The sequence below is a fragment of the Myotis nattereri genome, assembly GCF_964212035.1.
Source record: "Myotis nattereri genome assembly, chromosome: 2".
In the NCBI taxonomy this organism is placed as follows: domain Eukaryota; kingdom Metazoa; phylum Chordata; class Mammalia; order Chiroptera; family Vespertilionidae; genus Myotis; species Myotis nattereri.
This window is the reverse complement of record NC_138076.1, coordinates 86,060,396-86,186,767: the sequence shown is the minus strand read 5'-3', so window position 1 is coordinate 86,186,767 and position 126,372 is coordinate 86,060,396. Positions and strand designations below refer to the sequence as shown.

At 40.4% G+C, this 126,372-nt stretch overlaps 2 protein-coding genes across 3 annotated transcripts; one reads left to right on the top strand and one right to left on the bottom strand.

The window, feature by feature from the left end:
- Positions 1-4,960: 4,960 nt before the first annotated feature.
- Positions 4,961-40,994, bottom strand: GPALPP1 (GPALPP motifs containing 1). 2 transcript variants are annotated; one of them, XM_081082768.1, is made up of 9 exons: positions 40,802-40,994; positions 35,741-35,873; positions 34,907-35,005; positions 30,312-30,420; positions 25,687-25,818; positions 23,332-23,496; positions 20,724-20,822; positions 12,572-12,790; positions 4,961-5,362 (listed from the first exon to the last, which is right to left on the bottom strand). In XM_081082768.1, the coding sequence occupies exons 1-8, from the start codon at positions 40,887-40,889 to the stop codon at positions 12,572-12,574; spliced, it is 1,044 nt and encodes a 347-aa protein (XP_080938894.1). In that variant the 5' UTR covers positions 40,890-40,994; the 3' UTR covers positions 4,961-5,362. The 2 variants fall into 2 exon arrangements, with proteins under 2 accessions (XP_080938894.1, XP_080938895.1); XM_081082769.1 differs by lacking the exon at positions 4,961-5,362 and adding an exon at positions 8,284-10,795.
- A 103-nt stretch (positions 40,995-41,097) lies between these two features.
- On the top strand, positions 41,098-90,839 carry NUFIP1 (nuclear FMR1 interacting protein 1). Its single transcript, XM_081082767.1, has 10 exons — positions 41,098-41,512; positions 43,481-43,563; positions 44,834-44,932; positions 46,059-46,121; positions 47,148-47,224; positions 55,589-55,681; positions 69,032-69,225; positions 76,635-76,751; positions 88,176-88,402; positions 90,545-90,839. The coding sequence occupies exons 1-10, from the start codon at positions 41,107-41,109 to the stop codon at positions 90,659-90,661; spliced, it is 1,476 nt and encodes a 491-aa protein (XP_080938893.1). The 5' UTR covers positions 41,098-41,106; the 3' UTR covers positions 90,662-90,839.
- Positions 90,840-126,372: the final 35,533 nt, after the last annotated feature.

Sequence of the window (126,372 nt, the reverse complement as noted above, 5' to 3'; positions counted from 1 at the left end):
AATGTTGTTATTACCATCGTCTCCACCACAACTATTGAAAGGGCGAGGGCTATGCCCTCCATCTTGCCCCGTACCCTCCATGTTGGGGCAGCCGCCATGTGCTCAGGAAAGTACCTTCTTCCCGGAAGCCCAGGCCCCTGATGGCCACGCCCGGGATTTCTTTAAACTAACCAATGACAATCAAGGGATGTGCACGCCATAGAGATGACCACATCCTGTGTAAGAAGACCCGACTGGTGCCTGGCCAATCGGCAGGGCCCACAGTCAGCTCCCCTCCCCTCACTCCACCCCCTATTAAAACCCTGTTTCTCGCACGGCGGTTTCACTCTGCTTCCGGTTGCTGCGTCGGCCAGGAGGGGGAGTCGAGCTAGCTCAATAAAAGACCCTCTGCTTTTGCATCAGACTGGCTGGCTCCCTGGTGTGGTTTTCTTGGGGATCTTGAAATCTGGGCACAACACTATCTGCTGAGCCAGAGGGTTTCAGGCACATGGTTGAAGGTTGTCAAGATTTGAACCAGCTGTTGAGTAAAATAGGAGAAGGGACTAGGAACATGAAACGTTGCTGACCGATACTGGTGGATAGAGATCAGACTGGAAGATAGAAATTTGCAGTGCAGTCAGTCTGCATGGCCATATGACGCTATCACTGAATCACCTGAAGAGAGAGGTTTTTATTTCCCTTTTCCAGAGGAGGAAAGTTGAAGTTTAGAGAGGTCCCATCACTTGCCTGGGGTCACTCACGGGTAAGTGGCCAATGCAGGTGACTTGACCGCAGCACTCTGCCTTTTGACAACACTGGTGCACAAACACAGCACAGAGCTGCTCACACACCAGCCGTCACCAGGCTTTTGGTTGCAGAGGTGATGGTGGGGTTGCAGCACGCCCAGGAAAAGACCAAAAGAAATGGGATAAACGCAATGATCTGACTTTGTGAAGCACTTCAATGACACTGGCTAGTGAAACTTTCCTTCAAAATGAAAAAAGGCTAGTTCACATCTCACATACTGGAGACACAGGCCAGACTGGGATGGATTCTGGTAAAGAAGCCTTTTGATGAATGGAGCCTTTACTCAGGGACTTGCCTCAGCACTAAAGCTAATGGGACAGATAATGTGTATTGTCTGGAATACATATCTGGTGGGTCCAGCAGAGTGCCCGGCACAGCAACGTGATTAACATGTGTTTGTTGACTGACTGACTTAGTGATGGCTCTGGAGGTGTGGTAAGAGAACGAGGAAGAAATATTTGGGGGATTCTTAAGAAATTAGATGAACAGAGGAGGTCTTATTAAAAGGCATTCTCTCTAATATTTAAAAGTATAGGCAATACCTAGAAATTACCTAAATGTCTGTAGGACACTCACCTAAACAATTGAAATCATTCAGTCATATTAACTGTTCTGACAGCCATAGCCCTAACCAGCTTCTAAATGGAAATGGCATAGCTGGATTATACGTGAGTCTCCATGGTAACCGGCATGCTCTAGTTTCCATGGTTACATCTCCCAGTCTCTCACAGGAGTCGGACACACACACACACACACACACACACACACACTTGAAATTTCAAAGAGTGTTTTTCTTTCTCCCCAGTCTACACAGGTATCCAGGGTTCAAAGGTCTGGGATGAAAGTTTCAGTGATCTCTTGGGGAGAAAAAGAGAGAAGTAGTCATTTTTATGACAGTTCTGTCTATTATTGAACGAGGAAGAGAGAATTCAGTGAGGAAATGTGGCAGTGGAATGAAATCCCTATATTGTGAGTCTGAGCATTTTGTTTAATTAGTGGAGAAGGAAAATGGGTGAGGAAACAACATGCTATTGTTTAGATATAGCTCCAGGGGCGGGGTGGCGGAGGCGGATGTTGTCCAGAGGTGGAAGGGGGACTTCTGTGTTAGAGGTAATTTAAAGTGACCATTCATCTCTGCGATAGCAGCGCCATGGCCTCGGTGCATTAATTTCCCGCACAGTCCTCTTTATAAATCATCTCTCATGGCTCATTTTGGCTCAGCCAAGCATCTGTTCTGAGGCATCAGCCCAGGTCAAGACACTTCTGGGAGCTGGCTTTCTTTGGCAGAGGGAACCCAGGTGGAATTCTAGTGCCTCCTTGTGGTGGCTAACATTTACAGCTCTACCTCACCCTCTAGGAAAAAGTGTTTTCTACTAGTGTTTAGGAACCAACAACAGACTTTGCCCATGTATTAATGTATCTACCCATCCACGCCTCTCTCCCTTCCTCCCACAAATTTTACTGAGTATCTATAATATACCATCTAGGCCCTAAAAATGACACTAATAGAAAAAGATGAGATATTGCCTTCACAGAGTTCACAATCTGGGTATGGGGAGAGAACAAAAAAAGTGAACAGTTCCTACTAGTACAAAGAGTTAACAGGAGAAGGATAGCAGGAGGGACCCATTGGCTGTGGAAGCTGTGGAAGCCACCTCAAGGAATTAATTTTCTGGAAGATAAAACATTTTAAAATTTCAATACACAGCGTAGCACTCATATATCCTGGCTGGGGACAGAATGGGGTGTCCTTAGTTTGTCTTGTCTTCAGGGAGGGGGTGAATAGCTAAGTCACCTTTCACTCACAGCATAGACCAGGGGTGGGCAACCTTTTTGTGAGTGCGTGCCAAAACCAGCAAAATCTCTGACGCAAATTTCTTCTGTGTGCCAACCCTAATTTTTTTGAGGACATGTTACGCCTATTTGATATCTGTTAAGGTGTACGTATGTGAAGAAACTTGAAGAAATAATAAAATTCATTCGAGCGACAAAAACACAGTATATGATGATGAAAAATACATTTATTTTTTAATGTATACATGTACACTGATAGTCCGACAGAAAACTTTATGACTCCGTTTGATATTATCAGTGGGACTTTTGCTGCTGCATCACTGATGACAGAGATTTTACATCAGGTTTATATTTCGTGACCTTCAGAGATATGCACGAGCTACTACTTTCATCCGTCAGGCTACTCTTATTATGAGACTTAACAAAATTCATCACTGAGAACAAAGATTCACAAGCGTATGTGGATGAAATGAAAACACTGGTCGGATCTAGGAAGGCAGGGAGAGTTAAGGCAGAGGCATAGAAATTGCTCTTCCCCTCTCTCGTCAATCCATGTCTATGGTCTTTAAAATCACTTGTTATGTACAATTAATTATTTATCTAAGATGCACCTACACTGAATTTATCTGAAAAATAAAAAAGTCAATATTAAGAAAAAAATTGTAAATGGAAGATTATAAGAGAGGGTTTCGCGTGCCAGCAAAAGTTACTGGCGTGTCATGTTTGGCACGCGTGCCAGGGGTTTCCCACCCCTGGCATAGACCCTTAGAAGGCCCAGATCCGAGCTCCCAACATCAGGATCCAGATATCAGAATTCACTCTGCGCCAAAGAAGTGCGAGCAACCTGCTCCCAGATGGGCAGCCTTCTCCTCCTTTGTCTCCTTCCCACCCTTAGCACAGGAAGCCCGCCTGTCTGGCCAGGCAATATGTCCATCAGTGAACCCAGGAGAATGCATCTGTCTCTGCATGTGTGGCCCTATACTGGGTCTTCAACACTCTATTTTGGAGCACCTGTGAGGTCAGTTTCTGGAGGTGTTCCTGATGCACAGGGGCTAACTGGGGAATACAGCTCAACCCCCCTGGGAGGGCGGACTTGGGAAGCTTGCAGTAGAGAAAGTACTGCTGGGATCCCCTCTGCCAGCAGCCAAGGGCTGGCTCTGTGACCCGAGCAGGCCCTGTGCCTCCCTGGCCTGTGCCTGCCGCACTGCACTGCACTGCTCTCGCACATTCAGGAACCTGTATCTCCATAGCCTGTGGAGTGGAGGACCACAATTTTGCTAGTTCGGTATCCCTAAACCAGTGTCCTGCACGTCATGGTAACTGGATAAATATTTGTAGAGAGGAGCTAATCAATTTAGTTGCTCTTCTCTAGACCTCTTCTATAATGTCTTTTCTTGAGGCATAGGAACTAAAACAGGAAACAATTTTCTAGGTAGACACACCATAGGTCTGTCCAAACGTAGCACATTTGTTTCTTGTATTTTTTTCTCAAATACTTAGAGTATACCAAATACTTTACTAGCTTATTTATTATTACTTTTGGCTATAGCTACATACTGAGTTGATCTAAATGACTCCTGAATGCTTTATGTATTACAATTGAGAACTCAAAGCTCATACCCTAATAAGTATAATTTTTTAATGACTAAATTAATGCTATTACTGCCCACACTGAAGCTCAATTGCTTGCAAGGCAGCGCACACAAAGCGCATTTAGCAAGTTTCCTATGAAAGGGAACCTCCCCACCCCCACCTTTTATTCTCTTTAGAGTGATACATTTACCGATTATCTAATTGTCACAAATTGAAGGCCAGCAGGACCATCTCAACATTTGGTTGCTAAGTATAAGCAACTATTTATTGAAGAACTACCTCCACTTGACAGCACTTTAAAAAATCTATTTTTAACTGCTCCATGTCGGGCTTTTTTGCTGATTGTAGTTTTTTTGTTTTCAAATTTTTTTCTGATCAGAATATATTACCTCTTTTGGTAACAATACCTCCAGTTTCCTTTACAGAACCATTGCAGGGGTCCTCAAACTACGGCCCGCGGGCCACATGTGGCCCGCCAAAAACATTTATCCGGCCGCCAGGTGTTTTTGCCCCCGCTGTGTGCATAGGAATTTGTTCATAGTTTGTTTTTAAACTGTAGTCCGGCCCTCCAACGGTCTGAGGGACAGTGAACTGGCCCCCTGTTTAAAAAGTTTGAGGACCCCTGCATTATGGCATAGAGACTAGAAACCTGCAGAGCTGACGAATGTGGTGGCCCACCTGTGCCCTTCATAACAATGGTTAACTAGAAGTTGCTAACACCAGGCCCTATCTTGGGCTTGAAGAAACGAAGGCGAATTTGCCTGCTGCAAAAAACAACCATAAACTTGGTAGCTTAAAACACAGAATTTATTTCTCACAGCTCTCAAGGTAAGTCTGAAATCGAGGTGTCAGCAGGGCCGCACTGCCTCTGAAGGCTCTTGGGGAGAATCCTTCCTCGCCTCTTCCAGCTGCTGGTGGCTGCAGAGTTCTCTGGCTTGTGGCAACAGAACTCCAGTCTCTGCCTCCATCTTCACATGACCTTCTTCCTGGTGCGCTTTTACATCTCAAATCTTCCTTTTCTTTCTCTTCTAAGGATACCAATCATTGGATGTAAGGTCCACCCTAAATCAAGGGTGATCTCATCTTGAGAGCTATAATTTAATTACATCTGCAAAGACCTTTATTCCAAATAAGGTCACATCCTGAGGTCCCAGGTGGACATGCCTTTTGAAGGCCGCTCCTCCAGACCCTGAGAGAGGCAGAGAGATAGAATCCTGATGACATGATTTGGGCATCGAGAGCCGCTTGCACCTGTGCTCTAGCAGCAAGGGAGCCTGGGAAATGTTTGCCTTCTATCCTTTGAATCAAAAGGCTCAGTGTCCACGCCTGACATGCCGGTAATTTGACTTTTTTGATTCTAGAAATCGTAATACACCATGTTTAAACCAAACCAAGTTTGCTTCTTGTATTTTGGAGTGCATTAGAATCACCTGGGGAACTTTACAAGAAAAAGTGCTTGGGCCCAAACTCAAACCTACGATAGAATCAAAATCTGATAATTAGGCTAGGTCATCTATATATTCAGTAAGCTCATAGGGGAGTCTGCTGAACTCCAACGTTTAAAAAACAATGACTTAGAGGTTTTGTTGACTAAATTGGCCCACATCTCTAAACCTAGGTATTACTCAGTTTTGGTAAATGCTGAACTAAAGATGCAGTCCTTCTGGTTGTTGCTATGTGCTCATTGTAAGGGATATGTGACTTTTAAAAAAGCTCTTTATGATTAGTTGGTAAAAGGCAATCTCTGAATACATCTTTTCATGTTATTTTCTTAGGAGCATCATAGTATGATGAGTCAACTAACATCTTATAAATTGACTGGTGAGATCTAATCTTGTCTTTATTGATAAATGATTTGACTGGCAAACATTTTTAACTCTAAAAACCTGTTTTCAAATGACAATTTTATTAACCAGTATACAAGGCTGTTGGGGGGTGGGGTGGGGAGGATAGACCAACTTAAAAGATCACAAAATATCCAGTTCAAGTGAAAACTGAAGAATGGCGACAATTTTTAGATTTATTTTCTGGCCAATATCAAATTAATCATATCTATCTATATATAAAAAGCCAGCGTCTATAACGACCGGAATGACTGATTACTGGTCGCTATGATGCCCACTGTGGCCAGCGAACTGGCCTGATCAGGGGGTGGGGCCAGCTAGTCAACCTCCTGCGGCCCCTCACCCCAGCCAGCCCACCTCTGATCGGCCCGCCCCTCCCCCAGGCTGGCCCTGTTCCATAGGGGGCAGAGCTGGCTGGCCAACCTCCCACAGCCCTGCCCCCTGGCTGTCCCTGCCCCTGATCACACCCTCCACCCTAATTGGCTGACCAACCACCCATGGCTCCTCCCCCAGGCCACTGGCCCCCAGTTGGCACCCCCACCCCATTTGTGGGTGGGGCCAGCTGGCCTACTGCCCACAGCCCCTCCCCATGTCCGGCCCCACCCCCAATCAGCCCCCAACCCCAATTCGGGGTGGAGCCTACAGGCCAATAGCCTGTGGCCTCTCCCCCCAACCAGCCCGGCCCTGATCAGGCCCCAATCGGGGTGGGTCGACTGGCCAACCTCCTGCCATCTCCTCCTCCCAACAGGCCCAGCCCTGATCTGCCCTGATTGGGGCTGGGCCGGCCGGACCCCATCCATGCATGAATTCGTGCACTGGGCCTCTAGTCTGTTATAAAAAAGTAGCAACTTTAGGTTCATAAATTACTTTCTTTAAGTGAGTAGTGTGAATGAGGTATAGCATTATGTATTCTTAGTTGAGTTCAGCAAAATGTGTTGCTTTCAGCCATTATCTCAAAAGATAAAAACCATCAAAACAGGATTCCAAAATGGCGGAGGATGCTACACTGACACTCTCCCAGTACCAAACTGGAAATACAACTAAAATACAGAAAAACCACCCTGAAAAATCTTTCGTCACTTCCTCAGTAGTCCCTTTCATAGTTCAGTTTCTAACTCTGACCCTATATAACAAAAAATTAGGACTTAAGAAAAGGGTTAATGCCCACCCCCCACTCCCAATTACAGAAAAACACATGAAAGAATTTAGGAAGTACAGAGAGAAAAAAAGCTCATAATCAACCAATCCAGTAAACCCACCAACAGTTAGGTAACCCTATGACATGTACAACAATGGAACCTTGGTTATTACCCAGTGCAGCCCCTCGTGCCATGGTGCTTTTCAGAGCATTTGTCTGTCTTGTCTTGTATTTCTAAATAAATAGTTATGCAGTTATATTGGGATAAGGAAAACCTGGCAAGTAAGTTGGGGTGAAATACTTTTTTTCACAGCCCACAGTGACTTGGTTGAACAGAATGATCTTTACAGGATATTCTCTTTACCAATATTGCCTGTTTGAGATAAGCTAATAATAAACAAAACAAAAATAAAAGACCGAAACTTCTCAGATACAGTGAAACTTTATTTATACATAAAAATTACACCTCAGGAATTCTTTTCTAAAAAGTCTTATAATTGCAAAGTTCAAAATGAACAAAATCGAAAGGAGCAATGTATATAGCTTTTTAATTTTGTACACACTCCAGTCACAATTAATTTTTTAAGCTGCAAAAAAAATATACCTCTCCTATAACAGGAAAAGCATGACCTTTTGTAACTGCAGACTAAAATCACATTATGGCATCAAAAGTCAAAGTGAAATAAATTAATATTCTGAAATAGAAGACTAGGCGTTGATGCTACATAGATATGCCCTCTAACCACTTCCCTCCATGTTAATTCTTTCTCTTAGGTATATAACTCAACAGAGAATTTTTTCACTAACATTATCATAAAAAAAAAAAAAGTGAAAAGAGAAGTGATAAGGGCTTTTGTAAAATTATCTCCCATGATCATACATATCTGAGTAGTAACATTAACATTATCCACCCTATATAAGAAACAATTTATATAATAATCATTTATCTATTCTGGAGCATGTAAGCCTCAATACCATGTAAATTTCAACCTCACTTTTAAAAAAAAAAAATTAATTCAAAGAATCATTAAATGTTCAAGTGATTAAATGTCAAGTGGCTCCTACACCCAAACAAGATTAAAAACGCTTAGTAAGACATGGCCATTTTTTTTTTTTTTTTTTATTTTAGAGCAGGGCTTAATATATTACATTTTACCCAATATAAAAAGGATTTAATTTATCCGATAAAACAGATAAGTCTTATTATGGATAAGTCTTATTATGGATTTAACCACCATCTCTCATCTTTTGCCCCCTCCACCAATTCACCCAATTGCAAAAGCCACCATTTATTTATCAGTAATATGGTTACTCTTTGAAACGTCTACATGTATTTCAGATGACAATTTAGAGAAGTGGACAAAAATCATATAATTTCAGGTACAATGAACTTAAATGTCACCTTCAACAGTAAAGAATGTCAAGTAGCTGCTTCACTTTTTAACTTAGTGTTGCTCTTTATCTTCTTCATTTTTAAGTTTCAAAAGAGGTCATAGTTCTATAAGACTTGGCCAAGAAGTGTAGGACATTGAAAAGTTCTTATTAGAAAATGTCAACAGTCTCAATTTTCTACCAGATGGACAGGAGACTCGATATAATAATGCCATGTACAGCCTGAAGAGGAGATGAAATGACTACCTTTCCGTTCTGTGCAAACAGTTACTCTGCTCTTCTAATGTCAGTGTTGCTATACAGGGTTTAGTCTCTCCAGGAGGCAAACGACCTCTGGCCTGACATTTTATTAAAACTGGACTCAGGGTGGCATGAAGGGGCATTGGATCTGAGGCAGCAGTGAGGTGGTAAGTCATGGGAAGAAGCAGCTTCTCCCCCTTTTGCGAAGGTCATGGACACTCAAAGGGTGAGAGAAGAGATAAATAGTAAATATGTAATATAGAAATACCTCTATCCCCGTTAGGATGACAGCAAAGCAAAAATAAGTACCCAAACATGACATTTTTGCTGGAAATACCAGATTTCCCAAAAATATAAGTTAAGAATTCATAGAAGGATGAGGAAATAGATAACATTTCTTCCTCTCATTGAGAAAAAAAATTATAACAAAATTAAATGAAAGGTATGGATGCTCTTGCACAAGCTTTGTATTTAGACAATACATCCACTAAAATGACATCTTAAGTCAAAAAGTAGCTCTGTTCAATTCTGTTTAGACAAGAAGCCTTTCCATAAATTTGCTTAGTAAAATAATTCATTTTTCAAAAGAGCTTGAGTAAGCTACAGTTTACACAGAAAATATCATTGGAAAATATTGTACTACTATGATTAAAATAATAATGTGTAGCCTTTTTTGAGTGGTTTACATACTTTTTCAATAAAGCCTAAGTGAACTAGGAATCAGAAGCTTTTCCCATTAAAACCTTGTGCTTTATCAAAAAAAGAACAGAACTAGCAGAACAGTTAGGACTAATCTATAAAAAAATATAACTTACAGAACTATTTAGAATTCTCTATTTAACACTTAAAGAGGCAGTACTTAAAGCATTAGAAATTTATAATGCTTCCTTAGGGTGGTTATGATTAGAGTTTCATTTTTTTAAAGGGCTATCTGTGATTGATACAAAAGATCTGTCCCCAATAAATCAGATAAAAATCTGTTAATTTTAAATGGGTAATGTGAGATCATCTCAAAGCAGAGTTTGTAGACTTAGAAAGCTTTGATTGAGATCAAAGAGCTGAGTTTTAGACTTCACACTGCTCGTGGTTAATGACATGTCTTTTATATTTTATTTTATTCATTTTAGAAAGATTGAGAAGGGGGGAAGGGAGAAAGGAGGGAGGGAGGAGGCGGGGAGAAAGAGAGAGGAGAGGAGAGGAGAGAAAACATCAATTAGTTGTTCCACTTGTTGAGGCTTTCATTGGTTGATCCTTCTGTCCTGACCTGTCCGAACCGAAACCTTGGCATATTGGGACAACACTCTAACCAACTGAGCTACCCAGCCAGGGCCAATGGCATGTCCTGTTCCTCAGATTGCCTCCCCTAGAAATACTTATTAAAGTTTAAGAAAATTTTCCTTAGCACGTGAGATAGATAACACAGCTATTCCTCTTTCTGACTTAAAAACAAACACACCAAAAACCCCCAAACAAATAAAAAGCCCAGAGTGCCCAAACAAGCAAGCTGTTAACGAAGCAGTCAAACCTCCATATCTTCTATTTTCAAGTAAATGTGTATTCACTGGCTGCAGTTGAAAGGGAATATCCAAACAATTTCAAATTCCTGGATTAACTGTAAGGACCCAGAACACCTGCTCCAGGGCTGGTTAGGATACCCGATGAAGACGTCCAGGCTATGGCAGAGATTCAGTGGACAGTCCTGAGCAGGTCTGAGAGGATACTTGTGAGCCATCACAAAAATTAGGGCATGGTGGGGGGGATTCCCAGAATAATTAATTGAAGAAAAGCCCACACTTTCTCAGAAGCCAAAGACACACAAAATTCCATTCTACATAAGAAACACCAATTTTATGTTTCCTCTAGACTCTAAAGGATGCACAGAACAAAGTGAGTTTGTATAGTTTTTAAAGTAATCTCTAATCTTAAGAAACTTAAAATGAAAGAATAAAGGTGGACAGACAATAAAAAGGTATTCTTCAACTTTTCTTCATTGTACAGGGATATCCCCCTGAAGTAAGAATAAGAAAATTCAGTAAGTTGGAAAATATTTCTAACTTTATTTTCTCTTAAAGCACATGTTAATATCAATGAAGATTTCATACAATTAAAAAACCAATGGATATACTGGAAACAGAAAAGTATTGCCTCCACACTATAAGTTGTAGTTATTTGGAAATGTGTCACATATTGTTTAAGCTGAATCTTCCCCTCTTTTAACATCATGTGTTAACATGTTTAGAAAGACAGACCTTAGTAGTTTGCAGGCTGGACCTTAATTGGATTTGTTTTCTTTGAAATACTTTCCAGTCACTAATAATTTATATGGATCCTTTTTTTTTCTTTTTTTTTTATCGCACAGAAAACAAGATAGTTAACTGATGGTAGGGACAATACTTTATTTTCTTAGTTTGAATTTTGGAAAATCAACTGAAAATAGTTTTGGCCGTCTTTTAAAAAAAAAATTAAAAAAACAACAACAAAAAACCATAAAAGTTTTTAAGAAGCAACATTAGTTTTTATGTAATTTTTAATCACCTTTATGAACTCTTGTCAGTTTGGACTATAAATGAATGATGTAATTGTTTTGGCCCTTTATTGAGATCCTTTAAAAGCAATGAACATTTTTCTAATTGTGATCTTATTTGACATCAAAAGATTACTAGTGCCCAGCCAGTGTGGCTCAGTGGTTGAGCATAGACGTATGAACTAGGAAGTCAGTTTGATTCCTGGTCAGGGCACATGCCTGGGTTGTGAGCTCAATCCCTAGTAGGGGGCGTGCAGGAGGCAACCAACCAATGATTCTCTCTCATCATTGATGTTTCTATCTCTCCCTCTCTTTTCCTCCATGAAATCAATAAAGACATGTATTTAAAAAAATACTACTAATAAACCTTTTTTCATCCTTTACACCAGCGGTTCTCAACCTGTGGGTCGAGACCCCTTTAGGGGTAGAATGACCCTTTCACAGGGGTCGCCTAAGACCATTGGAAAACATATATATAATTACATATTGTTTTTGTGATTAATCACTATGCTTTAATTATGTTCAATTTGTAACAATGAAAATACATCCTGCATATCAGATATTTACATTACGATTCATAATAGTAGCAAAATTACAGTTATGAAGTAGCAACAAAAATAATTTTATGGTTGGGGGTCACCACATCATGAGGAACTGTATTAAAGGGTCGCGGCAGTAGGAAGGTTGAGAACCACTGCTTTACACCCTCCTTTCCATTTTTCATAAACTAAACTTTTATTACAGAATTTAAGTAGCAATGCCCTGTTAGTTATTATGAGAACAAGGCTACTTTTCCATGAACAACATTTATAAGCCCACAAAGGCTGAATTGTTTTAAAAACCACGTTTACTTATAAAAAAAGATTTGCAGATTTACAATCTATTTTACTATAAAAGGAAATAGATTTTTACACATAATTATTTATAAACAAAATTTATTTTTAGCCCTGGCCAGTTTGACTCAGTGGACAGATCAAGGGTCTGCAGACTGAAGGGTCCAGGTTCGATTCCGGTCAAGGGCATGTAACCTGGTTGTAGGCTCGGTCCCCAGCCCTGGTTGGAGTGCATATGGGAGGCAACTGATTGATATGTCTCTCTCACATCAATAATCCTCTCTTTCTGTCTCTCCCCCTCCCTTCCACTCGCTCTAAAAATCAATAGAAAAATATCCTTGGGAGGATTAAAAACATTTTTTTCTTTAAATTTTTAAGAAGCTCAAATTTACTGATATAAAAATATACCTCACTGAAATATACTTACTTATAAAAACATACTGCCTTTGCCATGTGAAAATCTGGTGTTTAGTTCTCTAGATTTTCTTATTAGGGCTTTTTTCTGAGCTTCATCAAACCGATGCACCTTGAGATCCTTATCACGGTCAAATGGTATTCTTTCTTGAGGCTTATTTTTATCTTCAGCAGCCTTATTCTTTAATTTTTTTTGATGAATGTCCATAAGAGATTCTGATCTTTTCGATTCCTGGAGAAAGTCAGAAGAGTAGAAATAAAAATCTTAGTTTGTATAGATTATTGACAGAATATGATAGTGAAACAAAACATTTAAGTAGTAATGGTGAACATTAAGAGGGCTATTTACAACCCCAACAGGTTTTTCCAAAGCCAAGACAGCATCTATGAAGAAAATATGTATCAGAGGCTAATTCAATTAAACCAAAATGAAGACATCTACTAACTACATGCCATACACACATAAAGAGCAAGACAGAAAGGAAACAAATGTTTATATAATAGAAAAGCATTGTGTGATGTATCAAAATTGGAGTCCAAATAAGTACAAGGGCGAGAAAGAAAGAGCAATTACATCCTCACTTGGCAGCCTGGTTAAAGCTTTATGGATGTGCTGGTCCGTGAAGCCTACAGGAGTGCGTAGGAAGGGAAGGGCACTGCCAGGCTGAAGCAAAAACGACGACGGACCAGAAAAATAACAGTGCGGAGGTGCCGCAATCCAAGGCCCATTCCCTACGCAAGAGAATGTTTGTTCCTTTCAGTTTTGTTCTTTCTCTTACCTCCCTCATGTTCTTCCTTCTTAGGTGGGGCAGGTGTTCACATTTTAAGACATATATAGTGAGATGAGGTCTGAGCAAAGGCAATTGGTTTCATAAGTTAGAGATTTATTACAAATCTTACAGTAGTGATTAAAGTAAAAGACAGGATGGCCTGGATGGAAGAAGCAGAGAGTGGGATGCAGGAATAGATACAAGTAATACAGACTAGAAGCTTTCAAAGTGGGGTACATGTGTCTCTGGGGGCTACACAGAGTGGATTCCATGGGTACGAAGGCATGGATAATTTTACGGTTATCTACCCATGACTCTCAACTTCTTCTTGCAGGCTTACTTAAAATTAATTTGCCCAATAATGCGTCTTGTGAGAATGTCTCCCCTTTTGTTATAGCCTCTTCCCACTTAACAAAGGTGAGGCCTTTCAGAATCTTATTACAGAATACTGTGTAAGAGAGCAAGTCTTTAGGGCATCAAACAAAAATATCTGAAATACTAGTATGAGTGAAACTTCCTCTAATCAAGGAAGGGCTTTGTGTCCTTTTTGTCTTAAACATATTTCTCTCAGGAGTGTAATATCCTTTTGAAATGGGTGTTTTGGCTCTTATTGGAATGTTCTGAGTTTAGATATACTGAAGAGTAGGGCCATGAAAGATAGGGCACTTTCTGCTTAACACACCATCTCTTCCAGGTCCTGCACTATCAAAGAATGTACTTGAGAGCAAAGATTCACATGAAGACAGCCCAGTGAAAGCAAAATAACAAGGCACTGGTAAGAAATTTTAAAGGTGGCAGCATCTTATTTCATGCAGAAGACAAACTCATGGTATCTACCTACCTACTTTAGAATTCAGAAGTGTTACAGGAATGATCATAAACACATCTATTTGAGTGGAAAAATGAAGTCAGACTTTCTGGCAGAAAGTAAGTCTGACTTGGCTGATTTGACAACCAGAACTGACTTTGTCAATTAGGTTATGTGGTAGTTATTTCCTATAAATACATGAGCCCAATCTGAAGCTATAAGTCTTTAGCAGAATATACAAAAAATGCTGTATTAATAAATATTTAAGTTAGCACTATTTCCATTCTCCCAATCCTTTTTATTTCATAAATAAATCTTGGTCAAGTCTTTAGAAACAAATTGATTTGTAATTCAAGTACTTTCCAGTCCTCCCTCCCTCCTTTCCATTTCAGAGAGAAAGGGAAAAAGAGAGATAGAAACATCAATGATGAGAGAGAATCATTGATTGGCTGTTTCCTACATACCCCACACTGGGGATCGAGCCCCCAACCTGGGCATGTGCCCTGACCTGGAATCGAACTGTGACTTCCTGGTTCATAGGTCAATGCTCAACCACGGAGTTTTTCATTTTTAATAAAATAGGTAAAAAATTCAAATGATGCTAAACAAACAAACAAACAAACAAAAAAACAAAAAAAAAAACACGGAGAAACAGCTAACAACTTAAGGTCCAAATTCAGAAAACGTGGGTTGCAATGATGGTCCTGCTGTTTTCAACACTGGTGACCTTAGGCAAGTAATTTAAGCCCTCAGTGTCTCAGCTGTAAAATGGCAGTAATCCTATAAGGCAGTCCTTGGATTACGTCGGACTCGACCTACATCGTTTCGTGGTTACATCGCCATCTTCCATTTAATTATATTAAAAAAAAAAGTCCCGTCATTTCGATGTATGTACATATGTGCTTTATGTTTTTTATTATTTATTTCCCACAAGTAAAGGTCAGGAATTGTTATCTTTTAATTTTTTTTACCGTTTCACTTCATTACTGCTGTGTATGTGTTCCATGTGAGTGATGTAGGTGCTTATGTAAATGGGTTCTGACTTACGGACGTTGCACTGAGGAATGGATCTCTGACAAACCCTAGGACCTACTGTATAATAAAAGGCTAATATGCAAATAGACCGAATGGCAGAAGGACCAGTCGCTATGACGTGCACTGACCACCAGGGGGCAGATGCTCAATGCAGGAGCTGTCCCCTGGTGGTCAGTGCGCCCCTGCCACTCAGCCAGAAGCCAGGCTCACAGCTGGCAAGCACAACTGTGGTGGTGGGAGCTCTCCCGCCTCCACTGCAGGTGGACAGTAAGGAGCGAGGGGTCCTGGACTGAGAGAGGGATCCCGGACTGTGACATGGCACACGCTGGGCTGAGGGGACCGCCCCCCGACCCCCAGTGCACTAGTGTCATGCACCGGGCCTCTAGTAATAATAATGATTTTAAAATATTTGGATGAGAGAGGAGTTAAATGATCTAAAGAATACAAAGGATTTAGTACAGTGTTGGGCACATAAGAATCTCCCAATAAATATTAAGTGCTAGATTTACTGAGAATTTACTATATTGTAATCCTCACAATATCTCTGTAAATTAAATGTTATTATTCCCATTATACAGATTTGGAAAGAGAAAATGAGAAAATAAACTGATGGAATCAATGTGCAAAAAAATTGAAGTTGGCCTGGCTGGCGTGGCACAATGGTTGAGCACTGATGTATGAATCAGGAGGTCACAGTTCCATTCTAGGTCAGGGCATGTGCCCAGGTTGTGGGCTTGTTCCCCAGTGTGGGGTGTGCAGGAGGCAGCCGATCAATGATTCTCTCTCATCATTGATATCTCTATCTCTCTCTCCCTCTTCCTTCCTCTCTGAAGTCAATAAAAATATATTTTTAAAAATATTAAATAAAGCCCCCCCCCCCCCCCCCCAAAAAAAAAAAACAACAAATGAATAGCTCTGGCTGACGTGGCTTAGTTACTTGAGCTTTGTCCCATGCATTAAGAGATAGTGGGTTCGATTCCTGGTCAGGGTACATACCCAGGCTGCAGGATTGATTCCTGGTTGGGGCATGCAGGAGGCAACCAATCGATGTTTCTCTCTCACTTTGATGGTTCTCTGACTTCAATGTTTTTCTCTGTTTCTCTCTCTCTTCCTCCATCTCTCTCCTTAATAAACAAAACAAAACAAAATAAAAAAGACAAATGAAAAACACATTTGATGCTGAAACCTGTGTTTATGTAGTAGTAAGTAACTTTCATCTAAAGACCAGAAACTAACTGGGAAAAAAGTCTTTCATTAAGAGATTAAATTTACATTTTACTTTTTTACATTTAATAATTATACATCAAAGTTTGCAATATGTTTACATTGTTTTGATTAACTGAAATTATAACTTACTCCAGAAGTAAAAAAGTGCAAACATTTAAAGACAGATACAGAAAATTAAAAAAAACAACTTTCAATTTCAATTTATGTATATATATATTTGTTGCAGTAAAATAGGACTTATCAGATGTAATTATAAAGCTAAATTAGGATAAAATTCTGTGGCAGGAGAAAAATAAAATGATGAATTCAAGGAGAAAAAAGGATGAAATAAAATTTCCAACTGTTAGGAATTTCTTGTTTGTATATATATTTTAATAGATAATGATAAATATTGAATTGCAATGGTATGTAGATTCCACTTTAAACATTTAATAGAGCAATATAATATGCTATAAATTCATGGTAACTATTGAAACTTAGTTAATGAAAAATTTTAGATGTCAAGTAAAAAGTTTCTTTTAGGGGATACCAAGCAGAAACACCTGAAGACCTGATTAATTGAACAGAAATAGATTCCTGCCCTGGCCAGTGTAGCTCAGTTGGTTGAGGGTCCTTCCGTGCACTGAAAGATTACTGGTTCGATTTGCAGCCAGGGCACATGTCCAGGTTGCAAACTCCATCCCCAGTGGGTGTGGAGGGGCATGCCAGAGGGAGCTGATTTTTGTTCTACTCTCACATTTATATTTCTCTCTCTAAAAAAATCAATAAATATATATATTTTAAAAAGAAATAGATTCCTGAGCCCCATCATAGTAATTTAGTGAATGATAATTGTCAACTGTAGGTCACAGCAACCTGTGCTTTTAAAAACCACCCAGGTTCTTATTCAGGGTAACCATCAGATGTGCGACCCACTGTGTAGATCATTCTTTCTGGCAGAGAATGACAACACAAAAGAGAAGTGGAGTAGGGTTAATTCTAGGATGGGGAACTATAATGTCGTATAAATATAACTGTATGTAAATGCAAAGAAATTATACTATAAAAATTTGAACTTTAAGCACTATTTCTCCACATTTTCCTCTTTCCCCATTAATGAGAAAATAATAATTCATTAATTATACAACAATGATGGAGGTGTTGAGATAGGCTATCAAGAGTTGGAAGGGAAAGGCCTGAGATATTTTTTAAACAGCTGGAGAAAACAGAGAACAAAGTTTGGAGGAGATGAGAGAAAAATGAAGTTGTAGAGGCCCTACTTTACCTAGAACAGCGGTTCTCAACTTGTGGGTCGCGACCCCTTTGGCAGTCGAACGACCCTTTCACAGGGGTCGCCAAAGACCATCCTGCATATCAGATGTTTACATTACGATTCATAACAGTAGCAACATTACAGTTATGAAGTAGCAACGAAAATAATTTTATGGTTGGGTCACAACATGAGGAACTGTATTTAAAGGGCCAGAAGGTTGAGAACCACTGACCTAGAGCCCCTACTGAGAAACAGGATGAGCAAAACTGTACAAAAGGTAACAAAAAGCCAACAAAAATGGGGAAATAAAGATGGCGGGTTTTAATTAACTGATCCACAATGCAGACATTTCCCAACATACGATGTTTCAATTTAGGCTTTTTCGACTTTATGGTGCGAAAGTGATATGCATAATTAATTACGCGAGATATTGAACACTTTATTATAAAACAAGCTTTGTGTTAGATTATTTTGCCCAAGTATATGTGAATATAAGTGTTCTGAGCATGTTTAAGGTATGGTAGGCTAAGTTGTGATGTTTAATAGGTTAGGTATATTAAATGCATTTTTGACTTAATGGTATTTTCAACCTATGATGGGTTTATTGTGATGTAACCCCAGAGAAAGTCAAGGATCATCTGCTTTAGTAAATTTAGTAAATTAAGTATCAATGAAGACAGGGAATAGATCAAACCACTGGACTATTATAGCCAATTCAAACAATTCAAGGTCTCAAATTTGTCATATCGTTTCGGATGTACTGTCTAGATTAGCATCATCTGTACACTGTGACACACATTGACCAAACTACTGCTAGAATCATAAAAAAAACAATGAAAAACACCTAGAAGAGTCAATTCACTAAAAATCACATTGAAAGCCAGTTCATGTAGAGACTAATTTGCTGATTTACCTGATTTAATCGTTTAACAAAAATGCATGTTTTATAAAGCTTTATAAAAGCCAGGGCAATTTATGTTTACTGGGACAGTGTTATAGTAGCTTTTAAAAATTCATGCTAAGATCCTAGTTTTTTTATTTTGTCTGTTTAATGGTAATATTTTAAATAGTGCTTGATTTATCAAAACTAAGAATTATAAGGTGGTTTAGTCTTACGACTATTACTATTTTGAACAGCACATCTCACAAGTAACCAAAATTTCAGTATGAGATTAAAACCCTAATTTTCTGATGCATTTTAAAGTCAATTGCACACATCACTACATGTACCCTAAGTATTTCACCAACCATTTCATTAGCTAGAGTTCAATATTTGTTTACAAGCTTTTCTTTTAAGGTAAGTTTATACACAATGAAATGCACAAATCTTAAATTACATTTACTTAGTTTTAGAATTTAAACTCCTATCAAGATGTGGAACAATCCCATCACCCCAGAAAGCTCCGTATGCTCCTTTTTACTCAGTCACACATTTCCACTCCAACAACCACTATTGTGATTTTTTTTTTCCACCATAGATTCATTTTGCTTGTTCTAGAGCTTCACTTTAATGGAATCATGGAGGATGGACTTGTGTAGGAAGTCATTTTTCACTAAGCACGAGGACTTTGAGATTTAACCACATTGTCATTTGTAATTTGTTCCTTTTTTTGTATTTCATTGTATACAGTTTGGTTTTTCTTTCTCTTTGATGGGCACCTGGGATACTCACAAATTTAGCTATTATGAATAACATGTCTATGAATATTCTGTATAAGTCTTTTCTTGAAGCTACTATGAATAAAGCATGTTCAAGTCTTCATGTGGACATGTTTTCATCTGTCTTAGATGCCTAGGATGGAGTTGCAGGATCATAAGGTAGGTGTATGCTTAGTTTTATAAAAATGCCCATTTGGAAAAAGGCATGGCTTGTGGATTTTCAGTTATTCTTCTTTTATAACATATCTCAATATGGCTATAAATTTTGGCCAAAAGTACCACTTTATATTGCATCCCACATATTTGTATTTTAGTATCATTCAAGTATAGATATTTTCTAAATTCCATTAATCATGTCTTCTTTGATGCAAAGTTTAAATTTTGAATTTTTCTAATTTCTCGTTGTATAAGACTTTTAAGTTATTTGAATTTTAACTTAAATTCTGTGTGGTCAGAGAAGACGGCTTGAATGATTGTGACTTTCAATTTTCTTGAGACAATGACTTTTGAGTTCATCGGTTTTCATATATGCTCCATGGCAGTTGAGTTTTTTGTCAGTTTCCAAAAATGTTTCCTGTGTGCTTAAGCTTCACTGTCTACAGATGTCCAATAAATCATTCTCATTATATTTTTAATGTTTATGGGACTTTTTGTTAACTAGTATCTTAGAAACAGAAGGCAATTTCCCTGAACACCTGAACACCTTCCAGGGGCCAATGGGTTAAGTGACTGACATTTATTCTTTGAGCTGGAACACCATTTTTCTTTCTTCTCTTGAGTAAGAGAATGTAACAAAATGATGATATGCCAAATGAATACTGACCATTCAGTTTATACATTTAGATTGAACCATATTTTAAAAACATCTTTCTCCCATTTTTTTAAAAATATATTTTACTGATTTTTTACAGAGAGAAAGGGAGAGAGACAGAGAGTCAGAAACATCGATGAGAGAGAAACATCAACCAGCTGCCTCCTGCACATCCCCCACCAGGGATGTGCCCGCAACCCAGGTACATGCCCTTGACCGGAATCGAACCCGGGACCCCTCAGTCCGCAGGCCGACGCTCTATCCACTGAGCCAAACCGGTTTCGGCTATCTTTCTCCCATATTTAAATCTTCGCATAAAATACTACAAATCTGCTTATAATTAAAAAATATATGAATTGAGGTTCTCTAGGAGTTAGTAGGGCTTTTAATTCCTGATCACGTGCTACTGAACGCTAGGAATTGAATTTCTTATATATGACTTAAGTGAAAAAATTAACTAAGAATATTCCAAAAAGGATTTTACATAAATATATATACAACAGAGTTCAGACATGTAAAAGGAAGACAAACAAGCAAAAGAAAAAACGAGGAGCATTAAAAGATAGAAAAAAGTTAAAGGTTATATATTTTATTCTGACTTACATTGTATGAGGACACCTGCTCAGCCAATCTCTTTTCCCTTCCTGACAATATATGTTCTTCATCTTTCTTATTGAATGATTTCCTTGCTTCTTTTGTCTCCTGAGGAATGAACACAGATAACACATTACTGAACCACATAATTAAGAGAAAGTAAAAAAGAAATACTACTATTTTCACTCAGATTGAATAATCAGAGACTAAACTAAACCAGGCTTGTTGAACCTCTTTCCATTAGAAATGTTAATATACTCGGTAAGATTTCTATTTGTATTCTAAAATTTTCTTGAAAACAAGAAAAAACAAAAAACACCACAACTCTATCAACTAACCGGAAGAATCACCTATTTCCTGAACTCAGACATGAGTCTGACAAACAATGATGAAATGTAAAAGATAAAATAAGGCTTAAAAAGAAATCTTGTATTATATTTTCAAAACTTGGAAAATCACTCTTGAGGAAACAAATTAAAAAAAATAAAATAAAAGGTGTACAGACTGGAAAAGAAAAATAAAACCATATTCACAGATGACAAACCGTCTAGGTAGAAAACCCCAAGGAATAAACAGAAAAACTGGAACTAGTAAGCAAGTACAGCAAAGCTGTAGGACACAAGGCCAATATACAAAATACACCAACAATCATTAATTGGAATTCAAAATTAAGACAACCATTTATCATAGCACACACACAAAAATAAAGTTTGTACTTAGATACATTTCCAACAAATTTTAGTTAGAAAAAATAAACAATTAGCAACCATTTTTCAAAGCATACTTTTATACTGTTGCTATTTGCTTATGAAAACCAATGAGGCTCTTATACAATTTTATCTTATTAATGGACTAAAACAACATTTTATTTAATAAAGTACATTAAAAACACAGAAATAGTTCAATTCTTACTTTTCCATAAAACATTTCCCAGAAAACATATACTTCTAATTGTAAATATTCAGAAAAAAATGATGTTATGGTAGATGGATATAAAAACCTGACCATTTAAGACTTAATAGATATAGTCAAAACTGGGAGGTGAGAATATAACAGATCTTATTTAATTAACTTATGCATCACCCTTCCACTTCTTCCTAAGGAGCAATTTTACTTTTTTTAGGTAATGTCAGCAAAGTGAATGTGATAGGGGAGATGGCATGCTGCAGAATCAAATATAAAAAAGTAAGATGAAGTGAAGAGACCCTATTAAAAAGGAAGTTAAAAAAAGGGAAAGGACTAAGATCTGTTACAAAAATAAAAAATTGGTCATGAACTTTACACAGGATCAAAAATATCAGGAAACAAATAGCTTTGTGATAATATATAGTTTGTTCCACAAATACATATAATTCTGTGGTACTATCTGCTATAATATAGTACCACATAAAGTTTGAAGGGTATTATATACCTTTAATAGTTCAATGTAAACATAGAACAACACATCTTCAGCCCTGAAAAGAATGACCAGATCTAAACAACTCAAGTCACTGGGCCTATAATCACTTATGTTCAGGTTGTATTGCCTATCCAGGGGTGGGCAACCTTTTTGTGAGTGCGTGCCAAAACCAGCAAAATCTCCGACTCAAAATTCTTCTGCGTGCCAACCCTAATTTTTTGAGAACATGTTACGCCTACTTGATATCTCTTAAGGTGTACGTATGTTAAGAACCTTGAATAAATAATAAAATTCATTCGAGTGACAAAAACACAGTATATGATGATGAAAAATACATTTATTTTTTAATGTATACATGTACACTGATAGTCCGACAGAAAACTTTATGACTCCGTTTGATATTATCAGTGGGACTTTTGCTGCTGCATCACTGATGACAGAGATTTTACATCAGGTTTATATTTCGTGACCTTCAGAGATATGCACGAGCTACTACTTTCATCCGTCAGGCTACTCTTATTATGAGACTTAACAAAATTCATCACTGAGAACAAAGATTCACAAGCGTATGTGTATGAATCCAAAACACTGGTCGGATCTAGGAAGGCAGGGAGAGTTAAGGCAGAGGCATAGAAATTGCTCTTCCCCTCTCTCGTCAATCCATGTCTAAGATCTTTAAGATAACTTGCTATGTAAAATTATTTATTTATCTAAGATGCACCTACACTAAATTTATCTGAAAAATAAAAAATAAAAAAGTTGATATTAAGAAAAAAATTGTAAATGGAAGATTATAAGAGAGGGTTTCGCGTGCCAGCAAAAGTTACTGGTGTCCCATGTTTGGCAGGCGTGCCAGGGGTTGTCCACCCCTGGTCTAGTTTCTATTGACTCCATTTTCCTGTGATATTTCCTCTGAAGACTCCCTGCATATCTGGCTATAGGCTAGACACCTACTAATCTACAATGAAGGACAGAAAAGTGCATAAATAAATGTAGGCACAAGTAAAAAGTCCGTGTAAGCAAGGGAGTTAATTTTATTTTTGGAGGTAATCATAAAGGCTAAATTAGAAAAACACCAACATTATTTTTATAAGAGACCAGGTAAGAAAGATTACTTCGGAATCATAACTTTTGAAATAGTACCGTTAAATAATTCTGCCTTATGCCTTTTCAAAATAGAGCCAACATGGACAGAAATACATGAAAAACCACTTTCACCTTGGCTTTCCTTTCCCTGTCAGCTGGAGTATCTGTCCACACTGATCGATCTCCAGATTTGGTGTCTGTTCTTCTCTTAAAAGTTCTGGGCCCAAGACCAAAGTCTTTCAATTCCGGAGGAAGCTCAGTCATCCAGGACTCCCTTGTAATTGGTTTAGCTGAATCCTTTAAGAGAAACAAAAAGAACTGATGTTTTTATCATTATTTTACCAATTTTTAAAATCTAATTTATTGTTCTTTTGACTTTGTTATCTTTTGCCATACTCAAATGTTTCAGTAGGCAAATTTTTCAGTCTTTTCCTTTTATAGTTTAGGACTACCCAGCTCCTAAATTTTCTTTATTTGTATACATACATACCTGTACATATACAGGGTGGGGCAAAAGCAGAGGGACAGTTTTTTGTATGGAAAATAATACAATCTACACTAATAAAAGAGAAAAATGGTAATTGGCGTACGACGATACCCTTTTCATTGGCTAATCAGGGCTATATGCAAATTAACTGCCAACTATGATTGGCAGTTAATTGCCAACTAAGATTGGCAGTTAACTGCCAACTAAGATTGGCAGTTAACTGCCAACATGATGGCGGCTAATTTGCATATGTAGGCACAATGCAGGGAGGCGAAAGGGAAAGCAGGAAGAAGCCCCCTGCCACTGACAGTGATCGGAAACCCAGGGGGGAGCTAAGAGCTGGGGGGCAGGGCAAAGGCGGCCCTGGGGCCATGATCGGAGAATCAGGCGCCTTTGCCGCCCTGGCCAGTGATAGCAGGAAGTAGGGGTGGAGCCAGCAATGGGAGCTGGGCACGGTCGAAGCTGGCAGTCCCAGGAGCTAGGGGTCCCTTGCCTGGGCCTAAAGCGAAGCCCACGATCGCGGCGCCCCCCGCTGCCACTGCGGGTCCCCGCTGCCCGGGCCAGACGCCTAGGCCAGAGGCGTTAGGCCTGGGCAGGGGCGGAGCCTGCAACCGCGGGGAGCTGGGGGTCCCCTGCCCAGGCCTGACACCTCTGCCGGAGGCCTCAGGCCTGGTCAAGGGGCCGATCCGGTGATTGGTGATCGGAGGGTGATGAGGGTCAACTCCTCTGCCGAGGCATCAGGCCTGGGTGGGGGGCGGAGCCGGGGATTGGGGGGAGATGATGGTCCCCTTGCCCAGGCCTGAAGCCTGGGTCAGAGGCGTCAGGCTTGGTTGGGGGGTGGAGCAAGTGATCAGAGGGAGATGGGGGTCCCCTGCCCAGGCATGATTCCTGGGCCAGAGGCCTCAGGCCTGGGCGGGGGCCAGAGCCAGTCATCGGGGGGAGATGGGGGTCCCCTGTCCAAGCCTGACACCTCTGGCGGAGGCGTCAGGCCTGGGCAAGGGGCCGATCAGGTGATCAGAGGGTGATGGGGGTCTACGCCTCTGGCTGAGGCATCAGGCCTGGGTGGGGGGCAGAGCCGGGGATTGGGGGGATATGATGGTCCCCTTGCCCAGGCCTGAAGCCTGGGTCAGAGGCGTCAGGCCTGGGCTGGGGACAGAACCAGTGATGGGGGGAAATGAGGGTCCCCTGCCCAGGCCTGACGCCTCTGTCAGAGGCATCAGGCCTGGGCAAGGGGCCGATCCTGCTATTGGAGGGTGATGGGGGTCAACGCCTGAGGGCTCCCGGTATGTGAGAGGGGGCAGGCTGGGCTGAGGGACACTCCCCGCCCCCCACCCCCACCCAGTGCACGAATTTCATGCACCGGGCCCCTAGTACATAATAATACAACCCCTGACAGGTGGTTAGAGCATTGGCCCATTAACTGAAGGTTGCGAGTTCGATTCCTGGTCAAGCGTATGTACCTGGGTCGCAGGTTTAATTCAGGCCCTGGTTGGGGTGCTTACAGGAGGCATCCAATTGATATGTCTCTCTCACATTTAGTTTCTCTCTTTGTCTCTCTCTCTCTCTCTCTCCCTCTCTCTCTACCTCTCTCACCCTCCTTCCCTTCCACTTTCAAAAAATCAATGGAAAAAACATCCTCGGGTGAGGATTAACAACAACAACAACAACAACAACAGAAGAATAAACTAGCCCTGGCTGGGTGGCTCAACTGGTTGGAGCACTGTCCTGTGCAATGAAAGGGGGTGGGTTCAATCCTCAGCTGGGGAGGCAACTGATTGATGTTTCTCTCACATCGATGTTTTTCTCTCTCCCTAAATATCAATAAACATATTCTCGAGTGAGGATTAACAAAAAAAAGAATGAACCATATTTTGCATATTCACCACTGTAAATCTACTTTTGCCCTACCCTGTATATGTATTTTTTAATGTCTATGTTTAAAATTTAGATTTTTAATTTAGTTAGCCTGTTTTTCAGAGTAGAGTATATTTAAAACTTACATCATCTCCTTTAATCAGTTTTTCTTTCATTCTCTGGGCTCTTTTATCAAACTCTGCTGTTACACTATAGTTAAGTGGTCCTTTTGCAGGCATTGGTCCAACAATGTCCTCATCTTCACTGCTATCCGTTTCCTTTGGAAATAAGACATCTTTAAACCAAGAGGTTATAGAATATAATCCCAAATTACTTAAAATTTAATTGATATAATTACTTAGAGACAATAAAACAAAAAAGCAAACAATACATTGTCCAACACACTAAACTGAAAATGAGAAGCCAGAATCATAAACCCAAACCCAATCTAGGTTTTAAGTCATTCTGGTATTTTGGATGGGTTAATTTTTAAAAAACAAAAAAAGGTGAGTTATTTATTTAGAAATACAATAGAAAATATGTACCCTACTGGTTTATATTTTGTGCTGTAGAGTTAGGTAGACCAAGTTTCAAGGCCTCAATTTGCCTATGACCTCAGGCCTGTAATTTGACATTTCTAGGCTTGTTTTGTCATTTAGATGAGGATTAAAACAGCTTCAACTAATAACTACTCTGTTGCTAAGAGAACACTAGTTTTGTTCATCCTCTTTGAAACCATGCTCTTCTCAGGAAACTGGGATCTTCTCTAATTCCTGAGGGAAAATGTTGATAATTCTAAGTCAAACACGTTGGTTTTATTTCTCTTGACCACTTGACCAAAGAAATGTGAGAAGCGGTCTATGGGAAACCTTGGAAGGCTTCCCTCCCCAGTACTGAAGGGCCTCGGGTTCAATTCCTGATCAAGGACACATACCTCGGCTGCAGGATCGATCCCCAGTGCAAGAGGCAACCAATCGATGTGTCTCTCTTACATTGATATTTCTCTCTCTCTCTCTCTCTCTCTACTTGTCTCCCCCTCCCTCCCTTACATTCTCTCTAAATATCAGTGGGAAAAATATCCTTGGATGAGGATTAACAACAAAATAAAATAAAAAGTAAAAAAGGGATACAGGACAATGGCCATTCCCCTTCCATGTCTGGACATTGCCATCTGCATGTGAATCTTAGTACTCTGGCAGTCTTGATATATAAGGGGTCAGCCTAAGGCAGTGATGGAGAACCTTTTGAGCTCGGTGTGTCAGCATTTTGAAAAACCCTAACTTAACTCTGGTGCCGTGTCACATACAGAAATTTTTTGATATTTGCAACCATAGTAAAATAAAGATTTATATTTTTGATATTTATTTTATATATTTAAATGCCATTTAACAAAGAAAAATCAACCAAAAAAATGAGTTCACATGTCACCTCTGACACACGTGTCATAGGTTCGCCATCACTGGCCTAAGGGGGGTTAACTGTAGATGATAGAGAAGATGGAAAAAAAATCAGTGATCTCATTAAGCTGTTGAATTAACAAACCCTGGAATGACCCTACCCCTAGACCTCTTATTATGTATGAAACACTTTTTCCTTATTTTGAGAACATAGATTATATACCAACCTGGAAATTATCAAAACCCATTTGCCAACTATATAAATTAAGACAATTCCATTTTGAGTTGAATTTTCTGTTATTTACAGCTAAAAGCATTCTAGCTGACATACTATCCCCTAGGATTGTTTTTCGGATTAACTTTAATTCATGCTGATATAAGTAAATTATGCACATATGGGTTTATATTGTACTTTGCAGTGTCTGGTTTGTGGCAAGGGCTCAACAAATGTTAACCATTATTATTATTATTATTATTATTATGTATGCCTCAATTTGGGGGTATATGTTATGAATGAGAGACTAAGAGAAGCCTCTCTTTGAGGAAATATGAAAACAGAAAAAGGAGGGAAATTCCAAAGCAAAGAATTCAGAACCAAGATTATCTTGAACAGGTATGCTATGGTGTCATCTCTAAAACTACTGTGGCCCTCTGCTGTGTAACTGTGTTTCACTGCTCTGTATGAATTCTTTCAATGTTACTAGCATCTGTGGATTTCCCTTTCTTTAAGCTCAGCAGTGTATTAATTTTGTTGCAATCTTATTTTCCCCCAGCACTCCTTTGTGATGTGGCTGGGAAAGCCTAGCCTGAACCTATGAGAGCTCAGCCTTCCATTTGACTAGAATCCTACCTCTGATAATTTATTCCTATATTTAAGCACCTTGTTAGAAAGGATTCCCATACTCAGTGTAAATTCTTCATGAGTAGTGGAGGTGGTAATAATACTAATACTAATAGTAATATTAATAGTAATAATAATAATAATTATTATAAATTAAATACCCACTGTTCTAATTTATCCTTACAACAGCTCTGTAAGATAACGACCTGTATGCTACCAATAAGAAAACTAAGCTCAGCCAGGATTCAAAGCTCTTGCCTACCTCTCTCCCTTAACTCTTTCCTCATTCTCTCCACTCTAACCATTCTAATTGTTTTTAAATAATTCTTTATTGTTGAAAGTATTATGTATGTCCCCTTTTTCTCCCCATTGGCCCCCTCCAGGCCCCCTCTCGGTCTCTCCCCTATACTAAATTTTTTAAAACCCTTTCTCCCTCTCCGTACTTTTTTTGCTTTCAAATAAGCTATCTGTACTCGCTGGACCAATCTTTCCTGTCCTTTTTGCTAAGGTAGTTCCTACTCATCCATCTTCAGTTTAGACATTTTCTCAGAGAAAAAGACTTCCTCATTTCTTCAGATTAGATTTCCCTGTCATGGTGCCACTATATTTTGTCTCACCTTTTGAATCACTCATATTAGGCAGTATTTGTTTACTGTATATATTCCCCATTACACTAAGCAATGAGAGCAGGGACTGTGTCTGACTTATTCATTCAGCAAATACTTTGAATGTCTACTAGAGATAAGACAAAAATCTCTGTCCTCAATGGACTCATTCTCACAAGGAGAAGTTAATAATAAACAAAAAGAAGCAGTAAAGTAAATGGTATCTTAGGTAGTGATAAATACTATGGAGAAAATTAAAGGAGGGAAGGGGATAGAAGTAAAGGGAAAAGGAGTTAGCAATTTTAAATTAGGAGGTCAGAAATAACCTCTCTTAGGTGACAGTCCAGCAAAAACCTGAGAGAAGACAAAGACATCTAGGGAAGGCCATTTTGGAGAGACTTAGCAGGTATAAAGGCTCAGGGGTAGATGCCCACCTGCTTATTTGAGAAGGTACGGCAAGGAGCCCAGTGTGGTCAGACCAAACTAGAGAGAAAGTCAAGGAGCTAATGGAGGCCAGATTGTGAAGGGCGCTGTAAGGGCTTTGGGTTTAAGCAGAGGAAGAACAATTTATGGTCCTGAGTGTGTGACATGATCTGCCTTTGTTTCACGCAGGCAACTCTAGTTGCTGCATTGAGAAGAGGTAATTGAGGAATAAGGGCTAAAGCATGAAAACCAATAAAAGAGGTGAAATATGATGTTGATTTGGACCAGGGTGGTAACAGAAGTGGCTGGATTCGGAATGACTTTGTAGGTAGGAACAAAATAATTTGTTGACAGATTAGTTTCTGTGACTATATGCTTGACACACTGTAGGAGCTCTATAACGTTGTTGAAAGAATGAGTAAATGATTCTGAAGTTCATGATCTTAACCACTGCATAGTATTTCCTTTAATAACAACCTCAGTGTAACTGCTGAATACTCAGTAAAGATAAACATACAGGAAGCCACACAGAATAGCAGAATAAACAGGTGATTTAAAGGCTTAAGAACTGGGGCTTTAATAAGAAAAAATGCACAATCTTGTGTATATTAGCCAATTTTTCTGGTTTCTAGCATCTGTAAGATGTGATCATATCTATTTCATAACATCTATTTCATAACAACATAGAGAAGATATATCCATATGAGTAACATGCATTAAAAATTATAAAGCACGCCGAAACCGGTTTGGCTCAGTGGATAGAGCGTCGGCCTGCGGATTGAAAGGTCCCAGGTTCGATTCCGGTCAAGGGCATGTACCTGGGTTGCGGGCACATCCCCAGTAGGAGATGTGCAGGAGGCAGCTGATCGATGTTTCTCTCTCATCGATGTTTCTAACTCTCTATCTCTCTCCCTTCCTCTCTGTAAAAAATCAATAAAATATACTTAAAAAAAAAATCCTCATCAGAGGAAAAAAAAAAAAATTATAAAGCACTGTACAAATCTCAGCTTGTGTTGAAGATCTGGCTTCCAACAAGGGAACAGTCTTCACTCTCGACTCCAAAATCACTTGATCTATCTTTTCATAAAATTACTTATCCGCCAGTGCCTTTGCTATATACAGGTACCAGAGCTAGGTAAGAGAGAGTTAATTCCAAGGTAAAGATCATTATTTAAAAATTCCTCAGCTTTCTCTGTTCTGGGTCAGATCACGTTGATTCCTTACATTTTTCATCATGTTCTATTTTCTAGCACTCTGAAGCTTCCTTTCAAGGATTATCATGAAAATGTAATACCCTTCCAACATTACATATTATTTTTCTAATAGAATCTCAGGTCTTATAATATAATTGATTTATCTACCTATGCTATAATCCTCAATTAATCTGAATATGACTGTCTTACATCACATTTGAGTCCATTAACTGTAGTCATTACTATTATTTAAAAATTATGTAAAGTCTTGAGTTTGTTACAGCTTATCCTTTAAACAAAAATTTTCCAAACCTTAGAGTTGAAATATAATGGTTCTTGGTGTCCTGGATCATCTCTGCCTTTGTCACTTTTCTGTGCAGATTTAATAAAACCAGGTGGTAATGCAGGACCTATTATAGGCCTGAAAAATAAAATGTACCTTTATCATTTTCCCCTGACTTTAAAAAGCAGTTGTCAGAATAAAATTCACAAAAATGATAAAAAGCCAGAAAATGAAAAATGTTGATGAGAATTTTATTTAACACTAGAGGCCTGGCTCACGACATTCGTGCACTGGGTGGGGTGGGGTGGGGGTCCCTCAGCCTGACCTGCACCTCTCAAATCTGGGAGTTTCTGTCTGTCTTTGCAATCATATGAGTGAATTGTCTGAGACCCCAACTCACTTTGGTTTGTTGCTCACAGAATAATAGAGGCATTTTTTTTTCTTTGCTCCATTGGTGGAGATTTCCTGGAAGTTTTAGGATAGCTTCCCTATAATTTTTGCTAGACACTCTGATTTTACTTATGTCTCTCACCTTTGCTTTCCCTCCACCCCCACCGCAACAGCAACTTGCTCCAGGCTCACTTTGCTCTAGTGTCTAGGACAGGGATGGAGAACCTTTTGAGCTCGGCGTGTCAACATTTTGAAAAAACTTAACTCTGGTGCCGTGTCACATATAGAAATTTTTTGATATTTGCAACCATAGTAAAACAAAGACTTATATTTTTGATATTTATTTTATATATTAAATGCCATTTAACAAAGAAAAATCAACCAAAAAAATGAGTTCGAGTGTCACCTCTGACACATGTGTCATAGGTTCGCCATCACTGGTCTAGGAGATCCGTCTGCCACCAGAACTACGATTCCCAGCATTCCTGGTGCTCCCTGCGATCTTGGTTTTCCCTTCCTGCTCTGTCTCTGTTCCATGGCCTCCCACTCTGCCAAGCTCTCACTCTCTGCTCTCACTCTGGCGGCTTGGGGAGGCAATTTCCCTAAGCCGCTCCACTCTCCACCGGCTGTCACGCTCTGCTCTCCACCCAGCACCTGTGTATGCAAATTACCCGCCATCTGTGTTGGGTTAATTTGCATACTCACTCCTGATTGGCTGGTGAGCGTAGCAGAGGGATGATAAATTTACATGTTTCTCTTTTATTATATAGGATATTTTTATTTAGAATTTAGAATTTTCCCACTTAATATAAAAAAATCTAATTTTTGCATTTTTATTTCTATTTCTTAGTCAATGGTTAGATACTAAATCTGTAATTCTCAATCTTTATGGCAGTGGCGTATACCCACTTCCTAAAAGAACTATCTATATAGGTATACTAGAAGCCCGTTGCAGGAAGATTCCTGCAAGAATAGGGCTTTGCTCCCATCTCTGCCGCTCCTACCCCGCCCTTCTCTGCCGCTGCTACTCCGCCTGTCTCTGCTGCTGCTACCATGCCCTTCCTGCGGCTGCTACCCCGCCTGTCTCTGCTGTTCCTACCCTGCCCTTCTCTGCCGCTCCTACCCCGCCTGTCTCTGCTGTTCCTACCCTGCCCTTCTCTGCCGCTCCTACTCCGCCTGTCTCTGCTGCTGCTACCATGCCCTTCCTGCCGCTGCTACCCCGCCTGTCTCTGCTGTTCCTACCCCACCCGTCTCTGCCGCTGCTACCCTGCCCCTCTCTGCCACTGCTCTCCCGCCCCTCTCTTCCGCTTCTCTCCTGCCCGTCTCCGCTACCTCGGCTCTGTTGCTTGGCTTTCTTCTACGGTGTCTTTAGTCTTTGCTCCCAGCTGGTACATACAAATTAGCTGCCATCTTTGTTGGCGGTTAATTTGCATATCACGCTGATTAGCCAATGGGAGGCGTAGCAAAGGTACGGTCAATTACTATGTTTGTCTATTATTAGATAGGATAATAGCCTAAGCCAGTGGTCGGCAAACTGCGGCTCGGCAAACCATGGCTCGCGAGCCACATGCAGCTCTTTGGCCCCTTGAATGTGGCTCTTCCACAAAATACCGACTTCTGCGCATGGGCCACGGAGTTTCAATCACACTGTACATGCGCACCCGCATGTGGTATTTTGTGGAAGAGGCACACTGAAGGGGCCAAAGAGCCGCATGTGGCTCACGAGCCGCGGTTTGCCGACCACAGGCCTAAGCGACTGGCCAACCAGCCAACTGGCTGATCGGCCGGTAGCTATGATGTGCACTGACCACCAAGGGGCAGCCGTTCAACGCAGGAGCTGCCAAGCTGAGGTCACTTGGCAGCGGCGGTTGTGGGTTCTCGGGTGACGCACCTGGAACCAGAGAGGAGGGAGCCCGATTCCGATTCTGGGGTGCGTCACTGAGAACTACCCTCTCACAATCCGGGACCCCTCGGGGGATGTGGGAGAGCCGGTTTTGGCCTGACTCCCACAGGCCAGGACCAGGGACCCCACTGGTGCACTGGGCCTCTAGTTTTAAATAAAAATGGTAATTAAAGAGTTATTATTATGGACTAAAGCTTATGAGGATGTTTTTCTATTTTGTGCCATGGTTTTCACTTTCAATATTCACTGTCCACTGAAAAATACATTAGGGGCATTATAATTACAGTCCAAACTTCTGAAGTATAAACTGAGTTTGAAGGACATGTACAGCACATGCACACAACAGATGTTAGTAACTTAGGTTACACGTATCAAAAATCTAAGCCTTGTCCTCACTAATCTAAAAATGATGTGAAGTGTACAGAAAGAGTGCATTTGAGAAAAAGGAAAAGGTGCTGTGCTGACCACATTCCACCAGTGTAACTTTGTTTCCATAGAGTAACTTTGCCAGATATGTCACTCCATTTTCTAGGTGAGCAAAATAATGCTCAAAGGCAACACACCCTAAGTGGCAGAGCTGAAGTTTGAACCCTGGACCACTTAATGAAAAGTTCCTTTTCTTTTAAACTGTCCTATTGCCATATACTGAGGGAACAACCATCAGTCCAGAAGGGAGAACTGCCTAACTTCTGGGTCTTAAAAAGAGAATACTTTGTATAGAAGAAAAATAAAAGACATTTTCTACTCTTGTTCATACTTTCAGATTTCTTTATCCTTTCTTTCATACCAATGTCTTTTTCCAGAGATGTCACTGAGTCATTATTACAAAGCAAGATGGTGAAATCCTAAGCTGAATTTTCCAGGTTGCACTGTGCTCAATGAGAGCCTCCCAGACAAGCTCCCTGGCAGAGGAAAAACAGTACTGACAATCAGGTCTGGGTTCTGATCCTAGCCATTTCATAACCTCTTGTCTTGGTTCATAAAACCTCTTTGAGCCAAAACAATTTTGTATATAAAAAACAGGGAAGTTTGGCACTGTTAGAAAGATCAAATTAGTTATCAAAAGATATAAGGAAATACTCCATGGATTTTTTTCTGAGTACAATTATTAGCAATTAAGGCTTAATTCTATGGCCTCAGGGAATTTGTAAAGAGAAAATTACTGGTATATGAAATCTTAAAATATAGTAAAAGAATATAATCATGACATGTTATGGTTGTATAAAAGGTTTCTGCCTACATTATACGCTACCACCTATTTATATTTTTTTCATTTTTTTTTTTTCAGTGTCAGGCCGTCAACCATCCAGGTGCCCACGGCCAGGACGCTGGGCGTAGGCGAGCCTCTCTGCTCTCTGCCACCTAATGACGCAGGCGCAACACGGCAGCCACACCTGCAACGCCTCTAGGGGCAGTCACCTATTTATTTTACACATGTATTTTATTACTGCCAAAATATAATTCTCAAAAAAGATACTGCTATACATCTGATAATTTATTTTCCTAAAAGAAATATTGTATTCTCAACAAATTTTCTATAACAGGACAGATAAGATATTTTAGGCTTTGAGGGCCACATTTGGGTCTCGGCTGTATATTTGTGTTTGTTTTTTAATGGCTCTTTAAAGATCATTCTTAGCTTGGGGGCCATACACAAACAGACAGTAGATTGTCTATCCCTGTATTTCTGAAAACAAGGAGCTGACAAATGTGATGATAAACTCTGAATATAATATGTACAACATGCTTTTTTTTTTTACCTTGCTCTTATATTGGTTTATAGTATTATGAATTATAAACTATTTGGTGTGCGATTTCATATTTAGTATTTCAAGATTTTGCAATTCTAAGACAGGAATCAATATTCACTATGCGCTTACTCTGTGCCAGGCACCATATAAGATACACACATGTGTGTGTATGTATATATACACGTGAAATGAAAAAGTCTGGGTTAGAAGTCAAATACCAAAATTCTAGGCCCCAGGTCTACCACTTACTGTGTGTGCAACCTTATCTATTTACAAAAGGGGGAAAGAAGGATAATGTTCCACTCAGCCTACCACAAAACACTTGTGTATCAAATAAGCGATGAGGAGGTTCTATAAACTATGAAAGTGTCATAAACATGTAAATAATTATAGAAAATTTTATTATAATTATTTAAAAGATTACTTAAAAGTTTGTTTAAATAATTATTTGTATTATATGAATTTCAAATGTTATAAAAACATGTAAGTAAAAAACAATCACAGAAAACTCTTTAATGAACTACCATGCACCAGTTAAAATATTTAGAAAACACTGGCCTGAAATATTATGCATTATCACCTTGGAGGAGAATCATCCTGCTTTTTAAATCCAGGAGGAAGGGCTGGTCCAAAAAATCCTTCATCATCATCATCATCATCTTGATTTCTCCTCTGTTTTCTGGAAACATAGTAGCGTAACTTTATGCACATGTCCAACATTTTTCTCACAAGAATTTTAGTTTTTAACTTCAAATAGTTGTATAAATACTGAAAAAATTAATCTTGCCAAATTAAAAAAACCCCCCCACACAAATACCACAGTAAGTCGTCTACTAATCTTTTCCTGGAATTTATTTTTGGCCTAAGAGGGTTAAGAAATTGGTTACTTTTTTACAGCAGTAATATATCAATTTCCTATATTTTCTGTGGTGTTAAAGATTCCACTCACGAAGTTTCAAATAGTCTGTTTGCTAGATGTTTCTGAGCAATAAGTTTATGACTTTAGCTTTTAATCTCATTTAAGGAAAAGTTTTATGCTGCTATTTCTGTCTCATACATTGCATAGGTAATTTTAAAAGAATAAATCCTATGGTTTATTTAGAATACTTAGTCACTTTAATAACACCTTAAAGACAAATTCTATAAGAATTTTATTGAAATTCTAGATATCTCCACATCTATATAGTAAAATAAAAAAAATCTCCACATCTATATAGAAAAATAAAAAAATGGTGCTACTATTTTAGTACTACTAAAGTAAATTTGTTTGTAAAAGGTATAGCTCACGAGGAAATGCCACATGAAATGATCTCTTCCTGTGTTGTATAAATGCAGATGTGCTATCCCCCTTACTAGCTATCTGTCCCAGCCAGTGTGTACTAGGTTTGAAGCTTGGATTAAGAAAGTGACTGACCTTGCAGGTGGACCAGTGTCATCTTCTTCAGATTCTTGGTTTCCTTCTCCGTACAAAGAATTACTGTCCTCATCGCTGTCTGATGACTCTGAACTACTGCTCTTATAATTAGGGGGTAGAGCTGGTCCTGCAACTAAAGATTTCTCGTGTATGTCATAACTAGCCACAACTGTTCCAATGAAGCCCCGGCTGACATTCTATACTTTCTTTTCTGAATTCATAGCATTGGCTGGCTATCTTTTATTATGGACTTTAATCTTATTTGCTCCTGTTTTTTTTGTACAAGAAGAAATAAAAGGCATCCAAATTAGAGAGGAAGAAATAAACCTGTCATTATTTGCAGGTGACATGATACTGTATATACAGAACCCTAAAGATTCCACCAAAAACTTATTAGAACTTAGTAAAGTAGTTTTGAATTAGTAAAGTAGAATACAAAATAAATATTTAAAAAATCAGTTGTATTTTTGTACACCAATAATAAACTATCAGAAAACAATCCCATTTTCAATTGCTTCAAAAAGAATAAAATACCTGTGAATACATTAACCAAGGATGTAGAAGACCTGTACTCGAAAAATTATAAGATACTGAAGAAAGAAATGGGAGAAGATACAGATAAGTGGAAGCATAAACCGTGTTCATGGATAGGTATCCTTACTTCTCAAAGCAATCTATAAATTCAATGAATTCCTATCAAGATATCAATGGTGTATTCCACAGAACTAGAAAAAATACTCCAAAACCTTATATGGAAACACAAAAGACCCCAAATAGCCTCAGCAATCCTGAGAAAGAACGAAGATGGAGGAATCACACTCCCTGATATCAACTATACTACAAAGCCATAGTAATCAAAACAGCATGGTAGTGGCATAAAAACAGACATATAGATAAATGGAACAAAATAGAGCCCAGAAATAAACCCATGCCTTTATAATCCTATATAATAAAAGCCTAAAATACAAATCGACCGAACGGCCAAACAGCAGAACGACCATCGACCATCAGGACGACCATCCAGGACCACGTTATGACACCCACTGGCGCCAGGCCAGCCAAGGCAGGTGCGGTGCGATGCGATTGGCTGGGGACCCTGCCTCCCTCTGTGAGAGAAGCCTGGGTCCCGGGTGCCAGAAGGAAACCAGGTGCTGGTAGCTGGGGGAAGAAAGGCCTACACATGCATGAATTTCATGCATCGGGCCTCTAGTCAATTAATATTTGACAAAAGAGGCAAAAACATACAATGGGGAAAAGATAGTCTATTCAATAAATGGTGTTGGAAATACTGGACAGATATGTGCAAAAAAATGAAACTAGACCATTTTTTGACACCATACCCAAGAATACATTTGAAATGGCCTACAGACTTAAAACCATAAAAATCCTGGAAGAAAGGATAGGCAGTAAAGTCTCGGACATTCCTTATAGCAATATTTCTTCTGATATATCTCCTCGGGCAAAAAACAAAAGGAAAAATAAACAAATGGGACTACATCAAACTAAAAAGTTTTGCACAGCAAAGGAAACCATCAACAATATGAAATGACAACCCACTAAAGGGGAGAATATATTCATTGATATATCTGATTAGGACTTAATATCCAAAATTTGTAAGGAACTTACTTAACACCAAAAATCCCCCAAACAATCTAATTAAGAAATGGGCAAAGGCCCTGACCAGTTTGGCTCAGTGGCTAGAGCGTCGGCCTGTGGACTGAAGAGTCCCAGATTCGATTCCGGTCAAGGGCATGTACCTTGGTTGAAGGCATATCCCCAGTAGGGGGTGTGCAGGAGGCAGCTGATGGATGTTTCTCTCTCATGGATGTTTCTAACTCTCTATCCCTCTCCCTTCCTCTCTGTAAAAAAATCAATACAATATATTAAAAAAAAAAAAAAGAAAAGAAATGGGCAAAGGACCAGAATAGACACTTCTCCAAAGAGAACATACAGCTGGCCAAAAGGCATATGGAAAGATGCTCAATGTCACTAATCATCAGAGAAATGCAAATTAAAACCACAATGGGATATCACTTCACACTTGTCAAAATGGCTATCGTCAATACATCAACAAACAACAAATGTTAGCAATGATGGGAAGAAAAGGGAACTGTTGTGCACTGTTGATAGGAACTGGTGCAGTCACTGTGGAAAGCAGTATGGAGTTACCTCAAAAAATTAAAAATGGAATTGCCATATGGCCCAGTGATTCCACTTCCGGAAATTTATCCAAAGAAACCCAAAACACTAATTTGAAATAATACTATGTATGCACCCCTATGTTCATTGCAGCATTATATACAGTAGCCAAGATTTGGAAGCAGTGCAAGTGTCCATCAGAAGATGAGTGCATAAAAAAACCATGGTACGTTTACACAGTGGAATACTACTTGGCCAACAAAAAGAAAATCTTACCCTTTGCAACAGCATGGATAGACCTGGAGAATATTGTGCTAAATGAAATAAGACTGAGAAAGACAGGTACCATTTGATTTCACTCAATGTAGAATCTAATAAACAAAATGAACCAACAAGGAAAATAGTGACAGAGTCATAGAGAGCAGGCTGACATCTATGGGGGGTTGGGTGGGGTTGCAGAGCTGGGTGAAGGGATTGACCAAAAAAGAAAAAAAAAGGAGAGAAAAATCATGGGCACAGACAACAGTGTAGTGATTGCTGTGGGGAGGTGTAGAAGGGTATAAGGAGGATAAATGGTGATGGGAAGAGACTTGACTTGGGGTGTTGAACACACAATGTAGTGTACAGATGATGGGTGGTAAAACTGTGCACCTGAAATCTGTGATATTTAGTTAACCAGTATCACCCCAATAAATTCAATAAAATTTAAATTAAATTGAAAACCAGAATATATGAAAATTAAGAACTTATGTTCATCATAATATACTAATGAGAGATCAAAAGCCAACTCATAGAATTAGAGAAAATATTTGCAGCACACATCTCTGAAAAAAGATTCATGCTGAAAAATGACTTTTGTCCAGACTATATAAAGAACTCTACAAACCAGTAAGAAAAGGGACAACTCAAAGAAAAAATGAGCAAAAGACTTGACGCATATCCAAATGACAAAACAAAAAACCAAAAACCAAACCCATGAAAAGGTGATCAACTTTACTGTCACCAGAAAAATACAAATTAAAGCTCTATGAGATATTGCTACAAATCATCAGATTTAAAAACCAGATACAAGATTAGTGAGAATATGGAATGAGGATTCTCATATATGCTGGTGGGAGTGTAAATTGGTACTACTTTGGAAACTGGTAGAATTTACTGAAGATGAATGAATGTATGCATATCCAAGTGACCCAACAATTATGAGATGAAAAAGGTTGAATGTCGCTACTCTAGGTGGAAACATGGCCTCCGGGTAGTCCAAGAACAAAAATTAGATTGAGAAATGGGAGAGTTAATCTTTTGGCTTTATTCTTTTCCAACTTTAGTGTCAGAACCGGCCTACGAAGTAGAGCAAACGTTAAAGGAGATAGATATGCACGGAGGAGTCTGAAAAGCATTTACCTGACAAATACAAAGTGCTACTATGTTAAGGCCAGAAGACTCTAGTGCAATGGCGGAGACAGATAAGCCAACCAGTTATTCGAAAACAATGTGTTAAATACATGATGTATTTAAGTAGGAGAAAAAAACCATGAGTAAAGAAGAAGGCATGACAATGCTTGGGAGAGTTTGGGAAAGGCTTCACTGAGGTGACATTTACGTTGGGCTTTCAAGGATGAGGTAGGAGTTTGTCAGGTATGCCAAATGCAGAGTGAAGCCAGAAGGAGATTAGAGAATTGAGGAACTGCCAGAAACTCTAATGGGTTTGAGCACTGGGCCGTGTGTGAGATGCAATGACAGAAGTAGAAGCTAGGATGGATGGTCAGGCTAGAGAGCACAGTATCTTCTCCAAGAGCTGGAGACGCTGTATATCAGAAGGCAGTAAGACACAGAGTCCTGGTTTCATTCTAAATAGGGCTCCACCACTGACTAGCTGTGTGATCCAGGTAACAGCCTGAGCCTCAGTGTCCCCAACTGTCACATGGGAATGGGTACAAAAAGGGGGGCTCTGTAATAACACTGACAAGGTCACTGTGGGCCACGTGGCAGGTCTGATCACAAATTCCTACTGGGCAGCTCATAGAAGGTAGTCACACCCCAAGCCTATAGTCAATCTTCACCCTAAGTGAGCCCTGTCCATTGTTCTTATGCATATAGGACAACATACCTTTGAAATGATAGCATAATTTTCTAGACCCCTCAAAGGCACCATTGCAGGCACCAGAGCACTGGACCACCAGAGGACACCGGAGCCCTCATTGTTATCTTGTTGCATACCATGTACTATAAATTTTAAGTGACTATCCTGTACACACCAATGTAAAAGTGTTTCTTCACTTTGCTTTTGCCATTCTTTAGAGCATTTTCTCAACCCGTTCAGATCTTTATTCGGGGCATGTCCACAAAGATTTGGCTTAAATAGCCCCGTCGCTGTGGCTCAGTGGTTGAGCCTCGACCCCATGAACTGGGAGATCACGGGTCAGTCAGATCCCTGGGCTCGGTCTCCAGTGGGGGACGTGCAGGAGGCAGCCGATCAATGACCTCTCTCATCATTGATGTTTCTAATCTCTGTATCCCGCTCCCTTCCTCTCTCTGAAATCAATAAAAATATCGATTTCTACAAAACTTTTCTGTAAGTTTGGACACGTTCTTTTCTCGACAGCAAGAACAATCTCTAACTTACACAGTTGCTACGAGGATTAACGGACTGAATGTGTATCGATAGTTTCGCAAAGCGTCCAGCCATTCAACGCTCAGCGGGAACACATCCCTATTATAATAACTACCAGATCGGAACTCGTTTCCGAGCCCCCACGCCTCCTTCCCCCACTGGGACGGCTTGGGAAGCAAAGTCAGCTCGGGTCGCCCACACCCCACTGCCCACTTCCCCGCTCTCCAGGCCTGACTGGCACTCAGACCGCTGGGCGGGCAGGGAAGGAGCGGGGGGGGGGGGGGGGGTCCCGCTCCTTGTCCGCAGCTTACCGGGGCTGGGGTCCCGCTCCTCGTCCCCCGCGGCCCCGAGGGCCTTGAAGCCGGGCGGCAGTGCCGGCCCGATCAGATCCCTCGCCATACGCGGTGGCCGGTACCGAACCCGCTGGCAAGTCTATGTACACGGAGTCAAGCCTTCCTCCTAACCAGCCAGCGATCCTTCGCAGATGCAGGAAGTTTTCCCGGCGCGGACCGATGACATTTCAGCTTGTGGTTGGCTGAGCCGCGTAACTCGCGATGACGGAAGTGACGTGGTTCCGGCGCCAATTCGCACGCTGGGCTCCCAGACTGAAGGTGGCATGGCTGAGCCGGCGAGCGGGTTCGTGACTCCCGCGGGATGGTTTTCGGCCCCGGAGCGGATCCCCGCGCTGGGGCCTCTGAGCGACCCAGTCCCGCTGCAGCACAAGTGGATGCTCTGGGCCATGTTGCCGCCGCCGCCGCCGCCGCCGCCTCCCGCCGCGGGTTCGGAGCCCGGCTCGGATACGCAGCCCCCCACGGACACCCAGGCGCTCCCCGAGGCGCCGCCGCGCTTCGACGCCCCGGTTCTTCCCAGGACCCAGACCCTCTTCGACACCCAGTCCCGCCTTGATGCTCAGCCTCAGATCAGCGGCCAGCCTTCCTGGAGTTTCCAGGCTTCGACATCTTGGCACTGGAGACCGCCTCCTAGCAGTTTCCCTCCGCATCAGACGTCCCACCACACCCCGGGTAGGCTGCTGCTCCTCCCGTGCCACCCCCTGTGCCATCCCCTGCCTTTCCCCTCCTTCTCCCCTTCTTCCCTCTTCAATTTCTCTGCCTTCCCCGCCCCTTCTGATTTTGCGCTGCACTCGTGGGAGTCTGATCACTCATGTCTCACAATTGGTCCGACAGGAATGTTTTCCTTGCCCTTTCATTCAATTGAGCGGTTGGTTATGGAGTTCCAGCTATGTATCGGGAACTGGGAATGTGGTAGGAAACATCTGGTGTAGGAAAACAGGCATAATGAAGGTGTGTTTGAAGGCAGTGTGTGCTACGGAGGGAGGTAAAGAAAAGACGGATAGGTAGGGCAGTTTTAAATGTCAGTCCTAAGGAAGGTGACATTTGTGAAAAGACATCAAGGAGGCGAAGGATCAGACCGGGGGTACTTCCGGGGGAATAGGGATACAGGTGGGACCAACAGCGACTGCAAAGGCCTTGAGGCAGGAGCTGTACAGATCCGTGTGTCTAAAGAGGTAGAATTGTAGAAAATTGCGGGATAGAGCAGACCTGTGAGGGCTTTGTAGTTGATGGGACTTGGATTTTTACTGTTGTGATATGAATAGTCCAGAGGAATGACATGTTTTGATCTATATTTTTAAAGGATTAATGTGACTACCAATAGGAATCGAATAAAAGGGAGGCCAGTTGGGAAGTTATTGCAGTTTTCCAGGTGAGAGAGATTGGGGACTTGGACCAGGGTGGTGGGGCTCTGGAGGTGATTCTAGATATATTTTGAAGGTAGAGTAGGACCAAAACCATTTGCTGTAGGTAAAGAGATACGAATAACTTAATAGTTTTTTTGCCAAGCAACTAGAGAGGATGTGGATAGAGCAGATTTGGAGAGCAGACCAGGAGTGAGTTAGAAATATGTGTGTCAAGTAGAGATGTTGAATAGGCTGTTAGCTATTTAGTACTTTCAGGGGAGATTTGTGGCTAGAGTTGTAAATTTAGGTGTCATCAGCATACAGATCATATTTAAAGACATGATATTGTTCACTATTCTCCAACTCTGCATAAACTTCCTTTTACATTACACTGAATCTAAATCAGTGTTTATCTGTGCCAAATGCTAGGAATATCAATGTGCCTAAGGCAGTCCTAAGTCGGGTGAGATGGTTCATAAATGTAAATCACAATACGGTGTGACTGGTGATAGAGGCATATAAAAGGTGATTTCTAAGTGTTGAGGCTTTGGGAACAGCTTTTGGGAACAGCTTGGGAGATGTTTAGGAAGAGATACTTTTAAGGCAAAGGCAAAGAGGTGTCAGTACAAAGAGAGTTCTGAAGATTACAGTGTTCTAGTGTGACTGAGGCAGAGTATGTGGGAGGTATGGGGAAACAGAAAATATACCAGGATCTCATGAAGGACTCTAGGAAGCCATGTGCAGATTTTGAGTAGAGTTGTGATGATTGGAGGATTATTTTTTTGTGGTGTCAATGTGCAGGGTCTGTTGGTAGAAACTGGCAAACAACTTGGGAGGCTGTTACAGTAATCTGGGTGAAAGATCAGGGCTTCAGAGTTGGGTCATGGCAATAGGGAAGGAAAAGAATTTAGGAGAAAAAGTATTTCAGGAGGTTGTTTTCTGGTGTAAAATTGATGTTGAAAGAGCTGTAAAGGGTGTTTACTGTTTACATTTCTAATGTTTGAAATAACTGCATTATTGCACATAATGTTTGAAATAATCTGAATTTTATCAGATTAGCTTGCCCATTGCTTAGATGCCTAAAGCATTTATGGACACTTAATCTTGCCACCATATATTAATTGGAAAAATGTTTATTTGATAGACAAATTAATCTTTGATAATTTGTTCAAACTATTCTTAGAAGGTGCAGTTTACCACTTTTTAACTCAAGTATTTGTGACATGCTACAGCAAATACAATTTTAAATAATTGTTTCATTGCAAACATTTATGGATCTCTTTTTGTTTTTCAGTTAAACATTCTTATTTTCCACAACAATATGATGCAGAGTTTACTAACTTCAACTTCCCTCCCAGTAGAAAACATAAAAAAAAGGTATTTTTAAAAATGTTCTTGAATGTAACACTTTGGTCCCTATGTTACTCTTCCATATCTGTGCTTCTGTCATAACTCTCTTAGTGTTTTGCACCCATTATTGACACAGTGGAGCCTTGCTATAATAAGATCTTTAAGGATCTTAGCTTAAGTAAATCTTTTTGATAAATAAATGAAAAAATTATAGATAAAGGAAACATTGAATTCATTTCACTATAGTGTCAGGAGTATTATTGAGAATTAGGATTATAGATAAATGTAAATGTTATTAAACCTCAGTGAAGTAAAACATATAATATATAAATTATATATGAATATTACTAGAAGATTGGTAGGGGTGATGGAATTAAAAATCTTTTGAATGTTTTTTAAGGAGGAACAACTCTTGGTTATGTTCAGAAACCAAGTCTTAAAATGGGCTTGCCTTATTCTGATGTTTACAATCTGGCCTTTCAACTTCTAAAGTATATAAATAATGTTATTAGTTGAATAAGATTCTTTATTTTGGCATGAAAATATGTAGCTAATATTAACAAAATATTGTGAAAAACTGTACTATACTTATTAACATCTCAACATGAAATATTTCCTATAGAGTTTCTCATTGTAATTTTTTGTTTTACATTTAAGTATAAAATAGAAAAATTGGTATAAAAAATAACTAATCTTTACCTAAATAATTCTCTTTTCCCCTACTGTAGTTTTAAACATATGATTTTTTTTTCTAAAAGATGAAATGCTGTTTTTTTACACTAAATACTTATTTCTAGATCATCTTGATATATGCTCTATTAAGTCTTAATTAGGTTACCACTTTGTAAGCTATTCACTTTTTCTTATTGATTTCAGAGCGGGAGAGTGAGATAGAAACATCAATGATGAGAGAGAATCATTGATTGGCTGTCTCCTGCATGCCCCCTACTTGGGATCGAGCCCATGACCTGGGTATGTGCCCTTGACCGGAATCAAACCTGGGACCCTTCTATCCACAGGCCCTATCCCCTGAGCCAAACCAGCTAAGGCTATTCACTGTTTATATTAGCTCTACTCAGATTTAAATTTTTTGTTGTGCCTGACTTGTCCTAATATCTTTGCTTAAAAGAAAAGAAACAGCATTATCCCTTTATTAGTAGTATATTCAGGAGTCTCTTCCATGTATAAAGATTATGTGAGAAATCAAAGTATGTATTACTAGAAGGATAGTTCTATTTTTATTACCGATAAAAGATTTTTCATTTAAAGCCTAATGCCTCTTCATTTTCGTTTGCAGAAAAGAAAAGAACCAGTTTTCCACTATTTTTGTGATACCTGTGATCGTGGTTTCAAAAATCAAGAAAAGTATGATAAACACATGTCCGAACATATGAAGGTAGGTGTTTTTTTGTTTGTTTGTTTTTTTATTGATTTCAGAGGAAGGGAAAGGGTGAGAGAGATAGAAACATAAATGATGAGCGAGTATCAACGATTGGCTGCCTCCTGAATGCCCCCCACTGGGGATCAAGCCTGCAACCCCATCATGTGGCCTGACCAGGAATTGAACTGTGACCTCTTGGTTCATAGGTTGATGCTCAACCACTGAGCCATGCCAGCTAGGCTACCCTGAAATAATTTTAACAAAATGGGTATTATTTGGTAGAAATTCTGTGCTTCTATTCCTTAAAAACTTATAGTTAATAGAAATGTTTGATGACCTGACAAGTTGGGACAGTGACCCTGGGATTTGCAGTTTGAGGGTGAGAGCCCACTGCTTCAGGAAGAGGTAAGAAGGACGGTCTGGCAGCTGTCAGTATGTGCGGGAGCCTCTGCCTTGTAAGAGGGCTGGTTCTCCCCTCCAGTTGCTCTGTGCACCTTTGTAAGGTCTTTTCCTTTTAAGGCTGCCCATGACCATTGATCACACTCTAATTTGCCCTGGCCCATCACACTCTAAGGATGGTCTGGACCTTACTAAGTACTTAACATTTTTTTTTAACCAGAATATTTGGGAAGCAAAATTAAAGAGAAAGTTATTAGTTTGGAAAAGATTCTCTTTGAGGTTATAGAAATGCCCCTCACTTTTAGGAATAAAGTAAATAATACATGTTACTGTACTGTATACTTTGAAAATGTCATTTCTTTTTAAAAATATATTTTTATTGATTTCAGAGAGGAAAGGAGAGAGAGAGATAGAAACATCAATGATGAGAGAATCATTGATCAGCTGCCTCCTGCACGCCCCCTCCTAGGGATCGAGCCCACAACTTGGGCATGTGCCCTTGACTGGAATCGAACCTGGGATCTTTTAGTCCACACGCTGACACTATCCACTGAGCCAAACCAGCTAGGGCTGTCATTTCTTTTTAAATAACTGTTCTGAAATGATCTTTGTTTTGCTGTGAGTGACAACACCATATAGATGGGATAACTATGTAATATGACTAGAAGACGTCTGTATATGTAGTAATGGGTATATTTAACATAGAAAACATTAAATAATCTTTTTTGTTTACTTTTTACAGTGTCCGGAAGTAGATTGCTCTTTTAGTGCACATGAGAAGATTGTCCAGTTCCATTGGAGAAATGTAAGTTCTTGTGGTTTTGTGTTTTTTCGATATGTGTTCTTTTCATTTTGTTGATCTGTTATCTTCAATAGCTCTTCATTTTATATAGCCTAATAATAACTAACATTTATGCAGTACTTTGTAAGGCAATTTTACATCTATTAATCAATTTTATCCTCACAAACAACTATGTAAAGTAGATAAGTATTGGCCCCATTTAAGAGATAAAATCATGATTTGCCCAGGTCCTCAGAAACGGATTCTTGCATTTGAGTTTTTTAACTCCAAATTCTATGGTGGTTTTTCTACACCATGCTTCTTCAAATTCTTTTGTGTATTCATTATTTCTTTAGCTACTTCCCTCAATTTTGGTTGTTAGGTCATTAATTTGGGTCTTTAATGTCAGTTGAAAAGTGGATGCATTTACTTTGTAACCAAAATTATGTTACTCCTTTTTTTCTTATCAATAGCACTTATCCTATATAATAAAACCCTAATATGCAAATTAATTAAACTGTGGAACAGCTGGTCGCTATGATGCACACTGACCACCAGGGGGCAGATGCTCAACACAGGAGCTGCCTCCTGGTGGTCAGTGCGCTCCCACAGGGGGAGCACCACTCAGCCAGAAGCCGGGCTCACGGCTGGCGAGTGCAGCAGCAGTGGCAGGAGCCTCTCCTGCCTCTGCAGCAGTGCTAAGGACCCCTTGGGGGATGTCCACCTGCCGACTTAGGCCTGCTCCCCTAAGACGACAGGCGGACATCCCCCGAGGGGTCCTGGACTGAGAGAGGGCGCAGGCCAGGCTGAGGGACACCCCCCTATCACCCCTCCACCCCCCCAGTGCATGGATGTTGTACACCAGGCCTCTAGTCTAAATATACAGGTCATTCTTTAAAGGAAAAGTCATAGTAAGGATGGATAAAACCCACTTACTTAGTTTTAAATTTTGGGGTATAGAGTCTCCATTATCCCCCATAATGTTGAGATTTACTAGTAGTCAAAAGCATATATAAGCTTCCTGATGTTCAGCAGGCTTTTTCCCCCTAGATGCATGCTCCTGGTATGAAGAAGATCAAGTTAGATACTCCAGAGGAGATTGCAAGATGGAGAGAAGAAAGAAGAAAGTGAGTAAAGAGTTTAGAACTAGTGAAATAACTTTCTTTTACTGTGGCAAGGCTGAGTACTTAAAAATAATGACTTTGCTCAAGCTGCTGCTTCTAGAAAATCGTACCTCCTCTCTCTTTCAAGTTCTGCTCATTGCTTTAGCCCAGCTGAAATCCTGCCACTTTGGGGATAGTTTTCCTCATCTGTCTGCAAGAATATCTTGCCCTTCTTTGAATAAGGTATCTGGTAGCTGCTCTGCCTCTTAGCTTAGACAAGCTATATTGTGCTCCTATTGATGAACTTTGCATATGTATCTTTTTAAAAAATGATTTATAGGCCATAGCTCCGTGGTCGGCAAACTGCGGCTCACGAGCCACATGCGGCTCTTTGGCCCCCTGAGTGTGGCTCTTCCTAAGCCTTGGGGTACCCTAATTAAGTTAATAACAATGCACCTACCTATATAGTTTAAAAAATTTGGCTCAAAAGAAATTTCAGTCGTTGTACTGTTGATATTTGGCTCTGTTGACTAATGAGTTTGCTGACCACTTCCCTAGCTGATTTGGCTCAGTGGATAGAGCGTTGGCCTGTGGACTGGGGGGGTCCCGGGTTCGATTCCAGTCAAAGGCATATGCCCGGGTTGCGGGCTCGGTCCCCAGTGGGGGCGCATGCAGGAGGTGGCCAATTGATGATTCTCTCTCATCATTGGTGTTTCTATCTCTCTCTCCCCTCTCCCTTCCTCTCTGAAATCAATAAAAATATATATTTTTTAAAAATGACTTATAGGCTTTATAAATGTAAGAATTATCTTTTACATGGTTGTTTATACTCCATAGTGCCATAGATATAAGGGATCTTACAAATGTTGATCTATATAAATGGAGCTTGGAAATATTTTTATTATGTGTATACTTCTATTTTGGTACATATAAGTAAGTGGTTGGAGAAATCTTGCTGAGACTTTTTGTTGTTGTTAATCTTTACCTGAGGTTATTTTTCCTATTGATTTCTTAGAGAATGGCAGAGAGGGAGAGAACGTGAGGGAGGGAGAGAGAGAGAGACAGACAGAGAGAAACATTGATGTGAGAGAGACACATCTATTGTTTGCCTCTTGCACATACCCCGATTAGGCCAGGGATCAAACCTGCAACCCAGGTATGTGCCCTTGACCAGGAATCAAACTCATGATCCTTTGGTGCGAAGGGCGGACACTCTAGCCACTGAGCAACATGTTAAATTCATGTTTTAAACTATACTTTTGTTATTTTTAAAGAAAATGGGCAGAAGAGAGCCCATGAATTCATTTTGTTTGGAAGTATCTTACAGCTCATTTAGACACAATGAGCAAAGCTCGCCCTCCCGAGTTAAAAAAAATGTATAGACGAGAATTTATCGTTGAAATCAAATGGTGGCAGACATGTCCAAGGAATATTGCGGGAATTTGATTCCTTTAGGAATCTTGTGATAGATTAATGTGTGGAGATGGCAACAGAACAATACTGGAATGGTGGTAATATGAGAAAATGTTAGAAGTCTTGGAACGTGTATAAAGAATGGCTATATTCACCAGAGAAATCAACTGCTTCCACATGTTCCCTCTCCACAGCACTTGTTTTATTACAATGTAAAAATTGAGTCCTGTCCATTTCACATTGAACTTTTGTTAAACTTTTATATTGGTCAAAAGAAAAAAATAGAAATTGGGCAGAAATGTGTTTATCTGACTAATAATTATGGTTGTAAGTTAGTAATATAACTAATACTAATTAAATGGCTGTGGTTTTGAACATTAAATTCTCACTACATTGGACAATCATTGAGACAAATCAGAATGATTGTATTTGAATGCAGTACTTTTTAAAGTAGCTTTCCCCATAGGTGTGTGAACTATGCCCCCTTGTGGTGTTGTGCAACTAGTGCTTTAATGGGGAAAAAATCTACTGTTAGAGAAACTGAGGAATTTAAAGATGCAAACTAGCTTGGGTATCATGTGTTTATATAAAGTCCCTGATAGAAGACTAATTTGATTTTCTAATGTTAGTGAAAAATCTCAGCAAACCTTGCATTTATGTTATTTCGTGAAATCTTTAAATATTTTCTTAACAATAGTTTATCTTGAAAATTAGAGGTAAACATCAGTATTTGGAAAGGCAAAGATTTTACTATATATGGCCAATGTCACTGAAAGTAGATAGGTGTAGACTTTTGCCTTGAATACTCTCACTCATGAGATGTAGGATAATTGTACATGATGTGCCCATGAGATTATAGACAACCGGAGCATTTTTAAGTTTAGCCATCTATTTATATAAAAGTCTACGTGACCATCGCAACCGAACGGACGAACAAACAGGCTGTGTGAGGTGACCAGGCCGGCAGGGGGGTTAGTGAGGGATGACCAAATGACCGAGCAGCAGGCTGCATGGGGCCACCAGGCCGGCAGGAGGGTTAGTGAGGGATGACCAAATGACCGAGCAGCAGGCTGCATGGGGTGACCAGGCCGGCAGGGGGCAGTTGGGGGCAACCAGGCCAGCGGGGGCGGGGGGGGGGGGCGGCAGTTGGGGGCGGTCAGGCCGGTAGGCAGAGGCAATTAGGGGTGATCAGGCCGGCAGGGGGGCAGTTAGGGGCGATCAGGTAGGCAGGCAGGTGAGTGGTTAGGTCCAGGATTGTGAGAGGGCTGTCCGAGGGGTCCTGGATTGGAGAGGGTGCAGGCTATGCTAAGGGGACCCTCCTCCCCCTATCCCCCCGCCCCCCCTTGCACAAATTCCATGCACCAGGCCTTTAGTGTAGGGATAATAATGTCTGGTCAAAGGATACTTGGAGGCTATGGAAGGCAGGTCATCAATTCATTTTGAAAGGTTTGTAAGAGGTCTAGTTCCTGCCCCCTCCTCTCCATTTATTTTAAGGTATGTTATACATACAGTGAAACTCCCCTCTTAAATGCATAGTTCTGAAAAATTTTTATATCTGTATAATCACCACAGTGAAGATAAAGAATAGTATTCTGTCACCCCAAAACATTCCCTTATCACCTTTGTGGTTGACTTCTCCCCCAACCTTCAGTCCCTGGCTACCACTGATCTGTTTTCTGTTCTTATTTGTATTTTTGCAGAACATTATATAAATGATATCATACTGTCTGTAGCTTTTGAATTTGTCTTTTTCACTTAGCACAGTGCATTTGAGATTCATTTCTGTTGTTGCATGTAGCAGTAGGTCATTCCTTTCTATCGCTATTGTTCTGTCCCATATGGGTGTCACATATATGAATATACCACAGTTTGTTTATCCATTTCCCAGTTGAGGAACATTTAGGATGTTTCCAGTATTTGATGATTACGAATAAAGCTTTCACAAACTGATGTTCATATTTTTGTTTAGAGCGTGGGTTTTTATTTGACTTAGGTAAATACCTAGGAGTTGTATTGGTTGGTGATATGATAAGCATGTTTAATTTTATAAGAAACTGCCAAAGCTTTTAGGAGGTGAGGTTTAAAATCAAGATATGCCTAGTTGGGCACGGAAAGCATTCACATTACATAGGATGGCTAGGATGCAGTGGTGCTTGTATCAGTTAAGATTGTGCTCCAATAAATGGAACAGCAACCTTACTACTGTGGCTTAGACAAAGATGTTTATTTTCCCCAAATAGAAAAAGTCCAGAGCTACTGTTGCTGCTCAGCAGCACCATTAGGCACAGTCTCTTTCTTGTTACTCCTTAGTAGGTGGTTTCATTTTCATGTCCACCAGGAATTTCCACATATCCAAATATTAAGCCCACTTTCTAGGCAGAAAGAAGAGAAAAAGACAAAAGGCACCCATAACCCAGTTTGCCCCCTATTCATTAGGAAAACAATAGCTTTGTTTTTAGCTCCAACCAGGACACTTCCATGTAGCTCTCATTGAAGTAGGTTGCTTGGCCACCTTTAGTGACAGCAAAGTTGATGGAATATTCCCAAACAAAGGAAAGGGGAGAAGAGGGAGTAGCATTTTCCCAAGTGCTTGGTGGGATTGTTGAATTTTAAAACTCTAATACAGCGGTTCTCAACCTGTGGGTCGCGACCCCTTTGGGGGTCGAACGACCCTTTCACAGGGGTCGCCTAAGACCATCGGAAAACACATATGTAATTACATATTGTTTTTGTGATTAATCACTATGCTTTAATTATGTTCAATTTGTAACAATGAAATTGGGGGTCACCACAACATGAGGAACTGTATTAAAGGGTCGCGGCATTCGGAAGGTTGAGAACCACTGCTCTAAGAGATACTTGAAAGCATCTCTATTCTGAATAAGTGATAGATGAGCAAGTGTTTAGTATGCTTATTGGTGATTCTTTTTGTGTAGGATAGGTGGGGGTAGAGGAGAGAGAGACTAGTTGTAGTTTCTGGAATGTAATCTGAAGGTATCACTATGACAGTGAACAGAGTAACTTGGAAGGAGATTGGGCAGCACCTAGGAGTGAATAAGGAGGTTACAGATTTGTGAAATTATAAAATGCTTAAAGAGAATGAGGATGACAATTTTGGATGAAGTTTACTTATACCTATAATACTGCTTTCTAACAAAGTGTTCTGAAATTGTCTTTTGGTGCTTGCCGAATTCATCTGAAGTTCTTCCATATCTTGTTTTTCCACTTGCTCTTTAACATAGTCAGAAATTATTTATATAAGTGTGCTTTATTAGTAAAAAGTATGATAAACATTTATTTTGGCATATTTGATAGATTTCTCAAAAATACACTAATATTCTCTCCAATAGCAGTTTTTTAAAAACCTATTATGAAAATATACTTACTTTTAAAATTTATATTACCCTTAATTTAAAAAAATGTTATTTGAACTAAAAAGAGTACATTTCACATTGATATGGCAGAATAGTCCTTATGTCTTGAATTTTATCTTTCTTGTGAGAGCTACATTCTTTCTGAGGAAGCCATTGTATTTTTTGATAGGCAGGAAAGAAAGACCACGTTCCACAACTAACCTGCAAAAGAAGGCAAAACCAAACCTGTTCTTAATTCCTAACCTATGAAGTAGAAATGCTGTGTGACTTGGCATTAGAGAAAATGAGTGGTAGAGGTTTATCTCCTAAGCCTCTATTTTAGAAACACTGAGACATGTTTTACAGCAGATGGAAATCCACTAGGTGGCGTAGTTTTGTGATGTTTATTTCAGCAGTTGCTGTAGGTCAGGAAATCCTTTGAAATTGTGTCCCCAATTATTTCAGAATTCCAACAGAGGGGGCCTGCTCCTAAAGAATGCTACATTTTTTGAAGTTCAGAGAGACTTTGAAATAAAAATATAGTTGTAGGGTTTGTGTTGAACTGTTGTGAAGCAGTTGTGGGTCAGTAAGAGTAAAGAGGAATTGTGTTTTTATAGAGAACAGGATTAGAGGAGAAGTCACTAAGTGGGTGTTGATTTGGGGATAAGGAAAAGATTTAGAGCATAATGTAACCAGAATGATGTATGCTAAAATTATGGTTGGCACAATTTTGCCCATTTATTGACTCTAGTGCTTAAGGATTGTCACTGGAGGTGTAAAGAGAAGGTAAAGAGGTGAGATGAAATGAATCAGGAAGAAGAGAGAAAAAGGGCTTATGGTTTCAGGGCCAGTTCCTCTTGGGGTATTGGGGAAAGATGGAAGTACAGGAAGAAAAGAGATTTTAGCAGATAAAAATAGAGAAACCAATTGTGAAAATACCACTTATTCCAGTGTTTATAACTTCGTAATATCCACTCTTTAACAGGAGATATTGGGCTAAGTTTTATCTGTACGTAATTGTGCAGTGTAAGACAGTTTGTGATATTTTTCAACTGAGATTGAATTGGTTAATTCAGCTGTACTTAGGAACCTGCCCTGTGGTTCTAACTTCATCAAAGCTCCAGGCTTATCTTTATTCTTATATCTCAGTATTACGTTGCAGGAGCGGATTTCTGATTGTTGTGTGTGTAACTCTGTCTTATATTTCTGTATTCCTGTTTTGGGATAATTTGCTTTCTAATACCCTTGTTTTCCTTAGTCTTTAGTCTCTAGGTTCTGTGTAAATAAGAATGGTATAAATTTGGGGCCAAGATTTTATTAATTTAAGCACTGAAAAATAGAATCTTATAGCTTTGCAAGGGATATTGAAAGATCCCTTATCTTCAGGAAAGTGATACTTGAATATGCCAGAAAGAGAAAGTGAGCTTTTTAAAAAGACTTCCACCAAAGGAGTTTCCACAATTTCTTGATGTCTCATATAAGGAATTCATTTCACATCTCACCTAAACCACTTGTTTGTATGAGGAAGCTATTGTATGAGGAAGCCTCTACCACTCTAGTCAAGCACTAGAGTCAAGCACTATAACTTGCTATAACAAACATTTACATTCTTCGTTATTGAGAATCTCTTAAGTAGCATCTGCTTGTGTGTATATGGTACACTCAAGTACCACATCTTATTGTTTAGCATATGGCCTAACATGTGAAGGGTCTGCAGTACTCAGAAGAAAAATGATGAGGAAACATAAGTAGTATGAATAAGTGAATTTCAGAGATATGAAGGGTGTTGAGTAGCTGTGAGTTGTATGCCTAGACACTGGGGCCTGTGAAAGTTATCACCTCTTTTCTCATTGTTTCTGCTTTTGTATATTCTCTCTTCAGATTGAAAAAGCTACCATCCTCTCTGTGAGATTGTTTATTGTCGTGTATCTTCCTCTTTTAAAGGCTGCAAATAATTCCAGTTCTTTTCATCTTTCCTCAGAGGTTTTATTTTTTATCCTGCTAATCATCTTTGAGTCCCTTCTGAATCCCTTCCGAGTTTTCTTTTTCCTCAACCCTCCTTTTCAGTTTAGAAATACGAAACTGGACACAGTGCCGGGAGTTTCTAACCACTTTGGAGTATCGTGAGAGGAAGATTTCACGCTTGAACATGTGCCAGAGGCCATTTCACATAACCTTAGATTATGTTTGCTTTCCAAAAGTGTAGTCTTATGGTACTGACTGGCTTTCAGATTTTTATCTCCTTATGACCTTGATCTTTTCCTCTTATGTTTATTTATAGCTTGTGTATTCATCATCTTTTATTTATGGAGTTTATTTTTCTTAGCCGAATAGATTGCTTTGCACTGTCCTCATTGAAATTCATTGCCTTTTTTCTGATTAGTTTACCACTTAATGTCATTTCAATTCTTATCTTCCAACGTGGCCAAACAATAGGCTTCCTATTGGCTGTGTTACTCAAGTCAGTGATGCAGGTTTTAACAAAAAATAAATAAAAAAGGAGGAGGTAGAAACAATGCCAGAATAAGATTTGTTGATGTTTCTTAAAATTCTCTAATGAGCAGCTTGGCTGAGTGGTAGGGATCTGTTTGTGTTTTCCTCCTGTGCTTTTTATACTTGTAAGATCTACTCCTTTCACCACCAGAGTTTGGTTCCTGCATCTCTACACAACTGTGCCAAGGAACAAAGAAAGCTTTGTCAGCATTTTATCTTGCACACTGCTGTCAAACTTAATCTTAATCACTGCCTTGTACATATCTCTCCCTGTTCATAACTTGCAGTGGCTCCCCATCTCCACTGAATTAAATACAAACTTCCTAGTCTTCCACTGAAGGCACATTTTGGCCTCAGCCTCTCTATCTGGTCTGATCGCCTATAACTATGTTTCATACAGAACGAACCACTTGTCATTTCCTGGATCTCTCTCACACTTTCTGAGGCCTTGGTTAGTCTGCATTGTTTGCTCTGCTTAGAACACTCAAAAGCTTTTCTTTCTGATTTCTGTCCATTAACACCATTTAAGACCAATTTCTTTCATGTTCCTTTCTTTCTGGATTTCTCTAGCTCGGTATGATCTTTTCTTCCACCCTCCAATTTTTATATTCTTCAGGGGTGATTACTATATTTTGCCCTTTGTTAAAGCTATTTGTGTGCTTTTCTTATCCTACCTGGTGGACTATCTTTTTTGAGAACAGTCTCTTCTTCATCATGATAACTTTGGATGTTCCTACTATGTATTTGCATAACTGATTATATATTTTTTTCTACAGGTACGTACACACCAAATAGATGAATTGGACCAGTTTGAGCACAGTGTGTGATATATTTGATTTAAATTTTAGTGTAAAGCTCCTTACCTACTCACAGACTGGTAACAAAATTTGTGGACTCACAGTTGGTCTACACTTTGAGTAGCATTGTTGTAGTCGACTGTTTTCCCCTTAAAAAGGTTCTAGAAGGAGGAATTAAAGGTGTATATAAATTTTATATGAAGGTTTATATAAATTATCATTTATCGTGTTAGTCCTTAAGCCAAGATTGATAAATACAGCAATTGCTTGATAGTGTACTTAAAGTTGTGTTCTAAAAGTCTTTCTATAATTTTTTAAACTTTATTTTGTAGAAACTACCCAACTCTGGCCAATATTGAAAGGAAGAAGAAGTTAAAACTTGAAAAGGAAAAGAGAGGTGCAGTATTGACAACAACACAGTATGGGTAAGTTCCTTAAAATTGCTTGCATTCTCACTGCTTATTTTAAACATTTATACTTATAAATAAAAAAAGAGCGTATACCAAAATCTTAAAATATCTACACTCCCGATTCTAAAATATTTGCTTTTGTACTCTTTTACTTAAAAATTTTTAAAATAGTAATTGCCCTATATTTGTATGGTTTTCAGAAAGATTTATAATTAATAAGTCTTTTCTGTCTTTGTCTCCCAACTAAACAATTCTCCTTCCCAAAGACAATCCATTTTATCCTTTCACAAATATCCCATATGTATATGTATACAGCACATAGATAATAATCTTTTTTTCTTTTTTCACACTATTCTACATCTTGGTTTTTAGCCAAATAATATAGTTGTAGATTGTCCCATATTAATATATAACAGATTTCCTCATTCTTTAAGGATGTGTAGGCAGTGTAAGGATATCCCACAGGGTCGTTTTTTGGTAACTATTGACAGACACTTAAATTCTTACCAATCTTTTACTAATAAAAAGTTGCCATTATTGCTCTATACATACATTTTACACATGTTCAGGTATTTCTGAGGATGGATTCCTAGAAGTGGATTTGCTGAGTTAAAAGATATGTATATTTGTAATATTGATAACTAACTGCCAAATATCTATCATAGAAGCTGTTCTAATTTACTCTTCTACCAGCAATGCATGAGACACCATATTTTCACTATCCCTCACCTTCATAGATTTTTTTTCAGAATTTTTTTCATTTTATTTTTTAGTGAAATATATTTTTAATATAAGTAAAATATACAAATCTTAAATGTACAACTTGATAGATTTGTGTACACACATACACAAACAACTATACACCTACTAATGCATTTAGGTAATTTTGTCATTGTGTGGACATTTTAGAGTGTATTTATGCAAAGTTGAAAGTATAGTATTGCCTACCACACACCTAGGCTATATGGTATAGCTTATTACTCCTTGGCTACAAATCTGTACTAAATACCGTAGGCAGTTGTTAACACAATGGTAAGTATTTTATGTCTAAACATAGAAAAGGTACAGGAAAATACTATATAAAAGATAAAAAATGGTATACCTGTATAGGGCACTTATTATGAGTGGAGCTTGCTGGACTAGAAGTTACTCTGTGTGGGTCAGTGAGTGAGTGGTGAGTGAATGAAAGCCTAAACCATTACTGTATACTTATAATACTTATGAATTTATAATGTTTATAAAACAATTTATAAAACATGAGATTAAATCAAGCACAAGAGAAAATGATCAGTCAAGAGATGCAGTAAACGTGATATGTATAAGGCTCTACTAATGTAACACAGTATACTGTTTTACAGCAGACTTTTTTTATAAATAGAGTGTTCTAAAATAACAAAAAGTATAGTATAGTAAAAAAAAAAAAAAAGTATAGTATAGTAAAAAAACAAAACAAAAAAAGTGTCATTTTTACCATTCTTTTGTGTGTAATATCAAAATAACTTTGTGAGATTCATTTATATTGTATGTAGCTATAAATTGTTTATTTTTATGGCTGCGTAAAACTCAATTGTGAGAATATATATCTTCTCACTGTTAGACATTTGGATTGTCTCCAGTTTGGGCTTTATGAATAAAGCTGCTATGAACATTCTTTTACATGTTTTTTGTTGATGTAAGAACTCATTACACACACACACACACACACACACACACACACACACACAAACATATACTAGAGGCCCGGTGCATGAAATTCATGCACTGGGCAAGAGAGGGGGGTCCCTCAGCCCGGCCTGTGCCCTTTCACAGTCTGGGACCCCTCGGGGGATGTCTGCCTGCTGGCTTAGGCCCAATTCCCCCAGAACCTAAGGTGGCAGTCAGACATCCCTCTCGCAGTCCAGGACTCCTTGCTCCTTACCGCCTGCCTGCTTGCTGCTCCTTACCACTTGGCTCGCTATTCCTTAGCGCTGCCGCGGAAGTAGGAGAGGCTCCCGCCACCACCACTGTGCTTGCCAGACGTGAGCCTGGTTTCTGGCTGAGTGGCGCTCCCCCGTGGAGCGCACTGACCACCAGGGGGCAGCTCCTGAGCGTCTGCCCCCTGGTGGTCAGTGTGCATCATAGCAACCAGTCGTTCGGCCAGTCGTTCCACTGTGTGGTCAATTTGCATATTAGGGTTTTATTATATAGGACTAGAGGCCCAATGCACGAAATTCATGCAAGATTAAGGCCTTCCTTCCCCTGGCTGCCGGCACTGACTTCCCTCTGGCACCAGGGATCCAAGCTTCCCTTGGGATGCCGGCAGGCAGCTGGGACCCGGGCTTCCCTCCCAGCCCCGGCTTCGTCTGGAAGGATGTCTGGTCTAATTAGCATATTAAGCTTTTATTATTATAGATAACTATATACCATATGTGTGCGTATGTGTATTTGTATATCATATATACAACACACATGTATACATATACTAGGTCATAAGGCATTCATGTATTTAGCTTTAATAGATACAGCCAAATAGTTTTCCAAAATGGTTGTACCAGTTTACACTCCTATTAACTACATCTAATTGCTCTGTATCCTGGTCAGTGCTTGGTACTGTTGCACCTTTTTGTGTATTACCATTTCCTCATGACTAATGATGTTGCACACTTTCTGATACTCTTATTGGCCATTTTTGTATTCTCTTATGATACACTATTTCAAGTCTTTATCCAGATTTTAATTGGCTTGCTTTTTTTTTTTAATTAAATCTTTATTGTTCAGATTATTACAGTTGTTCCTCTTTCCCCCCCCCCCCCCATAGCTCCCCTCCACCCGGTTCCCACCCCATCCTCTGCTCTCACCGCCTCCCATCCCCCACTGTCCTCATCCATAGGTGCACAATTATTTTCCAGTCTCTTCCCGCAACCCCCACACCCCTTTCCCCCCCCCCCCGAGAATAGTCAGTCCACTCCCTTTCTATCCCCCTGATTCTGTTATAATCACCACTTTATTCTGTTCATCAGATTATTTATTCACTTGATTTTCAGATTCACTTGTTGATAGATGTGTATTTGTTGTTCATAATTTGTATCTTTACCTTTTTCTTCTTCCTCTTCTTAAAGGATACCTTTCAGCATTACATATAATACTGGTTTGGTTGTGATGAACTCCTTTAGCTTTTCCTTATCTGTGAAGCTCTTTATCTGACCTTCAATTCTGAATGATAGCTTTGCTGGATAAAGTAATCTTGGTTGTAGGTTCTTGGCATTCATCACTTTGAATATTTCTTTTTTTTTTTTTATTGATTAAGATATTACATATGTGTACCCTCTACACCCCCCCCCCCCCCCCCCCCGCTCATCCCCTCACCCCCCCGTTGTCCCTGTCCATTGGTTAGGCCTATATGCTTGCATATAAGTCCTTTGGTTGTTCCTTCCCCCTTGCCCCCACCCTCCCCTACCTTCCCTCCAAGGCCCAACAGTCCAATCAAAGCCTCTCCATCTCTGGATCAGTCCTTGTTCATCAGTTTATGTTGTTCATTATATTCCACAAATAAGTGAGATCTTGTGGTATTTATCCGCTCTCCAGTTCCATCGATGCTGTGGCAAATGGTAAGAGTTCCTTTTTCTTCTTCCTCTTCTTAAAGAATACCTTTCAGCATTTCATATAATGCTGGTTTGGTGGTGATGAACTCCTTTAGCTTTTTCTTATCCGTGAAGCTCTTTATCTGACCTTCCATTCTGAATGATAGCTTTGCTGGATAAAGTAATCTTGGTTGCAGGTTCTTGCTATTCATCTCTTTGAATATTTCTTGCCACTCTCTTCTGACCTGCATGGTTTCTGTTGAGAAATCAGCTGACAGTCGGATGGGTACTCCCTTGTAGGTAACTGACTGTCTTTCTCTTGCTGCTTTTAAGATTCTCTCTTTATCTTTTGCTCTTGGCATTTTAATTATGATGTGTCTTGGTGTGGTCCTCTTTGGATTCCTTTTGTTTGGGGTTCTCTGTGCTTCCTGGACTTGTAAGTCCATTTCTTTCACCAGGTGGGGGAAGTTTTCTGTCATTATTTCTTCAAAAAGGTTTTCAATATCTTGCCCTCTCTCTCCTTCTGGTACCCCTATAATTCTGATGTTGGTACGCTTGAAGGTGTCCCAGAGGTTCCTTACACTATCTTCATATTTTTTGAATCTCTTTTCTTTTTTCTTTTTCGGTTGGGTATTTTTTGTTTCTTTGTATTTCAAATCTTTGACTTGATTCTTGGGATCCTCTTGTCTGCTGTTGGATCTCTGTAAATTATTCTTTATTTCAGTCAGTGTATGCTTAATTTCTAGTTGGTCCTTTTTCATGTCCTCCATGGTCTCACTATACTCCTTGAGGGATTCATTAAAATCGGCGGTTTCCATAAAATTCTTGACAAACCTTATAAACGTGGCCTTGAACTCTATATCCAGTCGTCTGCCCTCCTCCGTTTCTGCCAATTGTGACCTGTTTCTTTGTCTCCGCATTTTGGCTGCTTCCCTGTGTTGATAGAGTGGTCCTGCGCGCCAGGTGTCCTGTAGGGCCCAGTGGCTCAGCCTCCCCAGTTACCTGGGGTGGACACTCTTGGTGCACTCTTGGTGCCTTGGTTGTTGTAGGATCACTGGGAGGAATTGACCTCCAGGCCAATTGGCTGTGGGGAGCAGCTGTGTCTGAAGTGGGACAATGGTCCCCCTCTGACCACTGGGTACAGTGGCTCCTGGATCTAAGGAGGTGCTAATTCAGCCCCTGCCTGAGGCCACACAGCCGGAGCCACGAAGAGGCTCAGCTGTGAAGCAATGCAAGCCGCTGTGGGGCCTTGGGCCTTCTCTTGGAAGTTCCGGGTCTGCTTGGCTGGGCTGTAGTTAGGTACATTCACATGCAAAAGCCTCTGCTGCAGCCTGGATGGGGCGGGGTCTCAGGGAGTCAAAAGGGCGGAGAAAGAAGCTATGGCTGATTCTCCGCACCCGGAGTCGCTCGTCTCAGTGTCCCAGTAACGGCTGCAGGCACCTCTGAGGGAAATCCGCCCTCAAGTTCGCCCGCTGCCGCCTGACAGAGCAGCCTCTCCCCGTATGAGTCCTGGGTCCCCAGAGACTTCCCGGAACTGGAGTTCAGAGCAGTCGGGAGCTTGTGATTCAAAAAGACAGCCGCGTCCTCAGGTGCCACCCCCTTTCCGCGCGCGAGCCGCCGCCGTACCTCTGCACTCAGCCTCTGCAGCTCCTCTGGCTCTCAGCGTGCTTTTCTTTTCTTCTAGTTGTAGAAATTACACTCAGCCAGCCTTCCTGTTGTTCTGGACGATGTTTGCTCCGTCCTTTGGGATATTTTTCAATTGTTGTGGGAGGCGACTATTTCCTGGTGTTTATCTATGCCGCCATCTTAGTTTCTCTCCACTTTGAATATTTCTTGCCACTTCCTTCTGGCCTGCAAAGTTTCTGTTGAGAAATCAGCTGACAGTCGTATGGGTATTCTCTTGTAGGTAACTGACTTTCTTTCTCTTGCTGCTTTTAAGATTCTCTCTTTGTCTTTTGCTCTTGGCATTTTAATTATGATGTGTCTTGGTGTGGTCCTCTTTGGATTCCTTTTGTTTGGGTTCTCTGTGCTTCCTGGACTTGTAAGTCTATTTCTTTCACCAGGTAGGGGAAGTTTTCTGTCATTATTTCTTCAAATAGGTTTTCAATATCTTGCTCTCTCTCATCTTCTGGCACCCCTATAATTCTGATGTTGGTACGCTTGAAGCTGCCCCAGAGGCTCCTTATGCTATCTTCATATTTTTGGATTCTTTTTTCATTTTGCTTTTCTGGTTGGGTGTTTTTTGCTTCTTCGTATTTCAAATCTTTGACTTGATTCTTAAGATCCTCTAGTCTGCTGTTGGAACTCTGTATAATATTCTTTATTTCAGTCAGTGCATACTTAATTTCTAGTTGGTCCTTTATCATAATCTCGAGGGTCTCACTAGATTTCTTGAGGGTCTCACTACATTTATCAGCGGTTTCTAGAAAGTTCTTGAAAAACCTTAAAAGTGTGGTTTTGAACTCTATATCCAATAGTTTGCTTTCCTCCATTTCTGTCATTTGTGTCCTGTTTCTTTGTCTCCGCATTTTTTATGCTTCCCTGTGTTGGTAGAGTGGCTTTGTGTGCTAGGTGTCCTATAGGGCCCAGTGGCTCAGCCTCCCCAATTACCTGAGGTGGACACTCTTGGTGCACCCCTTTGTGAGCTTTGTGCACAGTCTTGTTGTAGTTATGCCTTGATTGTTGTAGGCATCACTGGGAGGAATTGACCTCCAGGCCTATTGGCTGTGAGAATCAGCTGTGTCTACGGTGGGAGAACTTCTGTGCTGAAGACACCCTTATGGGGCAAGACTTGCTTCAGTGGGGCTTTGGTGCTCACTGATTCTGCCCCCTGAGTGTGTCCCTTATGGATCTGAGGAGTTGTAATCTGGATGGTCCCACTCTGACCACTGGGTACACTGGCTCTTGGATCTAAGGAGGTGCTAATTTAGCCTCTGCCTGAGGCTACCCAGTAGGAGCTATGAAGAGATTTGCAGATTCCTCTTCCTTGTTTGGGGTTTGGAGGTGCCCAGATGAGGCCCAGCTGTGAAGCAGTGCAAGCTGCTGTGGGGCCTTGGGCCTTCTCTTGGAGGTTCTGAGTCTCTTTGACCCAGCTGCAGATTGTTAGGTAATTTTCAGATTGCAAAGGGCCAGGCCTTTCATATGCAAAAGCCTCTGCCACAGCTTGGGTGGGGCGGGGTCTCAGGGGATCATCAGGGCGGAGCAAGCAGCTATGGCAGATCCTCAACCTTGCCCTAAGGGGCCCAGTATCTCAGTGTCCCAGTAATCGCTGCAAGCACCTCTGAGAGAAAGCCGCCCTCGAGTTCCGAGTTCTGCCCACTGCCAGACAGTCCACTTTCTCCCTGTATGAGTCCTGGGTCCCCAGAGACTTCCCGGAACTGGAGTTCAGAGCAGTTAGGGGCTTGTGGCTCCCTCCTGATTCAAAAAGTCAGCCGCATCCTCAGTCGCCAGCCCTTGCCGCATGCGCCTCCGTACCTCTGCACTTTACTTCCGCACCTCCTCTGAGTCTCAGTGTGCTTTTTTCTTTCCTTCTAGTTGTAGAATTTCCACTCAGCCAGCCTTCCTGTAGTTCTGGATGATGTCCGTTTTGTCTTTTAGTTGTATTTTTGAATTTGTTGTGGGAGGCAGCAATTTCCAGTATTTACCTATGCTGCCATCTTGGTTTTTTCCCTAACAGTACTTTCGTGCTTTTCTTGATTTGTAGGAATTATTTACTTACTAGTTAATACAATCCTTTTTGGAGTAGAATATATGTATTGCCCTGTTATCTCACAGTTTGTGTCTTGCCATTTTGCTCTCTTAATGGGTGTCCTTTAAAAAAAAAAAATACAGTAGTTGCCCAGCTAACAAGGCTCAGTAGTTGAGCGTTGACCTATGAACCAGGAGGTCACAGTTCGATTCTTGCTCCCCTGGGTTGTGGGCTCAGTCCCCAGTATGGGGGCATGCAAGAGGCAGGCAAGCAATGATTCTCTGTCATCATTGATGTTTCTAATCCTCTCTTCCTCTCCCTTCCTCTCTGAAATCAATAAAAATATATTTAAAAAAATACAGCAGTCAGTTGCTCAGACATCTGGGGATAGTTGTCGTTCAGTTAGACATATCTGCTGATCTTGACAAGGCTCAGTTAAAGGTGGGTGTTGATTAACTGATGGGTGATCTAACCTGGCTGATGACTGGGATGCCTAAATCCAGGGTGGGGGACGTCCTGTTCAAGGGCTGGATGAGGCCCGTGAAATCATTTGGTCTGGCCCTGCCAAGACATTAGGGGTGAGTTAATTAAATGTTTGCCCAAATATAACAGACTAATTTTTAAGTTGATAATTTTGTATGGCCTGTGAATGATGTTATAAATATCCAAATAGCCCTGGCAGAAGAAAGATTGCCCACCCCTGGAATAGTTACCATTAGTTTTACTGTTTTAATTCTGTAAAACATTTATAGAACAAATATCATTCTGAGAAAAATCTCCCAGCCACTAGAAAACAAGGAAACACTTTGCAACTTGTTTATAGTATAATCTCGATATCCAAACCTAGTATTACGATAAAGGCAAATCACAAGCAAATATCTTTTAAGCGGGAGCATAAAAATCCTTTAAAAAATGTTAGCAGCCCTAGCTGGCTACTCAGTGGTTAGAACATTGGCCCATGGACTGAAGGGTCTCAGGTTCCATTCCAGTCAAGGGCATGCACTTCACCTTGGTTGCAGGCTTGATCCTCAGTCCTGTTTGTGGCTTGTGGCATGTGCATGAGGCAACCAATGGATGTGTCTCTCTCACATCTGTGTTTCTCTCTCTCTGTCTCTCCCCCTCCCTTCCATTCTCTCTAAAAACGTCAATGGGAAAAAATATCCTTGGGAGAGGATTAACGACAACAAAAAAAAAATGTTAGCAAATCAATCTGGCAATATGAGTAAAGGATATACATCATTGCCAAATGGGATTTATTCCAGGAGCAAGATTAGATTTGGTGTTTGAAAATCAAATGTTCTTCACTACATTAACAGAATGAGCGAGGAAAATAATGGGATTATCTTAATAAAATAAAAGGAATTTATATAGTTTAACATTTATTCATGAAAAAGAAACTCTAAACAAAGAAGAATAAGAGATAATTTCCTTAGTCTAATAAAGGATGGCTACAAACAGCCTACAGCCAAATCATACTTATTAGTGAAATACTGATCATTTTCCCCCTGAGGTTGGAAACAAGATAAGGATATCCATCTGCTATTACCACTTTTATTCAGCATTATATTGGAGATCCTAGGCAGTGTAGTAAAGCAGGAAAAAACTGTACATATAAAATTTGAAAAGAAAGAAGTAAAACTGTCAATTTTTAGAGTTGACATGATTGTATGTGTAAAAAAATCCAAAGAAATATGCAATTAGAATTAATAAGTGACTTTAGCAAGGGTGCCAAATACATAGAATTATTTTAAAAAATCAGTATATTAGTAAAAATAATATATTCTGTATATTAGCGGTAGAATTTAGAAAATTAAATTTTAAAAGATACTATTTACAGTAGCATCAAAATATATACCTAAGACTGTATCTAACAAGAGATTTGCAAAACTTCTATAATGAAAACTATAAAACATTGCTCAGAAAAATTAAAGTCCTAAATAAATGGAGGGGATATATAATGTTCATGGACTGGAAGACTCAATGTGATTATATCAATTCTCCTTAAATTGCTCCTAATCAAAATCCTAGGAAGTTGGATTTTTTTTTTTTTTTTTTTTTTGCAAGGGTATGGGTGGTAGGATGGTGAAAGAGGGCAGAACTGATAAACTTTAAAATTTATGTGAAAATGCAAAAGTTCTAGAATAGCTGGGAAAGTTAGAGTGATAAAGATAGTGTAGTGTTGGCTAATACCACAATCTCAGATCTATGTATACTGATATACTATAGTCAGAACAATCACCTGACTATGACAAAGGTACAGTATGATGCAATGGAATAAGGATAGTGGTTGTGTGTGTATGTGTGTGTGTGTGTGTGTGTGTGTGTGTGTTGTTTTTGTTAATCCTCACCTGAGGATATTTTTTCCATTGATTTTTTAGAGAGAGTGGAAGAGAGAGAGAGGAGGTGGCTGGGAGGGGTAGGGCAGGGGTGGAAAGGTGTGTGAGACACATCAGTTGATTGCCTCCTACAGGAGCCCCACCTAGGGCAAACCCTGTGGTGCACAGGCTGACACTCTAACCGCTGAGCATACCAGCCAGGGCAAGGAGAGTGTGTTTTAACCTTTTCCTTTTAAACTTTTGTGTCTGTGTATTTAAAAGTGTATTTCTTTATTGACTATATAATTTGGACATTTAAAAAAATCCAGGCTGAAAATGTTTACCTTTTATAGCTAGGGTTTAGTTTATTTACATTTAATGTAATTACTAATATATTTAGGTTTCAGTCTACCATGGTCCTATTTGTTTTACATTTTTTCCAATTTTTTTGTTCCCTTTCCTTCTTTTGGATTAGTTGAATAATTGTTAATATTATATTTACTTCTCAATTAGCTTTTTAGTTATAATTACTAGAGGCCCGGTGCATGAAAATTCATGCATTGGAGCGGGGGTCCCTCAGCCCGGCCTGCCCCCTCTCACAGTCTGGGAGTCCTCAGGGGCAGGAGGCGACCCGGCGATCAGAGGAAGGTGGTGCCCCATCACACCTCTGCTACTGCCACTGCCGGCAGTGCAAGCCTTGGATGGCCCTGGTTACCTGAGCCTCGGGCTGCGCAGGGCGGCTGTGCAGCCGTCATCTAAGGCTTGCCTGCGCCTCGGGCCGCCCTGGCGGGGCTGAGGGGACTGGACACTGCCATCTTGTGGTTGTGGGTGCCGCCACCTTTGAGGGCAGGGCACTCAATTAGCATATTCCCTCTTTATTAGATAGGATTCCTAATCTCTCCACTGTAAGAGTATCTGTTTTTATTTTCATTAAATGTTGATTAAATAAACTCTCCTTTTAAATGAGTGTCAAACAATGGTGTAATAGAACTAATCCCTCAAAGGTGGGGTGGAATGCAAATACTAAACTATTTTTTCAATTAAGTCTTACTGATCTCATCAATTAAAGGATCATCCTAACTCATTACTTATTAGTGATTACCTTAAAGATGATCATTCAAAAGTGAGCTGTGGTCACGTGCAGGCAGCGTCTCTGATTGGATACAGGGAAGGCATCTGTGAGTGGGAGCCTGAGGAAAGTGGCCTCTCTTCATTATCCTCATGGTAATGGTGGGCTAGAGGCAGCAACATTATTTGTTTTGGCTTTGATGACTCTGTTGAGGTATTAGAACAACATTTCTGGATGGAAATTGGTCCATGGTTCTCTATAAAATTTGGAGCATATATGTGACTGGAGGCCTGGTGCATGAAATTCATGCTCTGGGGCGGGGGTTGTCCCTCAGCCCAGCCTGCACCCTCTCCAGTCTGGGACTGCTGGCTCCTAACCATTCGCCTGCCTGCCAGTCTGATCACCCCCTAACTGCTCCCCTGCCAGCCTGATCACCCCCTAACCGCTCGCCTGCCAGCCTGATTGACACCTAACTGCTCCCCTGCCGGCCCGATCGCCCCCAACTGCCCTCCCCTAGGCCTGGTCACCCCCAACTGCCCTCCCCTGCTGGCCATCTTGTGACAACATGGGGGCGGCCATCATGTGATGACGTGGGGGTGGCCATCTTGTGATGATGTGAAGGCTTGAGGGTTAATTTGCATATTACCCCTTTATTATATATGATTTTTTGGAATGAGACTTTGTAAAAATTATGGTGAATCTAAAAGGATTAAGAACTCACGCATTGCAGAGATATTAAATGAATACAGGAACAGGTGAGCAGGAATTATTCCCAGGGTTGTGTCTCATGGAATCAAAAAATGAAGCTGAAGTTTGGATCAGAGGAGTTCAAAACAAGGCAGGAGTTTATTGCAAGCAAACATAGTCTCCCCAGCATTCTGCTCTTCCCCTTATATCCGCCAAAGGCCTGCTCTTTGTCTATCTGTGCCGCTCTCTGATTGGTTTCTGGCCTTTTTGCAACATTTTGTTTTGCACTTGTAAGAAAAACATCTTTGTTTCAAAACACCCTGTTTTTCTGCAAAACATTTTTTTGTTTGTTTCAGCTACTCCACGATTCCTCCTTCTTCTACTCCTAACCCTATCTACTAATTCTGCTTTACCTCCTTTCAGTAATAACTACCATTTATTAAGGGCCCAGTATGTTAATTTGTTCTAGAAGCACTTCATGGTAATTCTCTCTACATCTCTATGGTTCCCATTCTACATACAGATGAGGGAGTAAACGGACTCAGGGGTATTAATATTGTCAAAGACACAACCAGAAGATGGCAAAATTAACCCAGATTTCTAGTTTTTATACTCCTAACTGCAGTCTCCATTATTAATGGAGAAATGAATTTTGCCTGATGACAAATTAGGATAAGCATATGTATCTTTGTGAAAACTCAGCCCCACCAAAGGATACCTTATATTACAGTCTACTGGGAATAGACTTGTTTGTTTTTTTGTTAGTCCTCACCCGAGGATATTTTTCTCATTGATTGGGAGGGAGGGAAGCGGGGGGAAGAGAGAGAGAGAGAGATTGGTTGCCTCCTGCACTTGCCCTGCCTGGGAGTCAACCTGCAACCCAGGTACATGCCCTTGACTGGAAATCGAACCCGAGACCCTTTGGTGCCCAAGTGGATGCTCTATCCATTGAGCCACATCAGCCAGGACATAAACCTTTTTTTTTTTAATGGCCTTTTTTTTGCCATGGCCGGTGTGGCGCAGTTGGTTGGGCTTCATCCGTGCACCAAAAGATTACCGGTTTGATTCTCAGGGCACATGCCCAGGTTTCAGGCCGATCCCCCATAGGGGGTATGCAGGAGGCAGCTAATCGATGCTTTGCTCTCACATTGATGTTTCTCTCTCTCTCTAAAAAATCAATTAAAAAATAATAAAATGACCTTTTTTTCTCTACACATAGTTTACATTAGAATATGCTGACATAGTATTTGTTTTCCTTCTAAGAGGAGTAATTGTAGTGGTTGAGAGGGCACTGAATTTGAGGTAGCTGTGAAATTGTGCTCAATCTATAAGTTTATCCTCCTGTAAAGTAAATAGTACCTGTCTAACTAATTTCAAAGAGCTGTCATGAAAATTAAACAAGGCAGTATATTTGTAAATGCTTCAGAAACTTTCAGGCTCCTTAAAAATGAGTAGATAAAAGTTAGCACACTTTTTAAAAATTGATTTCAGAGAGGAAGGAAGAGGGAGTGAGAGATAGAAACATTAGAGAGAATCATTGATTGGTGGCCTCCTACATGCTCCACACTAAAGGCATGTGCTCTGACCAGAAATCAAACCATGACCTCTTGGTTCATGGGTCAAAGCTCAACCACTAAGCCATGCCAGCTGGGCAAAACTTAACACACTTTATAAGTATGAGAAACACTTTTTTATGCACAATAGGAATGAAAGAAAGCTGCCTGTTAAATTCACCTGCTATTGATTATACAACATAGCCCAATTTCAGAAGTATTAAAATATGGGAAGCAATGTGCATCTTGGAATTGATAAAATATGGTATATTGTGGTGTGTTACTCTTTTAAAGTTCTTCCATAGAGTTCTATGTGTTTGGAAACCATTGAATTTATTTTATCCTGGTCTCTTTAATGAACTAGGCTACAAGTGATTGATTGACAGATTTCTTTTGCATTCAGTAGACTTTTTCAAATATTTTTTGAAAAGTCAGTGTCTTTTATATTAAAAATAGCATATATCTTTTTTTATTTTTTATTTTTTTCCTCCAGTAAGATGAAGGGAATGTCCAGACATTCACAGATGGCAAAGATCAGAAGTTCTGGCAGACATCACAAGTGGGAAAATGACTGTGCCGGACAGAGAGCAGCCATCAGATCAAGCAATTCCTTGGTTGATTCAAAGCCTGAGGGTCCACCCAAGGCAAATGCAGACCCTCTGAGTGTTTTGGTAAATACTGATTCTGGTAAGTTAATCCGGGAAAAGGTGTGTTTGTAAGTATAGGCAATGATGCTGAAGTTGATTCTTGACAGCATTGTTTGTAGAGAGTTTAATGGCAAATATGTAAAAATGTAGAATGATGCTTTTGCTTTTATTTTATTACAGAAATTCCTTGTAAAAAACCTCATTTGAGGACATCTTTTCTGAACTGGGGGTAGATGTATGAGGCAGACAAGATGTGGAAGAAAGATAATATATGTTGGATAATTTCCATAGTATGATGTAATCTTGGAACCTTTCTTAAGATTGTCCTGAGTGTTGACGGTGTATATTCAAATTTGCTCAATTATTTGAATTTTTACCACCATAAAGTAGTAATTTCAGTAGAAGTTAGTATTATTTATGCTTCTGAGCATTGGGTAAATAATATTAATTCATTATATTTGAGTAATACTACTCTTCCTCGGGCATAGAATATATTTATGTGTTTATTGAATTCCCTCTAGACCTTATGGGGCAAGTTTACTCTTCTTATAAATTGAAAAATTAAAGGACCAAAATGCTGCTATCCCATGCAGATCTCATTCAACCTGTGAGATTCCATTTTCCCTTCTGAAAAATGAAAATTTATATATAAATATTTCTATGACCTTTCCTTCCAATAGCATTGGGAGGCTTTATCTAATTGCATGTGTTTCCTCATTTGCAAAGGAGTATTATTAGTGAGTGGGCTAAGGTTACATTGTAGGTTTGCCAGCAGCCTCTGTTCAGCCTGGAAGATAGTGGCTTCACATGACAGATTATTGAACTTGTTTCCTTATAATAAACCTTTTACATATGTACTGTTAAGAACTCTGTAATATTGAGTGGTCTTTGTTGTTCTTGTTTTGTTAGCTTTGGTAGATGGATAATTCTGTTTTCTCATTTTATAAAGAAAATTTCTTAATCCTCACCTGAGGATATGTTCATTGATTTTAGGGAGAGAAAAAAGGAGAGAGAAAGAAAGAAATATCGATGTGAGAGAGAAACATTGATGTGAGAGAGAAACATTGATCAGCTGCCTGCTATGCACCCCCACTGGGGATCAGAACCTGAAACCTACATATGTGCCCTTACTGGGAATCGCACCCACCTTTTGGTGTATGGGACAACGTTTAAACAAGCTGAGCAACCCAGCTGGGGCTGTTTTCTCATATGTAAAGAAGTATTTCAGTATGTGCTAATCTGGTGAAATAACAATGAAAAGATGATTATATATATCTTGCTTTTACTTAAACCTGTAGCTAGGTCTTTAAGAGACACTTTAGATATGAGCAACAGTAATAAAAACCTTTCATCCTCATTTTGTGGGGGAATTCCATGTAAACTCATGTTATCCTTTACCTCAGATTTTTTCTGGATGTTTACATTTTCCAAATCAGTGTTTAGACAAACTGGTTTTTCAACTTTTCATTACAGGTAGAGCTACAGAAAACTGCATGTGCCATTTTTTTTTCAGATGCCCTAAATATTCTCTCCAATATATCAGCCTTACACTTGTTTGGAGGCAGCTTCCTTCACCTTGGGCCAGAGCCAGTCAAATCCAGTTGTGTGCTAATTATTCAGGGTGCAGCACAGCATTGTGATAATGGTGCTGTTTGTGCTCTTATGTGGCACTTAACACCTCTCAGCATAAAGCTGACTTTCAGAATGGAGATCTCCCAATTCCTTGTATTTTTTTGCCCATTTTTTTTTTTTCTTGGCTCAGAATCTAATCCAGACATCAGCATTCACATTTTAGATAAGACAACAGTTCTTAATCTTTATAAACCTCATATCATACTTAGAAAATCTTTACCTGAGCCCTCCTTTTTGTAATACTTGGTAGTTTGTCAACTCTCACTAATTGTGCAGATGCTTTAAACGTAGGATTGACAGTGTTTCAAGGGGAAGCATATCATTTGGAGTCTCCCAGTTTATCACTTTTGAGTATGGCCTGTTGTCACTAGATTTTCTTTTAAACGTTTTGGTATCTCATTTGTTTGGACCACATTTATTTTGTTGCTGTTCTTTAAATATACATACAACATGTTTTATGGCTTTCCTGGCCTGTGGTTTTAAAAAGTTTTAACTGAGCGCGAAAGAAAGGAGCTGGTCAGTAATGTGTCCTTGAGCATTGCTGACCGAAGCGCCTCAGCAGCCACAAAACAAAAAGGACCCAATTTGTCATTCATTCATTGTGATATAGCTATTATCATAGAGCACTGACCAGGACAGCATTCTTTGCACTGACATAAGCTAAATGGGCTTCTGTTGTTGAAAAGGTAGGTGTTAATGTAACAAAATAAGCAGGCCTAGCACACTGCTGTCATGAATGCCCATTGTTAAATATCTGTTTTTGAGTTGGAAACCATAAAACCAAGTTCCCATTTTTTAAGGATGATTTTTTTCAATAGATAGCATTTTCTTTACGAGACTTAATTTGAAAATGTCCTTGAGGTTAGAGCATATAACTAACTGTTTTGTTCCATAAGGGCAATAGCAAATGGTAGGAGGATGCCCTGCTGGTGTAGCTCAGTAGTTGAGCATTGACCTATGAATCAGGAGGTCACGGTTCCATTCCCAGTCAGGGCACATGCCCAGGTTGTGGGCTCGTTCCCCAGTGGGGGGGCATGCAGAAGGCAGCTGATGGATGATTTTCTTTCATCATTGATGTTTCTATCTCCCCCTATCCCTTCCTCTCTGAAATCAATAAAATATATTTTTTAAAAAGAAAAGAAAATGGTAGGAAGAGAGACAAGTAAAGAAATAAATTGTAGAAAGAAGCCAGATATGAAGCTTTTACAACTATGTGGAGAGTTGGGCAAGACATTCAGAAGGCAATTTTTTTTTTTCTGTTTTCATTTTAATAGGGATTTACTGAGATCTTTCTTTTTGCTTGCCTAGCACTATGATTCAGAGAAGTCTCTCTCTGCCTTCAAGAAATTCAGTCTAGTAATAGGTTTTAGATTATTGTATTATATTTTTGGTTAGTGGGAATATGATATGTATACATGAGAAGTGAGATTTACCATAAGAAAAGTATCAGTAGTGTTTTAAGAGTAAGAGAAATTATTTGAGCTGGTATTTTATAATCATTTTAAAGTTTAATTTAATCATCTTCATTGCTACTGTTTTTATAGTGATGTTTTTAGTTTAGAAAAATGTTTTGGCTGTTTTTATTAAAAAGTGAGTGAAGCCCTCGCTGGTTTGGCTCAGTGGATAGAGCATCATACTGCGGACCAGAGGGTCCTGGGTTCATTTCCGGTCAAGGGCATGTACCTCAGTTGTAGGCTACTCCTTGGCCCGGGCCCTGGTCGAGGCATGTGCAGGAGGCAGCCAATCGATGTGTTTCTCTCACATCGATATTTCTCTGTCTTCCCCTCTAAAAATCAATGGAAAGATATCCTTGGGTGAGGATTAAAAATAAAAAAGTGAGTGAAGTTTGTTGAGTGTTATTCTGTCAGCTAGTACAGTGTCTTTGGCATAGTCTTTCCAGGGTAGCTTCTCAAAATGCCTCTTTTAGAACTGGTAGGTGTGTCTGGAAGGGCTTTGGAAACAGCTTTCTCTTTTGAGATGAAAAGTCACTGTACAGGACGTTTTGATCAAGTCAAAAGGGATAGCAGCCCTTTTCAAAGTGTTATTTTGTGTGGTGGGAATAAAATAGGGAAGAAGTTGTTCATTTGTGTGAATTCCTAACTCTTACCTTTGGGAAGGCAGTCAGGTACAGTGAGCTTCGTGACACTCCTAGTAATCGTGAAAACACCAAACACCAAGATTGTGGTTTTACCATTCTCCAATTAAAGAGACTAGATCAGAGTTTTTTGGAGAAATGATTGAAGTTTGGGAAAGGGAAAATATAAGGTGAGCCTAGAGCAGGGGTGGGCAAACTTTTTGACTTGAGGGCCACAATGGGTTCTTAAACTGGACCAGAGGGCCGGAACAAAAGCATGGATGGAGTGTTTGTGTGAACTAATATAAATTCAAAGTAAACACCATTACATAAAAGGGTACGGTCTTTTTTTTTTTTTTTAGTTTTATTCATTTCAAACGGGCCCCGGCCCGCTGGCCGTAGTTTGCCTAAGGCTGGCCTAGAGCATCTAATACAGTGCCAGACAGGAAGAAAGTGCTCAAAAAACATTAGGATGTGGGAATGTCAAAAGGATATAAGGACCAACTGGAAGTGCTCCCAATGGCTAAACTTGTAACAATTTTGAGCCACAAAATAAATAATAATAGATTATAGCCAAAAGAATAAAATAGATATTCATGAGTCTACTGATATAAATAAATATGGGGAGGAGGGACAACTCTTTTTTATAGAAGAATTTCAATAATAATTGTAGAAGGGTTAGGGAGAAATAGAAAGTCACCATTAGAACACCACAGTAATAATTGTTTCAGGCAAGAGCCACTGGTGAATGGTACTTTAAGGTAAAATAGAGTATTTATGTAGCCTCAAAATATCTCCCCCAAATATTAGGTAGTGATGTTGAACAGGCAGTTAGATTATTTTGGAGTTTAGGGAAAAATTGAAGGCTGCAGGTATAAATGTATAATTCACCGGCATCTAGATAGTATTTTAAAATTTGAGATAAAATGGAATCATAGGAGGAGGCAAAAAGAAAAACTCACTGAGGATTGGAACCAGGGGCACTTGAAAAATTTGGAAGTTGGTCAATGAGGAGGATTCAGTAGGGAGACTGGGAAAGCAGAGCCAAGAGAAGGGGGTCTGGAAGCCACATGAATAAAATGTTTTTTAAAAAGTAAAACATGACCCCTGGCCAGTGTGGCTCAGTTGGTCAGAGCGTTGTCTCATGCACCAAAGGGTCATGGGTTCGATTCCTGGTCATTGTATATATGGGAGGCAGCAGATCAATGATTCTTTCTCATCATTGATGTTTCTGTCTCTGCCTCTCCATTCCTCTCTGCAATCAATAAAAATGTATTTTAAAAAAAGTAAAACATAATTACTGTCAAATGTTGTCACTAAGTTAAATAAGATGTGAACCGAGAAATGACCTCTAGATTTGTCAACACGGAAGAAGCAGGTTAATTTTGGCAGGAAAAGCTTCACTGGTGTGGAGGGCCTGAAAGACAAATTGGAGTAAATTCTGGAGTGGGTCAGACGGCTGTAGGAAATTTCAGGCCCAGATGATTTCTTGGCGAATTTTATCAAATAGCTGTTTGGAATTTTGCTGTAAAAGGGAGCAGTGAAATGGAGCTGTTAGTGTAAAGAAGACATTTATTAACATTGTTATTGACCAAAGAGACATTTTAATAGGATGGCTTCATTTTTTAAAATTAAATTTATTGAGATGACATTGGTCAACATGATCATATAGGTTTCAGGTATGGGTCTCTATGTTACAAGATCACCTATTGCACTGTGTGCCCACCACCCAAAATCAGATTTTCTCCTGTCATCATATGGTGAAACCACATTTACCACCTCCCCTTTCCCATTGGCAACCACCACACACTGCCGTTTGTGTTCACAAGTTTGTTTTATATCCCACATGAGTGAAATCTTAAGATTCTTAGTTTTTTCTGACTGACCTATTTCACTTAGCATAATGTTCTCAAGGTCTATCCATGTTGTAAATGGTGCTATTCCATCCTTTCTTATGGCTGAGTAGTATTCCACTGTGTATATGAACCACATCTTCTTTACCCACTCCTTTATCGCAAGACACTTCAGTTGTTTCCATGTCTTGGCCACTGTGAATAATGCTGCAGTGAACATAGGGGTGCATATATCATTGCGAATATGTAATTTCCAGTTTTATATCTATAGGCGATATTCTAACCCTCTAGTTAAGAATTGGAATTTGGAGTCAGAGGGCCAGGACTTAAATTTGACCCAGCTGTTGTATACTAGTAATTGTGTTGCCTAAGGGAAAATTATCAGATTCTTTGAATTTGGTTTCACCACCTATAATTAATACTGAAAGTGATAGATACCTCATAAGGATGAAATGTGCTGATGCTTTTAAAGAATAGGTATTGCCCTTTTTGGTGTCTCTTTGGGTCTTAGAAGGAAATAATACAGTTTGGACTGTCATCATTCAACTAATGGTATGAACAATCTCTATACTAATATTGTTGTAGATTGTTCTTAATCCATTGAAAATATACATCTATATTAATTATATTTAGAGAGATAGATAAAAACAATGCATATTTCCCTTTCCCTTTATAAATCCAGGAGAAAAGGTGATAAGTTAGCATAAAAATGCCTGGCCGGTGCAGCTCAGTGGTTGAGCCGTTCACCTATGAACCAGGTCACCGTTCAATTCCCGGTCAGTGGGGTTGCGGGCTCAATCCCCAGTAGGGGATGTGCAGGAGGCAGCAAATCAATGTTTCTCCCATCCTCTCTGAAATCAATAAAAAAAAATTATTTTAAAAATTGACAAGCAGTTTTTGGACAGTCTGGTGCTGGGCAGTGTGGATGGGTGGAGGAGAAAGGATTTAACTTCACTAGATTTAACCACTAGAAGGTAGTAGTTCCACATTCACAGAAGAGTATACTCCCATATTCTATTGGCCTGTTTTGCTTTCCCCTAGATTTAGTGAACATTAAATGCTGTCTTGAAACATCTCACATTGGTTGTGGGTTGAGTTAGTTCATTACATAGACAAGTTACTTATTGTCTTCATTCCTCGGTCAGGCTTTATTTTTATTGGTTGTTTTGAATACATTTAATATATTTTTAGAGCTGCCAAAAACAAATGTAATAAGGAGTGTCCTGGGGCTACAGCTAGGCTTGTTGGGCTCTGATCAAACACTTACCTTTGGCAGGCTTTTGAGTACTTCAGTTCTCATGCGTGGCTTGTTTAGTTAAGTTCTTAGAAGTTCACATTCCAAATAATAAAAACTTTGGACAGATTAATTTCAGCAAAATTCTTTGATTAAGCTTTTATCTATAGAATGGCATAACTACTATTTCCTTAAAACCAGTCTTAAAAATAACACAGGTAGATATTGTTATATTTTATTCCTAAATCTAATATTCAAAGTCTGATCCTAATCAAGGGAATTTAATACATTTCTGGTCTTTCTACTATCTTAATGAAATTAATTAATAGCATATATAAAGTAAATACAATAAATTAATAGCAAAGACTGTAATTAAATTAATTTAAAGAAGGCCCAAATTCCATAATCTGTGAAATAACAGTTGTGTATAGCTTCCATTTGCCCCTGTGTCTTCTCTTTGGGGCAAATTACTTCTCTGATCATGAAGATTTAAACCAATGAGAAATTTTTCAGGTCCTTTGAGTTTTGTTCTTCGGGAAGATTTAGGAAAAAATTCTTTTCCTAACATATGAGGGAGTGGGGGCTGTCAGCTTTCTTTTTACTGTGGTAGATATTTCTGGTATACTGTTTTACTCTTGGTTCTTTTTCTGTTTCAGAGTCTGATAAAGAGGAGAAACCACAAAGTACTGTCATACCCAAGGAAGTGACACCAGCCCTGTGCTCATTAATGAACAACTATGGCAGTCTGTCAGGGTCAGAGAGCGAGCCAGAAGGTAAGTTATGGCCTCAGTTGTTGCAGTGGGTTTGTTTTATTTTGTTGCTTTTGCCTTTGATATATACTATGCATCAGTAGTGTCCATTCATGTGTATGTATACGAGGAAATATGTGTCATGCACGTTCCTATTTGATATTTAAATTCCTATTTCATTTGATTCAGAAGTAAAGTTAACATGGGACAAAGGAAACAAATGGGGAAATGTATTGCTGTTCTGGGAGAAAAAGGTAAACATAATGCAGTGAGAGAATGGGAAGAAGAGAGAATATCGACTCATGGTATTGAAGAAAATTCTAAAAGGTATAACAAAGAAAGTTAATTTCTTGTCTCTACTCTCCCTGCACCTTTGGTGGGTAAAAAGAGGTCCTTTATGACAGAGATGATGATAGACTTTCCTAAGTATATATAGGGTATTGTTCTTCATAGAGCAGATTTACATAAATTACCTCACTTTTTTTTTAAAATATATTTCATTGATTTTTTACAGAGAGGAAAGGAGAGAGATAGAGAGTTAGAAACATCGATGAGAGAGAAACATTGATCAGCCGCCTCCTGCACATCTCCCACTGGGGATGTGCCCGCAACCCAGGTACATGCCCTTGACCGGAATCGAACCCAGGACCCTTCAGTCCGCAGGCCGACAGTCTATCCACTGAGTCAAACCGGTTTCGGCAAATTACCTCACTTTTTAACAAAGCAACCCTGTACTTGTGGTTGCATTAGTTTTAAAGGTTGGAGGAAATGAATCCTTTTAAGAGTCTTTCTGAGAAGTCAATTATGTTTTACCCTTAGAGATGATGATGAGCCAGTTTAATCTCTAGCATCTTTTAAAAGAGCTGTAAGTTGCCTTGGCTAGTGTGGCTCAGTTGATTGAATATCATCCCATGCACCAAGAGGTTGCTCGTTTGATTCCGGGTCATGGCATGCGCCCAGGTTGTGGGCTCAGTCCCCAGTGGGGGGTGTTCAGGTGGCAGCCGATCAGTGATTCTCTCATCAATGTTTCTGTCTCTCTCTCTTTCTCTCTCTCTCCCTTCCTCTCTCTAGAATCAACGAAAACATATATATATATATTTTAAAAAAGAGCTGTGAGTAGGCCATTGATCTGTTGCAGTGTCGTTTGCAGTTCTTAACCCAGTGTTCCTATCAGTAATTCAGCATATGCTTCATGAATAAGCCTGTGTCCTGCTGTTGTGGAAATCTGACTCTTCATGGTAATTTTATTTAGGCTTTACCAACCATGAGAGAATTCATGTGTATGTATCGCAGGCCAAGATGAGTAATCACAATAGGAAATGTACTGGAGATCAGAATATAGAGTCTAACAGTGAATATACAGAATGAAGGGAAGATTTGAATGTAAGTGGATGATTATGGCAGCACTTTAATGTTGACAAGGCTAGAGATAATCAGTGTTTGTGTAGTTGGAAGATGTTAAAGAAGTAAGAATGGGGTTTTAATATGAAAGATAATGTTTAGATCTATCTTTAATAGGAATTCTTTTTTTCTTTTTAAAATGGGTTCTGGCTTACTATGGTAGCTGGTTAAAAGCTACTTGAAGTTTTTGAAATACAAACTACTTTGGCTTTATCAGATAGTTGCCCCTTTTTTGAAAAAAAATCAAAGTAGTTTTTATCTCTTTACTCTTGTTTCCAGTGCACTGATATGAAGATGGAGTTATTCTTTAAACACATATTACATTTTCTGCTTATCAGTTGTATTTATGACAGGTGATAGCAAAGAAAGCTATTACCAGATTACAGAATCCAGTAAAAACAAGCTGTGTGAATGCTTTCTTCTCTCTCTCTTAAGATAAAACATTTAATGCTTTTATACTCATGTCTTCATTTTGAGGCTACCACCTTTTTTTAACTAGAAGGAAGAAAAGAAACGAAGGGATCTTTGAGTCCCACCCCTTCATTTCATAGAACCTTAAGCTTAGAACGGATAAGCTTCCAAATCTAGTGTGAGGCTGAGCAGATGCAAAGCTTAAGTTGAGGGACTTAAACGTGTAAAGAAGCCAGCTATATTGCCTTCCAGTAGAGCCTCTCTCTGTGTGGCATTTGTTGTCTTCTTGCACAGTAAGTCATAACCTTTTTTTTTTTTATTATTGGGGTAACATTGGTTAATAAGATCGCATAGGTTCAAGTGAACATTTTGATAACTACCATACTGTTATCTGTGCCTATGAGCTTCAGTTTTGAAATCATATAGTTCTTAGCTTTTTCTGATGGGCTTATTTTGCTTAGGATAATATTCTCAGGTTCCATCCATGTTGTCGCAAATGGCAGTATTTCATCTTTTCTTATGACTGAGTAATATTCCATAGTGTATATGAACCACATCATCTTTATCCAGTCCTTTATCGAAGGACACTTTTGTCTCCATGTCTTGGCCACCATGAACAATGCTGAATGAACATAGGAGTGGATATATCTTTGTGAATAAATGTTTTCGAGTTTTTCGGGTAGATACCCAGAAGAGGAATTGCTGGGTCATATGGTAACTCTATTCTTAATTTTTTGAGGAACAGTCATAGCGGTTCTACCAGTTTACATTCCCACCAGCAGTGAATGAGGGTTCCCTTTCTCCACAACCTCTCCAACACTTGTTATGAACTGTCTTGGTGATAATAGCCATTCTAACAGGTGTGAAGTGGTATCTCATTGTAGTTTTGATTTGCATTTCCCTAATAATGGAGAAGAACATCTTTTCATATGAACATCTTTTCATATATCTGTTGGCTATTGGTATGTCTTCTTGGGAGAAGTGTCTGTTTTAAGTAGGCTGCCTATTTTTTTTTTAATATATTTTATTGATTTTTTACAGAGAGGAAGGGAGGGAGATAGTTAGAAACATCGATGAGAGAGAAACATCGATCAGCTGCCTCCTGCACATCTCCTACTGGTGATATGCCCGCAACCAAGGTACATGCCCTTGACTGGAATCGAACCCGGGACCCTTCAGTCCGCAGGCCGACACTCTATCCACCGAGCCAAACCGGTTTCGGCGAGGCTGCCTATTTTTTAATTGGATTGTTTGTTTGGTGTTGACTTGTATGAGTTCTTTATATACTTTGGATATTAACCTCTTGTCGGAGCTGTTCTTTGCAAATACGGTAAACCCTTGATTTTGCGGGCCTTGGTTTAACAGACTTTGGATTTAATGGATAAACTATCCAGTCCGTATGTCACTTGTGAAAATTAACAGCCTATTTATTTTAAAATGCTTTTAACCAAGATTTGCTGAGGATTTGTCATATATGGCCTTTATTATATTGAGTTACTTTCCTTCTATTCCTATTTTATTGAATGTTTTAATCATAAATGGGTGTTGTGTCTTATCAAATGCTTTTTCTGCATCTATTGATAAGGTCATCTGATTTTTATTCGTTGTTATGTTAATGTGGTGTATTACATTGATTGATTTGCATATGTTGAACCATCCTTATGCTCCTGGAATGAACCCCAGTTGGTTGTGATGTGTCATTTTTTTATGTATTGTATTTGATTTGCTAGTGTTTGTTTAGGATTTTTACATCTGTATTCATCAATGATACAGGTCTTTAGTTTTCTTGGTTCATGTTATTCTTGCCAGATTTTGGTATCAGGGTTATGTTGGCCTCATAAAAGCTGTTAGGAAGTGTTGCCTGTAATTCAATTTTTTTTGGAAGAGTTTGAGAAGGATAGGTATTAAATCTTCTCTGAATGTTTGGTAGAATTCACTGGTGAGGCCATCTGGTCCTTTTATTTTTTGGGAGGTTTTTGATGGTTGTTTCAATTTCGTCATTGTTGATCAGTCTATTTAGATTTTCTAATTCTTCATGATTCAGTCTAGGAAGGTTATATATTTCTAGGAACTTACCTTTTTTTTCTAGGTCATTGAATTTAGTGACATATAGTCTTTCATAGTATTCTAGTATGATCCTTTATATATCTGTGATGTCTATGGTAAGTTCTCTTTCAATTCTGATTTTGTTTATATGAGTCTTTCCTCTTTTCCTTAGTGATTTTAGCCACAGGGTTGTCAATTTTATTAATCTTTTCAAAGAGCCTGCTCTTTGTTGCATTAATTGTTCTCTATTTCATTCAATTCTGCTCTAATTTTTATTATTTCCTTCTAACTTTGAGTTGATTTTGTTCTTCTTTTTCTAGTTCTTTAAGATGTAATGTTTAAGTTGTTTACTTAGGATTTCTCTTATTTCTTGAGATAGGCCTGTAATGATATAAACTTCCCCCTTAATACTACTTTCACTGCATCCCAGAAGTTTCGCATTGTCATTCCCATTTGTCTCTGTATATCTTTTAATCTCACCTTTAATTTCTTCACTAGAATTTGTGCAGTGGGATCCCTCGGTCTGTCATGTGGGATTGGGCCAAAACCGGCTCTCCGACATCCCCCAAGGAGTCTCGGATTGCAAGAGGGCGCAGGCCAGGCTGAGGGACCCCACTGGTACACCATTGGGGCTGGGGAGGGACGCGGGAGGTTGGCAAGCTGGGGAGGGGTCGTGGGAAGGCTCCAGGGCGTGGTCCAGTCCATCTCCCTCAGTCCTGATTCGCCTGGACCCCTGCAGCAAGCTAACCTACCAGTTGGAGCATCTGCCCCCTGGTGGTCAGTGCATGTCATAGCGACTGGTCGACCAGTCGACTGTCTGCCCCCGCCCCCGCCGTGGTCAGTGCACATCATAGCGAGCGGTCAATTTTGTCCATTTGATCTTATGTGACATTTAAGGCCAATTTTTCTTTTATTTTCTTTTTAATATATTTTATTGATTTCAGAGAGGAAGGGGAGAGAGAAATAGAAACATCAATGACGAGAGAGAATCATTGATTAGCTGCCTCCTGCATGCCCCACACTGGGGATCGAGCCCACAACCCCCTGTCCAGGAGTCAAACCATGACCTCCTGGTTCATAGGTCAACGCTCAACCACTGAGCTATGCCTGCTTGGCAAGGCTGATATTTCTTTATTGATTTTCTGTTTGGTTGATCTGTCTACAGCTGGCAATGGAGTATTTCGATCTCCAACTATGATAGTGTTTTTGTCAGTTTCTCCCTTTAGTTCTGTTAGTGTTGTTCTATATATTTTGGTACTCCCTGATTAGCTGCATTAGTCTTCTTGATGGTAGTGTTCTTTTTATCATTATAAAATGTCCATCTTTGTCTCTTACTACCTTGGTTATTTTGAGATATATTTTACTAGACATAAGTATGGCTATGCCTGCTTTTCTGTGGATGCTGTTTGCTTGGAGACAGTCTATCTCTATCTTCACAGATTAGATGTGTCTCCTGAAGGCAACATATGGTTGAATTTTGTTTTGTTTTTTTACCTAATCTGCTACTCTGTGCCTTTTTATTAGTGAGTTCAGTCAATTTTACTTTTAGGGCAATTATTGATATGTAACCCTTCTATCCTTTGTTTCCTATGCCTCCATTGCTTCTTTTTCTTTGTATTTCTGTTCGTTGTTTTTGTTTGACGGTATTCCATACTTTCCTCTATTTCCTCTTTTTTTAAGTTATGTGCCTCAGTTTGTTTTGTGTGTGTGTGTTTACCATTAGGTTTATGAAAAAGAAATGTCCATATATAGAGCAGTCCTTTTTCTTTTGAATGCATCTGATCTCCATCCCCTGAAAATTCTGACCTTTTCCCCATCCCTTTTTATGCTTTTGTTATCACAAATTATCTCTGTTTATGCTGTAAGTTTGTTAACCATCTTACTTGTAGTTTTGCCTATTCTTATAGGTAACAAAGGATGCTATTTATTAATAGATGTGTTTGATTTTGTGTAAATTCATTTTGACTAACTGTCCAAAATGCCCTGCCTTACGGAAACGCTCTTGCTAAACATTTCTAAGCTATAAGAATTATTTTATGTAGTTTGAATTCAGCTTTATTAAGCCATCAAGTCACTAGCAAATTTCTAACTTTCAGTATTAATTCTGGCTATAGAATAGGGTACTGAGACATAGGGACTTTGGAATAAATAAAGGAAATAAAGTGGGCCTTCTCTGAGCCATGAAATAGCATTTAGAAGGCTGCTTATTTAAGTGGATTCTAGCTGAAGAGAGCTGTCTGATTTTCACAGATATTAACAATTGTATCTTTTTTTTTAAAGCTACATACCCTCATAAAAAATTAAAGAGCTGTACAGAATGATATGCTGTCTGTATCAAAATGAGGAGCATAGAGGAATGCTTATGAAGTCACTCTGTGACCCACCCAGCATACCATAGGCACTCCCTAAGCACTTACAATGATACATAGTGGGTTTTGTTTCATCTTTATTGTTGAGAGTATTACACATGCCCCCCCCCCCCTATTTTTCCTCCATTGGCTCCCTCCATCTGCCTTTTGTCCTACCCCAGGCCTTCACCACATTATTGTCTATGTATCTTTATAGCTAAGATCTGTTTCAATTTAGGGATTGACATAAAAATGTATAGTAGGTCTTAAACATAAGTAATGTTTTCCTGGAAAAAGTTTTAAACAAGGAAAGACTCCATCAAGAAAGATAGAAGTAAAAGGTGAGGCTGTGCTTCACCCTGCACATAGGAAAGAAAATGTCAATGAATAGTATTTTCTACTTTTTTTTTCCAATATATTTTTTTTATTGGTTTCAGAGAGGAAGGGAGAGGGAGAGAGAGATAGAAACATCAGTGTTGAGAGAGAGTCATTTTTTGGCTGCATCCTGCCCGCCCCCGCTAGGGATTAAGCCCACAACCCAGGCATGTGACCTCCTGATTCATAGATTGACTCTCAACCACTGAGCCCCGCAGGTCAGGTAATGAGTAGTATCTTCAAATGGGTTAGTTTGATATCTGTTCTGAGTGGGTTTTTGTTGTTGTTGTTTTCCTCTTTTAGTTATTTGTTTTATTTTGCCATATTAGAAATTAAGTGCAGTTTTACAACTCCCCAAAATTATTGTTTCTTCAAATTGTGTTGGCTATGACGGGGGATCTTTAAATTGACAACTCATTCAAAAGGCTGTAAACCAAAAAGAGTGATTTAGGTTTGAAAAAACTCAATGGCTATATTTTAAATTTATTTGGATTGATAAATATTATCTTCTACTAGAGGCTCGGTGCACGAAATTCATGCGGGGGGTGGGGAGGGTGGTCCCTCAGCCCGGCCTGCACATCTCGCAATCTGGGACACCTCGGGGGATGTCCAGCTGCCAGTTCAGGCCCAATCCCGCAGGAATCCCTGCAGGATCGGGCATAAACTGGCAGTTGGACATCCCTCTCACAATCCGGGACTGCTGGCTCCTAACCGCTCACCTGCCTGCCTGGCTGATTGCCCCTAACCACTCTGCCTGTCTGCCTCATCGCTCCTAACCATTCGCCTGCCTGCCTGATTGCCCCTAACTGCTCGCCTGCCTGCCTGATGGTCCCTAACTACTCTGCCTGCCTGCCTGATGCCCCTAAATGCTCTCCTGACTGCCTGATCACCCCTAACTGCCTCTGTCTGCCTGCCTGATCGCCTCTAACTGCTCGCCTGCCTGCCTGATCACCCCTAACTGCTCGGCTGCCTGCCTCATTGCCCCTAACTGCCTCTGCCTTGGCTCCCGCCACGGCGGCTTTGTCCAGAAGGTTGTTTGGCTATCTGGTCTAATTAGCATATTACATTTTTATCATTATAGATATATATAAAAAGCTAAGTGACCGACCATTTGTCCTACTGGTACATCTGACACGCACTGGCAATTTGAAAATAAGCGTTGACTCACACATGGGTGATACATATAAAGCTCTCGGTGCCAATCGCACAGGTGTTTTGATCTGTCATTGCTGATCGTGAATTTAGTGGTTTCAGTTGTGAATTCGATTTTCCCATTGAATTTCTTAATAGTACTCCTTCTGGAATGCCATGTCATAAACTAAAATTGAAAGTACGTGCAATCATCATGCTACTGAGAAATCCTAATAGTAAATAGGGTCTTTGTAATGGTCCTAGATTTGTTATCAAAAGATTGTGACCTAACATAATTGAAGCTGAAGTATTAACAGGATCTGTGGAAGGAGAGGTTGTTCTGATTCCAAGAATTGATATTTTCCATCTGACACTGGCCTCCCATTTAAATTAATTCAAAGACAGTTTCCCATGATGTCAGCATTTGCGATGACTATTAATAAATCACAAGGACAAACTCTAGACAGAGTAGGAATATTCCTACCTGAACCCGTTTTCGGACGTGGTCAGTTATATGTTGCTTTCTCTCGAGTTCGAAGAGCATGTGATGTTAAAGTTGTAAATACTTCATCACAAGGGAAATTAGTCAAGCACTCTGAAAGTGTTTTTATTCCTAATGTGGTTTACAGGGAGATATTAGAATAAATTTAATCAATTTATTAGTCATTGTTTTTATATCATGTTTTTGTTGTTCTTATATCATGTTAAAATATTAACATATTTCTTCTAATTAATGTCCTTTCAATGCTCATGAATCCGTGCACCGGCCACTAGTATTAAAATATGGCCCTTGCCAGTTTTGCTCAGTGGAAAGAGCATCAGCCTGCGGAACAAAGGGTCCTGGGTTCGATTCCGGTCATGGGCATGTACCTTGGTTGCAGGCTCCTCCCCGACCTGGGACCTGGTCAGGGCTCCTGCAGGAGGCAATCAGTGAATGTGCTTCTCTCACATAGATGTGTCTCTCTGTCTTTCCCTTTCTCTTCCATTCCTCTAAAATCAGTGGAAAAAATAGCCTTGGGTGAGGATTAACAAAAACAAACAATAAATAAAGGTGATTAAATGTTTTAAAAAAATGACACTAAGCTGGGCAATGTGGATCTTGAGAAAAATATAAATGGTTCCAATTTCTCATTCTTTAACAGCAAATTGACAATATAGCTCTGATTCTTTGACTTCTGTACTCCTGGATTGGGAGAGCAGTACTTGAAAGGGCAAGGAATAATAGAAAGTAATGCCCTCGTTTTTCTTTTGCCTTTATTATTCCCATAATTTTGAACTCTATGAACCACTTTGAATTCTTAGCTCCATTCTTTTATGGTTATATTTGTCTTTTTCCCCCTTCATCACTTTGAGGCACATCAAAACTACTATCATCAGCCGAAACCGGTTTGGCTCGGTGGATTGAGCGTCGGCCTGCGGACTGAAGGGTCCCAGGTTCGATTCCGGTCAAGGGCATGTACCTGGGTTGTGGGCACATCCCCAGTGTGAGATGTGCAGGAGGCAGCTGATCGATGCTTCTCTCTCATCGATGTTTCTAACTCTCTATCTCTCTCCCTTCCTCTCTGTAAAAAATCAATAAAATATATTTTAAAAAAAAAACTATCATCATGACAAATTATTTTATAGTACTTACTCTGTATCAGGCCCTATTTTATGTGCTTTACTCATTTAATTATTTCCATATCCTTATGAAGTACATGCCATTGTTTATGAGGAAATTTAGGAAGAGTTAAGTAACTTGACCCAAAATCACATAGTAAGTGCTAGTTTTGTGACATTTCCCTGCATGTATATTGACACTCTGTTATTAGCTGTTACTGTTCCATGTTCTTTTTTTTGTTTTGTTCCATGTTCTTGATACATTTATTTCTTTATCATTATGAACTGTCCCTCTTTATCCCAGGTGACAGTCTGTCCCTGTTCTGAATTCTCCTTTGACTGATATTGATATAGTTTTCTTATGATTGGTATATACTTGTTATCTTCTATGCTTTTATTTTATTTATTTATTTATTTTTTAAATGGAACATTCCTCTATTTTTTTTTAATTGATTTTTTTACAGAGAGGAAGGGAGAGAGATAGAGAGTTAGAAACATCGATGAGAGAGAAACATCGATCAGCTGCCTCCTGCACATCTCCTACTGGGGATGTGCCCACAACCCAGGTACATGCCCTTGACCAGAATCGAACCTGGGACCTTTCAGTCCGCAGGCTGACACTCTATCCACTGAGCCAAACCGGTTTTGGCTACTTTTAACCTGTGACTTTTATGGGCAGTCCTCGCTTTGCACTGTTCTTTGGTAACTGAGATTTAATCTCAGTTCAAATTGTGTAAAGCAAGGATTACCTATGATTTTAAAGGTTTTTGTTTGTTTGTTTGTTTTTTTGTAGACATCATGTAGTTCTTTTTACCCCCTCAATCTGATCTTAACCTTTTAACTACAGTGTTAAAACTATTTACATATATTGTAATAGTTGATATGGTTTGTTTATTTTTGTCTCATCTCACCTGTCTTTTGTTTGTTTTGTTGTTGCTGTTGTTAATCCTCACCCGAGGATATTCCTCCATTGATTTTTTTAGAGAGTGTGGAAAGGAAGGGAAGGGAAGGGAAGGGAAGGGAAGGGAAGGGAAGGGAAAGGAAGGGAAGGAGGGAAGGGAAGGAGGGAAGGGAAGAAGGGAAGGGAAGGGAAGGGAAGGGAAGGGAAGGGAAGGGAAGGGAAGGGAAGGGAAGGGACAGAGAGAGAAACATTGATTGGTTGCCTCCCACACATGCCCCCATCAGGGCTGGGGATTGAGCCTGCAACCAAGGCATGTGACCTTGATCAGAATCAAACCCAGGATCCTTCAGTCCACAGGCCCATGCTCTATCCACTGAGCCAAACCAGCTAGGGCTGTCTCACCTGTTTTATTTTCTTTTCCTGCCTTTGGATTAATTCTATATTTTTAGGCCAGTGCAAATGTTGGTTTATTAGATATATTCCTTTGTTTTCTTTAATAAGAGTTGGTCTAGAGTTTATAATATGCAACTTTAACTTATCACAGTTTACTTTCAGATGATGTTATAGCATTTCACATACAATTTAAGAAATTTGTAGCAATACTAGAGGCCTGGTGCATGAACTTGTGCACAGGTGGGGTCCAGCTGGTCCTTGTCTATTGGGCTGGCTGGTGAGAGGGGCCGTGGGCAGTTGGCTGGCCGGCCTTGCCCACTGGTCGAACTCTGGTCGAGGGGACAATTTGCATATTAGCCTTTTATTATATAGAATATTTACATTTTTCTCTTCCCTTCTTTTGTGTTATTGTTATCATAGATTTTATCTCTACAGATGTTATAAACCCCACATACATTGTTATTATTTTTGCTTTATATTATCATTATATTTAAAAGAATTTTCAAACAAGAAAACAATGTATTTTGTATTTATTCACACATATTGACTGTTTCTGGCACTTTCATTCTTCATTTGTGTAGATCCAAGTTTCAATCTTGTATTATTTCTTTCATAGGGATCACTTTCTTTAATTCTTTGTGGTAATCTCCTCAAGTCTTGGCAGTTATAATTCCCAATTTTTAAAAAGTATTATAATACATAGTAAATGCCTAGTTCTAATTAATAATTAGGCAGTATTATGGCTGGGAGAAGTTATTATGGTTTTTGTTGTTGTTGTTGTTACCTTTTAGAAGGATAACCTGTGTTTTTGTTTTTAATCTGTGTGGTTTTTATCGCATTTAGAAACTCCCATTAAGACCGAAGCAGATGTTCTGGCGGAAGACCAGGTTCTTCATAGTGATACTCCTAAGGGACCAAATCAAGATGTTAAACCAACTGTTAGAAATTCCTCAGAAGCCAGAAGCCAAAAGAAAAGTTTCAAAAAGACAAACCCTAAGAGGAAGAAAGATTGCCACAATTATCATGCTTTATTTGAACCAAGAACACATCATCCATATCTCCTGGAAATGGTAAATGATTTTTCTTTTTCCCCCTCTTTATCTTTATTTCCCCCCATCACCATTTATCCCTGCTATGGGTCTTCCATCTCCACCCACCCCTAGACCCCCCACATTCACTACACTGTGGCTCATGTCCATGAGTTATTTCTCTCTTTCTCTCTCTCTCTCTCTCCCTCCCTCCCTCTCTTGTTTTGGGTTAATCCTCACTCATTTTTAGAGAGAGTGGAAGGGAGGGGGAGAGACAGAGAGAGAGAAACATAGATATGTGAGAGAGAGATGTCATTTGGTTGCCTCCTACACGCACCCACCCGGGTTGAGGATTGAGCCTGTAACCGAGGTATGTACCCCTGACCAGAATCGAACCCACGACCCTCCAGTCTGCAGGCTGACGCTCTATCTACTGAGCCAAACCAGCTAGGGCTCTTTCTTTTCCCCTGCCCCATTCCCCTCCCCCCCCCCCACCTTTTTATTTGCTTAATCCTACAGTTTTCAAAACTGCTTAAAATAAAAGAATCTAGGTTTAACTGGTTGGTTACAAAATGTGTATTGAGGTATACTGACACATAGTTTTCACTGAAAGCACAGCTAAATACACTGGCAGACTGAAAGGAGAAAAGGTTTTTTTGTTTTGTTCTGTTTTAATCTTCACCCAAGGATATTTTTCCATTGATTTGAGTGAAAGAAAGAAAGAGAGGGAGAAAGAAAGAAAGAAACAAACAGTGATGTGAGAAAGAAACATCTGTTGGTTGCCTCCTATAGACACCGTGATCTGGAATCCAACCCACAACCTAGGCTTGTGCCCTAAGTGGGAATTGAACTTGCAACCTTATGCTGTACGAGATGATGCTCCAACCAACTGAGCCACTCAGCCAGGGTGAGAAAAGGAAACATTTGTGCGTTATTGGCTTTATTCTCAGTGTGGTATGCTAAAAAATCTATTATCTTTTCTCAAATTATAAAGAGGAAGCAATACATCTTTTGATTCTAAGTAATGGACATGAAACTATTCAAAGATTCAAGGCTTTCATGTATAAGAGTGATAGAAATAGAAATATTGCTAAATTTTTTAATGGAGTTATAAAACTGTTGACATTCTGTGAAAATTCTGTTTGGTTTTGCCTTGTCAGATAAGTGCTTGTGCTGTAGCTAAAGTGTTCTGTGGCTGCACTCCATGAGGGTTACTGTAGACACAGTTGCTTCTGATTAAATGGATCTGAAATGAGCACTCTGTTTTGTAAATTTCAGTGCTATGTAAAGTAAATTGTATTTTAAAATGTTTGCCTAATAGGAGCAAATTAAATCATTTTTCCACTGAAAGTTCCTTATGTGAGGTTTTCAAACTACATTAAGGACATCAGAAAATACGTTGAGTTCACTTTTATCTTTTTGACAAATTACATATGACTCCTTGGTTATGTACTTATTCTAAATACCAGGGATTTTTAGCTTTCTTTTAATTACAATAAGCACAAAAATGGGAAGTTATAAAAGTCCAGGAATATTGGGATTTTTAACTATTAGATTAGTATTATTACTATCTTTACTATATCTACTCACCAATTTGTATACTGTTTATAGATTTTAGTTTGGTAGGATCCTGTTTAATATGATTTTTATATTAAAGAATTGCAGGCTTTTAAACCTATTTTTTTGTCCTTTGTCAGATATTCCTAGGGAAGAACCCAAATGTTAACATTTATTTTTATTTATTTATTTTTTTTTAATATATTTTATTGATTTTTTACAGAGAGGAAGGGAGAGGGATAGAGAGCTAGAAACATCGATGAGAGAGAAACATCGATCAGCTGCCTCCGGCACACTCCCCACTGGGTATGTGCCCGCAACTAAGGTATATGCCCTTGACCGGAATTGAACCTGGGACCTTTCAGTCTGCAGGCCAGTGCTCTATCCACTCAGCAAAACCGGCCAGGGCCCAAATGTTAACATTTATGCTGTTTAAAAAGCTAGATAGTTTTGGTATAAATTAAGAGGAAATGTTCTTTCATTCTTTTTTAGCAAATAATTAGTAAGTATAATGTACATCTTTATTGTTCTCTGTTTTCATATGGGGAAGGCACACATAATACTTCAGATTATATTTCTTGGATATATTTTACTTACTAGCTAATCTCTGTATTTATTGTTTTTTAGCTTTTAGCTCCAGACATTCGACATGAAAGAAATGTGATTTTGCAGTGTGTTCGGTACATCATCAAAAAAGACTTTTTTGGACTTAATAGTAATTCTATGAAAACTGAAGATGTGTAGGTGTCTGATGTTTCAGCACTCATAATTGAAGCATTTAAAATAGTGCCATGTTCAAGTTAGTGGAGGAAAACTTTTTAAACTGAATTAGTCATTGAATTGTAAGCTTCATATGATACTGTGTTGGATTTTTGATTCTTTTCTTTGAATCTGTGTAAATAAATACACAACTGATTTTTAATACTGTGTCTTCTGTATTGTTATTGAACATAATTGCTGGCAGAATTATCTTTATTTGTATATATTGTATGTATTGCTGTCATGAATGGAAATCTGCTCTTGGACCAGTTAAGAATTGAGGATATTGGTGTAGTAGTAAAGAATAAAGCTTTAAAAATGCTAATTCAACTGAGCAGAGCTGTAGGTTAGACAGAGAGATACAGTTATTTTGTGTTTTTTTTGTTTTTTGTTTTTTTTAAAATATATTTTTTATTGATTTTTTTACAGAGAGGAAGGGAGAGAGATAGAGAGTTAGAAACATCGATGAGAGAGAAACATCGATCAGCTGCCTCCTGCACACCTCCCACTGGGGATATGCCTGCAACCCAGGTACATGCCCTTGACCGGAATCGAACCTGGGACCTTTCAGTCCGCAGGCCGACGCTCTATCCACTGAGCCAAACCGGTTTCGGCCAGTTATTTTGTTTTTAATGCAGGAGAGAAGTATCATTCTTTAACTGTAGGAGGAGGAAATATTTTTAAAATAAACCAGATTAAATTAATGTAATAGAAAGTCTTAAGATTTAAATTTTTAGTTTATTTCAAAGAACATTTTGAAATTCACTTATTGCCACTACTTAAGTAGCTCAAATATTGAATGTTTGAAATAGTAATATTGATATGGCCTCTGTGTATATTTAGATTCAATTAAAGTGCTTGTTTTGGTATGGTTCAGAATTGGACCTTTTAAATTTCCTCATGAAAAAGTATGTTAAGTATAGTACTTGAAGAGGTTCAAATAGTTTCTTATAGCAGAAACAGTTTATGAAATAGTTACCTCAGTTTTAGGTTTAGTTAAAATTTACCCTATGAAGATAGTAATTGGATATTTTAAAAATGTTTTAAATAAAAGTTCCTGAGATCTTTTTGTTCTCTACAATACAGAGACTTTGATTTTATGTTCTAGTCACCTGTGCTTGCTAGAGTTAGAACTCTACCCTTTGACAAATAGCTAAGAGGAGCTAGGTTTTTAAAAATTAGTCTGTTTTTATAGCTGAAAAATTAATTTTATCTGACATTGTAATTATCGAAGTCCATGGGCCTTGCTTGCAAGAAGGAAGGCAGGAAAGCTGATAACAGCTCTCAGCCCTCTTGTTGCTCCTCTAAGTCTTAAGATCCTACCTGAATCGTGGAACACCTGTCGTGTGGCACCGTGACATCGTAGACCTGAGGTTAACATTCATGTGTAGATCAGTTTCCCAACCTTGTAACCACCACCCAGATTTTTTTATTCTGTTTCTCCAGTGAGCCCCATATTTTGGAAAGTATCTGTCCAATACATTAATTCAGTTAATATAATACTGTTGAATGTTTACCTGTGCCACCACTGTGCACAGATTAAACATATAAAAATGAGTAAAGCCTTGCCTGACTTTAGGAATTCAGTTTAACTTTTATATTATTCAAAGATGTTATTCCTAACCCAATTCACCTCATTAGGCTGAAGTAACCAATATTATAAATTGAGCTGATATTCTAAAATATGAGTCAGTCTGCAGTTTATCACTAGTTAGCATGCAAATTCCATGGGCCTTGAATACATAAATGAATTCAGCCTCCTAGGCTACTGTCGTGGACCGCCGCCGTATCTCCAGAGATATTAACAATCATTGCTTTAAGGTGTATTGTGCAGAGGTTTATTTTCATTCTTGTTTTCTAATAAATGAAGCACTGCCTTGGCTGTGTCTGACAGTCTTTAGCTGAGGTGACTGTTACTCATTTCTAGTGGGTAATTTCACATTCAGCTGTCTGTATGTTTAACCCAGGAATTATTTAAGTGTGTTTAAAATTTCCAGGCGGGGGTGGGGTGGTAGGTGTAGGGTGGAGAGGGGAGTCAATTTGAGGGGGGGGGGGCAGGCAGGATCTGTAATACTTTCAACAATAAAAGTAAATTTTCAAAAATTTCCAAGCAGATAGATTATCTCCCATGTGGTTTCTACTTTACGGAATATATGCTCAATATTTATAAGTATTCTATGAGTTTTGGGGTGGAGGGGTGCTTTACCTCTTCTTTTGGAGAAGGGTTCAGTGAGGAGGAAACTATTCAGTGCAAACAGCTCCATGGTGCTACAGAGTGGCTACATGCCAGGGTTAGTTTTTTAGTTTACTGCAGCATATCATCAAGTAATTAAATGTTGACTCCATTAAAATTTTTTGAAATTGAGTTTAGGGTGTTAGGTTCAAAGTAATTGCACCTCGGAATTTTGAGGCTGTAACATGATTGCTGGCACCCAGTATTGCTGATTAAAAGTCAGATACCAATCTGATTCTATTTATTGGTAAAGACCTTTTTTTTTCTTCCTAAAAAACTTTTAGGACTTCTTTTTGTGCTTGGAGTTCTAAAATTTCACCAGCATGTGCCTATGTATGTGGGACATTTGTCATTCATACTGTTTACCCCATGGTTTTTTGATTGAAGAATTGTACTATTCTTGGATTAAGGGCAATTTTGAAAATCATTTCTTTAATTGTTTTCTTTCCATTTTATCTGCTTTGTTTTTCTGAAACTCATCAAGTGACTATGGGACCTCCTAACTTGATCCTCTGTCAGTTCACCTTTATTTTTTGTCTTGGTTTTTGTTCTCTGTTCTGAAAGAATTCTTCAGATGTTATCTTCCGGATCACTAATCCTTCTCAGATGTGTCCATTACATCATTATTTAGCTTTTCTATTTAATTTTTAAGTTTACTAATTTGTGTTTTTTTAATGTTTTATTTTATTTAATTTTTTATTGATTTCAGAGAGGTAGGGAGAGAGCCATAGAAACATCAATGATGAGAATCATTGATTGGTTGCCTCCTGTACGCCCCCTACTGGCGACCGAGCCCGCAATCCCTGGCATGTGCCCTTGACCCTAATCAAACCTGGGACCCTTCAGTCTTCAGGCCAACACTATCCACTGAGCAAACCAGTAAGGGCAGTAATTTGGTTTTAAATATTCAAGATTGCTTCTTGTTCTAATTGCTTTTTTTTCATAGATGAACCCTTACATTTCTTAGGATACAAATTAGAATTTTCACATTCTTTTCTATTCCTTGAATTATTTGGGGTTTTTTCCCCATTGATTGTCAACCTTCTGTTTGTTCACTTTATTGATTATCTGTACTGCTTTTGTTATTTTTAAAGGATCATTCAAGAGATTCACTTGATAGGTAGTTGGTGTGGATTTTTCCCACATTTGTATAAGCATTCCTTTCTCCAAAAGATGTTTACTTTGAGAAAAGGGAGCTTGTTCACACAGACCTTTGAGAATACACAGATGGGGAGTGAGCAGAAGAGCTAGGCTCTTGTCCCATCCTCACTTCCGTCTCTTTGCCAAAATATAAAGCACTTTATTCTGAGGATGGCGCTCTTCTGCCCTGGGCGGGACTGTTTCCCACTCTCACCAACCATTGGCTTTGAGGTGGGCAAGGTTAGGACCTGACTTGCAGCTGGAGGCCTCCAGCTTTCTGTCACTTGTTGACCCTGAGCTTAGAGTATCCCTGTAATCCCTTTTCCTTTCTGATTGTTGTCTCGGGCTGGTTTGGGCTAAGGTTTTCTTCTCTTGTTTCTTGTCAGTCTCATCAGCTTTACAGTGTCCTGGAACTTCATCAGAATCACATGGAAGGCTTGTTAAAACCCAGGTCACATGGCCCTACCCTCTAAGGAGGTGGGGATGTGGCCTGAGAATTTGCATTTCTAACAAGTTATCAGGTGAGGGACCACATTTTGAGAACCACTTTGAGGAACTTAAGAGGAGCCTGTCAAAACCATTGGAATCCTAATATCATCTTTAATCTTGACTATTACAATTCTTCAGTTCTTTTAAAATATATCATTTCAAGGAATTTGGAGCAAAGGAGAGAGATAATACACTGTTTTGATCTGGACTCATAACAATCTCTTCACTCATTATATTCCTTAGTTTTTTAAGTAGGCATCTTTGTTTAAATTTTTTTCTCCTTTTTTTTAAAATATATTTTATTGATTTTTTTACAGAGCGGAATGGAGAGGGACAGAGAGTTAGAAACATTGATGAGAGAGAAACATCAATCAGCTGCCTCCTGCACACTCCCTACTGGGTATGTGCCTGCAACCAAGGTACATGCCCTTGACCGGAATCGAACCTGGGACCCTTCAGTCTGCAGGCCGACGCTCTATCCACTGAGCCAAACCAGTAAGGGCTCTCCTTTTTATGACTTTTTAAAAAATTGTATTTTAGAAAATTTAAAACATAGGCAAAAATATAGAAAGTAATGTAATAACACTCCCTTCCCAACCATCACGCAGCTTCAATACTTGATCCATCCGTGGCCAGTCTTGTTTTCATATATAACTCACCCATTAGTCCTAACCCTACCCCACACACCTGAGATCATTTTGAAGCAAATACCCAGTATCATTTTATCCCTATATATTTCAGTACAAATCTCTAGAAGATAAAGGACTTTTTAAAACACATCTTTAAAAATTAATTCCCTACAGCTTTCAACTATCCAATCAGACAAATTAAGTTTCTGTAACTTTTTAAGAACATAGTTAACAGCATTCTGTATATTCCATTTGTGCCTTGTTTTATATATCAAAGATGCCATACTGGAAAACTGTATTTTGGACATATTAAAAAAAGAGAAAAGAATCCTATATAATAAAAGCCTAATATGCTAAGTGTCCGACTGTTCGTTTGTTCAACCACCAGTGCACTGACCACCAGGGGGCAGGCACTCCGACCAGTAGGTTAGCTTGCTGCTAGGGTCCGGCTGATTGGGACTGGGCAAGACGGGCTGGGCACACCCTGGAGCCCTCCCGTGGCCCCTCCCCGGTCTTAATCATGCACCGGTGGGGTCCCTCGGCCTGGCCTGTGACTGACCTCTCACAATCCAGGACCCCTCAAGGGATGTCGGAGTGCCGGTTTTGGCCAGATCCCTGCAGGCCAGGCCAAGGGACCCCACCGGTGGCACCAGGCCTCTAATATATATATATATATGTATATTTCAGAAAGGGAGAGGGAGAGAGATATAGAAATATCAATGATGAGAGAATCACTGATCGGCTGCCTCCTGCATGGCCCCTACTGGGGATCGAGCCCACAACCCAGGCATGTGCCTTGACTGGAACCGGGACCCGTCAGTCTTCAGGCTGACACTCTATCCACTGAACCAAACTAGCTAGGGCTATTTGGGACATATTCAAAAGCTCAACTCATTTATTGTATTTACTATTATTATCATCATTTTTCCCATTAAAAATAGACATTTAAATTCTGAAATGGAGAATGTATTCTAATTGAAATGTGGAAATGGTGGTACCAAGTACTGTAGAGCTCACTGCTGCTTCTAAGCCATCAGAAGGCAGTCAGGGGAGAAGGAAGACAGCCCTGGTGATGGAGCAGGGCCAGGCAGTTTTTCTAGTGATGGTTTTTAACCTCCACAGCCCACATGCTGAATTAGCATTTGGAACTTGCCTATTCATGTCCTTTGTCCAGTAGCTATTTGTCTAGACTAAAATTGGCTGAATGGCCACTTGGAGGAGAGGAGAAGCTTCAGAGGGCAGACTGGTTCCAGAGCAGTCTCCTGTTCCCATAGCATTAATAGAAACTTCCTGAGAGTGGCATTGGGAACACATGATTATTTCTTCCTACAATTGGGATAGGAGAAAATCAGTAAATGTGTATGAATAGAGTAATGAAAAGGACAGAATATTCAGAATGTATCCCAAATTGAAATTCTGTTCTTTGCAGCTGTTGCCATAGATTGTGCCCTGCAGTGCACACGTACTGTGACACACCAGTTGTGGCTGACTAGAACACTTTCTGGGTGTTCTCATAATGATAGCAACCAATGTCTTCTATTGATCTTATACCTTATTTAAGGTGACGACTTAAATAAGTCTGTACAAACCCAATAAAAATGATGTCTTCACTTCAGGACCTTTCCAAGGTTGTGTGAAGGTTTCCACATCCCAGTTTTTGGCTGTCTTCATCTCTGGTTACTAGCAAGTAATGCCACCATTTCCTGGGCCAAGTATTTGCAGTTTTGTATCTACATGTTTTTCTAAGTATTTTTATGTTTTTATTTAATTTGTAAATTAAACTATAGGCTTTATTTGGACTTCACCAGTTTTTTTTATGAATGTCCTTTATGATGATTCAATCCAGGATGCCACATTGCATTTAGTCGCTATGTCTCTAAGTTACCTTGTTTTTAGTTATTTTTAATGACAAAAATAATATGCTCATTGTAGAAATTAAAATAATCCAGTAGTATATAAAATTTTAAAAAGTAAAGTTTGTTCTATTCTAATCCCTTCTGATCACATAAAGTTTGGCTTGTATTTCCAGACTTTTAAAATGCATATACCTACAAGTATCTAAATATACTCATATAAATTGTTCTGCAATTTTTTTCACTTAACAATGTCATAAATATTTGTACATGTGTGTATATAAATATATTTGTATGTATGCATGTTTGTATACATATGCTTTCACTTTTTAAATCATTCCCTTATGGGAAAATTCATTTCCAATTCTTCTCTAATGTTAATGACACTACAGTGAACACTGCTCTGTGTGTGTCTGTGTCCATGTATGTGTGCACCAATGAATATTTCTGTAGGAAAGAGTCTTAGGTTCAAAGGTCAAATGGCCTTTAAAAGACTATATCAAATTACATTCTTATTTAAAATGTTTTAAAGGAAGGAGGTCAAGATGGCAGTGTATGTAAATAAGGTATTGGCCTCTTCCCATAGCCACATCAAAATTACAGTTAAACTACAGAACAACCATCATTCAGAACTGCCTGATATCTAGCTGAATGGAAGTCCTACAACTAAAGAATTAAAGAAGAAGCCACAATGAAACTGGTAGGAAGGACGGAGGCATAGACCATGCTGGTCTAACACCCACGTATGGCATTTTTTTAAATCAGGAGGGATATCTTGGCTGCTGATATCACCCATGAGGAGCACTGGGATGTAGACCCACACCAGACCCCTCAGCCCAGGGTTCCATGCCAGAAAGAGGAGTCCCCATAACTTTGGGCTATAAAAACCAGCGGGGATTGTGGCCAGGGGGATTGAGGGATATGCAAGGTTGCTGAAGTCCCAGGCAGTTCCTCTTAAACGGCCGGCACATGGACTTACTCAGATTTACTCCCTCTAATCTCCAGTCCTAGAGCAGCAGCTTGAAAGGATCCAGGTACATATGGGGAGGAACTAAATTGTCTGGTATCAGGGCAAGAACTGGGGGCGCCTTTCTCCCAGAAAAAGCTGCTGGCAGAGGTCATTGTACCTTTGCTGAGACCTCCCTGCCACAGAGCCAACGGGCAGTCACCATATCTGAGTCTCTATCAACCTAGCCCACACTGTTCACCCCACCTTGGTGATTCCCTGAGACCTGACCCACCCAATTTGCAGTCCCACCCAAGCTGGTTGCAGTGGCTTTTCCATATGAATGGCCTGTCCTGGCTCAGGCTTCAAACTTTACTAATATCTCTCAAACAAGTAGCAGCTGGCTTCAGCATGCCCCATACCTCTCAATAAGTGTCCCCAGGCCTGGCACTAGCAGCAGCCTGCCTTGGTTCACAGTTTGGCCTCTCTTGGGCATCTCCAAGCCCAATACAAGTAGAAGCCATTTGCAAATTGCTCTGTACCTTGTGCCAGGTGGCCCGAGGCAGCGCACAGGCAGTAGCTGACTTTTCACCTCCCAGGAGGCCCCAGAGCCAGTGCACTCAGTGGTCAGCTTCAGACCCCCCCATGCCAGATTACAAGCCTACAACATCCATAAGTGACACACTCAAGGGGTGGACTTGGTGAGCACCAAAGCCCCACTGAAGCAAGTCCTGCTACATAGAGGCATTTCCTCCATAGCAGCTCTTTTACTGTAGATGCAGCTGATCCTCACAGCCAGTTGGCGTGGGGGTCAATCCCTCCGAGGGATGCCAATAGCAATCAAGGTTCAAACACAACAGGAGCACACCTAGAGTGCTCAGCTCAGGTGACCGGGGAGGCTGAACCACTGGGCCCTGAAGGACACCTACTACACAAGGCTACTCTACCAATTCCAGGAGACATAGCAGCTCTACCCAATACATAGAAACAAACCCAAGGAAGCAGCCAAAATGTGGAGACAAACATGTCACAAATGAAAAGACACAGAAGAAATCTCCAGATAAAGAACTAAATGAAATGGAAGCAAGCAAACTACTAGACACAGAGTTCAAAACAATGGTTATAAGGATGCTCAAGAAACTTAGTGAGAACTTAAGGAACTTAGAACTTCAAGGAACTTAGTGAGAACATCAAAGACATAAAAAAGGACCAGTCAGAAATGAAGGATACACTAACTGAAATGAATAATTTGCAGGGAGAAATAGTAGAGTAGAGGATGCTGAGAATCAAATCAGCAATTTGGAATGTGAGGAAGCAAAAGTCATCCAATCAGAAGAGCAAAAAGAAAACAGGATTCAAAAATATGAAGATAGTATAAGGAGCCTCTGAGACAACTTCAACTGTATGAAAATTCACATCATGGGGGTGCTGGAAGAGAGGGAGCAAGATACTGAAAACCTATTTGAAAAAATAATGACAGAAAACTTTCCTTACCTGGTGAAAGAAATAGACATACAAGTCCAGGAAACACAGGAAGTCCCAAACAAGATGAACCTAAAGAGGCCCACACCAAAACACATCATAATTAAAATACCAAAGGTGAAAGACAAAGAGAGAATCTTAAAAGCAGCAAGAGAAAAGCAGTTAGTTACCTGCAAGGGAGCGCCAAATGACTGTCGGCTGATTTCTGAACAGAAACTTTGCAGGCCAGAAGAGAGTGGCAAGAAATATTCAAAGTGATGAAAAGCAAGGACCTACAACCAAGATTACTCTACCCAGAAAAGCAATAATTTAGAATTGAAGGTCAAAGAGCTTCGCAGACAAGAAAAAGCTAAAGGAGTTAATCACCACAGACCAGTATTACATGAAATGTTAAAGGGTCTGCTTTAAGGAGAAGAAGACAGAGAAAAAATATGAACAATGAAATGGCAATAAATACATATCTAAACAATTGAATCTAAAAGTAAAAGTCAATGGACAAGGAATCTAATGAACAAAATAAACACATGAATAAAATAGAATCAGAGGCATGGAAACGTGGAACAGATTGACCAATCTCAGAGGGAAGGGGGGAGGGGGGCAGGAAGAGATTAACCCAAAACTTACATGCATATATGCATTACCCATGGACACAGTATTACAGGTGCCCCCGCCTCCATATAATAGTGTAGTGAAGGCCTGGGGTGGGGTAGGATCTGGGTAGAAAAGGGTAATGCGGGGGGGGGGGGGGGGAGGGGTGTAGAAAGAGGAGGGACATCTGTAATACTCTTACCAATAAAGATTTTTTAAAATAAAATTTAAAAATAGTGTTTAACAAACTGTATTGAGGCTTGAAATAAGGAAAGTGGATTACTACAAGCCCTTTCAATGTCACCTTAGAGCAGTGGTTCTCAAAAGTGTGGTTCAGGAATCTCTGAGAAATTGAAACTATTTCATAATTCCAAGACATTATTTGCCCTTTTCACTTTTCTTTCTTTTATGAATGTATAGTGGTTTTCCAAAGGCTTGATGTGTAATGCTGTCATTACTTTGACAGCTTATGGGAAGTGTGCTTGGCTGTTGTGTTTTCTAGAATTTTCTAAGGTGGTAGGTTGAGGATATACAAATATGAGTTTTTAGAGGTTAACTCAAGTTGTTCTCAGTACTTTTGCTGTAGTCTTACAAGCTATCTTTGGTTATCCCAGCTATAGACTATGTATAACTTCTCTAATTGTCATCAATAAGTTATATTTGAAATCCCAATGATTTATAAGACTTTAAAATAATGCCACTGAGCTCACAAATTTTTTAAAATATGTTTTTATTGAGTTTAGAGAGAGAGGAAGGGAGAGGGATAATGAGAGAGATACATCATCAATTGGCTGCCTCCTGCATGCCTCCTACTGGGGATTGAACCCACCACCCGGGCATGTGGCCTGAGCAGGAAACAAACCAGTCACCTCTTGGTTCATGGATCGACACTCAACCACTGAGCCACACCAGTCAGGCTCACTAAGTTTTTTGTATTAGAAAATAGAGATTTGAAAAAATGTTATTCATGTTAATATGTAAATGGTTTTATTTTTAAATAAATTAATGTTTAAATTTTATTTTAATTTTTAATGCTGTGAATATTAATGGATATAACCCATGTAAACAAAAGCTTTTGGAGCTCCTTAATTTTTAAGAGTGTGAAGGAGTCCTGAAACCAAAGTGTTTGGGAAACCACTGTATGAGAGCATTGTCTAACAAACTATCTAATGGTTAACTGACACTTTTTGTTTGTAATTGATTGGGGCCCAGACTCTGCAACGCTAGATGTTAATTTATACAATATTGATAAGCTGTAAATGATTTTTATTTGGTAGAATGACATATTTTTCTCTAGTAGAAAGGAGGTTACAGTTGTTTAGCCTTGTAGGATATTAACCATTTTAGCATCTGACTGTGTAATCTTATTCCAACATTCTTTTCTGGTATCTTTTTTGTCATTTTTAGGGGTCTCTTGTTAATAAGTTAAATAAATATTTTGACCTGTGCTTACTGTGTTATGTTTCCAACTTTTTGAAAATTATTCTTTGACAAGTACATGAGAATTTATTTTTACCCATGCTCTTACCAATGCATTACAAATGTTCTTACTGGTTTTGCTGATGCATTTCCTCAAAGTTCAACTGGGGCTCACTATTCAGGTGCCTGAGGAGAATGTGAGAGGATAAGAAGAACTAGGCTTCACTTTCCAGACCCCACACAACATTGGTTAGGGCGGTTGCCAGTCAGAGCCCCCAGTCCATAGCAGTAGTAGAGGGATCCCTAGGGTTGGGCCTTTCAAATGTAACTTGGTTATATTGAGATGACATTATTGAGAGACAAGAATATCTGAAAATAGCAAATACGGTAATTTTGTCCTCTGTCAGGTGAAAGAATGGCCTTTTCCCTGACACCAGTGAGACTAATTTTTTGTGGTGTTTTTTGTGTCTGTATGAATTGTCTATTCTAATCCTTTCTTTATTTTCCTATTTGCTTGTCTTCCTTCTAGGTTTTGTGCTCTATAAAAGGGTCTCTCCATTATTTTTATGCAATTTTACAGTTAGTAGTCTCTTTTTAATATGTTCAGGAGCAGAGTTATATAATTAAGGCTCTTTTCCATTTTCCTAAAACTATTGAAATTGCTTCCTTGTCTTATTGGAATGGTAGCAGAAGTCACTTCAGAAATTCTGATTTTACATAATCAAAGATTGCTGTCTGGAACTGCTAAACTGTCTTAAGATAACCAATAATAGGGGTCTTTTAAAAAAAATGTTACAAGGACCACTCATTTTTTTGTCCCTTCTCACTGGGACTGTGGCCTTTGAGGGACATAAGTCATATATCCTTATCTTGCTTTACCTATAGTAGACCGGTCAATATTATTTAGAGATAAGCTGCATAAATCCCAGGGTAGGAAAAAATTCTAAAGTGGAAAAATTCTTGAAAATGCTGTTGTTTGAAGATGAACCTAAGATAATAGCTATTCTTTCAGCTCTGGAAATATTTCCTGTTTTTTTGTTTTTAGACATAATATTGTCTTAATTCCTCCCATATTTATTTGTATGTCTACTTAAAACAATGCTGAATCACTATGATAGAAAATAGATTTCCTTGCAAAAGCAGGAAAAAGAAAAATTCTGATTTAGATGTATATTGTTATAACAAGGCTTCTTGCTTTTCTTTTGGATATTTTGAAATTTGGGGACATTTTCAAGAACAGGTATATAGAGTGCAACTAAAATATCAAGGTTTGATGTTGATCTCATAGAGTTTTTTGGTGGACACGATGATATGAGACCGTGAGATAAAGAGACTTTCACCAAAAAAATCAAATCTGTGAAAGACAATGTTTTAAAATTGAAGAGCTGAGAAGAAAGAAGATATCAATCAAATTATGTATTGATTCTGGCTTATAGAGCCTGTCGTGCTTATTACTCTTAATTACCTGGCAAGAAAAATTGGTATTTGAAAATTGATTGCTCATTGTGTCGGACACTGTATTACACTGATGTAGACCAGTGGCTCCCAAATGAGGCTGATCATCTGAATATAGGTTCCTACACTGAGATTCTTATTTTTGTAGATTTTTGGGTGTAGCACAGGAATATTTTTAACAAGTTCCACCAGACATTTTGGGAACCACTGGTGTAGTCCCTTGTATGAGCAGTAGAAACCCTAGCGCTTGTTAAAATACAGACTACCAGGCTCCATCTCCCACCTTTCTCACCATAGGTCTTGGGTGGGGCCTGAGAACTTGCAGTTCATTCCCAGGAGATGCTGCTGCTGGGGCCCAGGGACCACAGTGAGTGCCACTGATACAGACCAAACCCAAGACTCCACAGACCCAGACGCGCCACCCTCAACGAAGAAACAGCAAACTGAATTCCATGACAAGGTCTTCAGCTTCTGTGGCTCAAGCCTTTGTACTTCTTTGTCCTGTTCTACTTTGTGGCTTTCCTCCTTTGGAATGAGCATGAATGGATGGACCTCTGTCCCCATGGAACGTTTTGAGTGGAAAGAAGACCATAGTTGCTGGCGAGGGTGGCTTGGTAGCATATGAAAATGGCTGAGCAGTGTGTGGATGTAGGCTAACATCCCCATTCTTTGACCCTGGTTTTATTGTGACCTGGGGCAAGTTGCCTACTCTTCCTGTGCTCTAGCCATGGAGCTCCAGCAGTGGTTCCTTGCCATGCTTCCTCCTGCCAAGAGGCCTTGCTCGTCTCATGCCTGGAAAGCTCTCCCGCTTTCCCTAATGCCTCGTTATTGCTTGCTTACACTTGGGTCACTATCCATCATCACTTCCTCGGGAAAGGTTTGCCTGACTCCCTACCCAGGTCAGGTCCCCTTTTAGGCAGAGTCAGCACATGTACCTGCCTTCTCAGCACTGTCACAGTTGCAGTTTTATATTTACGTGTGTGATCATTTAATTTGTCTCTCTCCACTAGACTGTATGCGCTTGGATTCACAGTGTAAAAAAACCTTATCATTTCATGTTTTCTATTGTGCTCCAGCCACAAGCACGGTGCGGGGCACATAGTCATTGAAGAGGTGGCAGCGAATAGGATCACATTACAGAGTGGGAAGGGCGGGGCAGGGTAGGCATTCCCAAACTGGACTTTCATCAGTCAGAGTCCAATCTGGAGACAGAAACCACACACATATTTTAACAGGGAACTTAATATAGAAGACTGTTAGCTAGGAATTAGGGAAGAGAAAAGGCAAAGAGGGTCCTCAAGTGTCAGAGAGGATAGGAAACAGCAATCACACCTAAGGCTGGGGGAGCAAAATAGGAGGCTGGGGGTTTTGAAACTTAGAAGCTTGGAGCAGGGCCGGCTTGGCTGATCCTGGTTCCTCAGGAACTTAATGGGGAGACTGGGAGCTGGCATTCAGACCTTTAATGGGGAGATGCTGGCCAGTTAGCGCTGGCGTCTCTGCGCGGGCAGGGGAGGTGGTGATCAGTCTGCATCGGAAGCGGTGGAAGCAATTGCTGCTGCTACCATGAAGTGTTGTGTGGCCATGGTGACACCCTTGGGAACAGAAAGCAAACAGCCTCCCAGTCTCCTTCTAGTGCCCGCTGTTGGCAGAGCCAAACAGGGACCAGCTGGCCAAGGGAACATGCTGAGGATAGAAATAACCAGTTTAGGATTTTTAAAAGCCTGTTTGACTCGAGTTTAGAAAGTGGGAGGAGGAAATAATTCATTACCTGGGGAGCAGTTGGGTAGTTGTCTGAGTCTCCAACATTAACTTGAACTTTAGTTTCTTTCTTTAGGTCAGGGAAAGGAGCAGCCATGGCAGCTGACTTGGAGTCATGTGTTTATGGGCAATTACCTGGCCTATTTTGTGGGGTTTGCTGGATGGATGCAGGAAGAAACAGGTTCATAAGATCCAGGGAGAGAGACCCATTGGCAACTTTATTAGATTGCATACACTTTTATGGGCTTCTCATAGAGCTTGTGAAAATTCCCATGATTTTGTCCCACATCCTGATAATGACTGAAATCTTTTAAGAGATAGAACACCATAGATATTTGATTATATCTCACCCGTAATTTCTGGTTCACATGACTTCACTGTATATGAGCTGATTTGTAAAGCATGATGCCAAGGAGAAGTAGTATTTTTTATTTGTATCCTTTCTGATCTTTGGCTGAGGTCCAGGGAGGTGATGGGTCTCTGTACCAAGGGAGGATTTCAGAGGAGAGATAGAACAGAGAGCAAAAGCTCGGAGCTTACAAAATTAACAGAGAAGTTTTATACGTCTAAGATTTGGTGTTTACAAATAATGGCCCTCCTGACCATTCCTTTGTAAGCCAGAATTTGGACCGAGAAAAATTGGACAAATATCTTAATGGAGAGCACTAGTCCATGTATTACTGCTGTCTTAAAATAGCAGTGACTGACTTTGACATATAAGTATTTGAAAGTTTTATAGTGAACATTGTTCAAAATCCATTTGTTTTATTTTTATTTATTTTATTATTTTATTTTATTTTGCAGAGATATTGTTGAGGGAGTCCTGGGCACAGACTCATCTTTCTCCCCCACATGGAACTGTCCTCACTAATGAGTTTGGGATTCACCCTGAGATCCCAGGTGTCTTAAGCCTGTGTACCTTTTGGTAGTTCTTTGAAGGTGGGCATTTTTTCGTTTTAGGTAGTTGGTGTTTGGGTCGTATTGATAAGGACAGCACATAGACCTGGACATTTTGGAGCTAATTCTAGTAGTGGAGCCAGAGGTCAAAAAGGAAAAGAAAACTGGGAAATTTAAAATTTGAAGGTAAAAGTATAGTTTGGACAAATTGTTACCGGAATGGGAACCGAGGGTCTGCCTAGAGCCAACCAGTAGTGTGTGGGTTCTTGACTTCGTGCAGAAAAACGTTCACAATTGGAGTCCAGGTGGATTTCAGAGGACGTTTATTAAAGCTGGGGACAGTGGAACACGAGAGGGCTGGGAAATAAGCCGTGGCTGGGCTGCTTTGGCTCGCTAAGAAGTCAGAGGAAAGGGGACCTCGGGACAGGCTCAGGGTTTTGCCCGGAATGGACTGCCACTTCCCACTGCTGCCCCGTTAGAGTCCCTCAGAATTTAGGAGATACGTGCCTGTGGGCGAAGAAGGGGCAGAGCGGGGGAGGAGGGGAGGGCACGGCCTTGGGAAGAAGAGCTCACCAAAATCCATTTATTTTCATTGAATGGAACCTAGTTACAGCCTGGAACTGGAAATTGGATGAAAGCTCATCCCACATTAGGCTTGCATGGTGGGTAATAAGGTCCGAGGTGTTTCAGACATCATCTAAATCTAGGCGAGGGACGCTGCCTTTATTACATGTACCCAGTTTATTTTGTGGTTCTGATTGTGAACCTGAAAGGCCTGGTTTGTTCTCAATATTGCCATGTGGCTTTTAGTTTAATAGTTATCATAAGCAAACACTAATTAAATCAGTATATGGATAAGATATGTATATATAATAATTTTACTGCTGCTCAAACAAAGCTTGGAAACTTACTTTCCAAACAGTGGGTATACCCATTTTCAAAATGCTTTTACTGTGTTTCTAAATTTAAAAAGATCCAGGCCGGTGTGGCTCAGTGGTTGAGCAGTGACCTATGAACCAGGAGGTCACGGTTCCTGGACAGGGCACATGCCTGGGTTGCAGGCTCGATCCCCAGTAGGGAACATGCAGAAGGTAGCCAATTGATGATTCTCTCATCACTGATGTTTCTATCTCTCTCTCCCTTTCCCTTCCTCTCTGAAATCAATACAAAAATATATATTAAAAACAAACAAACAAATAAATACAAAGAGGACCTGAGGTGAGAAAGATACCACCTGAGGTTAAACAGGTCAGCTGAAACTCTTCTGACTGGGTGACTGGACTTGCTCTCCACTGGGCTAATGTAGCTGGAGTTATCAATCATCAGAACCATGTTCTGAGAAGATTAAAAATGGTGGCAGAGTAGGAGGATGCTGCATGGACATGCTCCCAGGAACAATCTGGAATTATAGCCGAAATAGGGAAAGGCTTCCTGAATAATCAATGGAAAACTCACAGGAAAGAACCCTGATACCCAAGGACCGAAGGTGGAGACCCCATAGAGACTGGTAGGAAGGGTGGAGGTGCAAAAGGGCTGGCCAGGCACCCACAGATGGCAACTGAAATCCCGGAGAGATATCTCAGCTGTGTGTGTGTGTGTGCGTGGTGGTGGTGGTGGTGGTGGGGGGGGGGGGGGGCGCGGTGCCACTGAGAACTCTGGGATCTAATCCCGAAGCTGGGCTCCCCAGCAGAGAGCACCAAACTGAGGAGGATACCCATATAACATCTAGCTGTGAAAAGCAGCGGGGTGCTGTCTGCCAGGGAGTGGAGCTGAAAGTTCAGGAACCCTCTTGAAGGGCCAATGCACAAAAATTCCCTGTGGAGCCATCCACCTGTACTCTGGCAGAGGGAGGGTGAAGTGGACTGGAGCTATGAGAGCAGACCCAGGATTAGAGACTCAGGGAACAGAGCTCAGAAGGCAGACACCCCAAGTTTCCTGGGCTGAGTCATTCCCTCACACAGCGGAGGACATCTTTCCCACACAGTCATTTGCCTTGCCTGGGGGGAAGACAGTTGACAAACTCTATTGGAAAACACCTTGCCCTGAGGCCACTTAAGAGATTAAAAGTTGCCAAACCGGTTTGGCTCAGTGGATAGAGCTTCGGCCTGCGGACTGAGAGGTCCCAGGTTCGATTCCGGTCAAGGGCATGTACCTGCGTTGCGGGCATATCCCCAGTAGGAGATGTGCAGGAGGCAGCTGATCGATTATTCTCTCTCATTGATGTTTCTAACTCTCTATCTCTCTCCCTTCCTCTCTGTAAAAAATCAATAAAATATATTAAAAAAAAAAGAGATTAAAAGTAACAATTAGCTTCCAGGTAGAAGCAACTGCCCCACCCTATTGAAAAAAACTCTCACTACACCTGAGGATGACTGCCTGGGGGTGATTCAAGTCAGAATCCTATTATCTGTAGGCAGAGGTGATCTCTGGAGGCTTTGAGTTTTTGCTTGATCCAATTAGTCAGAAACAATCTTTAACACTCTTCTGCACTAAATATTGAGAGGCATAGAGGATCTACCTAATACATAATTGCTGGGGTCCAGCCCCAGCAGGTCCAGGGGTCCCCAAAGGTGTGGACGGAGTCGGTGAAGAAGGAATGACATGGAGGCAGAGTTCAGGTGATCATCATAGCCAGGTTCTCTAGCCAAGTTCTGGTCAGGATCTCCAGCCAGGTTCTGTGTCCATGTTCTCTTGCTAGGTTCTCCAGCCAGGTTCTCCAGGTTCTGTAGCCATGTTCCCTTGCTAGGTTCTCCAGCCAGGTTCTGTCCAGGATCTTTTGCCATGTTCTCTTGCTAGGTTCTGTCTCTAGGCTCTGTGTCCTGTTGTCTTGTTACATCTGTATTTATACCAGTTGATTCCAATCCTATCAATCTCTATTCCAAAGGTTAGGGTGTTTCTTATCTCCATTCCAGGGAGTAAAGATTATGTAGTTTAAGCGTGATTGTTTGTAGTTAAAATGATTAACTACCTGCCTGGCACTTAGTTAAGGGATTTTATCCCCTCCCTAACTTCAGGGAAAAATCCCTACCTGGGGAAACAACCTTTCTCAGAGAGGTGACCTTGGTTAAAACACATAGAAGTGGAAGCTACTCTCAGCCAAGTCCAAGGACTCTGAGTAAATCAGCAAAAGAAACTTTCATTTAGCAGAAACTCACTTATTTCATCAAATGGAAAGACTTACTTACAGGAGCCTGGAAGGGACCTGATGTACTTTTAACCTGGGAGAGAGGAGATGCTTGTATATTTCCACAGGATGCAGACTCACCTGTGTGGATTCCAGACCATCTAATCCAGCCGTGGGCAAACTACGGCCCGCGGGCCGGATTCGGCCCGTTTGAAATGAATAAAACTATTGAAAAAAAAGACCGTACCCTTTTATGTAATGATGTTTACTTTGAATTTATATTAGTTCACACAAACACTCCATCCATGCTTTTGTTCCGGCCCTCCGGTCCAGTTTAAGAACCCATTGTGGCCCTCGAGTCAAAAAGTTTGCCCACCCCTAATCCGACCTTATGTCACACCACCCTCCGTCTCCGCCTCATCCTCCTCCTCCCCGGTATTATCTATATCGGCCGACCAAGAGGGCACAGCTGACTCCTCCCTGGACACTGACACCACCATCAAGCACGGCCCTGGTGGACCCTTTGATGCAGCCCTTCAACTCGCTGACACTTCGGGAAGCCCGTCGCCAGTGACGCCGCCCGCTAGCCAGACCAACAAAGACAATCAAACCAACAACTGGAGGACAGCTGAAATCCCTTGACTGAAGAGGCCGGCAACCTTCTATAGGAACGGGACTCCTTGTGCGCTCCATCCACTATGTTTATAGCTATGCTCACTGCCATTGCTTGCCAGTCTTCTTCCGAGTCTTAAACGGCCCAATCTGAGAGGTGACCACTGATCTGCATGTGCTATCATTTAAAAAATAAAAAGGGGGGAATTTGCTGGAAGCCGGTCCATCCTTGCTGCTTGACACAGTCGCTGCAGGAAAAAAACATCTGCACAGCATATGTTTCAAGGGACCTGGCGTATATGGCATACTGTTCTTAATATGTTTGCTCCCCTTAGCACTGTGTGTTTTAACCAAGGTCACCTCTCTGAGAAAGGTTGTTTCCCCAGGTAGGGATTTTTCCCTGAAGTTAGGGAGGGGATAAAATCCCTTAACTAAGTGCCAGGCAGGTAGTTAATCATTTTAACTACAAACAATCACGCTTAAACTACATAATCTTTACTCCCTGGAATGGAGATAAGAAACACCCTAACCTTTGGAATAGAGATTGGTAGGATTGGAATCAACTGGTATAAATACAGATGTAACAAGACAACAGGACACAGAGCCTAGAGACAGAACCTAGCAAGAGAACATGGCAAAAGATCCTGGACAGAACCTGGCTGGAGAACCTAGCAAGGGAACATGGCTACAGAACCTGGAGAACCTGGCTGGAGAACCTAGCAAGAGAACATGGACACAGAACCTGGCTGGAGATCCTAACCAGAACTTCACTGGAGATCCTGACCAGAACTTGGCTAGAGAACCTGGCTATGATGATCACCTGAACTCTGCCTCCATGTCATTCCTTCTTCACCGACTCCGTCCACACCTTTGGGGACCCCTGGACCTGCTGGGGCTGGACCCCAGCACAGAATCATAAACCCAAACAGACAACCAAAATGAGGAGACAAAGAAATGACCCCCAAATGAAATAACTAGCGAATTCTCCAGAAGAGATACATGAAGCAGAGATAAGAAATTTATCTGAAACAGAGTTCAGAGTAATGATGTAAAAATGCTCAACAATATGAAAAAAATATAGTAACTATGAAAAAAGAACAGTCTGAGATAAAGAATGACATAACACAAATAACACATTGGAAGGAATACATAGCAGATTAGGGGAAGCTGAGGATAGAATTACTGAATTAAGAGACAGAGTTGAAGATATCACTCAATTAGAGAACCAAAAAGAAAAAACAATGTAAAAACAGGAAGACAGCTTAAGGGAGCTGTAGGACAAGGTGAAATGTAACAATATTAGAATAGCAGGTGTGCCTGAAGAGGCAGAAAGGGAGAATGGAATAAAGAAGGTGTTTGAAGAAATAATGGTAGAAAACTTCCCTAGTCTGGTAAAGAAAAAAGTCACACAAGTTCAGGGCCTCCTGAACAGACAAGAAGAACCCAAATAGACCCACGCCCAGACACATCATAATTAAAAATGCCAAAAATTAAAGACAAAGAGAGAATCTCAAAGGCAGCAAGAGAAAAGAAAACTGTTGCCTACAAAGGAGTTCCCATAAGGCTGATACCTGATTTCTCATAAAAAAAAACTCTACAGGCCAGAAGGGAATGGCATGAAGTATTCAAGGCAATGGAAAGCAAGGATCTGAGACCAAGATTACTATGTCCAGCAAGGCTTTTATTCAAAATAGACAGTCAAATAAAGAGTTTCCCATACAAAAAAAAAAAAGGCTAAAGGAGTTCATCACCACCAAGCCAGCGATACAAGAAATGCTAAAGGAATTGCTGTAAGGGATTGCTGAGAAGAAGAAACAGAGAGAGAAACCTAGCCAAACAGAATTAAAATGGCTATAAAGAAGTACCTCTCAATAAAAACCCTAAATGTAAATGGATTAAATGCTCCCATCAAAAGGTGTAGGGTAGCTGAATGGATGCCAAAACATGACCCAACTATAAGCTGTCTACAAGAGACCCACCTCAAAACAAGACACACACAGGATGAAAGTGAAGGGATAGAAAAAAATTTTCCATGAAAATGGAAAAGAAAAAAAAGCTGGAGTAGCAATACTTATATCTGACAAAATAGACTTTAAAAGCATCATGCTAAATGAAATAAGCCAGTCTGAGAAAGATAAATATAATATGATCTCACTCATTTCTGGAATTTAATGAACAACATAAACTGATGAACAAAAATAGAGCCAGAGGGGGAAATATATTCTAGAACATAATAGAAGTAATCCTGTTATTTGCAGATTTTTAATATTTCCTACAACTTTTGTGATATCATACTATGTTAGTACAGTTTTGGGAATATTATACTTAAAATCCTTTTATTCTTGAAATATTAATGTTTATTGCATGTAATATTATTATATGTATAAGATCATTTTTCTTGAATAATTGGTGTTTATTGCATGTAACAGTATATTTAAAATCATTTTTCTTGAGATATTAAGGTTTATTGCATGTAACATTAAAAAATGTGTAAATATTTTGCTTCACTATAAATAGAAAGCACTTTTTAAACTGTAAAATAAATGCTTGTTACTAATATTGACACTCTGCCACATTAAAAGAAATAATAAATAAATAATCTATATATGTAAAAGCCTAAGCGACTGAACAACCAAGCAACCGAACGACCAAATGACTGAATGACCAGTCAACTGGTCACTATGATGCTCACTGACCACCAGGGGGCAGATGCTGAACGCAAGAGCTGCCCCCTGGTGGTCAATGTGCTCCCACAGCAGGAGCGCTGCTCAGCTGTCCACTGGGTGCCAGATGCCACTGGGCTCACAGCTGGCAAACACAGCTGCAGTGGTGGTTGTGACAGGTGCAGTGGGGCCGGGATGAGTGGGAGTGGCGCAGCGCCCGGCCCGGGGCCCAGGCTCCTTCCCGGTCACCTGCCTCTTCGCACTACTACATCCCCTGAGGGTTCTGGGTTTGCAAGAGGGCGCAGGCCAGGCTGAGGGACCCTGCCAGTGCACAAATCAGTGCACCAGGCCTCTAGTAAACAAATAAAAAGAACCACGTTCTGAACACCTCTCTGGGTGTGGTTCTATCGCAGGCCCTGGACATTCTTGAAACTGGACACAGTCATGGCTATTTGTTAATGCCAAATAGTAAGTAGGTGTGCTGTAAATAAATAAGTGACATAAAACGCTGCAGGAAGAGAAGGGGACTGGAGTATCTGGGAGGCCTGTCATCAGAGGTCACACAGGGGTGATTTCAAAGCGATTTTGAGCGCAAAGGAGAGCGCTTGCTCAAGTAGACAAGGGAGGAGGGATGTTTCAGGAAGAACAAAGGCAAGAGTCTGCCTTGCTGGGCCTCCGGTGAGGGGCCAGTCAGGCAAGCAGAAAGAAGGAGCAAGGAGAAGCTGGATTGTGTGTGTTGGTCTGAAGAGGAGCTCTGAAACTCTGAGAGACTGCTAACCTCTTGGGAATGAGAGACTGAGTATACAAACGGGCTATGGCCAGACCATACAGAAACACAGAACTCTGACCCACAGCCTGCAGCGAGCTGCCCAGGAAACCCAACCATGGCCTACAATAAACTACCCTGCTGGAAGTCAGGCTTGTAGGAAGTCAAAGAGCTATCTCTAGTGACAGTGCAGGAAGATAAACAATACCTTCTATAACAATCTCCCCCAAATGGCCAGGATTTGATGTATAAGTCGCAACTTCCCTATTTTGTCCCAATTTCCAACTTGGGACCAACCAGAGAAAAACAAATATTCATCCTCAACCAATCATCTAGGACCTCCTGTTTCTAGTTAGCCCCCTAAGGTCTCCCCATGGCAGCAGCCTCCACTCAGGGCACACCTGAAGATTTCCCCTTTTCCACCAGAAAGCTTTCCCCCTCCCCTGCCTGCTTTCCCACGCTTCTGCCAAAATGCAAGTGACAGTGGCTGGCTCCCTTGCTCTAGCAAGCTCGGAACAAATAGCTTTTGCTTTTCTCCTTTGGTTGGTCTTCATTTATTTCCACAGGGATATTGCTGCTGCCAGTTCTGATTCCTTTGCTGCATAGCTTCCCCCTTGAATTTCTGTCTCTGCTTTAACAAGCATTGTTTGTTCTTTGCTCGGCACTTTGCCGAGGGACATATCAGAAAAAGAGATTAACAGCAATGCCGATGGGTGTCTGTTTTTTGAGGGTCACTAGGAAATGTGTTTCCTTTTAGGTAGAGTGGAAAGAACATCTACTTCAGTAGAACAGGCAATGAGAGAGAGCACTGTTTTGATGTAGTCTGAATAGCTTTTTATTATTTTTCATTGTTTAAGGTATTACAAATAATAATACATATGTCTCCTTTTTTCCCCCCATTGACCTCCCCCCCACCCCCCATCTCCCCTACTCCCTGGCACTTGCCCTCACCCTTCCCACCCCTCTTCCCCCCAGTGTCTTAATTTTAAGGGGATATTGCTAAGAGTATATTCAGCTCCTCCTGGATCATAATCAGTGGTCGACTTACCCTGTACTCAGAATTACACTCTAGTCCTCTTTTTAAACATTTTATAATCTTGAGAGTGAACTCCAAATAAAGATATTATTGTTTGAGAGTGTCTAATAGTTTGGGATAACTAATTGGAGGGGGTGGTTGTCATGTAGGACCTAGTAGATCATAGTCAGGATGTTACCTTTATTCTGAGTAAGATGGGAAGCCATTGGAGGATTTTGAAGAGAAAAGTGACAGGATCTGATTTTTCCCCTTAAATATACTTTTATTGATTTCGGAGAGAAAGGGACAGGGAGAGAGAGAGAAGCATCAATGATGAGAGAGAACCATTGATTGGTTGTGGGGATTGAACCCACAACCCAGGCATGTGCCCTTGACTGGAATCAAACCCAGGACCTTTCAGTCCATAGGCTGATGCTCTATCCACTGAGCCACACCAGCTAGGGCAGATCTGATTTGTTTTAAAAGAATCCCTCTAGCTGTAGCACTGAGAATAGGCTGCTGAGGTGGGGGGAGGGCTTGTAGGCAAAAGCAGAAGTGAGATGATTTCAGAAATCCAGATAAGAGGTGATGGTCACTTGGGCAAGAGGATTAGGGAGAAGTGATCAAATTCTGGATATATTTTCACGATAGAGTCAATAGGATTTCCTTAGTTATTGGATGTAGAACAAGCATGTCAAACTCAAAGGCTAACAGGGGCCAAATAAACAAGGTTTAAGTTTATGTGGGCCACAAAAAACAAAAGCTTCAATTTTCATAGAAACGTAGGTTTATTTAGATAGAGACATACTGAATACAAAGGGCTGAAACAAATGAGTAATTATTATCATAAAATAATAGAACATTTTAATAAAAATTAATGTTTCTTTCTTTAACATTAACTTATCAGATACTGAATAACTGCACAAATTAATAAACGTAACACAAATAAGCCTATTTTTCTTGTTCTCCAAAAGCGACATATTTCCTGTTGCGCACACCAAACAAGTCAGCCCAAGACTAACGATGTGGCAATCGGCTGCTAAAATATTCGCTGCTAGTATTAGTGGAGAGAAATGGTGCTCCTGAGTGTAAGGTGCGTAAGGGAAATGAATGCAACACGATTATAGTAATCAGTCATTAGTGAATGTTGTAGTTTTTTATTAATAATTATGTATAACAGGATATTGTAAAAATTAAGTTACATGACAACTACCCCCTCCAATTAATTATCCCAAACTATTAGACACTCTCAAACAATAATTTTTATTAAAACGTTTCTTACATACTGTTACATTGGCTGGGCCGCAAAAATATTCGGTGTGGGCTGCATGAGGCCCACAGGCTGAGAGTTTGACATGCTTGATGTAGAATGAGAGGGAATGCAATCACAGTTGATTCCAGAATTTGTGGCTGAAGCAACTGGGAGAATGGAGCTGCTATTAATGGAAATGGGGAAGGCTCCAGAAGGATCTGGTTTAGGAGAATGAGGGTGGTGGACTCTCAAGAGATCTGTTTTAAACATGTTAAGTTTGAGATGCTCTTTAGTCATTCACGTGCAGATGGCAAGGAGGTTGTGGCAAGTAGGTTGTAGCTACATTCAGAATGTCTTATGCCTTATGAATCTTTCTTCCTGGTTTGTTGATTGCCTCAATCAACCAACCAACCAACCAACCAACCAGTAAACAATAATAAAGAACTTTCTGAGTAGAGGTTAGGAGGGAAAGTTATGAGATTTCTAGCCCTAGACTGGAGAGGAAAAACATTTATGTATTTTTGGATACTTATGAAGGAGGCGATATTTTTGAAAATTGGTAGATAAGGAAAAAGGGACCAAGGGTGTCTTCTCTGTCAGTATCTATGAAGACTTAAATCATGAACTGCTTATTTTCATTGGTTTAAGAAAAGTCTATAACATCTTCACTCTCCTCTGAGGATGCCATCAGGCCTCAGAATGTATGTTGTCATTGTTGCTAAAGGCATTATCATTTTTATTATCAAAACAGTCCCCTGTTTTAAGCAACATCTATAACAGTAGAGCCAGTTTAATATTAATAGTTTGAATTCCAGACAGACAAAATGCCTGGGTTTGAATTCTGCTTCTATTATCAATAAGTTGTAATACTTTAGCAAATTATTTAACCTTCCTGTTTTTCAGTTTTCTGATCTGTAAAATAGGAATCATATTAGTACCTATCCCATTAGGCCATTGTGAGGATAAGTTATTAATATATTAAAGTGTTCAGAATTTTCTGGCACACAGTGAATCTTATATGTGATGGCTATTATTTTTAGGTCAAGCACTGTCACATATATATATACTGGTGCCATGATCAACATTGAATTTGACATAATTCCTTATTGATTGTGAATCTATTGGTGATAATTGAGACATTATCTCACAGGGGAAAAAGAAAGTAAGTTTAGAAAGCTCACTGAACTCAGAACTGCTGGTGGGAAGTCTGAAAATGAACCAGAAATTATTTAACCTCCCACACAAGGTCCAACTTGATTTCCACCTAGCACTTAAATAGCAAACTAATTGAGGGTCACAGAGGGCCATGATTTAAATATTTCAGCAACTGCCACGTGGAACAGGAAATATAATGCTGGGCACATTGTTTAGATGCCAGGCCTTGGAGTCTCTGGACACACACAACTCCAGAAAAACAAGAAAAGCTTTCTCGGCCCCAGGGCTGAGCTCTGTAGGAGCAGATAGGGATGAATGTGAGGATGATCTGCCAAAGCGCTTCCTGTCTTAGGTGATCAGAGCAGAGGAAAGGAAGGATGGGGGGGAGGGGGGGCGGGGGGGGGGGGGGAAGAGAGTGTCTGTGAGGTGGGGAAGGATATCAGGAGACAATGTGGTTTCGTTATATATTACTAGAGGCCTGGTGCACTGGTTGGGTCCCTCGGCCTGGCCTGTGGGATCAGGCGGAAATCGGCTCTCCGACATCCCCCAAGGGGTCCTGGATTGTGAGAGGGTGCAGGCCAGGCCAAGGGACCCCACGGGTGTGTGATCAGGGCCGGGGAGGGGCCACGGGAGGGCTCCACGGTGTGTCCAGCTCTTCTCGCCCAATCCCAATCGGCCGGACCAGCAGCAAGCTAACTTACCTGTCGGAGCATCTGTCCCCTGGTGGTTAGTGCACACCATAGCGACTGGTTGAATAGTCAGACACTTAGCATATTAGGCTTTTATTATATAGGATAGCTGCTCAGATATTGAAATTATGGCTCACTGAGACTCCCAGTTAGTTACTTTGCCATTAAGGTGCCAAGTGGAAACCAAGACTATTCCTCTGGGATTGATTGATTGATTGATTACTGAATGAATGAATGAGTCAAGTAAGCCACCAGTCAAACATTTACTGAGTACTGCTGATGTGTCAGGAAAGATACCGCACTTTGGAGATATTTTTACCTGGCTGAGGAATGTTTTCTTCTTGTTATTTGCTGATTTAAGGGAAAAAGTAACTTGTATAGGAGGGTCCCCAAAGAAATGAAGACATTTTAGGAGACTGATTCATTCGGTAAATACTTATGCGTGCCAAGCACTGTGCTAGATGCTTGAATACAACAAAATAAGACCTGGACTCTGCCATCAGGAGTTTACAGGAGGGAGAAGCTGGGGAATTCATGTAGCCCAATGACTGATGGGCGGCCCATAAAACTTACTCCAGTTTTGGGAGGTCAGGGGTATTTGCCCTGAGCCGCAGGATGAGTAGGAGTTGCTAGACTTGGGGGAGAGGTGAAGGACAGAGTTATATAATCTAAACAAGCCCCGAGGAAGCTCTGTCATCCCAGTGGGCTCCTGAGCTCAGATCCAATTTTAGAAACGAAGCCTAATGTTAGGCCATGAAGATTAAGTTACCCCAACAGGGGCAGGTGCTATTACCCAACGAGCTTTGAGGTTAACTTTGTGCCATAGGCTGGGTCTCTGCTGGCCAGAGCTCTCCTTGGGAGAGTGGAATTTAATGGGTGCTTATTTTTGATGCCCTTATAAAGGGCGATTCCTGAGCTCCCTGAAATGGTAACCATCTAACTCCTAGATGACTGGCAGGCAAGGCCCTGAATCACACCCACCACTTGGGCTAATGTAGATGCCAGGCAAGGACAATATGCCTGGGGCTTCACTCCAGTATCAAATGGTGATGGAATGGGACAGCTGCCCAGCGACTCGGCCTTGGATGCATGGGAAAGGAATAGCTGTTCCTTGTGTCAACAAAGAGGCTTCTTTGTGTGTGTGCACGAACTAAAGAAATGCAGCTCACTTATTGGTCTGGCTAAACTTCAACAATCTGTGGGGTTTTTTCCCCGCCTCCTAGGAACATTTTGTTCATGCTGCTGGTTAAAAGGGGGCAGCTTTCACACAGAAGTACAGCAGGAAGTATTTACGTTAGATAAAAGGAAGGACTACTTGGCAGAATGATTGAGTGCAGGACTGGGTTCCCAAGGGGATTATGGAATCTGATTTTTATTCATGGAGTTCTTATTAAATAACTTAATAAGGTGGCAAGGCATAAACCCCCATCACATTTTTAAAAGGCCTGTGCTTTGGGATTCAGAGGAAGAGGGAGTGACCTGTGACCAGGGGGACTGATCTGGCATTGGGGTTTGGATCAGATATAGAGAGAAGAGTGGGGAGGACAGTACAGAAAGAGGTGGAACAAAGGGGTCAGAGCAGGGAAGCACGAGGGACAAGAGGGCCAGAAAAAGTGGGGTGATTTGGAATGTGGTCTCTGAGAGGAGTGATAATATTAGCAGGTTATGTGAGGACTGGATTATGGAAAGCCTGGAAGGTTTGCCCAAGGTGGTAGATTTTACTCAACAGGCAACCAGAAACGTTTTTGGTTTTTGTTTTTTTCCATGTTTTTGAGCAGAAATGAGAAATGATAGAAATGGTGCTTCAGGGATCATGGTCTTTCAGAGATCGAAGGGAACTTACTGTCATGTAGTTCAGTGTTTCTCAAGCTCTAATGGCATCAGAATAATTTTTGAGGGGAAGTGCTTGTTTAAATTCGGACTCCCAGGCCCTGTTCCCAGAAGTTCTCATTTGCAGAATCTGCAATTAAACTAAGTGAATCTGCAGTTAAACAAAGCCATTGTTGATCCTGGTACCACTGGTGTGAGACCCAGACTGGGGGAAGACTGCTGGCCTTCTGGAAGGCACTGTCCCAGGGGTCGAAGCAGGGAAGCCTCTGAGGAACCCACTGGGAAAAAGAGTCAGCCCTAACGTATGTCCAGGCCCAGAAAACAGGCAGCTGGCTTTTGACAGTAGCAGTCCACAAGAATCTTTGGTTCCCCTTCCTCTACACTCCAACCTTGGAGGTCCTGGGAGCCTCGAAGGGAGAAAATGGGAAGAAATGAGAAGCAAGCAGATCACACCCTCTTTCCTGGAAAGCAGACCCTGGCTGTGTTGTGCTGATAAATATTTAACCAGGTTATCACTATTTTTTAACCAGCCCACCAACTCTCCAAGGTAAAAAAGCCTTATCTTGGAGCATTTGCCTGTTTCTGTGGTGTAAATACTCCCAGCATGGCCACCTCAGGCTACCAATGTGATGCCACTGACCAGAGTTGGGAAGAGAAGCCCACAATCGTGAGCCAGTAGGAGCCCCATCCTCCTCGCCATTGCCCCTCGCCTGAAGTCATGCCCAAGCTGGGATGGTAGAAAAGAACTAGAATAAAGACCGAGTTGTTGAAGTGTATATTGTTCTTGACTGTGCTTCATTATTTAAAGTGACCATAGGGCTTCCTGTTATGGTTCAAGTTTTCATCCAGTGGCAAGGGAAAAAGTGAACAACTTTCAGTTTGGGAATAATAAGAGACAAAAGTAAAGTTGCATGTTGGCAATATCCTAATGATGGTGTCCATCTGGTGTATGTATCACACTGAGAACTTTTATCTCTAAAATTGTTAAGATGCTTTAAAAAAACAAATGATCAAAACTGAAAGGTACATGTGAAATCTCAAGCCCCAAATTGAGAACCACAGATGTAGGGTATTGTATAGTTGATGTTTGTTTTGGAAAGTTTTCCAAAACAGATGTCCCCCAAAGGAAGGCACTTGTCTCAATGATTAAAAAACAAACTGTTCAAAGATGCTAAGATAGCATAGGAAGAGCCACCAAGAGATGCGGATAAGACAGTTATACTGAGGGAAGGCAGGGGAGGACGGGAGTCGGGGTAGGGGCAAGTGATCAACCAAAGGGTTTGTATGCATGCAGATAAGCACAACTAATGGACACGGGGGGGGGGGGGGGGTGCGGGCAGGGCATGTACTGTGGGGCAGAAGCGGCAGGGAGAGGTCAATGGGGGGGGGGAGGAGACATAGTGTAATACTTTCAACAATAAAGAATTTAAATTAAAAAAGACAGTTATACTGACTTATACTTCACAGATATACTGTTTTAAATGAACAAACATATTTGCATGTGTCTAATACCCCACAGCAGGTTTATAATCAGTGGGACCTAGTTTTCCTTCAGAGCTTCATTGTTTCAATGATGTGGATCCTGTTCATTCCCTGTTAGGGAGCCTCGTCCATGTTAATAAATGCAAGAATAGAACGACCGAATGGTCTCTCAGGGCTCTTCTCCCCGCTCCTCTCGCTGATACAAGCCTTAGGGAGCCTCAGTTAGGGAGAAAGCGAAGACCTTTGACAGGTGGGGAGGGAGGAGGGAGACAGGAGAACCAGAATCAGCGTCTGAAAGGGCTCCGCAGTGCCCGCCGCGAGTCCAGACAACTCGTGCGCAGCGCAAGCCGCGGCGAGGACACCGCAGAACCGGCTCCTGCGCGCACTTCCCTCGCCCGCACGGCAAGGTGCAGCCGCACACGCTCTCCCAACGCAACGCCGCCGCCGAGGAGCCGGGCTGGGGAGCCGCCAGGGCCCCGTCCCTCGGGACGGCTGCGGCAGGGACGCTGTCCCGGGGTGAGCGCCTTCACAACCAGCACCGCCTCCTCCCACGACACCAAGCCGCCGGCGGCCGCTGGGTCCACAGAACCCGGAACGCCGCGGGCGGGCAGGCGGCCCTCGCCCCTGTTTCTGGAAGGATTGACCTGACGGGGACGGGCCGCACGGACGCCGTGGAACCCGCGGCCCCGCCGCTGCAGGGCCCCGGCCCCGGGGGTTTCCCAGGTGCGGGACGCACGGGGGTGGCTCGGCGAGGGCTGCCGGGGAGCTGAGCCGGTGCTCGGGCGGCCGCGCTGCCGGGACCGCCGTCGGGGGCAGGAGCGCCAGCCACCTTCTGGCCTCCGCGGCGGCGGTTTCGGGACCTCACACAGCTCTTGTTTCTTATTAATGAGTCTGAAATCCAAACACCAGTCCTTCTGTACTTGGAAACAGCACATCGGTGTATATTTGGAGTCTGGATGGAGCAGGAAGGGATTCCAGGGCCCTCGGTAAAGAGCGAAGGGCTACAACGCGAGCCGGCAGGGGTTAACCCGGCGCAGGTTTCCCGCAGGCGCAGAAGCAGCGCTGACACCCGGGACCTGCGCGGCGCGGCGCGGCGGAAGCGGTTGCGAGAGACTCAATTTGCCTCAGCTGGGCCTCGCCTTCGTCGTCTCCCACATGGTCTAGCGGTTAGGATTCCTGGTTTTCACCCAGGCGGCCCGGGTTCGACTCCCGGTGTGGGAACGCCAAGTTCTTTTCTTAATTTTTTATTCTATTATTACTAAAGCGCCAATTTAGGCGTAATAAGGCAAAGACTGGTCTTATTAGAAAACGCTCTAACCATTTCGGAGCAGCCCCGCGGGGGATGGGGGAGGGATCGAGGCGGAGGGAGCTAAAAGAGTCTCTGTCTACCTCTGGAGTGGACGTGACGGTAAAGCAGAGGGAAAGGTGGTAACTCTAAACAGTGTGAAGATAGTTCCTGAAATAAGGAATTAAATATGAACTGAAAAAACGGGAAACAGCCAGTCCCGTGCTAAAATACATGTTCCAGTTGTTTTTTTCTACCATAATTTTCCCTTTTACTGTGGATTTGGAGCAAATGATCAAAAAGTGCTCTTCTTTGAAAGTTGCCTACAGCTATTCCTTTGAGAAGGACAGCAAGATTTCCAGAAAAACAAACAAACAAACAAAAATTGTTAAGTGCAGAGTAGTTCGGTGTACAAGCTGTGTGTTTGCTATTCAAAGAGCTCACACACTAAGCCAGTTAATTGGGGAGGGGGTGGGTGGAGAAAAAAGAAAATTGGGTATTACAAATATTGAGGAGTTGCAAGAATTCATGATCTACGCAATTAGTATTAGAAATCTTAGTATTGATGTGACGAGTCAGTTTCAAACTGTTACCCAAATAAGTGCAGCCTCTGCTGTAATCATTTATCTTGCTTACTCTCCAAACAGTTGCCATTAGGAAGAACCTCAAGGTGTTTGGAAGCCACACTTCATTCCCACTGGTGGTGCACTCTTTGCAGGTTCCTCAGGTTCTTCCTAGGTTGCCATTAACACCGAGAAATGACTGTGAAAAAGACTTGATGTCCTATAACTTTGTTTGAAATTTGCTATATTTTTAAGTCCTTTGGGATTTTAAGGGACACAAAAACAAATGTCATCCTTCATGAGATAAATACTAGGCTAAATATATGCTCATTTAAAATTCCTAATTAAGAGCTTGGAGGAGAAATTGATCATCAGCTGGTAATTTGTATTTATCCAATCAAGTAGGACAGAACTGATAGGAAAATAAAAAGCCCAACCATAATAATACTAGGTAATATTTAGAGAGCACATCCTCTGAACCAGGCTAAATGCTTTACACACCTTTTTTTCAATTTAATCTTTATTTTGTTATGAGCTAATATTGTTATGACTGTATTAACCAGTGGCCTAGTAGGAAACTGATGACACATTCTTAACAGAGAGTTTAACAAAGGGACAATTGAGGGTTTAGTTAGTGTTTAGGGAAGCAGCAATAATGCAATCCTCAGGGCTTGTGGGCCTCAGGGGGGAGAGAGGGTAGCTGATGAAGAGGGCTGCTACCCAGGAGCTGTGTTTTTTGTTATTGTTTTAAAACTTGCTTTTGCTTTCATATGGCAGGTGAGTTTCATTCAAATGAAGGCTGTCAAATCTATTCATCCTATTAATCATTCATTTTCATAAAATAGATTTTTGGCTTCATGGATTTGACAAAAGCTTTCTTTGGGTACCTATGATATGTAAGAGACTCAGAGCATAGTAGATGCTTCTACAGACATGTATCTAATAAAAACTTTACCTTCATGGGGAGATGACTGCCTGAGTTATACCTGGTATTTTCACAGTCTTGCTTTTTTCAAAAACAGTTTGCCATAATTTTCATTAATTATCCTCATAATCAGTTTTTAGATGCTTGGACTATTTGAGCTGCAAAGGCCCTTAACAGCCATTTAATAGAGCCCCTCGTGAAGCATTGGGTCTGGGATTTTATTCCTCCGAGTGCCTGGCATTGGACTTTAGATAGTATCCACCAAAAAATGGAATCTCCTCATGATGTCCTAGCCAGATACCACTCCCTCAAAATCCTGGCTTCAGGATTGGGTAGAGAGAAGATACATTTTTAAAATTCTGTTGTATCTTACTTTTGGTTAGTGTTCACAGAACAATTTTTCTTTTTGAGGTTGTGAGGTTTATTTTATTTTATTTTTTATTCACCATATAAGCATTTCTAGAAAGGGATGATCTTAACTTATTTGGGATATTTGAAATAGCCATATGTTCTCAATATGTTTCCTTTTCTGCTTACGGTCATAAACTCTGAGGGATTCTGCATTAAAATCACCTTATACCCATACACATATGTATTTATAGTTATATATATTTGTATGTTCCCTCTGAGGCATATGCTTTATCCAAAAAAAAAATACCCTAAATAATTGCAACCTTAAAACTTCACATCAATACAGGACAGGGAAGGCAAATATGAATTTTAAGTCACTCATATTGTAAAGCTCAAGAACTTGGAAAAATACTGAATACTTGGAAAATTACTGGAACAAATCATCAAAAAAATCAATTTGCAAACACCTAGAAGACCACAGGGTACTGGGTAATCATCCCACATAGCTTTGTGAAAAACAAAGCTTATCAGATGAATCTAATTTCCTTTTGTCACAGTGACAGGCATGGTGGATGTGGGGAGCAGTCGAGATAATCTGTCCTGATTTAAGAAAGCTTGGGATTTTCTACTTTGTCGTGTACTCTCTGAAGAAATCGAAGAAGAAGAAAACATAGATAAGGTTTTACCCTCTGGCAGTAACACCTTTAAACCTGAAATTCAGGGCTCAGCTTCACCCAGACAGGCAGCTTACACTCTGTCTGTGCAAAAATGACCTCATCCTCCTCCCCAAGTCTCTTTTGCCTGGATTCCTTGTTTTTGTAAGTATCACTCAGGTTCTGTTTGCACAAATTACTTCATCTCTCTGCTCCTCAGTTTCCTTAACTCTAAAATGGGAGTAATAATAGGACGTATGTCATAAGGTGGTAAAGATTAGAGGAGATAAATGCGTATAAAGTGTTTGGCCCAGTTTGGGGCCCATGAATGCTGATTGCCACCACCAGCACCCTCACCATCATTATCATGTTTAGTTCCTCTTTTTCCTGGACTTCTAATCACAGTGTTAAATCTGATCGTTTCTCCCTCTTCTGTGGCACCCACATATGTCCTTCTTTTTCTTTTTTCTTGCATTTATTGGGGTGACATTGGTTAATAAAATTATATAGGTTTCAGGTGTACAATTCTATAATACACCATATGTATATGGTATTGTGTGTTCACCACCCCAAGTCAAGTCTCCTTCCACTTAGATGCCCTGTGTGGGGTCAGATGGTGTTGTTCCTGGGACTGCTGCAATAGGCACCAAGCTAGCTTCTCTGTCCCCCATCTTTTCCATGTCACATTCTGCTGCCTCACACAGCTTGGAGCCGAGCATGCTGCTCCCCTGCACCCAAACCTACAGGACTTGGGCCTGCCATGCGCTTCAAACCTACCTTTGCAGCCGAATTCTTTTTTTTTTTTTTTTTTTTAAATATATTTTATTAATTTTTTACAGAGAGGAAGGGAGAGAGACAGAGAGTTAGAAACATCGATGAGAGAGAAACATCGATCAGCTGCCTCCCGCACATCTCCCACTGGGGATATGCCCGCAACCCAGGCACATGCCCTTGACCGGAATCGAACCTGGGACCTTTCAGTCCACAGGCCGACGCTCCATCCACTGAGCCAAACCGGTTTTGGCATGCAGCCGAATTCTTAACTCTTTCCTCCATGAAACCCAGAGTCCAATTAATTTCTCATTGTGTCCTGTATTTGGCCTTTTCACCACTGAAATTCTCTTATGCCCTTTCTCTAAGTATCTGCATCTTATCTCCATGATTTAAAGCTTAATTTAAATGTTACATCCTTCATGTTACACCCTTACCTCTCCTGCCAATGGGAACCTCTTCTGATTCTCCTTAGCATCTGTGAACTTCTCTTCTGATACAAACTCCTCTCTAACCTCAGGTCTTAGCTTAGATGCGATTTCCTCTGAAAGTCTCTCCTGCCCCACTGACAGTGGGTCAGATGCTTTGCCCGGATGTTTCTCCCTCATTGAATTTACCACACTGCCATGGCCCCACTAGATTGTGCACTCCAGGGCCAGTGTCCTGCGCCCAGTAAATAGGTAAATAGTATGAGCCAGACAAGGACTGTACTGTCCCAAGGAACACCGTAGCTTCCAAGTTATAGAAAACCACAGGAACTAGTTCAGGACCAAGAGAGAATCATTGGCTTAGATAACCAAGCTGCGGGAAGTGGAGTGGCATGGCTGGCCTCAGAGACAACCTATTCACACCTGTTATGGGCCAGCTGTTTCCGCGTGGCAGGGGATCTGGGTACCGCCAGCTCCAGGTTCATTCCTCACAGCTTCCCCAACTGAGCGGGAAGGCCCTTCTTAGTTTCTGTTGGAAAGTGCTGGGGAGGAATTTGACCTCATCTGGGTCCTGTGTCCTCTTATAATTACGATTGGCAGCCCTTGGTAGAACCACATGGTGGAAAGGAAGGAGGAACAGGGATTAAAATTGAGCCCAAGAAATGAAATCACAGTGATGGTTGCACAACTTTGTGAATATACTAAAACCCCTCGAGTGTAAAAGGCTAAATTTTATGGTATATGAATTATCTCTCAATAAAGAAATGATGAAAAAAATTAAGCCAGAGATAAAGTCTTACTGGAAAAATGAGTATTTTTATATTCCTTTTATTTGAGTTATTCATTTATTACACAAGCATTTATAGTGTGCTTACGATGTGCCAGCACTGATCTAGATTTACACTTTAGTTGGGGAAGCACACACACACACAAACACATAAGTAAGGTAAGAAGTTTGAATTTCATTCTAAATGTGATAGAAAATCTCGGGAGATTTAAGCACGGAGAGAATTCTACCCCCACGAGGAGCCCCTGGATTGGAGGGGCTTTGAGAGTCTTCTGGTCTCGTCCCGGCACCAACCACACTTTCCTAGGAAGATGAGAATATTTTAGCGGATCTCTTGAGATGCCTTCCATAACTACATTTTCAGAATTTGGAAACTTTGTCATAAAATAAAGTTTCCTTGTGGACTAACCTAGATTTCATTATACTTTACTTTCAGCCCATTTGCCAGAGTTAGCC

Bases quoted from the DNA above. Each gene is read 5' to 3' on its own strand.
- GPALPP1 (XM_081082768.1), bottom strand. From the start codon at position 40,889: ATGGCGAGGGATCTGATCGGGCCGGCACTGCCGCCCGGCTTCAAGGCC. The intron at 35,874-40,801 runs GTAAGCTGCGGA...AGAAATCTTTAG, and splicing joins GGAGCGGGACCCCAGCCCCG to TTGCAGGACCAGCTCTACCC. The intron at 12,791-20,723 runs GTAAGTCAGAAT...GACTTTCTCCAG, and splicing joins AGCAGGTGTCCTCATACAAT to GAATCGAAAAGATCAGAATC.
- NUFIP1 (XM_081082767.1), top strand. From the start codon at position 41,107: ATGGCTGAGCCGGCGAGCGGGTTCGTGACTCCCGCGGGATGGTTTTCG. The intron at 44,933-46,058 runs GTAGGTGTTTTT...TACTTTTTACAG, and splicing joins ACATGTCCGAACATATGAAG to TGTCCGGAAGTAGATTGCTC. The intron at 46,122-47,147 runs GTAAGTTCTTGT...TTTTCCCCCTAG, and splicing joins TCCAGTTCCATTGGAGAAAT to ATGCATGCTCCTGGTATGAA.